We start from the raw sequence: 144,179 nt of genomic DNA on the forward strand, positions 1-144,179 counted from the left end.
ATCAGTAAATTGGGAATGACAACACTTCCATATCTCACCGGAGGTTTGTGAAGATAACTACATTAAAGATCGGGAGGTGCTCAGTTACAAGACACCTAAAATAGAAAAGGTAAATAGTATCTTGAGATCGCTATACTGTGCCTGATTTACACACTGGTTGGGCTTGTGAGATACAAACCAGTGGCAGTAAATTATTCTATGTGATTGTGTCAAAAGGTTTTAGCTGATTTCAGATTTATTCTCACAGATTCAACAATAGTATTATCATAATACACCCTAGCAAAGCAAACTAGCTTAAAACAGAAAATCCAAGAAGCTGGATTACAACAGAGCCTAAACAAAAGGAATAGGTTATACATTTCTGTCAGCCATTTTCATTCATCCTTCAGTGGTCTTAGATGCAGGGTCCACGCAGTTAGGAGGTAGACTAGGTATCACTTTTGTTATTGAGAGAAGGAATAAATAACATTCCTTTGCACAGAGCAGCTGTTTGGGATAAAACCCTGCCATCCCACAAGAGGGAGCTGATATGGATATGAGAGTTTATGAGTTTACAGTGTTACCTTTTGGGTTAATTAATGCAGGAGCCACCTTTCAGAGGCTCATTAATCAAGTGTTACATGGTCTACAAGATTTTGCATGGGCTTATATTGATGACACTGCAATATTTAGCAGTTCTTGGTCAGATTGTAAGACACACTTGGGAATTGTGTTAACAAAACTCAGAGATGCAGGTCTACTATAAAGGTGTCAAAATGTAAAATAGGAGCTGCTAAAGTTTTGGACAATATGTTTGACCTGGGTACTGATGCCTCAAGCATGTGTTTAGATGCAGTTCTGATTCAAACAGGGGAATGTAACAAAAAGCACCCCATTGCTTTCTTAAGAAACTGACACCCACCGAACACAATTATTCTGTTATAGAAAAAGCATGTTATGCAATTGTACATGCAGTCAAACAGTTATGGCCCTATCTATTTATCAGACAATTTAGGGTCCTGACAGACCATTCTCCTTTGATGTGGGTATATTGAAACAAAGGTACGCGTTCCAAACTGCTACACTAGAGTATCTCTCTCCAAGAATATGACCATGGAAATTGTGCATATTAAGGAAAGATCAAATATTGGAGGAGACACCCCGTCTATGCATAAGAGTTATGACCCAGTGCCTGTGGATCATACAGTCGCTGACTGTACTGCATCATTGCAAGAGAACAGGTGTGACCCAACTGGCAAAGGATTCACTATTTTGTAACAGTAACTCCTGGCGGGCCTGACAAACTCACTACACCTAACACACTGCTTTCATAGTATTTATCCATAAAGCACATCATGTATGCTCTTAAGAAAGCCAGGATCACACTGGTCATTAATATGGTTATGAAATGTATGTCTAACTGCCATGTAAAAAAGCTCTCCTTCCCCACTAAGTAGAGAACCTACAGTTTACTTCATCTTTCTCTTGTTCCGATTCTCAACCAATTCGTCCCTGTTGGTCAGAATCTAGTTTAAAATGGCTTCCCCCCTGACTACTTCCTCCATGTGGTGAAACAAACAGTTGTCCCCAATACATTCGAAGAACTTATTGAACATTCCCTGTGCTGCCATATGACTTTTCCAACAGATGTCTCGGTAGTTACAGTCCCCTATTACTACCAGAGCTTGTGTTTTGGATATTTCTGTTACTTGTCCTAGAAATACCTCATTCATCTCCTCCTCCTGACCTGGTGGTCTACCGTGACACTACCTTCGATTTCCCCCCTGGTATCTTCATCCAGAGACTTTCAACTAGTCTATCTTTCACCTCCTTCTGACCCTCAGAACAAGAGTATATATATCCTTGATGTATAATGCAACACCTCCTCCCTTTTCCCTCTGCTTGTACTTCCTGAACAAGCTAAACCCCTCTACTAATATTCCAGTCGTGAGACTTATCTTACCAAGTCTCAGTAATACCAATTAAGTCATAGTTTAGCTCATGTTCTAATACTCTTCTTCTTGTTTGTTCACCATATTCCTTGCTTTGTGTGTAGACATTTAAGATGTTGAACAGATTTCCTCACTGATTTCTCTCATGTTGCTCTGATGATCCTATTGTAATTTTCCATGTCCCTCCCAATATCTAGCTCTCTGTTAAGTTCAACTTTTTTAATGCTTACCTGTGGCTTTTGTCACCTGCCCCTTTTAAACCTAGTTTTAAGCCCTCCTCAGTAGGCTGATGAGTTGGTGAATGAATTTGCTCTTCCCCTTCTTGGTCAGGCAGACCCCATCTCTTCTCATCAGACTGTGTTCCCGGAACAGCATCCCTGGGTCGAAGAAGCCAAAGCCCTCCCATTGACACCATATATGTAGTCATACATTCAGCACCAAGATGCATGTGTCTCTGCCTGGGCCCTTACCCTCAACTGGGAGGATGGACGAGAACACAACTCACACCCCAAGCCCCTTCACCCTCACTCCCAGAGTCCGGTAGTCCTTGCTGATCCTCTCTGAGTCATACTGTAGAGGGGTATTTTAACAAAAACACAGGTGCCTAAGCCACTGCCAACTATTGGGATGGACTATCAATTATTTTGTTTATTGCTAGCAATAGTTATTTAGTAGATCTTTGCAGTAACTTAATTTCGTGAAGGCAAAGCCGGAAGGGAGGCAGGGTGAACCTGACCCTCTGTGCCCTTTTTCTTGGAGTGCGCGGGTGAAAGTCTGTGAAAAACAGGCAGTCTGGGAATATGTACACTTGCCACACTAGTGACCCCAAAACCCCAAAACCGCATCCTGTTTTTGGCATACCTTGTAACCTTTGCTTTTGCTCCATTTGATCAGCTATGTAATACTATTGATTGACATGTCTTTGTAAAGGGGAATTGTGGGACTGGGTCGATGGATTGCTTCATGGACACATCAAGAAGATCTACAGCCGCAGACGGACAGCTGGCCACTGGAACTCTCCGGCTGAAATCACCCAAACTCCACTCCTGAGGGGTAATCCTGAGGGGTATTTTGCAGTTTGGGATGCTCTATAACCTATTGCGTTTGTGTGTGCTTGAGACTAAACAAAGCAGTGACTTCAGGTACGGGTGGTCTAATGGGAATACTGGAGACTAATAAAGTTCTGGCTTTAAGTGAAAGCAGGTGGTTTTGATTGGTTTGTGCCAGCCATATAGCAGACTGAGGTGCTGCATCTCCCTTGGTCTGTCCTGATACCGACTCACAAAGGGTAAAGATACTGCAAGCTTGGGGTTTGGTGGAACCTCAGGCAACAAGAGTTACCAAGAGCTTTGGGTTCCAGGGGAACCCCAGGCAACAATATCTGGTAGCATCATTAGCACCCAGCATGGGATAGTGGTCAAAGGGAAGGATCAGCCTTGGCAACTTTTCTGTGATGTCTCAGATGTGGTGAGTAAACCGATAATTTGATTTTACATGTTCAAAATTTAACAGTATTTCTGAAGCTCAGACCCTGAACACCATGGTTGTCTGGAGTGAATGTTTATAGCTGATTTATAAATTGCTTAAAATGGGTTTCTCTTGGAAATAATGACACAAACTCAGACCTAGTGGCACAAACTGGCTTTGTTGTAATAAGAACATTTTCAATGTTCTGAAGACCAGGGTAATGGTTAATACATCTGTGACGTTACTAACAACCTGCGACCGTATAGATCATTGTTGCAATCACTGTTATATATTTGCAGCAAATATTGTATAAAGGCTGTCATGTAAGATGTCTATGGAAAGGTTTTGATTTACTGGGTGAGATTATGCTGTCTGTATATGTGTATCATTTTGTAGTTGAAGTTATGATTATTGGCTATGTACTTGTAACTCCATGTGTTTTGATTCTAAGTAGCCTCAGTGAAGCATTTGGCCAGCTTTTTGAGAAAGGACAATTCTCAGGAAGTGCCCAAACAAGAAACACTTAACTGACAATGGAGCTTTCCCAGGAACGTTCAAACTAACATGTAAACAATGGTGTCAGCTTGTAAAAAACTTGCCCATGTGACTCCAGGCTTCATCTTGCTGCTGTAATTTCCACAGAAAGAACAGAGGGATGTGTTTCTCACAACAGAGGATATAAAAGGCTGCTGCATCTCCTCCATTTTGTCTTCAGTTCTGCTTCTTATCTCTGGAGGAACCTTGCTACAAACTGGTTTCAGAGTAACAGCCGTGTTAAGCTCTGAACAAAGAACTGAATGACCCAACCCAGCTGTGGATGTTCTCCAGAGACTTGATTTGAACCTTCAGTTTATTCCATCACTGCTGCAAGCCTGAACCAAGAACTTTGCCATGACTGTATGTAATTGATTCCATTTAATCAATTTTAGCTCTCATATATATTTCTTACTTTTTATGAATAAACCTTTAGATTTTAGATTCTAAAGGATTGGTAACACATGATTTGTGGGTAAGATCTGATTTGTATATTGACCTGGGTCTGGGGCTTGGTCCTTTGGGATCGGGAGAACCTTGTTCTTTTACTGGGGTATTGGTTTTCCTAACCACTTGTCCCCATAACGAGCGGCACTGGTGGTGATACTGGGAAACTGGAGTGCCTAAGGGAGTTGCTTGTATGACTTCTGGATAGCCAGTGGGGTAAAACCGAAGTCTTCTCTGTTTGGCTGGTTTGGTTTGCCTTGGTGTGCAAAGGAACCCCAGCCTTGGGCTGTAACTGTCCTGCTCTAAACAATTTGTCCTGAATTGATACTCTCAGAAGTGTCCCACCAAAGGCAGCATCGTTACAACATCATTCAAGCTTAGCCCAGTAAACATTACTGTCAGTTTATCTAGCAGCTCAGGACATTAATACATGAAACACAATTGTCTTCATATATTTACAGTCAAAATATTCAAAGGCAAACTCCACTTTAAAGATGGCCTGAACTCCATTTGGAAAAGTCTGAGTACCTTTAAAACACTGGGGATCTGCATGCCGACAGGTAAGGCATCAATTCTGCAACATCCATATGGTAGACTCATCCCATAGGCTGGGTGTTTTCTGCACTCTGGATACAAGAAAACTATTGAAATGCATTCTGACCATTCATTAAGGCTACACAGGCCTAGCTCGGAAAATCTATCAATCACCTGACTTGTTGATTCCTGTCCAAATGCCCATACTGTTCAGCTCTATCAGACAGATTGCACCTGCTGAGATACGAGCCATTCATATCTTATGCAAAATTGTTCAGTGGCGTATCTAGAGCGTTTAATGCCTATTGCTAGCAAAGAAATCAATTTCTCAGGACTCAGAAGACCCCCACCCACAGACCATAAATCCTTGCTGGAATCCAAGCCAGATTTAATTATTGCTTAAATTCCATCTGGCAAACATGATGTTAATGCAGAAGTTTGGAGAAAATTAATAGCGACTGCAGTGAAAATACATAGCAGTGAAGGAGAATGTGTTTAAACGAAATAAAGCCTTCTAAGATATCATCCTATAAAATCAGGAGACAGCTTTTAACTCAATCGGCAGGAAATTAAACACATGATTCCTGCATTATGAAGGGCAGCTGCACACCTGATTCCAAGCAAATTATAATGAAAGTGACCCTGAAGCCTCTCCTGGAACTCCAGCATTGTGCGATAACCCTAGTTATTAGTCTCTAGCAGCCATGGAAGATATATCACAAAGTGGGAGTCTCTTCTGCACTAAATGAGTTGGCTTGCTAAAAAAACCACTTCCTTTGTTGCTTGAGTTCTTTTTGATATTCTAGCAACTGTTATTGTCTCAGATTCTAATTTCAGAGGTACCACATGTGTCGCCCCGTGTCTCAGAATTAAACTGCAGCCACACACAGCTGAGACTGGAATCCCCTTTCCAAATGGGTGATGTCTAGCTGCCATATGCACGCTTTTGCGTTGGCAGAGCAGCCCTGCAGAAGGCTGATTGGTTGAACTTGAAGGGCTAATGTTCCATCAAACAACTGGGTTTCTGAAATACAAAATGAGTCACATGTGGCCCATTCGCTCTCTCCCCAACTCCTGTTAATGACGGACAAAGGAAAATGCATGATGTGTAATTGTTATTAGCAAACAAAAACTATGTTTAGCGGCAGATAAGGTTTCTGCAGGACACACGCCATCCTCCTCCCCAAACCTGAAAAACACAGAAATAAAAAAGGAAACATTTAAAGAGTGGTCAGAGTTTATATTCAATGGTGAAGATATTCAATGAATATTTATATTCAATTCAAAAATATTCAATAATTTTTTAAACACACACAAAATAAAGGCTTAAAGCCCCTCATGAAACTGAACCATCTAACACAACCTTAATTATGGTGCACCATGATGCTGGGTGACTTCTCCTATGCTCTCAGGACATCTTGGCAAAATAGCCCACACATGGTAAAATGGGTTCAGCTAACCCACTTTTAGCAATATCAGGAGGAGCCCTAGCGTGCACAGTCTACCAGCTGAGAAGACTGCTTTCAGCGCTGTGGGAGCCAGGCTTGCTTCCTGAAGGATTACATGGCATGGAGCTGAAAGAGGTGTCAACTGCAAAGGACTCAAGAAGCTACTTGTATGGATAGACAGACTAGAGCAGTGGTTCTTAACAAGGGGTCAGTGGGGCATGAGCAGGTTTTAGGAGGGCCGCCAAGCAGGGCCAGTGTTAGACTCACTGGGGTCCAGGGCAGAACGCTGAAGCCCCACTGTATGGGGCTGAAACCCCTGGGGCTGCAGCTGAAGCCTGAGCAATGTAGCTTCGCGGGGGCTCCCTGTGGCATGAGGCCCCAGGAAATTGCCCTGCTTGCTACCCCCCACTGCTGGCCCTGGCTTTTATATGCAGAAAACCAGTTCTTGTCGCACAGGTGGGCCATGGAGTTTTTATAGCATATGTGGGGGGCGAGGGGGGGCTCAGAAAGATAAAAATTGAGCACCCCTGGACTAGAGGAAGACTCAAAAGTATTGAGCTGATGGTCCATTGTGGGTTCATGGCTGAGGACAGGAGACATTTCTTGGCCTCAAGTATACTACTTCTGCACACCACCGTGGCATTCAGGCACCAGGGACAAGGTTAAAGCAAAGGCATGGAGGGGAAACAACCAATGAAACCTGCCCATCCCACGCCAGAAGGACAGAGCAGTATACTGCAGCAGCAGGGAGCAAATTCTGAAAGTCACATAATGGGTGGTTAGCTATGTGCAATAGAAAAGGAGGATACTTTTATTTAGTCTTATTTTTGCCATTAATAGGCATGTGGGAAGGAACAATGTGATGCTTCTGACTCATGCCATCAGTAATGTTTCTTGCCGCTCCATATCATTCACAGCAGTTGTGTTGTATCAGCCAAAAGATCTGAGAGACAAGAAACTTGCACCTCCCTGTCCTCCAGCAGCCCTGAAGGTTCTTCCCTGCTGCAGGGTGGGGATCCAAACCCGGGTCTCCCACGTCCCAGGTATGTGCCCAAACCACTGGGTTAAAAGTTGGTTGAGGGGAACAGGAGGGGGAGTTAGCACGTCTTCCACTGTCTGTTTTGTTACTAGCTCTTTGAAAACTCCTGGAAACAAAAACATTTCAGGACTAATTGTTAGGGGGCTTATTCGTTCACCCGGTTACTTCCCTGGTCCTTCTCGCATGAACAGAGAGCAACAATACCCGAAGTCCGAAGGTGCAAACAATTCGCTGTTTATTGGGATGAACTTCCAGCAAGCAATGATTTCAATTTCCTTCCTCAGTGTCCCCCTCCACAGTTCTGACACCACAGACCCTTGCTTGTGTCCCTGTTCCCATTCCCTGTTCCCATTCCACCCCTTTACTTCCTGATTGACTGCAGACTATATAGTAAAACTTGAGTTCTGCTTAGCTATATCTTAACCAATCATTTTCCTGAAATTTAACTAGCCAATCCTAACGTATTGTAACATGATTATCTAACCAATTATATCTCACCACCTTAATTAGTTTACACCCAGCAAAATTAATTATACAGCAGACAGAAACAATCACAGAGCCAGACAGAGATTATACAGACAAACAATAGGGAAATGGGGACCACAGTGATAGAACAACACAGACATGAGGATTTCACATCCCAGCTATTGATAAGTGAGTTCTTGCCAGACAGGACGCTATCAAACTAAGTTTCCTTTCACTTTTTCTAGGCTCTTCCCTGTCTCTGGAGGTGGCAGGCATTATCAGGACAGGATTGTATTCCTAACAGCCCAATAGCACCTTCTTTCAATGTGGCTGGTTTGGGATGTGAGGATGTGACCGGTCGCTTCCCAGCTTATAGCTGCCTCTGCTGCTTAGCCAAAGGCCTTAGCCTAAGAACAGGGCCTGAGCCTGTCACAGTAAGAGAAGGCCCTTACACAGGCAGACAGTGATTTTGATTCTTTCTTTTATACCTCTATCACTAGTGTGACAGGGTCAGGCCAGATGGCTACAGGAGAGTGATAGAAGGCAGATATATTAGCCCCAGGCTCAGTAGGTCCCTTTTCCCTGGGTAAGGTAACAGGGAAGGTTCCAGAACAATCAGGAGCCTTCTGGAGACAATTAAGGCAGGCTGATTAGAGCACCTGCAGCCAATCAAGAAGCTGCTAGAATCAATTAAGGCAGGCTAATCAGGGCATCTGGGTTTTAAAAAGGAGCTCACTTCAGTTTGTGGTGTGCTGTGAGGAGCTGGGAGCAAGAGGCACTAGGAGCAGAGAGTGAGAACACGGACTGAGGAGTACAAGCATTATCAGACACCAGGAGGAAGGTCTTATGAGGAGGATAAGGAAGGTGTTGGGAGGAGGCCATGGGGAAGTAGCCCAGGGAGTTGTAGCTGTCGCACAGCTGTGCCAGGAGACACTCTAGACAGCTGCATTCCACAGGGCCCTGGGCAGGAACCCGGAGCAGAGGGCGGGCCCGGGTTCCCCCCAAATCCTCCCAACTCCTGGTCAGACACAGGAGGAATCGACCTGGACTTTGAATTCAGAAAAACGGCCAAGCTGAGGGCTGCCGTGAAGCTCCAAGGCGAGCAAATCCGCCAATAAGCGCAAGACCCACCAAGGTAGAGCAGGAACTTTGTCACACTAGCTAAGTGATAAGAATACACCTAAATTCTTAAAGCATAGGCCTTTGCAGACAGACCTGACTATCTATATCCTAACACTAATTATATGTTCCATTCAACCCAAAAATGGACTTTTTCTCTTTGTCAAGATTTTTCAGAACATTCGGATTCAGTTTGACCCAAATGATTTTGTTTTTCAGAAATACCAATGAACCAAAAAAACCCCACACGATTCTTTGCCCAGCTCCACACATGACACTGAAGTGTCTTCTTTCCAGTTCCCCGCTGTAACCTACTACTGCAGAACAAAACTCAGTCTCACACATCAAGTATTAGGGAATTGATAAAAGCCAGAGAGTGTAAGTGTATTATAGATCCGGTTCCTATTAGAAGTGGATGCAGGTTGCAAAACCTGGATCCAAAGTTCAGGCGTGTTCTGATCTGGTTTTGGTTTAGGGCCATCTTTCATTCTGATAGGCCATACGTTTCTATCATATCAGCCCACGTCCAATTAGGACCTTGCATTGCTGGTGATGCTAGTTTTAAAAGAGCAGCCCTTATGGCCCACTGTACAGCTTAGAGTCAATGCTGATTGCCAGGCAGTGGGTGTTGACCACCACCGAGCATCTGCTTCCCTAGTCACCTCCTTCTCTCACTGAACTATTCCAGGCCTAGAAGCAATTTTAAGGCTAACACATTTTAAGAACTTGAACCAGCTGTAACAGTCTGAGGTGCGGACAATTACTGCTTCCCTTGAGCCCATTCGGTGCCAGCAAAAACAATTTCCAGTTCCTAGCCAGTTTCCTGGAGAGAAAAATAAGACCCAGATCCATCTGCACTACTCAGCGTCTGATACTCATGATACCTTGTAGCCCGGAGAAATTTCTCTTCAGGATATTATTTTTTTTCTTCTCTTGGATTTCCATCCATTGATCTCCCGTATGAAATGACATTGGTGGGGCAGATGGTGGAGAGAAAAGTTGGTCCAACACTTCATCCTGGCAAGGCTGTGTTTCAGCAGAGCCGGGTGTTCTCCAATTGGTAACACTTTTTGTCTCTGTTAGTTTTTGTTTTTTATGCTGGGCTCCCATCCCATCCATTTCTGCTGTGTGCAAACACCCGGTGAGACGTTACGGAGCTGTGAATAATATTCGCTTTTTATGCGGACACCTGTTCAAGCCGCTCTGTGGAGCCAGACATGAACGGCCTCCCAAAACAGAGTCTACATTTTTGGAAGTTGGATGCACACGTGGCAGACAGCACTTCATGTAATCTATATGGCCACACATATGTTGCATCTAGTTCAGACAAAAAGAAAAGGAGTACTTGTGGCACCTTAGAGACTAACCAATTTATTTGAGCATGAGCTTTCGTGAGCTACAGCTCACTTCATCGGATGCATACTGTGGAAACTGCAGAAGACATTATATACACACAGAGACCATGAAACAATACCTCCTCCCACCCCACTCTCCTGCTGGTAATAGATTATCTAAAGTGATCATCAAGTTGGGCCATTTCCAGCACAAATCCAGGTTTTCTCACCCTCCGCCCCCCCCCCCCCCACAAACTCACTCTCCTGCTGGTAATAGCCCATCCAAAGTGACAACTCTCTTCACAATGTGTATGATAATCAAGGTGGGCCATTTCCTGCACAAATCCAGGTTCTCTCACTCCCTCACCCCCCTCCAAAAACCACACACACAAACTCACTCTCCTGCTGGTAATAGCTTATCCAAAGTGACCACTCTCCCTACAATGTGCATGATAATCAAGATGGGCCATTTCCAGCACAAATCCCGGTTTTCTCACCCCCCCCCACCCCCATACACACACAAACTCACTCTCCTGCTGGTAATAGCTTATCAAAAGTGATCATCAAGTTGGGCCATTTCCAGCACAAAAACCTGGATTTGTGCTGGAAATGGCCCAACTTGATGATCACTTTAGATAAGCTATTACCAGCAGGAGAGTGGGGTGGGAGGAGGTATTGTTTCATGGTCTCTGTGTGTATATAATGTCTTCTGCAGTTTCCACAGTATGCATCCGATGAAGTGAGCTGTAGCTCACGAAAGCTCATGCTCAAATAAATTGGTTAGTCTCTAAGATGCCACAAGTACTCCTTTTCTTTTTGCGAATACAGACTAACACGGCTGTTACTCTGAAACTAGTTCAGACATTCTCCATTCTTGTGCTTATGCAAATACACTTGTCTTTCCTATTACCTTGTAATGGCCTCCCATTTCTGCCTCTTCTTGGTCTGTTTATTCATCTAAATCCTAGACTGTGAGATCTCTGGAGCAGGATGGTCTTTGGGTTACTCCTTTGCTGTCTGTTATAATAGCGCTCTGGTCCCTCATGGGAGTCCTTGGGTGTGAATGCAATAGAAGACAGCAATAATAAGTTTGCTGAATTAGGCTTACGCCCACTCCCACCGTGGTGCACTTCTCTGGCTGTGATCCAGCCATGTGATGACCCCTCCTGCATAGGGAATCCTTTCAATGTGAACAGCTCCAGTTCACAGGCATATGTAGCATGACAAGGAAGTATGGTGTCTCCCTTAGATGCAGTTGGCAATGAACACAAAGTATAGCAGCCCTGGGGCTGCTCTAATTTATATTGAGGGATGGTCCTGTGAATGGTCAGTTTCAGGATTGAAAGGGGAGGGATGTAAAGGCCTGTCAGCACCTGATTTGCGCCCCCCGCCCCTGAGCTGTACAGCCTAGCACCTGAGCCTTACCACTGAGCAAACGGCCACTTAGCATTCCAAATTGGGGAATGAGATCCAGGTAGGGTCAAAACTTAATTTAACTGTTGATTCTTATATCTTAAAATCTTGCAATCTTGTCACAAACTGTGTAATGATCTTGGACACGGATCCAACCAATACCTTAAGGTGCCCAGCAGTTAAAACCCTGCTCAGGTGCTGCACTGGGACCTCCGGAATGTGCAAAGGCCCTGGGAAGGATCTTCATCTCCTTCAAAGGCCTTGCCTACACCACAAAGTTTTGTCAGCAAAAGTTACGCTGCTTTAATTAAAGTGCTTTAATTAAACCAAAGTTGTGTGTCCACACGATGCTCCTTGTGTTGGCGGAGCGCATCCACACAAGCAACTCTTGCATCGCCACAGAGAGCAGTGCACTGGGGGTAGATCGCTCACTGTGCAGCTGGCCGCAGGGTGCTTTGGGAAAGGTTTGCGATGCCTCCTGGGGCAGGGACAGCGTCACGTGATGCAGATTTCTCAATCCCATCGTTCCAGGGGCATCCGAGTAGATTGTCAGCTGCTTTTCAACTGAACCGTGTGGGGGAGGGAGAAGAGAGTGGTGTGTGTGGGACAGGGGAGACAGCAGGCTGACTAACTTCTCCTGAGGTAGGGGGAGCGGGTCACCACTCCCCCACATCAGCCCCCAGCTCTGCTCTGCACAGCGCTCTCCCGGAGCAGCCTGCCCTGCCTGCCTGTGGTTATGAGATTCCCTCCGAGTTCTCCCACAACCGCAGCAGCCCGAGCCGCGCTGTGAGCTCTCCGTGCTGAGGAACGTCAGTGCAGCACTGCAGTCCCCCCCATTCCCTGCAGGATCAGGCTGCCTGGGCAGAACAGGACCATTCCCCGCTAAGGATTTGCTCTTTGTTCCCCAAGGGAGCGGCCCGCTTAGCTGTCAGCTACTTCCCCGGAGCTTTGAAAGGGGAGGGGGCGCGTGCCTGCAGGGCAGCCGAGTGGAAAACCGAGAGCAGAGCGGTCACGGCAAGCATTGTGGGGTACTGGCGGAAGCCAGGTCTGTCGACAGAACAAAGACCAGCGTCTACACTGACGCTTTAGCACTTTAACTTTCCCGCAATAATCTCTATGCCTCTCGGCGAGGTGGTTTTATATTGGTGGCAAAACAGCAGCGTTTTGCCGCCAAAAGTAGCTTTGTTGTGTGGACACCTCCCCTGTTTTGTAGGGGAAAAAAAGCAGCTTTTGACGTCAAAACTTTGTCGTGTATGTTAGAGGGCTTATTCCTTCACCCACTTACTTCCCTGGTCCTTCTCACATGAACAGAGAGCAACAATACCCGAAGTCCAAAGGTGCAAACAATTCGATGTTTATTGGGGTGAACTTCCAGCAAGCATGATTCCAGTTTCCTTCCTTAGTATCCTCCTTCCCAGCTCTGACACCACAGAGCCTTACACCTGTGTCCCTGTTCCCATTCCTACCCTTAGCCAAACATGATTCCAACTTCCTTACTCCCATTCCCATTTCCCCCTTTAGCAAAACATGATTCCAATTTTCTTACCCCCATTCCCTGTTCCCATCTCCCCCTTTAGCAAAACATGATTCCAATTTTCTTACCCCCATTCCCTGTTCCCATCTCACACACCCACATGCCCACCCCCACCCACACCCAGTCACTTCCTCATTGACTACAGATTATATAGTAAAACTTGAGTTCTGCTTAGCTATACCTTAACCAATCATTTTCCTGAAATTTAACTAACCAATCCTAACATATTGTAACATGATTATGTAACCAATTATATCCCACCACCTTAATTAGTTTACACCCAGCAAAATTAATTATACAGCAGACAGGAACAATCACAGAACCAGACAGAGATTATACAGACAAACAACAGCAAAGTGGGAACTATAATGACAAGACAACACAGAAGTGAGGATTTCACATCCCAGCTATTGATAAGTGAGTTCTTGCCAGACAGGATGCTATCAAACTAAGTTTCCTTTTACATTTTCTAGGCACTTCCCTTTCTCTGGAGGTGATAGGAACTATCAGGACAGAATTGTATTCCTAACAGCCGAATAGCACCTTATTTCAGTGTGACTAGTTTGGGATGTGAGGATGTGACCGGTCGCTTCCCAGCTTATGGCTGCCTCTGCTGCTTAGCCAAAGGCCTTAGCCTAAGAACAGGGCCTCAGACTGTCACAGTAAGAGAAGGCCCTTACACCAGCAGACAGTGATTTTGATTCTTTCTTTTATACCTCTATCACTAGCCAAGTGATAAGAATACACCTAAATTCTTAGAGTATAGGCCTTTACAGACAGGCCTGAATATCTATAACCTAACAGTGTAGATGAGGCCTTAGTGTTGCAAAGAATGGTAGAGACTGGACACAAGGGTTCCCTGTCCTTGAAGTCTAATATGTCAGTAGGCTTCTGTGGAGATGTTGAAAATTACGGTTTTGAAGTGGCCAAATTCCAGTGAGGACAGAGAAGCGCCAGGGCCTTCCTTAGAAAGCATTTTATTCTTGGCAAAATACTGTGTAACCAGATGGAAAGCCTGGCTCATGGCAAGTCAGCAGATGCTAGCCAGCAGAGGACAACTAAAGGACTTTGTCCTCCTCTTTTTCCACTCTGGTACAATGGGTTTGGCTGCTGCTAAGAAATGGCAGGGTCACACTAGACAATTGTTTCTCCTCCAAGAGACAGAGGCTGTGATTTCCAAAAGAACCTGAAGAAGTTAGTTGCCCGACTCTCATGGATTTCAAGCTGGATTGGAATACCTTACTCCTTTGGAAATACCAGCCTGAGAACATAGCGCCCCATCCAACGCCTACTGAAGTCAATGGAATAGGCTTTGGATCAGGTCTTTTTTGGAGAGCAACCCCGCAGATTCTGTGCAGGTGTGGTCTGGTAGGCCCTGTCCCCAGCTTGGGGACAAACAAACAGTCAGCCACACCCAACTCTGTGCCAGCCTGTAGTGCAGGCTCTTCTATTGCTCCATCACACAAACCCAAGGAATACTAAAAAGGAACAAAAGTGATAGGCCCCACCGGGCCTGGTACTGCAGGGTCCTCGACCCCCCAGTGGCTCAAGGATCATGGGGCTCCCTTCACCTCAGGGCGACATCGGGAGCTGCCCACTGCTGCTTAGGAAAATGATTGTCTCCCCCACCATTACAGAACTGGGTCTTTTATTCCCAGCTGGAAGATAGAAGTAAAGACGATCAACAGCTGCTGCTTAGCTGGATCAGCTGGTTCTCAACACCTGCCTACTGGGCATTTCTTTAGGCCAGGGCTTGCTTGTTCCCTGGCTTTGCCGGGCCTTAAAGGGGCAGACTGCCTTGCTACCCTAAACATAACAGCAATTACTCTTTCACTCCCCGCACCAATTTTCCACAACATCCATTTGCTCCTGACCCATTACTTAGTAATTCTCCTCTGCCCCATTACCCTCTCGCTCTCCCCAGAACCCCTTCCATCCCTATTCTCCTTCCTCAGTGCCATGTTCATTCTCTCCTGGACTTCTCTTGTCCTCACCAATCATTTTTGCCCCCTCCTTTTGTCTTAACTCCTTTTTGCCCCCTCACCGCGTTCCCCCCAACTGACGTCATCCATATTTGGACTCCTGTCCTTCTGCCACAATCACCCTCTTCTGATCCCATCCATCATCCTTCCTTTCACAGAGGTGATGGAAGAAGGTGGCAGGAGGCAATGTGGGTGGTAGTTTCTTTACTGCCTGGCCTGTACAGAGTCGACAGCTTTAATCTCCACTCTGGATCCCTGTTGTGTGTCTCAGAGTTATTTCTATCCCCACTGAACTGATGAGACACTTCTCTGCCTCAGTAACTACACTTTGACCAGTCCATTGATGACAGTATGGATCATTTAAGTCAAGAGCTACAGCTTCCAGTGCTAATGGGGTTTTATTTTGGGGGGGGGGGAGGAGTTAATTAGTTACATTTCATGCTGAATAACTGTTTGTAAACTGGGAAGAATCAGGCTTAATCACCAGCATTATTCAAAGTTTGTTTATGAATCTCATTGCATTGTATTCTGCCCTGTAGTCATTAGAAAATCAGTTTGCTTTATAGTAGAAACATATGTACAACATGTGCACTATGGAATTAACATGGTCCTAGAATAAGGCTTGGATTTTAATAGCATTTCACTTCCTTTGGCTTTACTTGCTGCCTTCCCACCTCACAATCCATCCATGGTTGCATGAAAATGATTAAAATTCTGATTACTTATATGAACAATGCAGAAAGGAACAGCTTTGGAATTAAAATTCAGGGAGAAATTGAATCCCATAACAGAGCCTGCATTTATATTCAAAATATGCTAATAGATGCACAAGATCGTAGAATTCAATCAGGGATTCACCTAACAATAAAAAGAAAAAAGACTAAAAATATTTGTAGAGGAGACAGATGGTGAGAAAGCTATTTGATGATATTGATAAAGCCCTGATATTGTTTTAAATATTGTCCTCACCAATATTGTCTGATAGCTTTTTAAAAAAAATCTTAGATATTAATCAATCACAAGCAAATGTGTCGACGGCACAACGAATGAACAAAAGATGTTTCTTGGTGTGATCATGAGTTTGAGAAAGAATGAGCTGTTGTAGACAAGCCAAAACATTCCTATTTTATTTATTTACTGTGCAGCTGCAACTTAATTGTTCATAACGCTCCAACAGTCATGATGGGCTGATATGCCTAATGAACAAAAGCAAAAATTCAGATAAAAATACAATTCTGTTTCTCTTGGTTTTTTCTTAGTAGTTACCCTGGTTTCTGGCGGGCGGTATGTACGCAGAAATACTTGTAAATATATTGCTTTTAAAAAATGTACAGCCACACAATATTCTGCCCTTGTTCAAAAATATTCAAAAGGCGCAAAGGGCAATTAGATGTCCAACTCTCACTGAACACCACTGGGAGTGAGGCACCTAACGCATTAACCATTTAGTTACTACTGAGTTAAGTAGTACCTTTCTGCATGCATCCTTGCCTTCAATTTGACCCAGAAAGGATTAAGTCTTAGCAGGGAGTATTTTGGCACCAACTTGTTAACTAAGTGTAGAAAAATGTATTCTGCCAATGGCTAGCTCCTTAAATGGCCCATCTGCAAACCCACAGCGTCGGAAGGCATTTGTGGAAATGTGGCTATGGTGGGGAAAGACTCCTGACATTACTTCAGAAGCTGTTTTGGGTGCCACTAATGCTGAGGCAAGTAAAATAATTGCCTTATACATATATGCAAGGCATCAGCTGCTCACGAGCAGTCAAACATTCATTTGGAGGTCTCTATAACTCTCACCAGCTCTGAATCCAGCACAAAATCTGCAAGGCAAATCACTGGCTGGGAAACTGGAAGCTGAGTTCTGAGGCAGTATGCTAGCATGTCCCAGATCTGAGCTCGCTTCCAAGGAAATGGTGCTTGCTTCCTGCTCGGGCTCGTGGGGTGCTGGTGCATTGCAGAGGTGATGCATTCAATCTGCGGGCTAGAGTGGGAGGAGAGAGAGATTGATGGATGACTTAAGCAATCGCTGGTGACCAAGGGAAAAGCAATTGGCTGTAGTGTATCCATTTTAGAAGTAATTCTTAATATGGGGTGGGGGCTAAATTCCAGTATAACGACGAGTGAAACTGCAGCTCCGGCTAAAGTATCTCTGAGAGGTGCTGTGTAGATACGTTTGCATGCTGGCCTCTCAGAGAGGGGGGCAAGTCTAAGTCAGTCTAAAATGATGCATTTGAATGAGAAGAGGAATCATAAAACAAAGGCGCTTTTTGTATGTCAAGCAGTTGTTCTGGTGCTATTCGCAGATATGCTAATCACGATACAAAGCTTTCTGGGTTTGACGGTTTCTGTGTTGTACTTTATGAAAGACGTCCACGTGCACCTTCTAAGAGTTGCTACTATTTTCATTAGAATTGCATGAAGTCTAACTACTCATAATACAGAGTGCTCTTAAGTTCTCACTTGCCTTTGATAACTAAATAATGTGGCCTCACTCTTGTCGTATTCCACAGGCATTCCTTGTACAAAACATCAGGTCGTGGAAGAAGTGCTGCGGGGGCTAAGGTAAGGCCGTCTAGCCATCCAGAGCGAAGCTGCATTTTTTGTAGCACAACCCTTGCCTGTATTAAAATGATGATGTCCTGGTGACAGGAAATGCGGTTAAGATAAGAATCATCTGGACTCGTCACCCCGACCTGAAACTAAGCTGCAGTTGGACCTTTTTCTAGGGTTTGAGGGACAATAGTAATGGACCCATTTTAAATAACTATGTAACAGTTTGTTTTCTTTCTTTCACTTGCATAACCCGTATTTCCTGGTGTCTTTCACAGATGGAATATTATAGGAAACTGTAGACCCTCCTCCAAGGGGTGGCCCAAGCCCCTCCCTCGAGCTTGCTACTTGAAGCAGCTTCTCCCCATTCCTCACGAGGACTGGATCCTGGGTTATTTTTTGTGACGCCTGGAGCCTCCACATCAGGTGACTCCTCACTGTCCCTGGGCCATATGGAGTCCTATCCTTTGGGAAAGTAGCTTATGCTGCCAGGAGTATAAACCCTGGTACACAAGAAACATACAGGACATCAGCACAAACTGCAGCAAGGAAATGACCCACCCAAAACAGTATAACAAAGGGGGACTTTTACTGGGAGCAGGAACATGGGATCTGGGGCAGGAAAGGGTTAGGGTAACCAACAAACACTTAACACCTCAACAAATTCCTCACCCCCAAACACTTTCTTCCCAACCCCCAGCTCCCTCTGTATTGGCCTCAGCAGGAGTTTCTAGTCCATTCTGTTCCCACTCCTGACTCCAAGCATGCTGGGAAATGCTGTCAGAGGGCTCTAGTAGCCATTATTGTGCTAGGGTAGCACTCCCCTCTGCCCACCCAGAGGCTCAGGGTAGATATTAGCCTGTTTGGTATTAACTGCAGAGCATGTCAAGATGATTAGCAAATTAAATCTGTGTTAGGTCACGTAAAGAACTATAGAGATATTGGGTAAAGCGCCAAAGGAACATAGGGCCTAATGTTTCACTGAAAGGCTAACAGATTGGACTAGCCATTTATACCTGTCAAAACCTACAAGTGTAGTCATTTTCATATGGTATTTTAAAGAACTGTATTTGTGCCATTCACAATCTAACATGAATTCATTGTGGTTCTGTTGTATCAGGGCAGCACCGCCAACGGAGCAGAAGGAAGGGGGCCATCAAAATCTCTTGGTTAAGACATTTAATTCCCATATTTTCCATCTTCTATTTAAAAATAATTTCCTACACAGTGTGCGAGGGCCTCCCAACATCCAAACACTGGACATGCCCTATTCTTACCCATTTCTGCCTGAGCATGGGGGCCAAAGGAGATCTTAGATCTAGAAGGCAGTGATACACATAATAAACGGGATTCTATATTTTTAGTTATTTTAGCTTCACATTTCTCCTCCCACAGTAAAATCTTACCCTCTTCCTGTTAGTTCACACCACAGCTTGCAGGTTTGAACGAGATGCATGTTCTGAATTAATTCACCCTAAACTTATTCATATTGGAGACTGGATATCTCACCTCAACTACAATATCTTCTGCTGCTACCATCTTGTGGAATGGAATCTGTGCCTCCTATTATGGCTTAGTAGCTTCCACATCGAGAACTCATGCCTGTCACTATTGAGATCCATCAGGAGAGTGTGACGTTCCCCTCTGGTGTTATCTGGACCGGTGATCTGCTAGGCCACTCCAATCCCTTGACTCTGGGAGCCAGCCTTACCCTGCTCTGCTGTGAGAACCCCAACTCCGGGGCTGTTCACGCACAGCCTTTGGCATGTAAGCTGCTCCCAGCTACTTGCAGCTGAATGACACTAGCCAATATCTCCGGTTCCAGAAACAACCCTGGGAACCTCCATCTTGCAGTGTCCAGTTATGCCCGCTGGACACTGCAAGCTTATAGGAGTTCATCTATTTAACAAAGATATGGAATTGTACCAGGCTTTTTATCCCAAGGGGAGCCTCTGACACACTTCAAACCAAACACACTGCTTCAGGTAGAACAAAACAAATTTATTAACTATAAAGATAGATTTTAAGTGATAAGTCAAAACATAACAAGTCAGAGTGGTTACCAAAATAAAATAAAATTATAAGCATGCAGTCTAAACTCTCAACCCTAGGAGACAGGGCAGCAAATAGATTAAGCAGTTTTTCACCCCACTGGATATTGCAGTCCTTAATATACAGGTTTGCCCTTTAAACCAGGGCCAATCTGCTACGTTGGAGTCTTGTCTTCTTCTCAGTGTCTTGGTTGCTAGCAGCATAGTTGGGGGCAGAAGAAGGGCCCAGTATGTGTCAGCTCGGTCTGTTTTATACTCTCAGTCCATGTGCTTGGAGAGCACAAGTCCAGGCATGCCTGGGGGACATTACTGAGTCTCTCCAAGCAAGGTTGAGCAGTTCCCCTGGTGTGGCCTCATGCAGGTGAGTCATCGCATCATAGCTCCCTTGCTGGACAGTGGCTGTTGATGGGTTGATTGACACCCCGCCCGGGCGTTGGTTACTTTCCTTGCTGTTGCCTCTGGGGAGCGAATATCTGGCAGATTCCTTCAATTTACAGCAGGTTTTAGTGACAACCATACAACACAATTCTCATAACTTCATATGCATTAATGATACACATCTATGGATAGAGAAATGACTTGCAGCAGATCATAACCTTTCCCCTGATACCTTACAAGGCATGCTTTATACGTAAGATCATGATTATTTGAAAATGAGGAATATGGGGAGTGGGTTACAGCACACTCCCCCAAGGTATAGAATGTCACAGAGAGTGATAGCACTTTTAGCATCACAGCATTTGGATTTCATCTGTGATGTATAGGGTCACTATTTCCTCGTCAGAGAACTCTTGGCAGAAATTGCTTCGTGTGCCTCAAAATGTGACGGAAAATAGCAGGATTCCTTGGAAAGAGACTTGTTAGAGAACACTGGTTCAGGCTGGTAAAGTTCACCATTTTTATTCTCTTTGGCCTAATCCAAATATTTTTAAAAATATGTTCGTTTATTTTTCCAGAGATTAAAGCACTTTGTAACTTCACTAGAGCATATCTGTGTAGGCTCCATCCCCAAACAATTCTTCTTTCTGGGTCATTGGAGCAGGAGGGCTGGGATTGGTTTTGATGATTTGCTGTGAACATTAAGGTCCTGATCTGGTAAAGAGATGAATGCTCTGCCAGAGCCTTGCTGAAGTTAACGGGGTTCCAAGTCTCCTTCTTGGCATTTCTTTGCAGGTTTGGGTTTAAACTTCATATAGCAAGACAGTGAGGTTTAAAATCTTCTTAGTTTCATTTTGAAGTACTAATATTTCAACTTAAATTACATGCAAATCACCTGCAGCATTCAGGGTAAATGCTTGATTTGAGATAGCACCCGGAGCAAGCAACCCTACTATAGTATTTCATTTGTCTTTTTTATTTCTGATGCTTAGTTCCTGGTAAGGTATTAAAACAACTTTCCGAATCTTTTAGAATAAATAAATCCAGCCCAACACTCTTATTTTTTCATAAAACAGCAAAGAGACTTGAAATCCTTTATGGAACAAGCCTTTATGGATTTGTACTATCTGAATTTTCCTGAGTCTACAGCTAATTTCTTCAGTAAGCTCCTCAAGTGTGGTACATAAATGGATTAAATCACTCTTAAAGTGGCTTAAATAGTATTCATCTGATAATTTATTCAACAAATTTCATGATGTTTTGCAAATAAATTCTTTGCCCGATGTTTTTCTCATTATTTCCCAGGTTATAGAGAAGGAAGAATGAGTTGCAGAGAGTTATGCACATGAGTAACTTTATGCACGTGAGTAGCCTTACTGAATTCAATGCAACTAGTAACATGCATAAGTCTTTAAAAGATACAGGCCAAATGTACTAATTACTTGTAAATTTTAAAATAAAAAAATATTAAATACTATTGTTGTCAAGGTTCCTCCCCCACTCTGAACTCTAGGGTACAGATGTGGGGACCTGCATGAAAAACCTCCTAAGCTTATCTTTACCAGCTTAGGACAAAACTTCCCCAAGGTACAAAATATTCCACCCGTTGTCCTTGGACTGGCCGCTACCACCACCAAACTAATACTGGTTACTGGGGAAGAGCTGTTTGGACGCGTCCTTCCCCCCAAAATACTTCCCAAAACCTTGCACCCCACTTCCTGGACAAGGTTTGGTAAAAAGCCTCACCAACTTGCCTAGGTGACTACAGACCCAGACCCTTGGATCTTAAGAACAATGAACAATCCTCCCAACACTTGCACCCCCCCTTTCCTGGGAAATGTTGGATAAAAAGCCTCACCAATTTGCGTAGGTGACCACAGACCCAAACCCTTGGATCTGAGAACAATGAAAAAGCATTCAATTTTCTTACAAGAAGACTTTTAATAAAAATAGGAGTAAATAGAAATAAAGAAATCCCCCCTGTAAAATCAGGATGGTAGATATCTTACAGGGTAATTAGATTCAAAAACATAGAGAACCCCTCTAGGCAAAACCTTAAGTTACAAAAAAGATACACAGACAGAAATAGTTATTCTATTCAGCACAATTCTTTTCTCAGCCATTTAAAGAAATCATAATCTAACACATACCTAGCTAGATTACTTACTAAAAGTTCTAAGACTCCATTCCTGGTCTATCCCCGACAAAGACAGACTATAGACAGACACACAGACCCTTTGTTTCTCTCCCTCCTCCCAGCTTTTGAAAGTATCTTGTCTCCTCATTGGTCATTTTGGTCAGGTGCCAGCGAGGTTACCTTTAGCTTCTTAACCCTTTACAGGTGAGAGGAGCTTTCCCCGGCCAGGAGGGATTTCAAAGGGGTTTACCCTTCCCTTTATATTTATGACAATTGTCTTCCATTATTTCCTGAGCTGCTTAATCAGAAACTGAGAAGCAGAACAAAATAGTCTCAACATTTGTCCGATTTGTCCAAAAAAGGTTACAGTGATGATCTCAGGTAATGGCATTCCTATCAGGTAACTGCTTAGCAAAATACATCTTAAAAACACGTCATAAAGTTGCATTATATGTTGCATCAAGACAGATATCAAAGTATAGTATCAAAGATAGCCAGTCCCCAAAGTCTTGGGTGCATTTTGTCATGCAAGGCTCGACATATGATTGACCTTCAATGAATTGTTTGCTTGATTCAAACTCTAGCAACTAAATTCCTGGGACAGAGAAATAGACACTAAACACCACATCTAGCTTCCCCTCAAGTCAATTTCCTAATCTATTGCATGTCTGCGGATTCGCTGCACCCTGACTGAATGGTGTGGGGCCTAACACAAGATCTGTAGGTAATTGCCTCTGATAGTCATCACACTCTCTGGATCAGAGGGGACCCATCAGGCTTACACAGGCTCAGGCTCAGAGGCATCACAGTACCAAGTAAAATGCCTTACAGAAGTCCAAGTCCATCACATCAACACTATTAACTTCATCAACCAAACTTCTAAAGTTATCAAAAAAAAATTATACCAAGTTAGTTTTACAGGATCAATTTTCCATCAACCCATGTTCATTGGCCTTAAAAAGAAGGAAAGGAGGGTAATGTAATTAATCAAGATCCATATCAGCCGTTCCATTATTTTACTTGGGATCAGTGTCAGGCTGACAAGTCTGTAATTGCTTGGGTCATCCTGATTACTCTTTTAAAATACTGGCACAACATTCACTTTCTTCCAGCCTCCTGGCATTCCCCCAGTGGTCCTTAACGCATAGAAGAAGAAAAACAAACAAAGAAACAAAAAAACAAACAAACCACCCCCACCCCCCAACATTCATGGTCCAACAAGCTCCAGGATAAGCTGGGTTTTTGTCAAAGAACCAGCTACTCTGGCTCCTGGGTCTGCAGGGGAGCTTGATCCTTCCAACCTTCAGCATCTGGGTTCAGGACACATTAGGGGACAATATTATAACTCCCACATTTCAAACTTCCTCTATAAAAGGTGCCTGGGGGAGTTAGGAAAGTCTTGCCAGCCACACAGGGAATGCATTAATAGAGATTGCCATCTGCCACCTGCTGTAAACAAACCCACAGGGGCCCATGAAAAACCATGAAGCAATCGGATTTGGGAAATACTGTAATGATGGGTTTAGATGATATAGCCTGCAATGGTGCGTGAGGGACGTGTATAACTGAAGGTTCACCACATTCCCATTTTAGGGGGAAAACATTTAATGAGTGTTTCGGATCCATAAATGTGGTAATACTGAGAACAGCATTTCCAGTTCTTCCTCTACTTCTCTCTTATCTGTGTGTTTTTCTGTTCTTTGTTTTCTCTTGTCTGCTAGAATGCTAAGTCTATGCTTTATTTGGTGTCTTGTATCTGGGATTTAGAGAAGATTGTTTTTTATGTGTCTTTATCATGTTATTTTGTTTCTCTGGAGAGGTATGGAGCAGATTGGTGTATTTATCAAGCACAGCAAATTGGATTTTACAGACATCTTAGATATTGGATCTCTTGTGCTTCTTGATTAACCTCGTCAACAAGAACAAAAACCATGTGGTGATGGGCCTGCTTGGGTGTAAGCTGAGGGCCGAAATCCCAGAATCCTCAGAAGGTTTACTAAAATTGAAGTCAATGCAATATGGGTAGGCTTGGAATAATTAGCTTTTTAATCGGCAATTGTTGGTATACGTCAATTTCACCGTACACACACACACACACACACAATTTCCATTGATGATAATCAAAATTTACAGGTAGGTAAAGAAAGAAAAATGCTGCTTGCTGAACGTATTAGAGTCTCACCTTAACGTATATAAAATGTGTTGTAATGAATGTTCCATAAAGTCTGTATTTACAGCTTTGCCCATGCAGCCAGCTCTGGTGTTCGCGCAACTGGAGCGGCAGGTAATTATGCAGCACTCCTTAAAGCTTTAACTTTATGCATGTCAACATCTACTGTCATTAAATAATTATTACCTGACCCCGCATCATTTCCAACAACTGTGAAAATTTAAATCGACAATTGAAAAAGTGCTTCAAAACAATCAGTATTGTCCATTGAAATTATTAAAAAAAAAATACAAATCATACTCTCCTAAAATGAAATGTGGCAGATGGAGAATTCAATGGAGCTTTGTCAATTTGTCCCAGCAAAGGATCTGGCCTTAAGTATTGTCTACAATCTTTGGTTTCCATTTCTAGTGCAGGTTGGTTCATATAGTGTTCTTCACATTGATTCCAGACAAGCCATGCATCTCTCTCTTTTGAAAGAAAGCTTAGAACCGAAGGACTGGATTAGATTAGATTGATAGTTCAATCTAACATCTTCAGGTGATCTTTCATTGAAATGAAAGTGTGAGAAAATGGAGAAAAACCCATTTCTCCAACTCTTTCCCAGGCCGACATAATTTTCAATTCTCGTAAAGCTGGAGATGGACCATTTGGTTTATTGGGGATGCAAAATAATAGCAGACTAGGTCTGTGTTAGCCAGTCCACAAACTTCAGACGTGAGGTTGTCCATTGCAGTGTCAGCCTGCTGCATTATTTCAGCTGGAAATTTGCTCTCTGAAAAAGCAGCAGCTGCTTGCTGAAAATAAACCAGTTTTGCTTGGTACTGTCAGCAGAAAGCTGTCTTTCAATCAGTGAATGCATCATGCTGTTAACAGAGCAGCATGCTTGACAGACAAAGACACTGCAGTATCATTGTCACTTCTCCACACCTGCCTCTTCTTGGAACGGATTCTCCTCTCCCCATACCAGCTTTCCAGCAATGTAACTCCACAGACTTCAGTGGTGGTATGTCTGATTTACAGTAGCGTAAGTGGGATTCAAATCCACTATTCTGCATTGTACCCTAACACACTATTGCATCAATACTGCATCGCAAAGAGTTGGAGCTGAATTCTGCCCACATTTACACCAGAATGTCAATCCAGAATGACCCCACTAACTTGAAAGGAGTAATGCTGGATTGGGAATGAGATGTGGATTTTGCACAATGGTTATACAAAAACAGACCTATGAATTTACTATTTAAAAAGATGTACAAAATCTAGACGAGCTCACCAAAGCAAGTAATTACTCCAGATGGCAATGACTTCTCATTTAAACTGTCTCACCCCATTGCCAGTATATGGGGGTATAAGCCGTAAACCAGACTCAAGGTAAGGATCTTACATACAGCGAGGCACCTCCTAAAATGTTGTGAAAACGGAGGACGGCATACCACATTTAGTATATAAATCTTAATGTTGTTACTATTGCAACTGGAACATTGTGCTTTTGGCAGACGCATTGCTCTGTGACGTATCGTGTCAGGTCACACCTTGCTACATAATCATAGAATCACAGAATCATAGACATGTAGGATTGGCAGGGACCTCAATAGGTCCTCTAGTCCTGTCCCCTGCACTCAAGGCAGGGCTAAGTAATAACTAGACCATTCCTGACAGGTGTTTATTTAACCTGTTCGTAAAAACTTCCAAGGACAGAGACTCCACAACCTCCCTAGGCAATTAGTTCCAGTGCTTAACTACCCTGATAGTTAATTTTTCCTAATGTCCAACCTAAACCTCCCTTGCTGCAATTTAAGTCCATTGCTTCTTGTCCTCTACTCAGAGGTTAAGGAGAACAATTTTTCACCCTCCTCCTTGTCACAACTTTTATGTCCCCTCTCAGTCTTCTTTTCTCCAGACTAAAAAGACCCAGTTTTTTCAACCTTTCCTTGAAGATCATGCTTTCTAGACCGAATAATTTTTGTTGCCCTCCTCTGGGCTTTCTCCAGTGTGTCCCCTTCTTTTCTGAAATGTGGGGCCCAGAACTGGACACAATCCTCCAATTGAGGCCTTAATGTCTCAGAAGAGGCAATCACTGGAACACCCTGTGGCCTTCAGCACAACATGAGTTAGATTTGAATAGCATTGGTGGAATGAAAAAAAAGCCAGGCTTTTATAGAGGAAATACGGCTCTGAAGAAAGTAGGCCCTGCATGGGATCAAACCTATATAGCACACTCCCTGGCCTGATGCTTTCTATACGGAGTTAGAGAACGTAACATTCAGAATGCACAACAGGAAGCTGTTCGGTGTCCATTCGAGTAAAGGGGAACACATCAGTTAGGGTGGACTTGAGTGCTGCTCTCTTCTCCCTTCTGGCATGTGTGACTGTCAAACCCCAAACTCAAATGCTGGAAAACCCAGACAGGCTCATGTAAGGATGCTACAAACCACCCTGATAACTTTCTAGTCTTCTTTTTGAAAAAGTAAACAGAGTGAAAGGGTAACAAATGACCTGTGATCACCTGCTCCAGCCCTGACAGGGTTAAAGCCAGCCCTGGGCGAGGGTTAGGTGAAAAGCCCAGACTGATTAAGGGAGCAGCTGCAGCTGTGGCCAGCTCAATCAGGGCCCAGCTGGCCCTTATAAGAGGGCAGTGGGCCAAGAGCAGACAGTCTCTTTCTGACTGCAGAGAGGGAAGGACCTGGCTGCCTGGGAGCTAAACAGGAACCTGAAGTGGGGCAGCGCTGGGGGAAGGCAAGAGGAGCTGGGAAGCTCCCAGCTGGAAACCCCGCAGGCTGCAGGGCCTTGTGCGGGGCCTAAACAGGTTCTGGGGCTTCAAAGGGGCAGCCTGGGGCTGGGTAGAGGCAGTAGGTCCTACCCCCCTTCCCTATGATGACTGGCTTATACAGGCTGCAGTTGGCCCCAGTGAAAGGGGGCTAGATGGTGACTGGCAATCAGGCTGAGGCAAGCTGGGATTAGAGGGTTTGTGGGTTCCCTGGGGAGGGGAGACCCAGAGACTGTGCGGGTACTGCCACAGGGCAGCACCCCAGGGAAAGGGGCACCGGGGTCCTGGAGGCACCAGCTGGTGTCCAGGAACAGGCAAGACACCGGCCAGCAGGGGGCGCTCCAGAGGCTGGTGATCTAATTCCCTGGACGACCGGCGGGAGGTGCCACGGAGGTGAGTCTCGCCTTGCTACACGACCCCACCCAGAAATATTGGAAAGCTATATAGCCTATGGGTTTCCTTGAAAGGTACAACTTCCCCCATGCAAGCAATGAATCCATTTTACAAAACAAAGTAAACTTTATGGGGTGCAGGGAAGGGAGGGAAAAGGGAAGGAGACAGAGAATACACTTGAAAAAACCAGCAATAACAAAATAATATCTGTATGTATCTAGTAAGACTTGCCCCTCCCTTGGGTGTCTTGGCAATTGTCTGAAACTATCCTCCACTCAGTGTGAGTTCCCAACCAATCAATGCATTCATGCAATAGCTTCTTTTCTCATCCCCCTCCTCCACTGCAGCCCCCACTCAGGGTTTGCGGTCCAGGGTTGGTGGAGTTCAGAACTTGGGCAGATCCATCTCTAGCCCCGTGGGAAGCTGCCAGGCTTGCTCCTCTAACCCAGGATTAGCAATTGCACCACTGATTTGGTTGCTGGGTAGGGGAAGAACTCTGGTGAGCATCATCTCTGCTGCTACCCTTCGCAGCTTAGGCAAAAGCCACCTCTGTACTATTGTTGTATCTACCCAAAATCCTCAGAGAGGAATCACTGTTGTGCTGAACTCTGACTTTGCACTCCCACCAAGTCCCAAAAGCACCTCTTTTTCCTTCTCCATTAGGCCTCAGCCAGGCTCCACTACCCAACCATGCCAAATTGTAGTTTCGATGAGGGCGATGGCCAGACATAATGGGTGCCCATCTCTTGTCCTTCCATTACCCAGCGGGGATAGTGACATTTTATTACCCCCAAACTTACAGCTTAATTGAATTTGGGCCAAAATACCCAAAATGGTCACCAAAAAGAAATGCAAATGAGGCCTGGTCCATTCAGTCATTTCCCCTTGCTCACCAACAGATGGTGGCAAAGAATTCCCTCCTCCATGGGGCGTCTGTCCAGCTGGAGTTCTCAAGCTGCTCCAGGCCACTCTCCTCCTGTAATGGTCCTCACCTGGGGTCTGGTTGGGCACGTGGCCATGGCCCCAACACTTGACTGCCAATGGGGTTGTGGGGAGGGGAGCCTGGGCCCTCCCACTCCACCAGGCTTTGACTCAGAGCCCTTTGGGCTACCAGTGGTCTGGCAACCAAGGCTGCTTAAGGCTTTCCTCCCTGGGCCTCTTCCTCTTGTCTCCCCTCACCTCCAGGGTCAGCTTAGTCCAAAGTTTCCCCTGGTGGGGAAATCCAAACCACAATAAGAGAGAGAAGGTTACCAACATCCAAGGTCCACAGGATACTTCCCTCTCTGGTTATCTCTGGGGTGCGTCGGTCCTTCCTGCCTAGGGAGGTGGTGGAATCTCCTTCCTTGGAAGTTTTTAAGGTCAGGCTTGACAAAGCCCTGGCTGGGATGATTTAACTGGGAATTGGTCCTGCTTCGAGCAGGGGGTTGGACTAGATGACCTTCAGGGGTCCCTTCCAACCCTGATATTCTATGATTCTATGATTCCTTCCTCCCTCCCTCAGGGAGGGCCCCTTTAGGCTTTCTGCTGCTGGAGGGGTGAAGGTCTGCTCACCTCCAGCTCTGCCACCCAAACGAGCTAATTCCCTGCCTATTAATTCCTCCAGCAAATAACTCCTTAACCCCTTGTTGCCCAGTGTGGGGTTTGTACAACCCATCACACCTCCCTGTTCGTCAACAGGTATCGCTAGCCAGCTCTCAACTCTCCAGGGCTTCAGGCCACAGGGCTTACGCAGTTGCCTTTATCAACCAAACCCAGTTAACGAACTCAAACTGTAATCAGGTTTGTTTCATAAGATCTATTTTCAGTAAAACCGTGTTACCTGGCGTTAACTACATTCCCATCTCTTAATTCTTTGTTGGTTGAAGCTCATATTGGCTTTTCCACTCTTTTGCCTGGGCTTATGTCAGGCTTTTCATCCTATGTTTCTCTGGGTCGTCCCGCTTCCCCTTCTTGAATACTGACACTCACCCGGTCCTCGGGAATTGCCCCCGCATTCCAAGCCGTCTTAAAAATGAGCATCAGCATATTGTGATTACATCCCAGTTCTGCTCCGTGGGAAATTGTGTGGTCATTGCACAGCAAGGTGATTTATTCAGTGGTTCTCAACCGGGGCACACGGACTCCTGGGGATACTTCTTCTAAGGGGTACGTCAACTCATCTAGAGATTTGCCTAGTTTTACAGCAGGCGACATAAAAAGCGCTAGAGAAGTCAGTGCACAACTAAAATATCCTACAATGACTTGTTTATACTGCTCTATATTCCATACACTGACATGTAGGTACAATATTTATATCCCAAATGATTTATTGTATAATTATATGGTGAAAAGAGAATGTCTGCCATTTTTCAGTAATAGCGTGGCTGAGACACTTTTGTATTCTTACGTCTCATCTTGTAAGCAAGTCGTTTTAAAGTGAGGTGAAACTTAGATTCATAGATATTTAGGTCAGAAGGGACCATTATGATCATCTAGTCTGACCTCCTGCACAACGCAGGCCACAGAATTTCACCCACCCACTCCTACAAAAAACCCCCTCACACCTATATCTGTGCTATTGAAGTCCTCAAATCGTAGTTTAAAGACTTCAAGGAGCAGAGAATCCTCCAGCAAGTGACCCGTGCCCCATGCTACAGAAGAAGGCGAAAAACCTCCAGAGCCTCTTCCAATCTGCCCTGGAGGAAAATTCCTTCCCAACTCCAAATATGGCGATCAGCTAAACCCTGAGCATATGGGCAAGGTTCATCAGCCAGATACTACAGAAAATTCTTTCCCGGGTAGCTCGGATCTTACCCCATCTAATAGCCCATCACAGGCCATTGGGCCTATTTACCATGAATATTTAATTACCAAAACCATGTTATCCCATAATACCATCTCCTCCATAAACTTATCGAGTTTAATCTTAAAGCCAGATAGATCTTTTGCCCCCCCGCTTCCCTTGGAAGGCTATTCCAAAATTTCACTCCTCTGATGGTTAAAAACCTTCGTTTAATTTCTAGTCTAAATTTCCTAGTGGCCAGTTTATATCCATTTGTTCTTGTGTCCACATTGGTACTGAGCTTAAATAATTCCTCTTCCTCTCCGGTATTTATACCTCTGATATATTTATAGAGAGCAATCATATCTCCCCTCAACCTTCTTTTAGTTAGGCTAAACAAGCCAAGCTCCCTGAATCTCCTTTCATAAGACAAGTTTTCCATTCCTCGGATCTCCTAGTAGCCCTTCTCTGTACCTGTTCCAGTTTGAATTCATCCTTTTTAAACATGGGAGACCAGAACTGCACACAGTATTCCAGGTGAGGTCTCACCAGTGACTTGTATAATGGTACTAAAACCTCCTTATCCCTACTGGAAATACCTCTCCTCATGCATCCCAAGACCGCATTAGCTTTTTTCACAGCCATATCACATTGGCAGCTCATAGTCATCCTATGATCAACCAATACTCCAAGGTCCTTTTCCTCCTCCGTTACTTCTAATTGATGCGTCCCCAGCTTATAACTAAAATTCTTGTTATTAATCCCTAAATGCATGACCTTACACTTCTCACTATTAAATTTCATCCTATTACTATTACTCCAGTTTACAAGGTCATCCAGATCCTCCTGTAGGGTATCCCTGTTCTTCTCTAAATTAGCAATACCTCCCAGCTTTGTATCATCCGCAGACTTTATTAGCACACTCCCACTTTTTGTGCCCAAGTCAGTAATAAAAAGATTAAATAAGATTGGTCCCAAAACCGATCCTTGAGGAACTCCACTGGTAACCTCCCTCCAGCCTGACAGTTCACCTTTCAGTAGGACCCGTTGTAGTCTCCCCTTTAACCAATTCCTTATCCACCTTTCAATTTTCCCATTGATCCCCATCTTATCCAATTTAACTAATAATTCCCGATGTGGCATGGTATCAAATGCCTTACTAAAATCTAGGTAAATTAGATCCACTGCGTTTCCTTTGTCTAAAAAATCTGTTACTTTCTCAAAGAAGGAGATCAGGTTGGTTTGGCACGATCTACCTTTTGTAAAACCATGTTGTATTTTGTCCCATTTACCATTGACTTCAATGTCCTTAACTACCTTCTCCTTCAAAATTTTTTTCCAAGATCTTGCATACTACAGATGTCAAACTAACAGGCCTATAATTACCCAGATTACTTTTTTTTCCTTTCTTAAAAATAGGAACTATGTTAGCAATTCTCCAATCATACGGTACAACCCCTGAGTTTACAGATTCTTTAAACATTCTTGCTAATGGACTTGCTATTTCTTGTGCCAATTCCTTTAATATTCTTGGATGAAGATTATCTGGGCCCCCCGATTTAGTCCCATTAAGCTGTTTGAGTTTCGCTTCTACCTCAAATATGGTAATGTCTACCTCCATATCCTCATTCCCATTTGTCATGTTACCATTATCCCTAAGATCCTCTTTAGTCTTATTAAAGACTGAGGCAAAGTATTTGTTTAGATATTGGGCCATGCCTAGATTATCCTTGACCTCCACTCCATCCTCAGTGTTTAGCGGTCCCACTTCTTCTTTGTTTGTTTTCTTCTTATTTATATGACTATAGAACCTTTTACTATTGGTTTTAATTCCCTTTGCAAGGTCCAACTCTACTTGACTTTTAGCCTGTCTCACTTTATCCCTACATGTTCGGACCTCAATAAGGTAGCTTTCCTTGCTGATCCCTCCCTTCTTCCACTCCCTATATGCTTTCTGCTTTTTCTTAATCACCTCTCTAAGATGTTTGCTCATCCAGCTTGGTCTACAACTCCTGCCTATGAATTTTTTCCCCTTTCTTGGGATGCAGGCTTCCGATAGCTTCTGCAGCTTTGATTTAAAATAATCCCAGGCCTCCTCTACCTTTAGATTCATAAATTCTTCAGTCCAATCCACTTCCCTAACTAATTTCCTTAATTTTTGAGTCAGCCCTTTTGAAATCAAAAACCCTAGCTGCAGATTTATTTTGGAGGTACACGAGTCAAATCAGACTCCTGAAAGGGGTACAGTAGTCTGGAAAGGTTGAGAGCCCTGTTTTTATTCCATTCCCAAGCTGACTGTTTTTCACCTCCAAAAAATACAACCTTGATTTCAGTCTGGACTCTGTCTGTGATTTGTGTTTTATAAAGTGGCTTTTTAGTGCTTGTGAAAGAGTCCGGGCTGACATCAATGGCTGCCCGTGTCTCGCATTTCATCAGGTAATGTGTGGGCATTGGCTGTACGTGCTGCCCTGCACCACAGATGGATTTCAATTCGCACCCCCCACCCTCTCTTGCTTTGGCCAGACCTCAGATGCTAATGAGTTTCATTGGCTGCCGACTGGAGCCACCTCCCGTATTTCATTCGCAATCCTGTGAGCTATCCAATCCCTTTTAATAACTGTCCGTGATGGATGCTGCAACAGAAGAAGCCTCATTAAATACTATATATATTTTTTTTACTTGTAAGCAGTTTTCCAGAGGAGCAAAGAAGAAGAAAGAAATACGGGCAAGACTTTAAAACAAGAGGCCAGTGATTACTAATTCATTTGCTATTCATCGCAACAAGAACAATAATGAATCTGGAGGGCGTGGATGTGGGCTTTAAATGGAATCGCTTTCCATTGACACAGGAAACGTTTCCCACATCCCGCTGAGGGTGGCTGAATAGAAAAGCCAATTTCAGAGGCCAAATGACTGACCCTGCCGGGAGCTCTGATGTGTCTCTAATGAAGAAATGCGGGAGACTTGCTGCCTCTGTGAGCTTTCAAAGGATGAGATTATTGAGATTATCGATTGAAAGGGATTGATGGAAAAAATGCAAAACCGAACAAATAATTTTCCAAAATAAACAAAACTGGCCACACACATGTTACATGGTCTATTTTTATATGTATGCATTCGCAATATATGAAATTATTGATAAATAATCAAAAATAATCTCAGTAAACAGATTTATAGCACAAAGAGAAGAACGCAAAGCTCTAGGGGCTGTTAACATAATTTGAAAGGCACAGGGATAACATTTCCAATAGACCAAACGAGCCACGTTCTTGGGAGTTCTTTAAAATGTAAAGGAAGAGTCAAAATAGGGTCCCTTCTGTGGAGCAACCTCACCACGGTTACTTCTGATAATTTGTAGGTCTATTGTGTCTAGCACCCCTAATTGAAACTGGGGCCCCTTTGTCCTGGAGGCTGCTCAGACACATAGTACAAGACAATCCCTGCCCCCAAAAACTTCCAGCCTCAAGAGAATCATAGAATCATAGAATATCAGGGTTGGAAGGGACCTCAGGAGGTCACCTAGTCCAACCCCCTGCTCAAAGCAGGACCGATCCCCAATTAAATCATCCCAGCCAGGGCTTTGTCAAGCCTGACCTTAAAAACTTCTAAGGAAGGAGATTCCACCACCTCCCTAGGTGGACAGACAAGACAGACAAGGATGGGAGGGGAAACTGAGGCACAGAGGAGGCATGTGACTTGCCCCAGGTCACACAGCAGGTCAGTGGCAGAAGTCTGAGTCCCAGGACTGTGCCCTGCTCAGGGTGCCAGGGTCTTTTTTGCGTCTTCTCTTTGCAAAAGGGCTTACAGCAGATCCAAACTTCAGAATATTTGCTCCTCTCCCTCCTTTAACCCAGGAGCCAGTCGAGGGCCTGAAGCAAAGCCAAGTGAATGGGCCCAGATGGCCAAGGAAACGCAGTGAGGCTCAGCTTGCAGGAGTCACTACTCATGCTCCGGCAGAGAGGAAGGGCTGGAGGGCCATACAACTGCAGAGAAGGCCAGGAGCACAGCTCCTTGAGAAAAGACAGCCGCTATCTCCACAGAGGAGCAGCTTCCCCATCACGTCACCTGACCTCTACCTCCTCCTAGCAGCACGGCTGATTTAGGAGCCATGCTTCCATTGACTAGGAGCCTAGGGAGGTGCTGGAATCTCCCTCCTTAGAGGTTTTTAAGGCCCGGCTTGACAAAGCCCTGGCTGGGATGATTTAGTCGGGGGTTGGTCCTGCTTTGAGCAGGGGGTTGGACTAGGTGACCTCCTGAGGTCCCTTCCAACCCTGAGATTCTATGATTCTATGGTTCTACTACTCCTCTGCCCAGCCACTGGGAGGAGCAGGAGCAAACCCTGGACAAGAGAGGCATTAACTCAGGCATGGACAGCCACTGAGGTCCTGCATGCTGCTCCCTAGCCCACCCAGTCCAAACCACGAAGGGCCCCACTGGGCGGTGGGGCGGAGGTGTTTCCCTGAGCTCTCTGGAAGTGGGGAGTAGGTAGCCATGGATCCACAAACGTGCAGGGCAGTGTTCCCTCTAATTTTTTCCATCCATGTATGGAATGAATTTTGTTATGTGCACCATATCGAGGTAATGTGTGGAACTGTGCCACCAGTAGAAACCAAAAACCTAGATATAATATATATTTTTAAAAGTTACCATAGGGATAATTACTCCAGCCAGGACAGGGTAGGCATTTCAGAACTCACTACTCAAAGGATTAAATTTAAGTGTCAGAGAGAAATAAAAATTATGAAATGCATAGACCAGTCGAAACACTAAACCAACACACTTTGAAAGAAGTATCAAGTAACAACAATAATACAAGTATGTGTTGGGAGGTGAGTGTGAAAGACAGTGTGTGTGTGAGACAGACACACAGTGTGTGTGTGTGACAGAGAGAGACATGCGCTGCCCCTTTAAGTTCGCTGCCCTTTGAAGTAGATCGGCACTCAGCAGTCTGAAGCCTGTTTGTTCAGACACAGCACCAGCTGGCAGCAAGCTCCATCCGTCCTGAGCCCTGTCCTGAGCCCTGTCGCCCTGTCATGTCCCCTCCAGCCCCACTCTGTGGAGAGGGGGTGCAGGGGTGGGGGGAGGAGGACAGCCTGACATCAGCGCCTCTCCCCACACACACTCTGCACAGCAAGCAGGAGGCTCCCGGGAGCATCTGGCCAGAGGCTCCAAGGCAGAGAACAGGAGCAGCGCGGCATTGCGGGGTGGGACACCTGAAGCGAGCGGCACTTGATAGCAACATTATTATTACCAGTACCTTAGCTCATAAGGTTTTCTTTGTTTTCATGATGACCTCACCTGTCCCCTTTGCGGAGCAAAGTTGGGCTGTTGTCGACCTCTGTAAGCGTAGGTGAAAGAATAGGGTTTGCGCGGCAAGCTGATAACTGTCTCCGTTGCATTCATTCCGATCTCCTGTGGTGGAGAGTTCCACAGAGGAAGGTCCTCCAGTGAGAATGCTCAGGTCCCAGCACCCAAAGCTTTTGGGCATGGGGTCTGCCAAGCAGAGCATCCCTGCTCAGCTCAGCTGTCTTGCAGGGTCATGGAAGGAGAGGCAGTCCCTAAGATAGACACACGCTAACCCAATAAGCATCTTATTCACAAGGGGCAGGACCTGGAGCTGTACCTGAAATGAAGTGAGGAGCAAGTGAAGTGGGCAGAACATCGGTGCTTTACAGGTGAACTACTGCATGCTGCTCATGTTGGAGTTTCTGCATGGCCTTCGCTTTCAGACCCAGATGCAGTAGGTTGCAATCACCTGTTCCTGAGGTGATAGATCCCAGTACTAAGGAACAGGGACCATCTCCTGGACGGTGGCCAGAGGGAGAAGGCCTTTCTTGCTGTCCTTGCTGTCTGTTTGACCAGGACCAGCAATGTGTGAGAGAAGAGACCCTGAGGCTATGCGACAATCAGAAGGCTGATTCCGTCACTCCAGGGGTGTTTTCTACCTACTTCTTGAAGAATTATCTCATCCAACCACCATCTCTTCTGTCTTAGATAGATTAAGCCCAAACCATCAGCTCTCCATCCTTCTGCTTCTCTCTCTCAGGCAATGGGGCACCCTGGTGATTGTTTTGACAGAGTCTGCCAAGGCAGGGGTGTAGAGCTGGGTGTCTGCACCCATGCCAGTAGCAACGCTAGTGTCTCACAGCTCCCCCACGCTGTCCTGGCTGAGGAGGAGAGGAAGTGATAGGAACGGGTTTTGTGGGAATCCATCTATGAAGGCTCATGGGGAGCAGGTGCTGATGCACTTTGACATCAATATGCTGTTGTCATGCACCATGACTAACTTGGGCTCCCGAGGCTGGTAAAAGACAATCACCCTCCAGTCACAGCAGAATAAACTGTTCAGGGGAATATTGGTTGGGCCTGCCGGAGGGCTTGGATCTGCATTTTCCGGCTTCTAGCAGAAAACATGACGTGTCTGATCTTTTGGGAACTGGTCAGAATGCCCCATTTGTCCAGCCCTAGTGGTATAACATTGCACGGCTAGAATGTAAGGGCGTTCAGACGTGCAGTCCCGTGGGCACACGCCGGGCATTCCTCAGCCTGTGGTCCTACCCGCCTGCAATCACATGTGTTTGCTTCCACACCGTGATCTGCTCGTGCTGCAGTCTCTCTTTGAAGTAACCGTACTGCCTCTAATATAGTCGTTGGACTCTGTGCTCTTACTTCTACAAGTGAAGAAAAGCAATACTTCAAGAAGCGATATAAAATGAGGATGGTTCCCCAGTGTTCAGCGTACAAGCAGGCACGTCTGGTATTTAATTTATTGGGTACTCCTGGGCACCGAGCAGGATAGATGTTTCAGTCCCAGCCCTTCCGAAATAACAAGCCGGGAGATGTCTATGCTCAGTGGTATGATATGTCAGGAAAGAAGAAAAGTCTCTGGGTTTGAGCATATTACTGAATTTAGGCAGCATGCCAGGACTTAACCCTATGGAGAATCTTCAATGGATTTTAATCAACCATTCTTGCATCAGGTCAGAAAGGAAGATTTCACAGATTTCCCCAGTCTGAGCGGCGCGGCCGGTAAGGCTGCAATCACAACATGACCTGCATGTGCTCATGGGGGGCGATTATTATCTCTGGCTTTGACTAGCGAGGGCAGCGAGCTAGAAAGAGGGAAAGCAGGGAGCTGGATTGGTGTACATCCTTTTGTGCCAGACGACGTTGTGCAGACGTAGGAATGCTGCTGTCATCAGACATGCATGCAACGTGAAATAATATCTGCAAAACAGGAATTCTGGACAACAGCTTACTGGAGCTGAGAGAATATTACGAATGTGTGAGCTAAACGAAGATGAACTCATTTGCGATCAGCCTTGCAAATGAAATGATTCACCCAGAGCTGTCATGCAAACTGCTAACAGAATCAGGGTCGACATGTTGCAACTCCAGCAGAGCCACTCATCACACTCAGCCAAGGGGCAGGTAAAGGCTGAAGTAAAGTGCTGGCTGGACCTGTAAGTCACAGATGGCGGAGAAAGTGGCACACTGTTAACATTCGGACCCTGCATGCCACTGTGGAACTGCCAGCAAGAGAATCATAGAATCATAGGGTTGGAAGGGACCTCAGGAGGTCATCTAGTCCAACCCCCTGCTCAAAGCAGGACCGATCCCCAACTAAATCATCCCAGCCAGGACTTTGTCAAGCCAGACCTTAAAAATATCTAAGGAAGGAGATTCCACCACCTCCCTAGGTAACGCATTCCAGTGTTTCACCACCCTCCTAGTGAAAAAGTTTTTCCTAATATCCAACCTAAACCTCCCCCACTGCAACTTGAGACCATTACTCCTTGTTCTGTCATCAGCTATCACTGAGAACAGTCTAGATCCAGCCTCTTTGGAACCCCCTTTCAGGTAGTTGAAAGCAGCAATCAAATCCCCCCTCAATCTTCTCTTCCACAGACTAAACAATCCCAGTTCCCTCAGCTCTCCTCATAAGTCATGTGTTCCAGTCCCCTAATCATTTTTGTTGCCCTCCGCTGGACTCTTTCCAATTTTTCCACATCCTTCTTGTAGCGTGGGGCCCAAAACTGGACACAGTACTCCAGATGAGGCCTCACCAATGTCGAATAGAGGGGAACGATCACGTCCCTCGATCTGCTGGCAATGCCCCTACGTATACATCCCAAAATGCCATTGGCCTTCTTGGCAATAAGGGCACACTGCTGACTCCTATCCAGCTTCTCGTCCACTGTCACCCCTACGTCCTTGTCTGCAGAACTGCTGCCGAGAAGACGGAGGTGTAATAAACACAAAAACAGGACTGTCACTCACCGCTAGCAGTGCTTCCTGATGGCCGTCCTGGGAATGAGCTCTGCCAGGCTTTGCGTTCTCCGTCCAGTGTCGTTCTCCCCTGTGCTGTCTGGCCTGGTGGCCCCTCTCACTCCAGGGACTGCAGTCTCCTCTGCGTGGCTTGGCACTCCGGCCAGGTCACTAAAGTCCTCCCCTTCCAGGGAATTCAAAGTCCTTCCAAACCAACTGTCTGGCTGGTGTCTCCAACACCCTGCACTACTACCCAGTGGCTGCTGGGGAACCCAGGCCCACTCTGTACACTGGGTTCAAGCCCAGGGACCCTATAACAAGCAGCCAAGGTCTCTGCACAGTCCTACCCCTGGTTGCGGTTTCCCTGGGCTTCTTCCTACTTTCTTCCTACTTATCCGGCATCCCCCCTCTCTGGGTTTGCCAGCCCCCCAACTCCCTCCACTCACAGAGTGGCTGCAGCCCCCTATCTGGGGCCAGCTTCCTGGCTTTATAGGTCCCTCCTGTTCCTGCACAGGTAAGCCTACGTGCAATCAATTAGTTCTCTGCTCCCTGGCTTCTCCTCCAGGTGCAGCCTGGGGAGTTAATTGGCCAGCCTGAGCACCTTAGCCCTTCATTCCTATGTGGGGTGGACACCCCATCATGAGGACATAGAAGAAGCCAGGGCATTTTCAAGTAGTTGACTACCTCTAGACATTGTACCAGCCGCATCCTGACGATAACCCCGAGCAGGAGGGCATGGTGAGCTGAAGAAGCTGCTATTTTTAGGAACTGATCAATAGTGCTGAGTTTACAAGTGAGCTGTAGCTCACGAAAGCTCATGCTCAAATAAATTGGTTAGTCTCTAAGGTGCCACAAGTACTCCTTTTCTTTTTGCGAATACAGACTAACACGGCTGTTACTCTGAAACCTGTCATTCAGGAGGGTGGAGCTCAGTTGTCAACACCCCGAGCCTAGGTCTGATTCCCACGGGCGAAAATCAGGAGGAACTCCACCCACATCACTTCAGTGAGATTTCTGGCTGCAGGAAGTCCTTGGAGAAATTGGTAGGTGGACGGTTCCGTAGCCACTCCATGGAGGTGCACATTAAAGGCCTGATTTCCCAGAGTGGCCTCTGAATCAGTGGAGGCAATTTTTCACCCCTAAATAACTGCAGCAGAGGTTCATTGTGGGCACAACCGGTGACGTGATTTGCAAGCACTTCTAGCAGATGAGAGGTGCGTGCAAACAGCCCAGACCCAGCTTAGCTATACCCGTAGCTTATAAGTTTCAGCCCTAACTCATGTAGCTGTATTGGTCTATGGGCATGCCCAGATGAGGAGCTTTTGATTATATCTCCCCAGAGAAATAGACTAATCCCGCCAACCTTGTTCCCCTCACATCAGTTCCAAAGGCTGCCCCTCGGCTCATCTGACCAGCCTGCCATTCTGGTCCCCGCCATCGGCGTCCTCTTCTGCACAATGGCAAGCACAAGTTTCTTTAAGAAAACGCCATCATAGAATCATAAAATATCAGGGTTGGAAGGGACCTCAGGAGGTCATCTAGTCCAACCCCCTGCTCAAAGCAGGACCAATCCCCAACTAAATCATCCCAGCCAGGGCTTTGTCAAGCCATCATTTAGCCCCGCCCTCCCTTTGACGTGTGATCACTCATTAATTAGTATGAAAATGAAGGAGGCTGGCCTCGATTGCCTGCTTTACCCACAGGCAACTCTGCACTTTCTCTCATGTCTTCCCCCATGCACAGGGCTGGCCTAACAGGGGGGCAATGTGGGTGACCGCCCAGAGCCCTGTGGTCAGAAGAGCAGCATCCGAATGCTGCAAGCTGGCGGGCCTGGGCTGCCGAGTGGGGGTGAGGGCAGGCGAACCCATGGGGGGAGCTCCTGGCCGCCCCTACAGAGCCAGCGGGCTAGCCCTAGGTCCCCCCTTCCTGCGGGCATGGGCGGTAGCCACGCACCTGCTCTCTCCTGCTAGGTGGTCAGGGGCTGTATGGCCGGGGCAGCCCCCAGGCTCAGAAACTCCTCCCTGTGCGGCCCAACCAGGCTCCCTGTCAAAAACCTTAGCTTCTTTGATATCCCATCTTGAAGTCTCCCTCTGCCATGATGCCTACAAACCGTTACTGCCTGCCATTGGCTACGTCTGGAACCATCTGCAACTCACGAGTCCACAAATCCTGCTTACTAATGCCAGCTCATCTATTTCAACTATTACCTTGTCCTTCCATCCTCACACCCTGTCCTTTGTCTGTCTAGTCACCTGTTGTGCATTGCAGAAACCACAGATCACCGCGGGCCTCCGTGCAATTTGTACTGTGCCTCGCAAAGATGAGCTCTGACTCCTGCTTGGGGTCTGTAGGTATTATCACAGTGGCAGCAGTAATCAGTGATGGTGTCTAGTGGTGTGGTTCCCTTGATTCCAATGCAACTGTGCCGACTGACAAGAGCGAAGGATTTCAGCCAACGATGAGACATCTAAATGCTGCCCATAGCCCCTGTCAATCATTACGATGCAATATTTAATGGGGAAAATTTTCAAAATGAAATTTAAACCCAGGCCAAATTCACTTGTTTAAGGGTTTTGTTAAAAACCCAGAATCAGGCCCAGGTTTGGGTGACAGTCGGACGAGTTGTGAGCGTGCCCCAGTGATTTATGGGTGCAGCCGAGTCCTGGGATGAGCATTTTAGTTGAGTCCAAACCCACAGTGAAAATCAGAATGGCTGAGATGCGCAAATAGACATCCCAGCCGATGTTTGCCAGTGGCTCTGCAACAGCACCCTGAGCCCTGGAGTTTCACCCAGCTATCATGAAGCCTCGAAAGCCTTTCAGGGATTAAGAACTGGGGTTGTTCCATTGCACAAGAATATAAACTGGTAGATCAATATCACTGATGGACTCTTTACATGTGAGCTGCAGCCGGATCAGCCTTTGGTCAGGTGATTTCACTGCAGCAATTCCCTGTCCAGTTCTCACAGTTTTCAGAGTAACAGCCGTGTTAGTCTGTATTCGCAAAAAGAAAAGGAGTACTTGTGGCACCTTAGAGACTAACCAATTTATTTGAGCATGAGCTTTCGTGAGCTACAGCTCACTTCATCGGATGCATACTGTGGAAACTGCAGAAGACATTATATACACAGAGACCATGAAACAATACCTCCTCCCACCCACTCTCCTGCTGGTAATAGCTTATCTAAAGTGATCATCAAGTTGGGCCATTTCCAGCACAAATCCAGGTTTTCTCACCCTCCGCCCCCCCACCCCCCCCACACACAAACTCACTCTCCTGCTGGTAATAGCCCATCCAAAGTGATCACTCTCTTTAAAATGTGTATGATAATCAAGGTGGGCCATTTCCAGCACAAATCCAGGTTTTCTCACACCCCCCCTCCCCACACACACAAACTCACTCTCCTGCCATCTCGCTTTGGATGAGCCATTACCAGCAGGAGAGTGAGTTTGTGTGTGTGGTTTTTGGAGGGGGGTGAGAAAACCTGGATTTGTGCTGGAAATGGCCCACCTTGATTATCATACACATTTTAAAGAGAGTGGTCACTTTGGATGGGCTATTACCAGCAGGAGAGTGAGTTCTCACAGAGTGACCCTGCTTTGGAGGTTAAGATTTCACGTTGCTCTGGAGTTTTGTTGTACTGGTCTGAACGCAGTGGGGTGCGTAGGCCAATCATGTCTCCCCCGGAGAACTCTGTTTAAGGGTTGTCCCTCTGGCAGCGCAATCACGACCTCCATCACTCTGCCCAGTGTCATAGGCTCTAATGCTGACCCCAGAAAAAGCACTCCCATTGATCTACCACGGGTGTGATGCAGGATGATGGCACACAGTGATTCGGGAAGGAATATAGTTAGAATACCGAACGGTAAACAAAGCCGTATGGCGCTGTAGGGTTAGATTTTTGGCAGTGTCTGAATAATACACCCTGGAAGGTGGAGCTCGGAGGGATGAAGCCAAAGGTGCGTGCTTGGAAATTCACTGACAAACTAGAATCAGGGGAGAGCCGTGTTAGTCTGTATCTACAAAAACATCTGTTGCAGCTGAAGAAGTGGGGTTTTTACCCATGAAAGCTTATGCTCAAATAAATCTGTTAGTCTCTAAGGTGCCGCCGGACTCCTTGTTGGTTTTACTGACAAACTGATTCTCCGTTTTCCAACTTTTCCACATTTTTCCATTTGGGAAAAAGGTTAAAAGTGTGAGAAGTTTTATTTTTTTAATCCCATTTTTTCACATTTTAAACCTTATTTTCTTCAAGTTTTTCCAGGGGGAAACAAGTGAGGAAAAGTGGATTTCTCTTCATTTTTTCTTAATTTTTGTAAACCTTTCCCCCTTTTTTGCCAGTGGGGGAAAAGAGTGAGTGATGGTGGGAGGGGGACACATCAAATAAATGAAACAACTCCAACTGAAACAAAATATACCCTGAGAAATGAAACAAAAAGATTTAATTTCATTTGTTTTTAAATCTCCTGACAAAACAATTAATACATTTCATTCAAAATGTCATTTTTTCCAGAAAAAGTTTCACTTTTGACAAAACCCCATTTTTCAACTGGAAAAAATTATCAATGACCTGGAAGAAAATGTGTCTTTAGTGATAAATGTTGCAGCTGACACAAAGTTGGGGTAAGTAGTAAATAACACTAAGGCCAGGTCACTGATAAAGAGCGATCTGGGTCTTTTAATAAGCTACCACATTCAAACAACATGTGTTTTAATACAGCCAAATGCAAGGTTGTGCATCTGGGACCAAAGACTGTAGGTCACGTTTACAAGATGGGGGACTGTATCCTGGAATGCAGTGTCGCTGCAAAGGACCTCGTCATTATGCTGGCTAACCAATTGGATATGAGCTCCCAGTGGGATGCTGTGGCGAAAAGGGCTAACACGTATTTTTTTTTGTAACTTTGCATGTATTAGCCGAGAAATATTTGGGCAGAAATAGGAAGGTGATGTTACTTCTGTATACAACATCCGTGAGAGCACTTCTGGAATGCCGTGTGCAGTTCTGGGGTCCACACTTCAAAAAGGATGTCGAAAAATGTGTAGGGGTTCAAAAAAGAGCTAGAAGAATGATATGCGATCTGGTGAACATGTCTTACGGTGAGAGAGAGATTAAAGGAACTCCATGTATTCGCAAAAAGAAAAGGAGGACTTGCGGCACCTTAGAGACTAACACATTTATTTGAGCATAAGCTTTCGTGAGCTACAGCTCACTTTATCAGATGCAACATGTATTCAATGTATCGAAGAGAAGATAAAGAGATGATTTGCTCTTGGTCTACAATTACTGACACAGGAAAAGCTATCTGCTACTAGAGGGCTCTTTAAACTTGCAGACAAAGGCCTAACAAGTTCCAGGGGATGGCAGCTGAAGTCAGCCATGTTCAAGCTGGAAAATGATGCCAATGTTTAACATGGTGGGTAACCTGCCATGGAAGAGCTTCCCCAGGGATGTGGTACATTGGCCATCACTTGGAGTTCTGAAATCAGAGCTGGCTGTCTTTCCACAAGATGAGCCCAGGCTGAGTCACACATTATTGCTATGCTCATGGCATACACAGAATTAGAAACAAACCATACAGAAATACTCTTCCTGGAAGGTTGCCACATAACACAACCTTATATCTTAGAATCCAGAAATCTGACACACAACAGCCGAATTCAGAGGGAGACCAAAGCAGGCTGCTCCCTAAGGCAAAAGACCAGTGCTCAACCCAACTGGCTCCAGACTGTCTGTTTTGCAGGGTGCCCAACAAGAACTAGATGGCAGCTTCCCTCAGCACCCCGAGCCCTCCAGCAGGTCTAGGAAACTCCTTATAATTTAAAGTGATAGCTTGTAATTTTACCATGGGTTTCATAACCACAGTTATTGGGCTTGATGCAGGAATCACTGGGTGAAACTCTATGGCCAGCGTGTTATGCAAGAAGTCAGTCTAGTTATAATGGCTCCTTCTGGTCTTAGAATCTTAGATTGTTTTTCTGCAGCTGGTAGCTACATCCCTTGCTTAGCCATATGATTCCAACTAATGCCTTCTTCCTCCAGTGCTGGCTAGCTTTCTGTGGACTTCAAATACATAGATAAATTGCTGTAGTATCCAAGCATATGGGTTGCAGAAGCAAGCCCATACTTTGTGTTTATGCGATTGCCTAATGGTGCAGTGCCTTTCAAAGCAGGAGTCTCTGTATGAGATTATTTGTGATGATTAAAGCTCCTTTCTGGTTAACCTTTGTGATTAAAATGAAAATCATTAACTGCGGCTTTGCAAGGCTCCTCTGAGCTTTCACAAGAGGATGAATGTATCAGAAACAAAAAGAAAATGCCCTAACATGTCTCCACTGCTGTCCTGACCCAAAGCAAACTCAAACACAGCTGCTCGTACACTAAATCCAACCAGCCTTGTCTCTGGGCAGCAGAGGGGGGAGGAGAACTTGGGCTGGACCTCAGGCTCGCACACAGATACTAAAATCACCCACTTCATACGGAGCAGCCAGTTTCCTAAGGCATATCCCAACATGTGCCCACATAGAAGAGATTCAGATCACGCACTTGGGAGGCAGCTCTGCAACAGCTCCCAGAAATATTGTCTTATATGATGCCTGAGAAAGGGGAGAGACTCTAGGCTATATAGGAGTCACTTTGCCTGTCCATACACGGCCAAAGCAAGAATGCATGCTCTAATATACTGTCAGCGGAGGCTGCGAGGCACTTTATAGTGGGCCCTCTGAGTCGTCTACAATTCGCCATGTGTTCAAGGCCCCGGATCCTGCAGTTTGATTTGCATGGGCGAACCTGTGTGGATCTGACGGCAAGATCTGGGCCTCAGATAAAAAGCAGAGGCTGTGTGTGTGTGTGTGTGTGTGTGTGTGTGTGTGTGCTCACACGCACATACTCTTCCCTCCGAGTGTTGGGGAAGAACATGTTTATTTACACTGATGTCCAGCCCCGCACGCCTGTCCAAGGAATCTCCCATTGACTGATCAGGCCCCTGATCAGTACATTCATTCAAAGCAGTACATTGATTAAACGGGCTAGATCCTGCCGTCCTTACACAGGGCGCTGTTGTGACTTTCAGGGTTTACTCCCTTCTGCGGCTTGCCCTGGTTTCACCTCCTCCGCACTCCTGCCTGGGTGCCGAGTGACTCGTATGCCACTGGGCTTTGCGGCATGCTGTTAAATGAAATGACTGCCATTATTCCAGCCCTCCGAGTGGGTGCATAAGAAGCCTGAGTAAGGACTTGCAGGATCTGGCCCGTTTCTTGGTGACTGAAGAGAGGCCCGGTGTTTGAATGGCTGAGCCGCGGCTGCTGCTGTTGCGGTGAGATGACTGTGTTGATCGGAGGAGGGGTGTGCAGCTGCGTGCTGTGACTGGGTCTTGCGATGGCGTGTTGTAACAGGCAGCCACATGTTGTGAGTAGGCCCAGGAACAGTTTGTGACTATTTCTTGTCTCATCAACATACGCACTTAGCAGAAGAGCCTGCAAAGGGGCTGCTAAGTGCTCTGGGCAAAGTATAATCAGCAATGGTAGTCATGACGAACGTAGTCACTTAGGAACCAACAAGCAGCTAGGGAACAGGTTATCTTGTAATGGAAAAGATAATACAAGCAGCCAGGGTGTCATTCTCAGAGACACTGATACTAGCCCAGGTAAGGGTCTGTTAAGCCATTCTACGAGATTGTGCTAAGGGGGCTGAATTATTATTATTTGTAATACGGTAGCACTAACAGGTCCCAGCGAAGATCAGGGCCACAGGATGCTAGGTACTGTATCTATGCGATAGCCACAATCAGGGACTGAACTGGGGAACAGCTTGAACTCAAAGAACCAGGCTCTTAGCTGGAGAATGGAAACAGCAACCTAGTCTCTGTGGATCAGGCACAGAGAGGGACTCAAACACACAACACCGAGTCTCAAACACACAACACTGAGTCTCTCTCTCTCTTTCTCGTGCGCACACAAACACATGGCCAGGAGCTGGACCCAGATCTCTTCAATCCCAGGTCCAGTGGTTCAAGTAGGAGCCCATCTTTCTTCTCCTTAGACACAAGTAAAAGATCTGGGCACTTTAGTTACAAGATTATTGACTGTGAAAAAATGGTAAATCTTATGGAGGGGAGTTCTTTTCGGAGCCACTGTCAGGGGATTCTCACACACAGTGGTTGTACTTAAAAACTGTCAATTTATAATTAAGGATTTGGATCACTGGAGATTAGTTGTTTTTTTCCTGGCTGGCCTGTATCAATCACTTTAAAATGCATGTACCAGCTAGACTTAATTACTGGGGAGGTCTCTATTCAATTTTTCAAAAAAAGCTGCGAAGATATTTTTCTAATTTTGTCTTGGCAATAAACAGAAGAACAGGAGCAATCTCTGGTTACAGCTGGAAAGGATGGGGGAGGACTGGTTTTTCTTTGCTTTTATTATGATTACTTAGCAGCTCAGTTTAAAATATGCCATGCAAAAGCCCTGCAATGCTGGCTGGAAATGGAGACGTTGACAAATGGCTTGTGAAAACTTTTCTCCTTCTATCCCATTCTAGAGCCTTCTTATATTACGCTCATCACTGCAGGACCTAAGCACCTTCCAGTTGTGCATTAAGTAATGCGATTAACATCTGTCATATGTTCTCTCATCCTCTCCCCAGTGAGGAGCAGCCTGTGGAGTATCTTGTTTTGCCAGGTGGTGGTGGGGTTTTTTAAATACACGTGTTCCTTTGTTAGACAAGACAAGGACAAAGAAATGCACCTTGAACTTGGAGTGGGAAGTGGTGAGGTCTGTTGCGGTTCTTAGTTCCTGGAGAAGTTCATTCCATGGGCTCAGATCGGCCCTCAAAACAGCTCTGTCTTCCACACAGATGAGTTTTACTCATCTTGTTGAGAGTTCCATTGGGCCTAAGGGGCTACATCCTGGAGGTTTAGACAGTCTTTTACATATCCTGGGTGTAGGCCATTGAGCACCTGGAAGATAAAGTCAACTTGACTCAACATTCTACGAGACACCAGTGTAGAGAACGGAGGACAGGTCTGATGTGTACCCGATAGCCTGTGGTCCTGAGGAGATGCACAAATCAGTGTTTATAGCTGTGTACAGCAATTAAAAATCACCAGGATATTTCCTTATGTGGGTTCTCTTCTTTATGCTGTAGGGTAGGTGGGGTTCAACGTGAATTAAGCCTAGATTCAGCACAACTCTTAAACATGGGCTTTGTAAGAACATTTTTAATTCCCACTGAAGCACATGCTTGAGTGCTTTGCTTAAAGAACCAGCTTAAGAGTCTCATGAAAGGCTTGAAATGTATGATTACTTTGGGCACAGATTAAGTTATTTGTTTAAATATGGACTTTTAGGGCCACATTTTCAAAACTACCCCATACCTATAAATCTGCTTCTCTGGCTGCCAGTGCATAATGGTATACCCAGATTGGGCTGTATAACCATGTAAACGTTGTGCCGATCCAGCCAATGACACGTTAGTAGCAGGAAATCTGACCATAAATATATATTTTAGTTACATCCTTATGAAATGTGAAGTTAAGCCAACACGGACGTAAATAGCAAACATAAGCTATTTGCTTTCATGTTCCAAGGCCCTTCAGGACTGGGTCCCACCTTACACTATTTCAAGGTTGACCCCCACCTTTGTGGGGCCCATGATTCCAACCCCCATCAGCCATTTGTTACATTTTCAAACAAGCACCTTTGTGTTTTTCTCCCAGGATGCCCCTCGTGCTGGGGAAGAGCTCCCTGTGAACATCTGCAAAGCTGCTTCCCTAGAACTCCGCTGCAAGGTGAGGCCTACAGAAAGCTTAATCACATTTAGGCTCCTGGTGTGTTCAGACCACAGCCTACCATGCTGACCAATTCTGTTTCCCTGTGGCCCCGCCTCTGCCTGTACCCATCTGTTATCTCCCATCCTATACTAAGATTGGCCCCTCTCTGGGGAAGGGACCATCTTTTATACAGCACCTAGCACAATAGGGCCCTGATCTAGGACTAGGGCTCCTAGATGCCACAGCAAGACCAATCAACAACGTATCGTATCAGTGCGATGCACTGAAAGTGGACTAGTAAAGACTAGTGGAAGAAAGATTCTTTCTTATTCCAACTTGCAGGAAGCAGCAAATTATCTGCTTTCCCCAAAGTTATTGGGTCTTCCTCCTTCCCTTTTCAGATAGAAATCTATTTCTTGACACTGCTGCATGGTGTGTATTCCATGCATCAAACTGCATCAGAAATCCAGCACTGCGTGTCACAAATGAACCACTGTGCCTGTAGACCAGTTGACAGCATATATTCAAGGCAGTAGCAGTGTTGACAGGAATTATTTTCTGAATTTTCAGAAATGAAATCATAGTCTGGTGAGTCTGTTTGAGTTGTAGCTTTCAGTTACTGTGGTCTTCTCTTAGATGCATCAGAATTCATCTCACTACTCACTGTCTCTTCACAAGACTAATACTACAATTCCTAGGCTCAAGGGCAGAACCTTTCTTTTTCCCATCCCTAATCCTGAGCCGTTATTAATTACCGCTATTATTGGTGACGGTGCTGAGTAATTAGGCTGCTTTGCAAAGAAATAGAATCATAGAATATCAAGGTTGGAAGGGACCTCAGGAGGTCATCTAGTCCAACGCCCTGCTCAAAGCAGGACCAATCCCCATTTTTTCCCCCAGATCCCTAAATGGCCCCCTCAAGGATTGAACTCACAACCCTGGGTTTAGCAGGCCAATGCTCAAACTGACATGAAAGGTCTTGCAGTCAGAGGTTTCTTCTCCATGGATCATTTGTTCTGGTTCTGAACCAGATCACTTACAAAGAGTGGCCCGGACTGTCACTGGCCTTGCAAGGGAGTAAGGGGTCTCTGGTGGGGGGGCGGGGGGAGTATCCATACCATGGGTCTCAGGGTGGGAAGGGAAGCAGGCTCCACATAGCGGCTGCTTCTTTCCTCCTCCCACCCCCGGCCTGGCAAAAACCAGGTCGGTGGTAAAGGCGGGGACTGGGCTGCGCCAAGGCACAGCTACCAAAGCCAGTTAGCATTGGCAGAGCAGAGGAGACTGTGCTATGAGAGCCAGAAGCCGGTGATAGGCTGGATCAGAATTAGGAAGGGCGTTGATGATACCTCACGTTGCCCCACCTGAATCCCAATCCCTTTCATATATTTGTGCATACTCTCCTGATCAGTGCCTGAAGGGGTCACTCTGCAGAGAATTTCCCATGCGAACAGCTTCAAAGGGCCTGTCTTTGAGTTACGTGCGCAAATGTACGCTCTAGTAGGCATAACTCTAATGCTCTATTTGTCCCTACACAATATGCAGCCTGACTCATGTTTAAAAGCTCCCGAAAAACCATCTGGTCACATTAGTCTTTCTTTCTTTCTTTTTTTTTCCTAAATGGGCTGCTCTTGTACAGCTTTATTATGGCTTTGAAAGTGAATGAGAATGTTAATAACCCGGGCAAAGAGATTAGACCCTGGTAGCGTGTTTCTCTTGTTCTTTCCTGTTTGTACGTGTCATTGATCGAGAGGCCAGAACATGCAAAAAAAAAAAAAGTCTCCCCCAGCCCCCAGGAAATGATACTTTCTATTTCAAACGGATTGAATCTTGAACCAAGCATGAGAGACGCAGATAAGAAAAACAGCCTAAATCCTCACCAAGAAGCGCAGCTCAAAAGGAACGTGCCGTTGTGGAGGACAAATACACGCGTCTATGGTGGAATTTTTTCACATTTTTTTTTTGGTGTGTCTGTTGACAGGTCTGAGTTCCAGCGTGCTGGGAAATGTGACATCTTGTCGTGCACCATGCACTGAAGTCAAGGGGAGTTTTGGCACTGACTTCAACAGGTGCTGGACTGGTTTCATGGTAAGGAATGAGGTGGCTGGATGTTGTTATTGCCTCCTTTCCACAGCATTCTCCGGATGCTTTGAACAAACAGCAGCATCTAGTGACATTTAAAAGAAAAAACATATTTAAAAGCTTCCTCATAGTCCTGTGAATAATGATTCTGTCTTCGTCCACTACAAGGTAGAAATATGGCTCCATGTGTACTCCTAGATGTGGGTATAAAAATATACACATTACGTAGGATGATCTCAGATGCTCCTTGTTAGCTGACTGCAGCAGGAAAGGCCAATGACCAGCTTGTCTAATGGTTAGGGCGCAGACTTGGTTTCTGACGGTCATCCAGAGGAGGCCCTGGCTCAGACATCCCCCACATGCTCCAATTGCTTCCCCAGAGGTTCGGTGACTACAGAAGAGTGGGAAAGGGCAAGGTAGGGGGCGCAGGCCCACCTACTCCACCAGCTCCTGACCCAGGGCCCTAGGGGCTTATCAAAGCGTCCAGCCCAGTTACTGAGCCACCTCAAATTATGTTCTCCCTGGATCACTTCTTACCAGTTTGGAAGCGCCTCAGTTTGGGGCCTGATCATTGGCTTAGCACGCTCTCTCTCTATATATATCAGTCTCTTTATGTCCTGTTGAATCATTCTCTCTAAGTGCTTTCAATTCCCAAAGTGGGGGTGGAGATACAAAGCTCGAGCAGCCTTCACACAGCTGCTGCTACTCCTTGCTCAGTTCTCATCATCAGCCTTATTTCCAGGCACCATGGGCCGCTCATTCCCCCATCTCCTGGGCTACCAGTGTCCTTTGAAACGCCTCCTCCCTTGGGAACATACCCTGCAGCTGTGGAAGGGGGTGGTGGGGGGGTGTCTCTAGCCCAGTATTGCTCCACTCCCAGCCCTGTAGACCCCATCACACACATGCCATCTGAACAACTCTACCAGAACACTTGGCAAGTCACAACAACCGTTTAACTTGTAACTCATCATTCTGACAATGCTTGGGGATTAATTAATCCCCTTCCTCCCCAGCATTTACAACAGATTGCAGTAAAGCGGAGTATAAGAATGACATGTCCTTATTGTAAATTAGCACAGAATGCACTATCTGCGTCGAACAAATATTGCAACAGTTCTCCATTTTCTGTTTGCAAATTTTCCATGAATAGAGTCCAGCATGTAAGAATATTTTGTTGCTGAAAGTTACTCCGTGAGTGATTTCATCCTAAGGATTCTTTGTGTCTTAAATTGTTCACAGCCACTACCGCTTCAAGTACTTGCTATCTGTAATTCTAGTTGTGATTGATCAGCTAAAACACATGGCACTTGTCTCTGCTCCCTGTGTGAACGACTCTACCCAGAAAGAGCTTTCAAGGTAGTGTGGAAGAAAACAAGTCCTCACTCTGCGTTTGTTAGCAACAAGTCAGAGACAGTTTATTATGAGCAATTGCAAGGGAAGACTGCGGTTGGACAGGGGGTCCCCTGACCTGAGGCAGAGCTTCCCCCTACAAGTAGTGTAAGACAAGTATTTATACTTTCCTGTTACATACATCAACAGCTAACGGTCATCCTTTGTTTATGCAAATTCCCTCCAGATGCTACCTTATCTCAAGGTTTCTGCTTAAGTCAGCATTCCATCCTTAAAAACTAAAAGCAAGTGGAAAACAGCATCTCTTACAACTATCGCGTTGTTAGGGTTAGGGTTAGGGTTTCCTTTCACTCTGTCCTTAAATTGACTAAGACATCTACCTCCAGATCCTCCTTTTTCTCTTTTTCTGCTTCCACAGTAGCCATGTGGGTATTTCTGGCACGGATACAAGAGCAAATACTCTTACAAGCTGGACTCTATTCACTGAAAATTACACATCTGTTGACAACATTTCCTCTTTCAGGGCTTGATTCTGCACGATTCAAGTCAAGTGGGGTCAGGACCAAACCCTCAGCGAACATGAATGCAAAGAAAAATCCACTCCTATGAACATTCACAGAAATGGAATAAACGCAGTCACAAATACCATTGCAGGGCATGTGCCGTCTGCTATGTCTTTCCATGAGATGGAAGAGTCAGAAATCACTATTCACGACAGTCACGATAGCGATATGGTACAACTACAGCCAAGACTTCACCCAATGGGTGATGTTTTCAGAGGTCATAAAGCCCTGGCCTGGAATATGTATTTTCCTCCTCTCACCAACTCACTCATTTACTCTGAATCCCTCCCACATCATCAGACTTTGCTGAAGACTCGAACAAGGCTTCACCAGCACTATCTGTCAGGCTGTTTGCCTGCATGGTTCCCTTGTGGTTCTGTAACTCAATGCTAAACCCCCATCCTGGAAGCCCACTGGACTGCTGGTCTGGTCGCTACCCTTTGATGAGCCCTTGGAGCAGCTAAAGCTCCTGCCAGCATAACTTGCAGGGTCATTGGAACACATAAGTCTTCCCATTACAATTGCACACATAGAGCTAAAGAGTTCAATTTAGTAGCTCTGGAGGGGAGATGACCTCTTTAGCACAATCTGCTTAGAGATAGTTGTCTTTATTAGCAAACTATAATCCATGACGATAGTTTGTAGCTGTTCAGAACTACACCTTCCACGTCAGGATCTCAGACACATTCAGCCTCACAACACTCCGGCGAGGTTAGGTTTGATTATATCTCACGTACAGACGAGGAAATTGAGGAACCAAGAAACTAAGTGAATTGCATGAAGTTGCAAAACAAGTACATACCTAAAATGGGAAGAAAACTAGGTCTTCCAAACTCCCAGTCTCCTACTTAATCACAATCTCAACGTCTTTGCTCACTTGGCTGTAAGTTTCCACTTTTTTGTTTCCTTTAACGTCCTCTATTGGGACTTTCATGCAGGGATTTTTCAAATGTGTTTTATTCTAATTATTCACTTTTTTCTTTTCTGTTTTTCCCTCCTAGCCTCTATGGGAACATTTTCAGCAATCAAAGGAAGCTTTAAACCCCTCCAGAGCATATGGGAAGCATGCCCTTTGGCTAAGGAGCAAGGTTAAGATGGCAGCTGTTGGGGAATGTGTATGGGATGTCAAGTGCCCCAGGATGCAAAACATGGCAGGAACCAGCACCCCATCACATTTGCAGTGTAGAGAACCGTGTCAAGGCGTTCGCGGCTGACAATAATAACACATTGCTATTACTATAGAGTCAGGGCTTTCAAGGTAAGAAGGGACCCTTGTGATAATCTAGTGTGGCCTCCTGTGTGACACAGGCTGGAAAATTTCTCCTGGTGATTCATCATCTACTCCAGTAACTTGTGGTTGAACTGGAGTGTTCTTTTAGAAAGGCAGCTGCTCTAGATTTATCGAGTCCAAGCGATGATGGATTCATGCTTCCCCTTGGGGAGCTGTTCCAGTGGTTAAATTACCTTCTCTGTTAAAAAAAGTTATGTTTTATTTCCAATTTAAATATTTCTAACTTCAGTTTCCAGCCTTTGGATCTGGTTATGCCCTTGTCTGCTGGCTTAGGGCACGGCCACGCAAGGTGCTGAGCACTCTGACCCCATCAAGCAAAGCACTTAAGCATAATTCTAACATTAACCATATAAGTGGTGACTTTGGAATCAATGTGACAACAGAAGCCGCTCAGTGTCAACTTGCAGATAGCCCACTGTTCTCTGAACTCCTACCGGGCCCGACACATTCGCTACATCTGACATATGACAGTCATCATATTATTCTGTAAATAGAGTCCTGTGTAGTATCAAATGGACTGTGGTGACACACCAGTGAATATCACTGCATGATGGATGGATGGTGTGCAAAGAGTTATGTATGTGCACTGGAAATATGTTCCCAAAATATGTTTTGGGGGCAGACTTGATGAACAAGTTTGTCCTAGACAAAGGAGTGATCTTCCTGTGTTTCTGATGGGAATTAGGGCATGGGAATGCCAGAGACAAGTTATCAGGAAGTTGATGAAACAGCTTGGCTTCGGCGCGCTGGAGGACACCGCAGTCTGACCCACAGGGGGGCATCCTGACTCTTCAGCCAAAGGCAAGGAACTTTGGGGAATTTGAAAGAGAAGCAAAAGGGCATTTTACATCACTGAAGAAAGAGAGAACCCAGCGCTCTTTGCACCCAGGAATGCTGGACCCCCAAGTATGTGGGTAGGTGACATTGAAAAGTAGCTGTAGGTGTGAAAACTGCCATAGACAAAGCTCAGAGCCTGCAAAGGTGGCATGTAGACTCTCAGAAGCATGATATTCTTTTGTTTTCCCTGTAACCATTTTCTGTTTCTATTCTTTCCGCCGAGTAGCACTTAGATCACTGTTCTTTCTTAATCAACAGTCTTGTTTTCTTATAAATTCATCTCTGTGCTGTTATACTAAAGGGAGGTGGGCATCCTCAGCTAAGCCATCAGGCTAGTGTGGATTCCGTCTATATGGAGCCAGCGCACTTGTTATTGCTGTGGGCATCCAGTGATGGGCTGGGTGCTGCATAGGACCTCTCTTCCAGGCGGGTTGGGATCTGAAGAGCACCAAGGGTTAACCTGCAAGGCAAAGTTTGGACTGGCAGAGTCCTGTGGCATTTGCTGGGCTGGCTAGAGGACTCTAGACTCTGAGACTGCAGCCACACAACAAGGACCCCATGGATGGGGTGGTAGGAAGCCATCATGCAATATAACACCAGCAAATCTCTCTCACTAGGCAGGTGGGTAACATGGTGACTTACCATTCTGGACACCCTGAGAAATCTTCACAACTACTTGTACGCTTATAGTTATGCACATGCTTAATGGTTTTCCTGGACTGAGCCATTAAAGAGCCCACCTAACGTTAGATATCTCAATAGGAAAGAAGGCAGCAAACAAATTCAGCATCGCTTACGGTGGTCTCCACTCTAACGCTGATAATAATAATCATTAGTCGTAGCATTTCCACAGCAGCTAGGAGCCCCAGTCACAGGCCATGACCCCGTTGTGCGAGGCACTGTATGAACAGAACTAAAAGATGGTCCATGCCCCAAGAATCCTACAATCTAAGTGAAAGACGAGCGACAACAGATGGATACAAACAGACTGAGGGGGACTGCAAGGAAAGAATGAGACAACATTGGTCAGCTTAGCTTGATAGGCTGCAGTCTATGCACATGAGCTATCTGAGATGTTTCCTGCTGTATGTATGGGGGGAAATTGGATATTTTGGATACTATAATGTGTTAAGTGTTGGCATATGCTGTCTTCTGATCCCTAGCACTCAAGATACACAAGACGTCCAGGCTGTTATGGAGTTTATATGCCGAAATGGGTAGAAGAGATTGGAAAGATCTCTAACCTTGCCCCATTCATCTCTTCAGCTCCAGAAGAAGCATCCTCCGACCACAAAACCAAGGAAAACTCCCAGCCAGTAACGAGGAACTAGAATGTAATGCCACAGTCTGCCCGGAGCTGGAACGGCTGTCGCAGACTGGAGATCCTACAGTGACTCAGTCGCGATTCCTCCTCTGCTCCCTACTTGCGCTCCATCCCCTTTTCATGCAGCAGCTGGCTCCCTGTTGGGTTCCCATCCACCTACTCAGGCTGGTGAGTAAGGGGCAAAGCGTGGGATCTTCCCTGTCCCTCAACTCACCTCTACCACTTGCTTGCAGTGGGGAGTAATGGTCCTATGTCTCCTGCCCGCCCCCCTCAGCTAGAGTCATAATCTGACCAGGGATGAGCAGAGGAGTAAATGGTGTAGGAAAGGTGGTTACTCCCTCTTATCATCCTGCTCTGCCCAGTAAGGGCCGTGGCAATCCAGCCCCATGTGCCCCACCGCTCCTACCAACTCAGAAGGAAGAGATGGAGAGAGTGTCATTGCTATTTCTTAGGAGATGCTCAGATATTACGGTGATGGACGCCACACAAGAACTGAGACAAATAGCTACAAGTCTGGTTGTGCAGGTCGTCAGCACTGAAAGATGGGAAGGTAGCCACTGTGCAGGCTTTGAACCCAGCAGGAGCAGTACAATTAGTCTCTGCAGGCTGTGTTGTTGCATGTTTTCCTCCTGAATGTTGAAATCTATATCTGCAGCTGTTCTGCATTTTTATTGCTCTGTCATCAAGACTTCAACCACTAGGGTATTTCTTTTGTAAGAACTGTTCGCACAACTTTTAAAAATATAGAGGGTTTTTTCCCAGTGATAAAGCAAAAATAATTAACCAACAAAACCAAAGTTCTTTCAAAAGCACGCTGAAAGTCCACAGGGCCCTCTTGAACCTATTACATGCTTGGTGTTGCTTAGTTTTTCCTGGCACAAGGAGAAATGGATTCTTAAGCACTAGGTACTTCCGAGCTAAACAGATTTAGTGAGTTTCTAGCAACTTCACTGCCAAGTCTGAGGGGATTCTTTCTGCAAGGTAGATGTTGTAAATGAAAGAAGCTTGAAATGTCAGATTCAGAAGCATACTCACTTGAGGAAAAAAGGCATTGGAAGCAAAAGGCTACTGCAAAGCATTGTGGGGCATATTATGCAGATCATCATGCTAGGAAAGCTAATCAGTTGGAGCAGGCCCATGCTTTGCCAAAAGGCTTCGTATGTTCAGTCTGCCCTAGTTAGGGCAGCCTCCCCAGACAAGGTATTTCAGGGATTCATATTTCTGTTGCTTCTGCCTCTGGAGGGGAACCAGCAACTCACTGACAGGAAAGGAAAAACAATGAGCTGCGGGAGTGTCACTAGGAAAAAGTTCCATCTAGTCCTCTAATCGCAAGTGGCATATTTAACTGCAGGCTCCTTGGGCTTAGCAAATGACTGAAGGAGAGATGGCTACAGTCCTTGGAAAAAAGTGCCCAGGCTTACCCAGCTGAGGTGTTGAAGACTGTGACAGGTCTAAATTCAGGGAGGACAATAACGTTACTAGAACAGAACTTGCTCTTGCTTTGTCTTTTTCTAAAGGACCCAAGTTGCATTACGAAAAGAGATCGGATGCTGTTGCCTGACCCTGCATTCTTCTATTCCTGTCCTCCAGTTTATACACAACAGACGGCACCTCTCTGTCAGCTGGAAGTGACCCAGAGCAGCCCTGCTATCCTCAGAGGGTGCTAGGAAAAGAAATGTTTCAGCAGCCAACCTCTGGAACTTCTGCTACATGTTGCCCCTTAGACTCGCTCGGGCCTACCTCACAGACCTTGTCTTCCTTTGCTCCCCTCCCTGCTCTGTTTGCTCATCCTCCCCAGGCTTGCCCACTGCCCCGTCCCATAATCCTTTCACAGCGTCTTCTTCACAGCTCCCATCACTTGGCACACAGTGCCCGGGGGTCTCTGCCATGGCAAATTTCACATCTCAGCTGAAAATGCATCATTTCTCCCTTGATGCTACCTCTGCACTCGAATCTCCTTTCACTCCCTCCCTTTGAACCTCTATCGTAACCTTCTATCGTTCTGTGCAGGCAGCTGGAATACAGTTTGGCGGAAGTGTCCTGCACAGTACAGTTATATTGGGTTATAGTCCTGTATGTCACAAGCCAGGTACACAGCTGGTGTAAATCACCCTAGCTCTGTTGACTTCGATGGATCTATGCTGGCTACACCAACTAGGCGCATGTGACTATTTTGGGCAGTAGTGAGGATGGCAGAATGACACGAGCCATTATCTGAAATCATTAAATCTGGTTTAGCAGAGTACTTCTCTTTTGGGAACTTTGGGATCCATTTGTAATTTCACTAATTTGCATATCTCAGGCAGGAGATTCCTTAGTCCGTGCTGGCGTCCCCATCCAGACAAACAGTTCCTGGAAGTAATCCTCACAGTCTTTCCAGACTCTCATAACATAGTCCATTCCCGTGAGGGTTCCAGACCTCAAACCAGAATTGCTAATGAGTTCCAGGATTGCCCCACAGTGGGAACTGCAGAAAGCTCATAAACTCTGCTACTTTGGAAGAGGGAGAAAGAGAGACCTGAACTGTATTTTACAGGTTATTCCTCAAAGCGGATTCCGGGTTCATCCTGGGTGGCCATGGACATTCTCACGGTGTTATTGGTATTCATTGTTTGCCGCAATCCCTAAAGCCTCCAGCAAGGAGATGTACAAATGCATGACAACCCGATTCCTGACCCTGTGGGACCAACAGCCTGCACAGCCCTGCACTGCACCCTGGTCCCGGTGATGAAAAGGACAGCTCCACTCTGACATGAGGGAGAGATGAAATGGTTTGAGTGAAGGGTCAGAATTTAGCTGCGACAGAAGCTACTCACATTTAGCTGGCTGCACTTCCCCAAGCACTGGAACTGCCCCCTGGTGGCAGGGAAGGGTAGAGAGGTAGATGTGCCATGGACCCGCTGCCCTCTGATGGGGTGGCACAGCGGGGGTTCGCCTTCTGCAGAGGTTCAGAGCACATACATGTTCGTATAAGCACTAGCTTTCTTAAATGTCCTGGTAGAGACCTCCAGGAGGAGGGTAGGCGAAGGGGACCTCAAGCCCCCTTTCCACTCCTGGGACTGGGGGCCCTGGGGGCCAAAGGGCCACTGATGGAAATGGCAGAAGCCAAACACTGCTCTAATTTGCGACAGCCCCCGTGCACATGCAGCAAGGTGCAGCCACATGCTATTGGTCGACCCGTAGTCCCAAGGAATACCTTCCAATGCTCCTGCTGGGGAAGTGTTAACCTGCAGTCTAGTCCAGAAGGAGCACTACCCTATATCTTCACCCAGAACTTGAACCAAACCCAGACTCCATTAGAGGTTTAATTTTCAGCACAACCTGGGTTTGACTTCAACTGGCACTTTCATGGCTCTTCTTGGCTTATTTCTAGTTGGGCAGAGACCTGGAAGCACCGGAAATCTCTTGGGAAAGTTAGATCTCACACGACTTCGGGCCCAGTTTCCAAGGGGCTCAGAAGAAGACCTGGATCAGAGTGGGAACGTCAGGACATTTGCTGGAAGCAATGCCCCCAGTTTGCCTCAGTTACCTCATCACTTGCCCACGCTGTTTTTAGTATCTTGTTTCACTCCAAAGAATCATGTTCCCTCACCTTACTGCTCAATAAAAGAAACCGTTTGGTAAAATGCTTTCTGAACATATACATCTTTTATTTCTCATTCAGCAGCACTGTTAAACTTGTTCAGAGTACGAGAAACAGAGTCAGCAAGCATTATTCATGCCCATAAAAAATAGGACACATGTCAAAGAAGGGACTTTACCTTCAGACTCGGGAGAAATTCCACTGGAAATTGGACTATTAGAGACTTCAAATTTCTTTCACTCTGGACCCACGTGGGTCAGAGAACTGAATGAATTACGGTTGTGCCATTCTATGAAATCCCAGAAGACTTGTCCATTGGTGATTAATGACTTCATCTCGTAGACACTGCCTGGATTCCACTGCCATTAATTTCAGCCACAACACCTGGTTCCAAAGTAAAGGTACAGCCTTTTCGCGGCCTCTCAGGATCTGCCTCTGAGATGCATTCACAAAAGAGTGATGGCTTTGCTGTTTCTAACGCTGTCAAAATCTGATGGAAGTATTAATCCATCCGGTGATGGGAAGAAAGAATGAGCCCCGTTGCAGTTTGCCTTACATCAGCACCTTTATATTTGTTAAACCCACAGTTGGTACCACACTGTCTCCTTGGCTACGGGAAAGGCAGAGACAGAAACAAATACACATAAAAGATTCCAGGGGACTATATCTAATTCCATGACACAGCCACAATATTTGAAACTTTATGGTAAAAAAAATTTGATATTGTGATGGTTAGAAAACACCTAAGGCCCCGATTCCAAAAGGACTACTCCTGTACTTAAGTTAGGCCTATGTGTTAACCTTTGTGGTTAAGCACCCGAATGAATTAGGATCTACGCCAGTATGGTGAATTATCAGCTGTGTGGGGCTTGGAGCCTTGTACGCATAAGCCCTGATCTAGAAAAGCAATTCCATTTGTAGGTCTGTAGGCATTGCTATGATCAGCAATGCAGTGCCTAACTGATTCAGGAGCCTAGATCTCATTTTCAACAGTGATTTAGGCACTTAGGATTCTAATTTCCATGAGCTGTCAATGGGACTGTTACTCCTAAGTGCCTAAATCCCTTTTTGAAAATGAGATATGGGCGCTTAAATACCTTTAACTTTCCTAACTTTAATCATATGACTTTGATGGGACTACTCATAGAATCACAGATTTTAAGGCCAGAAGGGACCATTGTGATCATCTAGTCTGACCTCCTGCACTTCACAGGCCACAGTACCTTGCCCATCCACTCCTGTAATAGATCCAGAACCTCTGGCTGAGTTACTGAAGTCCTCAAATCATGATTTAAAGACTTCAAGCTATGGAGAATCCACCATTTACTCTACTTTAAACTAGCAAGTAACCCCGTCCCCATGCTGCAGAGGAAGGTGAAAACCTCCAAGGGTCTCTGCCAATATGACCTGTGGGAAAATTCCTTCCCAACCCTGAGCACATCAGAAAGATCCACCAGCCAGACACTTGGGAAAGATTTCTCTGTAGTCCGTCCCCATCTAGTGTTCCATCTTTGGCCGCTGGAGATATCTGCTACTAGGAGTTGCAGGTGGGCCACATGCCTTCGAGGCAATCTCATCATAACACCCCCTCCATAAATGTATCAAGCTCAGTCTTGAAACCAGGTCTGTTTTTTGCCCCCACTGCTCTTCTTGGGGAGCTATTCCAGAACTTCACTCCTCTACTGGTTAGAAACCTTTCTCTAATTTCAAGCCTAAGATTGTTGATGGCCAGTTTATATTCATTTGTTCTTGAGCCAACTCTGACTCTTAACTTAAATAATTTCTCTCCCTCTCTGGTGTTTATCTGTCTGATGTATTTATAGAGAGCATTCATATCCCCCCTCAGCCTTTGTTTGGGTAGGCTAAGCAACCCAAGCTCCTTAAGTCTCCTCACATAAGATAGGTTCCCCATTCCTCTACTCATCTTAGAAGTCCTACTCTGCACCTGCTTCAGTTTGAATTCATCGTAGACATGGAAGACCGGAATTGCACACAGTATTCCAGATGAGGTCTCACCAGCGCCTTGTGTAATGGTACTAAAATTCTCTGTCTCTACTGGAAAAAACTCGCCTGATGCATCCTAGGATTGCATTAGCCATTTTCACAGCCACATCACATCACAGCCTCCATTTCTTTAAGCATCTTCCCAAGTCTGGCATAGTCTCCCCCTTGATGCATTCTAATGAGAATCTAGCAGTGTCATTTATTCCCACATGAAGGATATTCAGTGGTTTCTTTCTTGCTCCCATTAGATCCTCTTCTGCCTCAGGTCCACATCCCATATCTTAGCTCCCAGAGGACAGCACACCCTTCTGTTTTCCAGATCAGCTCTGGTGGCAGGCCTGTCCGTTCTTAGTAGGATGCCCCCAGTCATGTAGACCTGCCTCTTCCTGGCATTGGTGCAATTCTCCAGCATTCCTCCTTCTGTTCTTTCTGACTGCAAGTCCTCTTGTCTTTTGTTCCAATTTGCCATCTTCTGTGAGTCATCCTTGGTCCTCCTGGAGCTGCGAACTCTGGCTATTTCCATTGACTTTTCCCTCTTCTTGTAGGACTAGTCGCTCTTCTCTTCTTCCTTGTTCTCCCATTTTCTGTTACTGCCCGCTGTGCCCCTTCTTTATTTTCCAACTCAGCAAACCAGTTCCTCAGTTCTATTTCTGCTTCACTAGCCCGTCTTTTCCTCTGCCTGGTTCTCATAGTCACATGCTTCCACTGGCCACTTTCCTCATCCAGCAATCTACCCTCACAGTTCTCCAGTCCAGCTTGCATCTGCAAGTCTCAAGTTTTCCCTTCAGCCTCCTCTCACCTTCCCTCCACCATCTGCTTGAATCTCCTTCAAAACTCAACCATTGTTTCCACTTGCATCTCCAAAACGTGGATATTCTCTTCCATCAGATCTATCTGGTGGCACTTGATATAAATGAAGCATCTTTCAGGTGCCCGCTCCAGGATCATGTACATCCTGCAGCTTCCACATCCTGTCATCTTCATTGTCTCTTCTTGGGTCTTCATTGTCTCCATGGGTCACTACCACTGCTGTCTCTGTAGCGATCATAGCCTTCCCTCCTAAGCTCCTGTCAAGAAACACACACACATACACACCACCACCACCACCCACTACTTCCTCCAAACTCCTCTTACAAATTTCCACTCAAACTCCTCTGCTTTCAGCTCTATTTGCTTGCTTCTGTGCCACTTGGCTGCCTTTATAAGCCCCATCCCTTAATATGAGCTCCACTGAGATCAAAGGCTATGCTCCTCTCACAAAAGACTTCCCACATAGCCTTTGCAAACTGAAAACAAGCCAGCAAGCAAAAACTCACCTGCTTAAAGTTAGGCATGTGCTTTGCTGTATCAGGGTCAGAGTGAATATGGATTCCACCACATGCATAAACCCAACGTTTCAATGATTATTTCACTATCTGAATGTATCCAGAATAAGTGTGGTAGATAACTGTGGGATTCTTAATATCAATACACGTACCATCACCCAGCCGATGCCTCCACAATAGATGTGATATTAGCCCCTTCCTATATGGTTTTTACTAAGAGGAGTTACTTGCTTAGATATTTTGATGGCAAGCTGATACCTGGAACCTGGGCATCCCTATGCTTATCTCCAACTGGACTGGAACAAATAAGATGGCCTCTCTGTGGCCCTCAACCTATGCCTATCACAGACAATGGAAAGTTACCATGCAAGTCATTTTCATGTGTTGCGTTGTTCGCTTGAATGAAAACCTGGTAGAATTAACATGCAGAAAACACACTTGCACATATGGATTGGATGCAAATAGTTCTATGCCAGTGCAGCTTTACATGCACCAAAATGAAAGCTGTTTGGAGGTTTGGCCCATGCTGATGAAAGTCACAGAATGAATACGAAGCGCTAAAAGCATAAAGTCCAGAGGAGAAAAAGGAAAGAAACGGGTCATCACTGAAAAGGAAGTGAAGATTTGCTGAAATCCTTGCTGTTACTATTTTTATGAAGATGCTTAGCTGGAGAGAAGAAATGTGAGATCTCCTGCTGTGATGGGAACTCTTATTGCTTTTGTAAAGACATGTAAAATGTGTTTCACATTACTGTGTAATTCATGCTCAGTCGAGCTGTGTGACTAGCTTTTACATTCTAGACCCGACTCTTCCCCCTTGCTCAATGGAATTACACCAGGAGCAAGTTCATCAAGTCACACCAGGCTGGGCAAGCAAAGACTCGAGCCCTATAACTGGAATTCACAAATTCTCCCGCTCCGAAGATATGAAGTTGCAATTTTGGTGAGCTTAAAACAAAAAGAACGCAAACCCACCAACTTCTTGGGGTGAAATCCTGGCTCAGCTGAGGCCAAGGGGAAAACTCCCAATTTGTCCAATGAGGCCTGAATTTCATGCCTGATCCTTAAGCCTAAATTCAGTAGATTCTCTCTCTCTCTCCTTATATATACATATACGGAGAGAGAGAGAGTCGCCTTAAAACCTTTCCAGATTACCGGTTAATGCTGTCTCAGTATTTGGCATATGGGGAATACTGCAAAGACTGAGATAATATTAGTGAGGTAAAGCAAGGGAACAGTTTTTAGAGATGGCCCCGGCAGGCAGATGCCTAGACAGACAGAGCTGAAGTTTCCTGCTACGTTAGATTCTAGGCCCGTAACGGGTTAGGGCAAACACAGGGATATTCAGACGTGTCTGTGGGTAACTGGGGTAGTTTTGCTGCCTGCTATTAGTGTCTTAGGTGGGTTACTCAGCAGGTGTAAACTAGCCCAGCTCCTTGGATACTAATGGAGCTACACCAGTCACCCCAGCTGAGGATCCGGACCACAGAATTTTTCATCAGTAAATACTAGGTTAATTTCTGCCCAGAAAAACTTGGAGACTTGAGAACTGAAGGAAAAATTTACCCCACATGTAAACTGCCTGTCAATTTGCTTTAGAAATATTTATCTCCATAGGAAGATAAATCAAAGAGAGCTGCAGCAGCATGAACGATGGCATGTGAACGGCATTGTTACCCTGAGTGTAATTCTTCCAGCACAACAAACTTTCACCAACAATAGCTAGCAGTAATAAAAGAGCATGTTCTAGCACGTTAAGCCTCTTAGTTACTGCCATCACTACTGTTTAGCTGGTTTACGAGCTAACACACTACTGAAGTGACTAAGCATGGTGATTGACATTTGCAGCAACCAGAGCTACCGTCTTCCATGGATGTTCAGTATAAAAGCTCTCAGAACAAGCTAAATAAAAACCCAGCCATGTCATTTGACTCAAATCATTAAATAAATCTTATTTTGCCAATCTCGCATTGGAAAATAGTTGATCTAAATGGAATTGATTTGGAGATCCGCACAGTCCCACCATAGAGTAGGAGCATCCAATGGGCTCTGCTCCTCAACCTGTGTCACTTGGGGAAGCTCCCTCGAAGTCAATTAATTTACAACAGCTGAGAATCAAGTTCACTACATGGAAGAATGTAGGCACTATACAAAACTATAGATTAGTTTGCCCTAGGAGTGTTTTAATCTAGTTTATCCTTGTCCTATACTCTACCCAGACTGAATCACTTTTTGTCCCCTTAAAGACATCCCCTTCTGTGATGACCAACACATGAGGGATTGAACCAGGGACCTCCCAAACTAATAGCATGAGGAGCCAAGGCTGGCTAGCCGGGGGCTATGACAACTCATTCTCTGTGGGCCAGCAGTGAGGGGGATCTGTAATACATGCTCACCAATGGGCTACACCTTCACCACACCTACAGCTTCAAAATGACTGTCCCCAGCACTGCTCTCACATGACACAGAGCAGCAGATAAAAATGAAGATGCACTCTTTCTGGAGTTCACCATGGAAGAGCCTATCCAGGAGCCAGCCTGAGATGTCCTGGAAGGAAGAAGAAGCTTTTACAACGTGGAGGTCAATAATTAGGAGTTGTAGGGAAAACATTTTTGAGAGTGGATTGAAAAATTTGAAATAAATAGTCCAGATTTAAGCGCTGATTTGCTGAGGGATCCAGACCAAGCTACAGAGTCACAAACAATCTGTGCAAATTCATCTCTCCTCTTTTACTGTTAAGAACAAAGCCTGTGAAGTGGGATATAAAATAATGTAATCTCTCCTCTTGGAAAGTCAATTATACCCAATGTATTTTGTCTGCAGTAGACACTGGCATTAATTGCACCATTTGAAGGCCTGACATCTTCCTGTCGAGAGGTTCAAAAGAAGCGTTTTGTGCAATAACAAACCAGTCTCAGAATGCAAAGCAGTGAGGTTTCACATGATCTCCCCTTTCACTTCCTCCCCTGCCAATTGGATTAAAGGACAGCAGGGAATAATGACGCATGTTACAGAAGCTGATGCCCTGATGATGCCCAAAGTCAGCCTTCAAAAACCATCCCTGGTGTCAGAGTAACAGCCGTGTTAGTCTGTATTTGCAAAAAGAAAAGGAGTACTTGTGGCACCTTAGAGACTAACCAATTTATTTGAGCATAAGCTTTCGTGAGCTACAGCTCACTTCATCGGATGCATACTGTGGAAAGTATAGAAGATCTTTTTATACACACAAAGCATGAAAAAATGGGTGTTTACCACTACAAAAGGTTTTCTCTCCCCCTGTCCAACAATTGCTGCCCAGGATAGAGCAACCACAGCTGAAGAGGTGGATACCTTGCAGACATCTCCAGATGTGACCAGTGAAAAGATATCAGGGAATGCAAAGCCCCTGAACAGGATGTGTGCACAAGCAGCTGACTAGCAGAACAGAGCTGTTTCTTTCGAAGCCAGGACTGTCTTTGCCACAGCCTGGTCAAAAGATTAAAATGGAAAGGTCCCCACTTATTGGGTGGCAGATTTGCAGGGATCTAGCGATCTGGCACGGGTAAGGTTAGGGCAATTGAGAGCCCTAGCTGGTGTCATTGATGTGTAAGGGCGTGGCTGTAGAGAGCAAAGGTTTATTCTGGAAGGCAGGGAGGGCAGCCCACACCACACACTGGTTGCCACTGCATCAGAGCTATAGAATGCTTAAATAAAAACAATAGTTGTTAAACACCAGCTTTCCATGCCGGAATGAGGAGAAACACACCAGCCATCCCCCGTCCTGCTCCCCCACCAATGGTGAGCACTGTGTGGGGAGGCCTTTGCTGTGTCACCCCATCATGGCTTTGTTGCAGGGGTGTTGGCAGGCCCCCCGCCACAGACTTGTACCTCCGTTTCATTGCATTGCCTGATAACGGTTTTATCTTAAACAGTAAATGCTTTTCAAAATAAAACTGGCTTTCTAGTTAGGCTCCCAGGAAACTCACCCTTTTGACAATTAAAACACTAGTTACAGCATCTTTACTTTCATTTATTTGTCTGGTGGGAGCAACAGGAGCTGAAAATACAGGAGCACATTACCAAATACTCCACCATGCAAAGGCAAAGTCAAGTCATTTTTGGCAGCCTGCTAAAATCGACAATGGTGTTCATATTAGCTTAAAAAGAAACAGCTGCCAAACAAAACAAAAAAATTATTCGTGCCTTGTAATAAGCTGATTTAATACCCTTTGGAGCTGAAACTGAAGAGTTATATACAACAATATATTATGATTATTGCAACACCTGCATTTTTAAGCTCAATAACTGGCAATCAGTTATCCAATAACACTGCAGGCAGGCTGAATAATTCAGTCCCATCTTTCTTTTAATGTTGGAAGCCTTTTCAAGTGGACCAATTCTGATCTTCTCCCATAGTCATTAAAGTGTCATTTAAAACCCACACAGGCTTTATGACAGTTTTATGCCTCCCAAAGGATTGAACTACAAAGAGATGAATGTATTTCCTTACATTTTTAGTAATGAATTTCAGATCAAAGGAAAGCAGCAGATTTGTGTCTTTGTTGGCTAAAACCGTTCATTAGTTTACATTAGGGGAAGCTCATTTGGGGGGTCAGAAAGCATTTATCACAAAGATCTCTCTTCACTGCAGCCAGAAGAGTCAGTACTATGTGTTGTTTTCATTTTCTTAGCCAGTTCATGCTACCAATGTCAAGTATGTAGACTAAAAATGATAATGAGTGAATTTCCAATTTTAGAACATTTATTATTATTCCCTCATATGCCATCTCATCAGCTGGAGTGGAGCAATCTTTGGGTTACCGCTAGAGCTGCTTGGGAATTTTTCGATGAAACTTTTTTTGGGTGGAGAATGCCAAGTCGTCAAAACCAATATTGTCTGAAAACCACGATTCTTGGAGAGAAGGCAGGAAAAGCTGGCTATTTACTTCCCTTTCTGGAATGGCTCTTGTCCCAACAAAACAATGTAGAAATGTCCAGATTCTTTCCCACTTTATGAAGCAACACTGGAATTTATTTGCCGGATTTTCAAAATATACAGCATCCACACATCCTGTTTAGGCACCCAAAGGAAGCAGCTTGATTTTCATCTTCCAGTGGGAGTAACGAGAACAATGGGTGCTCGTGGGTTTGGTGCACCTCAGAAAAGCTGGACCCTGCTGGGGGTGCAGAGCCCTTTGGAAGAGCCAGTCATGCATTGGCCTTCACGCTGTAACTAATAACCACTGTCAATCCAGAGTGTCATTTAGCAACAACAACAAAAATCGAGGCCTAAACAACTGAAGCTGCAGTCATGCGTGACTGGGGAGGCCAGAAGGCTTTTACATAAACAAATCCAACCTGCAATCAAGTCCGAGGAGCAGCAGCCATTCACTCCCTAGTATACAGTCAGCCTTGCAAGATTGCTATAATTATTGACCCTCCGCAGCAGGCACATTAATTTCTGTCACTTTCACTGAAGAAAAATACAGTCCGTCTCTAAGCCGGCATGCTGGAAAAGTTCACCAGAGAGAGGTGATGGGTTCAGTAGATTTAATGGCAGACTCTGGACCTGGCTGACAGAGAAATGGCCACCTGCTCCTATCTCCTGGAGAGGGTCCGTTGGAGAAGGAAATCCAAGATAGTCCGGGCTCGATTCAGATACCCTTATACCCATGGAGCCTTACTCCTTGAGGAGCCCTGTTCATTTCCATGTGAGTAAGGTACTATTTACTGTGGATAAGGGTATTAGAAGCTTACCCACAGTGCATGTGGGGTAGGGGCGGAGTGAACTGCTATTCCATTCCCAACTTAGGCCTTTTCCACGTAGTCCACTTGGAGTTAGCGCGTGAAACAATGCAGCCCACTGCCCTGGCTTGGGCTCAGCCATTCTTTGGCCCCCTTCTGCTACAGGGAGCTGTGTACAGGGGACCTGTAAAGGGTTGAACAGTGCAGCAGGGGTACATCTCTTCTGTGGGGAGCAGTGTTTGGGATCCCCACGGTGAGGCCTGTATGTGCAGGGATCTAGGGGACATGATGTAGCAAAGGTTTCATGCTATCTACAATACCCCTGCTGCTTTCACCTGTGGGTACATGTGATGGGACACAATCTGGGTGCAAGTATAGAATCATAGAACCACAGGGTTAGAAGGGACCACAAGGGTCAGCTCGTCTAACCCCCTGCCAAGAGGCAGGATTTGTTGTGTCTAAACCATCCAAGACTGGTGGGTACCCAGCCTCCTCTTGAAAACCTACAATATAGGAGCTTCTGCAACCCCCCGAGGTGTCTCTGCCATTGTCCTGCTGTTCTTACAGTTAGGAAAAGATTTTCCTGAGATTTAATCTAAATCTGCTATGCTGTAGTTTGACCCCATCGCCTCTTTTCCTGCACTCTGCAGCAAGAGAGAACAACTTTTCTCCATCTTTTTTATGGCAGCCTTTCAAGTACATGGAGACTGCTATCATGTCCCCTTTTCCTAACTAAGCATACCCAGTTCCTTCAGCCTTTGCTCCTACGGCTTGCATTCCATCCCTTTCATCATCTTTGTCACTCGTCTCTGGATTCTTTCCAGTTTCTCTGCATCCTTTCAGTACATTGGTGACCAAAGCTGGACACAGGACTCCAGCTGAAGCCTAACCGGCTCCAAGTAGAATGCTACTGTCACCTCCCATGACTGCCACGCTATGCCTCTGTTAATGCAACCTAAAATTGCATTTGCTCTTTTTGCAACAGCATCGCATTGCTGACTCGTGTTGCGGTTATGATCCACCACAACTCCCGGATCCTTCTCAGCAGTGCTGCTGCCAAGCCAGCTATCCCCCATTCTGTATTTGTGCATTTGGTTTTTCTTCCCTAAGTGTAGCACCTCACATTTGTCTTTGTTGAATTTCATTTTGTTGCCTATAGCCCAGTTCTTCGATTTATCAAGATTTGTCTGAATTTTAACTCTACCCTCCAAAGTGTTTGCAAGTATAGCTTTGTGAAATCTGCAAATTGGTATGCTCTCTATTCCTACATCCATGTCATTAATAAAAATGTTAAACAACACTGGAGCCAGAACAGATCACCATGGAACCCCACTTGAGACCTCCCTCCAGTCTGACATCATTCCATTAATAGTTGCTCTTTGTTTGCACTTGTTCACAAGAAGTCACAAAGAAACACTTAATGAAAGACCCAACACAGAAGATCCCTGGCTTCGATCGCTCACAAAGCTCCTGGGCAGCCCGAAACCGCATCCTGCACAAACCATGGAAGACACAGATATTTGCTGTGCAAATGGAAAAGTGAAGACTCTCCAGTGTGTGACTGTGGTCACCCAGAACAGACCATGGATACCATACAACAGCTCAACGCCCATTCTACAAATATGAAGGCTGCATCACAGCAATACACTTTGCTACTTCATACACAATTATCTGGCTTAGCCACCTCAGTGTGAAATTATAGTTGTTGCTCTACATTTACATCAGCCACATGAAGGAGAAGAAAGCACTTGTGATTTCTAATCTCTTCTCCAGAAATTAAGGCCTTCCACTTGTCTTCATTACTTGAGCCGAGAAGTGCATTGGCCAGATTTTTGTCACCTTCCCCCACAGGACCTAGTTTAAAGCTGTCCTTAGCAGGTTAGCCAGACAATGATCAAGGATGATTTCCCCAGTATTTGATAAAGGGAGCCAATCCCAGCACATTAATCCTCTTTCCTGGAACATCAGCTCATTGTCGAATAAGCCAAAGCCCTCTTGCCAACACCACCTGCTGACCCATGCATTTTACTTCCATGATTTGAGGGTCCCTGCCCAAGCCTTTTCCTTCAGGAAGATGGCCGAAGGATGTCTGTCTGTATGTGAAAGGAATGTGTAACCCACTGGTCAGCGTGTGTCATGCTTTCCCATGCCAGAGCCACAGAGGATATGAGGAGTCTGTTACAGCTCCCAGCTTGAGAGGCTGGCTCTTTGGCTCAAGATGCTCATTGTTTCTGCTCTGGTGATCCCTGGTCCATGTCCTGCTGTTGGCCTAGATTGTACAAAAGCTTGGACCTTTCCTACCAGTTAAGGGAGATAGACACTCAAGGGTATTGGCAGAACAGCCGCCACCAAGGAAAATAGTCTATTGTTTGTAGGCACAGAGAGAGACGAAAGGCTAAAAGGCTAAAAGAAAGGGAGGGGTGTCTGACACCTGGTCTACACTAGAACATTAAATCAGCATAACTACATTGCTCAGGAGTGTGAAAAATCCACACCCTTGCGTGGCGTAGTTAAGTCAAGCTAAGCCTAGCGTAGATAGCGCTAGGTCAACAGAAAAATTCTGAAGATGTAGTTACCGCCTCTTGGGGAGGTGGATTAACCTAGGTAGAGTCTACATTGAAGCACTGCAGCTGTGCCATTGTAATGTTTTAAGTGTAGACATGCCCTGAGTGAGCTAAACTACAGGGATTATTATTTATCTTCATGCACAATAAAAATTCAGAGTCTTTTTAAATGGGCTTAACAGCTATTCACTTGTAACCATGATCCAATTATAACTGAAAGGGCTATTAAGATATTTTTTCATCAAGGCTAACGAATAGGACAATTTACTGTTCACACCCGCAGCTCTGGGCCCAATCCAGCAAGGTGCTGAGCGATCTCTCCTCCCACTGATTTCATGCGGCGGGGAGAAGGCTCAGGACTTCCCAGCTAGCCTTGCAGCAGCATGTGAAATTTTAAAGCAAGGAAATAGGAGAAAAGAGAAGGGCTGGTTCTTCAATGTCTTAGTTCGTGTAATATTGTTGGATTGCACCAACTACTTCAAGCTGCCATTGTACTTAGCAGAGCTGTGTGAATAATGTACAAATGGATGGATTAAATATTTTCATGAATAAAAACCCTGCATTCAGGTTTGCTATTATTATCTGTTATTTGTGGGTGTTCTGACAGTCGCCGGCGATTCACACTCATGCTCGTGAATCCTTACATTTTAACATAAAAGATTATTTCTTTAAAACTGTTCTGTATTGTTCACTAATCACTATTTGAGATTCATTATTCTCCTGTTTAAAAAGTTCAAGTGATACAATCAAGGAGCAGAAACAAAACCATGTGAGCTGGTGGCCACTTATACATCACAAACAATGCGTAGAGAACAGATCAAGCGAACAGTCTGGGAACAACCCATGGGATGGAAATTATTCGTCCAAACTATTTGGCAAATGCTTTCAAATGATGAATTCATTCAAAGGGCATCAGGATCAGTCAGTGAATTCTTTGCTATCCTTAGAAGGGGGGTGCATGCAGAGGACTAGACTGTGATTCTCATTCATACTGACTAGCACTTTCTCCAGGAGTGGCCCTACTTTTAAAGCAAGTGTGACAGCTGCCTTTTTTGCCAGCGCTTGGGGGATTGAACTGGGGACCTCCAGACCCACAATCTGAATTAAAAGGGGCAAACCTCCGTAAGTAGGGGCTGCAACAACTCATCTCTTCTGTAGGTCAGCACAGAGCAGGCCTGTGACATGCTCACCAGTGGATTACATGACTACCCGACATGGGTAAAAGTATCACAATCAGTCCAAAAACAAATATAGTGCATTGAAATCAGCGTTTTCCCCAGCTTTTTTCAGTAGTTGTTTGCTGAACATTTTGGCTTTTTGGCGGGGGGTGAGGAGGGGAGGTTATAAAATGGATTTTTGGCAAACCCTTTTTTTCAAAACCCATCTCAATAATATTTTCATTCTATAGTTTGTTAAAGAAAAGAAATGCAAAGGAAAGAAACAAGGAACATATTTGGTGCGCTGACCCCCCCCACCTGTCATGCTGACCAGTGTTGTCTCATTGGTTCCTTGTACTCCCCCCTATCTCTCTGTATTTAGCTGTTGTCTCTTGTCTTATAGTTTGATTGTCAGTGCTCATTGGAGCAGGGACGGTCTTGTGTGTCCTTTGTTTGGACAGCACAAGATTTCTAAGCAAGCCCCTTTGAGCTTTCTCTGCTGCTGCCTCTCATGCTTGGGAGGACCTCCCTGTAAACATCTGCAAGACTAATTCATTGCCTCCTTTAAAACCCTCTTTAAAACTCTCCTTTGCCAGGATGCCTACACATGGTTAAGTCTCCTTGTGTGCTGAGTGCATGCCTGACATGCTGCCCCCCGTGGTCCCATTGTTTCCTTGTGCCTCCCGGATGGCCTGTCTGTATCTGTCTCTAGTTTTAGATGATCAGCAATTTGGGGCAGGGGCTGTCTTCTGTTGTCTGTCTGTACAGCACATAACACAATGGCTCCTGGTCCATGACGAAGGCTCCCATACAAATAATAAAATAATAATAATAATAATTTCCCATGAATGATTTTCAGGATTTCTCAACCAGCGCTAGTACCAAGTAATATTCATATCAACTCCTTCATCCAGCTCTAGCACTTAACAACGTGCTGGCCCTTGCTTGACATCCTTGGTCATGAGGCTACTCAGAGACAAGACTCATTCTGTTTTCAAAACTACCCATTTAAGAAGACTACAATTTTCAGAGCAAAGCTACTGTAATCAGAGCCAGATTAAGGTCTTCAGGGGTCCTCGGCCAGAGCAAATGGGGGGACCCCGGCACCAGAACTGCGGTCCTGCCTCTGTTCTGCCCCTACTGCCTGCGGCCCTGCCCACAGCCCCATCCCATTCCATCCCTTCCCCGCGGCCCCGCTCCAATTCCACCCATGGCCTCTCCCCATTCTGCCCCTTTCCCTGCGGCCCTGCCCCCGTTGTGCTGACGGCCCCTCCCCAAGCCACCCCTTCCCCTGTGGCCTTGCTCCCCCCTCACTCCTTTCCAGCCCCCGCCCGCTAAGGCCCTGAGGGGGAGATTTTTCTGGGGCCCCTATATTCACCCATGCGGTAATCGGCCTCTGACCATAATTTTTCATTACATTTGGCTACATGCCTCAACCATCCTTCCTTGTACTCCGGCATATTCTACGTAAATAAACTTTTATGTGACCAGGGAGATGGGAGTGAGAAATCGTTTTCCATGTGATTTTAATATATTTTCCAAACAATGGTGATGTGTGATTCGAAATAACTTCTTTCATAGTTCAGATGGGCGATACGGCAACTCCCAGCTGTTTGAATATTGACTTATTTCGTAATGGAGATATATTTTATTCATTGCATGAGGTGTGAAAATATTTACAAGTACTGTACTTTGCTGGTGGGCTGACAACTACCACTTAGCTGGAGGTGAAAAGCTCTGACTAAATCATTCAAGACCTATCTGCATTAAAGTCCACTAGAGAGACTCATTAGCTAAAAACAAAACCTGAAAAAATTCTAGGCCTCAAGGTTTTATTTCTAATTCTTCAGAACCTGAGCAGCCACTTTTGAAAAGAAACTTCAGTTTGCTTGTCTTAATAACACAATCAGCGAGACTGGGTTAGACCAATGGTCCAGCAAGCTTAGTATCCTGTCTTCCAACAGTGGTGCTAGATGCTTCTTAGGGAATGGGCAGAAGTGGGCAACTTATCAAGTGACCCATCCCCTGTTGTCCAGTCCCAGCTTCTGGCATTCAGAGGTTTAGGGACACCCAGAGCATAGGGTTGCATCCCTGACCATCTTGGCTAATAGCCATTGATGGACCTACCCTACCCTCCATTAACTTATCTAGCTCTTTTTTGAACCAAGTTATACTTTTGGCCTTCACAATATCCTTTGGCAATGAGTTCCAAAGGTTGCTGTGTGAGTACTTCCTTATGTTTGTTTTAAACCTGCTACCTGTTAATTTCATTGGGTGACCCCTGGTTTGTGTGTTATGTGAAGGGGTAAATAACACTTCCTTATTTACTTTCTCCACACCATGCATGATTTTATAGACCTCTCATCCCTCCTCAGTCATCTCTTTTCTAAGCCAAACAGCCCCAGTCTTTTAAATCTCTCCTCATATAGAAGCTGTTCCATACCCCTCATCATTTCTATTGTCTTCAGCTTTCAATACGTCCTACTGTGTTTCTTGTTACAGTGGCAAATGAAGTAAAAGTTAGAGATGGAAGATGAGGAGAGGAACTGTTTCCATTGTTGGGTTGCAAGGAGCCTTAATGCCTGAACACATCTTTTATCGCTGTATCCTGTTTGCTTATTACCTAGCTACTCCACGGGACTTGCTTTCGTGTACGCATCTGCTACTGCAAGGCTATGAAATGGCAACACATTTCAAGTGAACCCATCCTTTGATTTAACTTCAGCTGTGGAAGTTTTGTGGCTTAAGTGATGCACGGCTGTTCAGCTTTTGGCTGAGAAGAATCCAGCTTGTAGAATACAGCTCCGAATCCCTGACTCCTTGTAGCTTGGCTGAGAGCAGGAGCCAGGCAGGATCACACGCAGTGGACAAAATGGAGTAATATGTGCTAATTTCCACACAGTTAAGCATGCAATGAACTAAAATGAAATAGGGTCAGGGAGAGGAATTGGTATCTTTCAGTAGCTTTACATGCCGCAACAGTTCCTTATATTTTAAGCTACCTAATTCCGGGAGTAAAATTAGCTGTGCTACTGTAAAATCTCTTTCCCATCCCTGTTTCCGACAGCTGGGCAGCGTTGCAGCTTCTTCTCGGATTGAACTGTACTAAATACACCAGCACTCACAGAAAAAACAAGCCCAGCTCTATTATTAGTATCAGCAGAGTGAAATGTCAGGGTTTTTTCCAGTACCACTGTCACGGGCAACTACACCTGCATTCCCCTGCCGTCGTCCCTTGAAGGCACTCGCTCTAGTCTCCCAGCTGCTCAGCCATCACCTCCCTTGGGCCCAGACCCGCATCTCTCTCCCTCCTGGCTGGGGTTTTTCCAGGCTCCACAGTTCCCTGCCTACACTGTGATATCCCCAGCAAGCCAGATTGCCTAACAAGGCCAGCATCTGCGCTCTGCCTTCCTACCAAAGGCTCTGAACAGTGCACTTACTAGCAGGCACAAGGTACTGCACACCTCTTCCTAAGTGTAACACCGACAGATGCCAGTCGTCGGGATCGAGCCTGGGACTTCTGGAGCTTAGGGCATGAGCCTCTACCGCATGAGCTAAAAGCCAACTGGCTGTTAGCCCAGGCTGTAGAGCAGACTCATTAATCTCTTTTTCTCTAAGTGGCCTCAGTGCCACTCGATGGGACAGAACACCACACCCAGGAGGTGTGTGGGGTACATAAGCAAGCACGTTGATTCTTAAAGAGAAAGCATTACAAAGAAAACATATTAAAACCCATTAAAATTCCCATGCACATGCTAAAAGCTTACCAGAGGTCACTCATCGTTCTTTTGGGGTCTCAGTAGGCTAAAGTCTTTCCCACCCTTCCCAGGAAGGATAGGAAGCCCCTCGGACAGACGGTCCTGTCTGTTTGCTGGATGTCATGGCCTGGGACATAAGCAGTCTGGACTAGTAGTCAGAGCAGGAGTCAGGTTGAGTGGGTGGAACAGGCATCTCGTTTGCGGAACAGAGCCAAGCATCAACACCAGAGTCAACTGCCAGTTCCAGGGGTCAAGCCAGAGTCAGAAGTCACAGGCCAGGGTTGGAGCCAGGGCTGGTAACTGGTGTTTGAAGGCGAGGAAGTTTGAAGAGCAGGAAGTGGAGGTGAGGAAGGATCAGGCCTGGAGCAGAAGCATGGTGGGAACAAGAGCAAAGGCAGGGGTGAGGCAGAAGGGGAGCAGGAATCAGGAACAAGGGGGGGGTGCAGGAGGCAGGCACAAGCAGAGTCCAACACAGGCACCACAGGAAATCCCCTAGTTGCTCAGACAACTTCCAGTGCCTCCTCCTGGCTTTAAATAGCCTGGTTGGACCAATCAGCAGAGCTGAGTGATCCTCCAATCAGGGCTCCCGTGGGCGGTGCCTGGGCTGAGCCGACAGTCCTCCTAGCTTCTCAGCCCACCAGGTTTCAGAGGACACTGGGGGGAGGCCAGGATGTGGTGGCTGTCTAGGAACTCGCAGGCCTGGGACATCACACTAGATCTGCCCCGAGCCAGCTTCGACTCGGGCTAGTTATCCAAAAGTCCTTTCTTCTGCTGTTGGCCTGTGGATCCTCCAGTTTGAGCCTCTGCAGGAAGCGGTTCTTCTCTGGAGGCGTTACCACCCGGGAGAAGGGGCCTAATCACCCCCCACTGTTCCTAAAGAGATGTGATCTCCCCTCCCCCTCCCGCCATGGAATTACAGACGATCCCGGGCCCACAATGATACATCAACTCAGTACGGGGAGGTCTCCCACAGACAGTGCCGGACGCTGCCCTATCGGACACAACCACTAACCTACAGCAAAGGGAGGGGAAAGGAGTCAGAGGCCCTGCCCTGTTCAGCCCCAGAATCAGTGTGAAAGAGAGGCCGAGGCTGCCTTTGCCCGGCTGCTCCTGTCGCGAGTTCTGTGCATGTGGCTATAGGGGAGGATCCGGCCCTGTGCTCGTATCCCCTAAGCATATACAGCTCGGACGTCTCCTAATGAAACTCAACACCATAGTGTCTCTATTTGCCAAGAGAATTATCGAGCTGGTTTTCCCCCATTTCAGTCCTGACAGGACTCAATGTGCGTCTGAGTGCGGTTTTGGGATGTGATGAATACAAGCTTTATTATCCTGGCGTCTAAGAAATGGTCTGTTGAGTCGAGTGCCGTTAGGAGGCTGCTGAGTGTGATTTCTGTTTTGACGCCGACAGAGCGGGTTTACTTTAAAGGGACAGCACCAGCTGGGCAATCAAGATTCTGTCTGGAAAACTTGTACCTGTTGATGGTACAAATAGCTCGGAACATTACTCTCCATAAAAGAAATTATATTACTTTGTCTCTATTGTTTCACTTTGTTTTCTTTGTGCATTCGACAGCCATCTGGGCATAGTCTGCGCCAGTGTCCTCTGCAGAGTTAGGAAGCTTGCACTCATTGCGGTCCATGCATTTGAACTGGTCAATGTCAGAGGAGAACCTGGACCAAGTTGTAACCCTGCAGCTCGGCAGGGGCCAGGGTGGACTCACCCCTGGTTTCTCCACACGCTGGTTCTATGAGAATTAATCATTCCTAGAAAATGTAATTCTCCCTTGGACAATGTATCTGTCATGTATTTGATTCATTTTCTTTTTTCGGGCAGGACTTTCCTGGCTCCGTTTGACAAGTACAATAACCTGCCGAGACAAAGGGTCATTCTCCTAAGATGATTTCGCAATGTTACAGTTAGCGGCAAATTACCTTTTCTCTTCTGCTCAGTTTCTGCCTGCAGTTTATGTCAGAGCAGGTTTCTAACACGACGCTCTGCTTCTCACTTAGCTCCAATTCAAAATCCAACCCAGAAAGTGGGCCCTGTCCTTTCCCTATTCAAATCTAGGAGAGTTTACCAAAGGTTTCAGCAGGCTTAGGCTCAGCGTCCAATAAACTGAGATGAAAATGCACAATAAGAATGTGCACGTTAAATACATTGAAGATCATGCAGTCACATACTATGGTAACGAGGGCTATGTAAGTATGATAGCTAGAGGATACCTGGATGATAGTCCAAATGGTTCCCTGGCAAAACCCAGGGGAGGTGGTTTAGAGAGGGGAAAACTGTCCGAGTCCATTTGCAGAGATCCCACGTATCGTTCCTTCAGAGGGGGGCTTGTGTTAAGGAAAAGTTAGCACATGTGACTCCATTTTGGTTTGGGGCCCACCATTGTTTAAATGCCAGCACATCATACACCAGGAGGAGTAATCCTTAAATACTGAATACCTGTGAAAATCCTCCTCCTTGTCTCCAGCCTGCCTTGACTCCCAGTATCTGGTTTTTGTCAGTCTCTAACTCCCTGTCTCTTGGCCTTGATGTGAGGCCTCCCATCCTGATAATAAAAGTTACTGATGCATGGCTTTAGGACCATGCTGTGTAATTAACATACTGGTATAGCACGAGGAATGCACCAAGCAGGGATAGGTGGTAAATAAGACAAGGGTTTGTTTATTGGCTAAGGTTTCCGATGCACGAGGGCAACATGCTTTGCTAAAAGGTATATAACCTTTGTATAATCTGCATTCAGGGTCCCCTCCTGGCTAGCAGGGGGGCACCACGCTCGAGCGTAATAAACTTAGTGTCTTTTGGGAACTCTACAGTTGTGGACTTTATTTCTGTGCCTCAGCCTAGATTCGAACTGTGCGTGACCTATTAGGTGTAATTCGTAGCATTGGTGTGCGTGTCCTATCAGGTGTAATTCGTAGCACTTGTGTGCGTGTCCTACCAGGTGTAATTCGTAACACTTGCCCCATGTGGGAGTATCCGCAGGGTCCTGGGAAACCCTGGAGGTTACAACCATGTTCCTCTGGTGCAGCTCGGACCTACATAACCGCGACACACACTCTCAGGTACCTGGCAGCTACCAAGGACTTTCTTCGGGGGACCTTCTGTAATGGAAATCCTCAGCACTGAGGGGCCTCCAAGATTGATTGTCTGGTCTCTGCCAAGTCAGAAGTGGGATGATGTACGTATCTCACCTCTTCCCTGCACCCACACCTGCCTTCTCTCTGCCCCCATACAGCTCCTCAGCCCTGGGGAGCACCTTCTGATGGGCCTCGGGGGAAGAGGGACAGTAGTCTGGAAGTGGCTGAGTCCTGCATCTGTGCAGTAGTTGGGAGATCCGTCCTGCCTCAGCCTGCGCTCGCGCTCCCCCTGTACTGATGCATAGGACCATGGTAGCTTTAGCGTGGAAGTACTCCTGCTCCACAGCCTTCGAGGAGGGTTTCTTCTCCCCCCCCGGCTCCCTCTCTCCCTGGAGGTACCCAATGCCCCTCCCACACTGGGACTTTGTACTGGGTGGGAGGCTTTGGACCTATCTCTTTGAACTATCACTCCTTCCACTTATTCCATTGCATTAAGTATGCATGGATGCGTTAAAGAGACAGACCCCATACTGAACAAAGAGATGCTTTCCCACCTGCTCAGACATGCACACACCCCGACTTTCTCTTAAGAACATAAGAACGGCCGTACTGGGTCAGACCAAGGGTCCATCTAGCCCAGTATCCTGTCTTCCGACAGTGGCCAGTGCCAGGTGCCCCAGAGGGAATGAACAGACCAGGTCATCATCAAGTGATCCATCCCCTGTCGCTCATCCCCAGCTTCTGGGAAGCTTTGGCTCCCACGTGCTGCTGCACGGTTATTGTTAAGCGTGCGAAGCTCCTGTAACAAGCCTACATGACAAAATGGCTCCCGGTGAGATATTTAAGAGGGCTTGCTGCTGAAATAATACACAACCCCCAGCATATACCAGTTAGAGGAAAAGCAAAGAGTAAGAACAAAGTCTCTAAATTACACCACACTGTGCATAAAGAAACACAAGCCGTATAAACAGATCAGCGTTCCTTCCCAGCTGTAGACAGCGAGTAATAGCAAATGATTCACCAACAGTTCATTTCTCCTTCATCAAGTTCATTAGACGGTCAATAATTGACAGCTGCTTTTTTTTGTGAACTGCAGCAAAAGAAGTCCTAAGTATTTTGTTAATATTTGAAATGAAGAAATAAAGCTAAACAAAGGGATGCTTGGACACATCCCTTAAGAAATTAGGAAGATAGATTTTATTTTTAAAAAATAGATTAATCAGTATAAAGCCAGAAGGGACCATTGGGATCTTCTAGTCTGACCCCCTTATATTCAGAGGCCAGAGAACTTCCCTGAATTAATTCCTGTTTGAATTAGAGCATAGAACTTGTAGAAAAACATCTAATCTTGATTTAAATATTTCTAGTGATGGAAAATCCACCACAATCCTTGGTAAATTGTCCCAGCGGTTAATTACCCACACTGTTAAATAATGTGCCTTATTTTTAGTCTGGATTTGTCCAGCAGCAACTTCCAGTCATTGGATCTTCTTAGACCTTTCTCTGCTAGATTGATGAGCCCTTTATCATCAATTTTCTGTTCTCCATGTTGATACTTCCAGACTGTGATCAAGTCACCCTGTAACCTTCTCTTTGTTAAGCTAAACAGGTGGAGCTCCTGGAGTCTCTGACTATCAGGCATCGTTTCCAAACCTTTAATCATTCTAATGGCTCTTCTCTGTACCGCTTAACGTCCTTCTTGAACTTGTAGACACCAGAACTGAGCACAGGTTTTTAGCAGCGTTCACATCAGTGCCAAATACAAGCTCTGTATTTTTTAGGAATTATTATTAGGGGTGCTCTGAGGTATGATTTGGAGACCCCCTATATTGTGCTTTATTTTTACACACAAATTGCCCTAGCAATGGTCCATCACCTAATTCCTGAATTGTGAAGTCTGTTGTTATGCCCAGGACACCAGAAAAGGATTTTTCTCTATTGACATTAGATCAACTACTTAGGAGAGGATGACTGTAGCCAGCAGAATGATTTTTACGAGAGCCCCACTGCTAGGCTGGGTCTACATCATTTAGGGCCTGATTCAATTACCACTGAGGTCACCGAGAGTCTGTTCATTGACTCTAATGGGAGTGGGATCACACCTTTAATGTCCATAATTGGAGCCAATAATAGGCTATGACGGTAGGAACCATGATTGATGCTACCATCTGGCAATTTCTTTTCAATTCAGGCTGAAAATAGTTACTATTTCCTCCAGGAGAGATTTTTTTCCCCATAGAAAATCCACTAGTTCTTCTGAAAAGAAAGTGCAGATCTGGTGTGGTACCCGCACAGGGCACATGCACTGAATTCCTGTTAAAATGAACAGACGCGTTTACTTAGAGATAAGCCCAAGCTGTGAAAGTCCAGATTTGCATCTAATTCCAGGTACAACCTTAATGTGGCTCACCTCGACGATTAATACTGTGGGAGGACAGGAGAGGAGGAGGCGAGATATTGGTGCGTAACATTTAACTGATGTCATACTGGAAAAGGTCTGAACCCTGCCCCGTGCGCACACAAACATACACACATACACACACACTCAACCCCACTGAATTAGGGAAATGCTGGAAGTCCAAATCCAGATCTGAATATCGCCTGTTTTTTATAACGGGGCAAACCAAACGGCTGCATCTAAACACCCCAAAACTCAGGGAGGTTTGTTCTAGAACCACTCTATGCAGTTTGCTCCCCTCTCTTCTCTAGCTCTGTATATACCACTTCCTGCAGAGTTCACTGCCCTTTTGTCTTTTGCCCCCTTGTTATTTTTTCCATCTCTCGGGCCCGCACCATTAATATTTCTGCTTGCTCCAGTGTTGACTCCAGCATCAACGTTTCTACAGTTGTTATTTCAAGACACTGGAGCAATAAATGTATGGATACTATTTCCGTCATTGGTGCACTCTCTCCCTGGGTCCTGCCAGAGCAGAGAGGCTGCCAGGGCCAGAAGGGCTGATTGTGATAATCTAGTCTGATCTTTTAATAGCCCAGAGCGTCGATCCTCACCCAGTAACGTCTGCATACAGCCCATATCTTGTGGTTGAGCTAGAACGTCTCTTTTAGAAAGCCATCCAGTCTTGATGGAAAGGCTCCAAGTGATTAGTTTCCCACACTTACATTTTGCACCTTATTACTTCAGCTTCCAGCCATTGGATTTCCTTATGCCTTTTTATGCTAGATTAGAGAGCTGTTTACTATAGTGCAGGGGTGGCCAACCTGAGCCTGAGAAGGAGCCAGAATTTACCAATGTACATGGCCAAAGAGCCCCAGTAACACGTCAGCAGCCCCCCATCAGCTTCCCTCCCCGCTGTTTTGCAGTGCACAGTAGGCTCTGGTAGGGAGGGGCTTGGCAGGCTCAGTGGGAGGGGCAGAGGCCTTGGGGGAAGGGGTGGAGTGGTGGCAGGACCTGGGACAGAGCAGGGGGTTGAGCAGCGAGCACCCCACAGCACATTGGAAAGTTAGCATCTGTACTCCAGCCTTGGAGTCAGCGCCCATGGAAGGAGCAGCATATTAACTTCTGAAGAGCCGCATGCGGCTCCGGAGACTCAGGTTGGCCACCCCTGCTATAGTGGCATAGCTAGGATAGGAAAACTGGGTGGGCCCCAGCTTTCAGGTGTGTAGGCAACGACAGGGGGGCCATCTCCCCCCACACAGGGGATTACAGTTTTGTGGGGCCCTGGGCCAGGACAAGTGGGGGTCCCTCCACACCCTTTCCACCTGCAGTCTCCCCCACGCTCCTGCTATGGAAATACATATGGGGTGCGGTGGCTTGCCCCATACAATGCTTCTACCGGGGAGTGGGGTCCAGGTGCAGGAGCATGCCCCGCTCCGCCCGGCACTCCTGCCAGGGAGAAGGGTCTGACCCTGCTCCACCCAGCGCTCCTGCCAGGGAGCAGGGTTGAAGCGTGATTTGCGTGGGCCTGGATGCTAAGTGGGTGAGCCCATCCGTGGTTACGCCCCTGGTTTACTACCAGAAATCTCTTCCCCATGTAGATACCTGTAGACCATTACCGAGTTACATCTTAACCTTCTTTTGAGAAAATGAAATTCACTGAGCTTCTAAAGTCTCTCTTTATGAGGCATGTTTTCCAAACCTTGAATCATTCTTGTCTTGAAGTGAAACTGACAGGCTCCATCGGCTGTGTCTACTTCCTTAAGTGTAAAACCTCCACAGCTTTTAACAAGGTGAAAAAAATCCAAAATGGACTTCATTGTCTAGGAAGCATTGATTTTTGCAGAGAGGCCTTTTTCGAAAAACAAACCCTCTGTAGTCCCAAACCTGGAACAGGGACTCAAGTAACTTAGATTTTAATTATTTAGATCATCTGGCCTGACTTCCTGAATTACACAAGCCGTTTAATTTTATCCCCGGTGATTCCTGCACTGAGCCCAATAACTTTTGGTTGAACTAGAGCATATATTTGTATCAAGACTGGATGTCTTTCTAAAAGACTCCAATTGATGGAGAATCTACCAGTTCCCTTTATAAGCTGTTCCAGTGGTTAATTATTCTGGCATTAAAAATGTACATCTTATTTCCAGTATGAACTTTGCTGGCTTCAACTTCCAGCCATTAAAAGTTATTATGCACCTGTCTTCTAGATTAAAGTTGATGCACAAGCATCTGTTATAGAGAAAGAAAGAATAGGTCTGACACTTAAATGTTTGCATGCTTTTCATTTGAGGGGAGAAAGGGTGTATTCAATCTGTGTGATCAAAATACCTGATCTGTGTGCACCAGTAAAGGTTGCATGGACACCCCACCCCCAATAATATATGGTTGCCAGTCCCTGCATTGGATACACACAGTAGGTGTTACTTGAGTATATACAAAAGTTGGTCCATTTTCCAAAAGGAAAGCCCAGATTCATGCAGTTTCTCATCTTCAGCTGCATCTTTACATATTGAGGCACTGTGGGGAAAAGCAAAACAAACCACTCTTAACTTGAAGACTAATAGCTGTCGCAACAGAGATCCATCTCTTTCCTGGCTGCTTTGGTTTACGGTGCACTGCATGTAAAAGAGGGAAATTCAACCATGAAATATTGAAAGTCTGACTCCAGCACAAAGAACCCTGACAATTTAATAAGAATCCCTCTTGATGCTTCAAAAGCTCTTTCATGGATTTGACACAATGCCTCCAGGCGGAATAGATTACACTGGCTACCGGACACTCTCCGAAAGTGAAATGCACTGGCCAATTGATAGAAATCAACTAACCATTCCATTATCATTGACTGGTGGCCTATATTTTGTAAACTGAGGCCAGCCTTATACTTCTTCACCCTTTCGTTCCTGATGAAATGAGAGATTGGTGTTGCTCTTTCTCCCTAAAATGGCTGGCGCACAATCTTTGACCACGAGAGTGGGTTGAACCAATGTATCTGTGTATTGCTCTTGCAGAGAAGTGCTGTGTACTTTGTGATCATACAAAGTGAATAGGGACAAGCTCACCTACTTCTATACCAGCACTCTGAAACCCAAGCGCACAACCCTTCTTCTGGTTTTGCATGGTCGATTCTCTGATTGCAGTGAACTGATACATCCATTTGTATTGTTTTCACGTCCTCACCCTCGCGTCCTGCCCCAGCACGAAGTGGCGGGACCTCCCACCACCTTTGGAGGGTGAGGAACCCCGGTGGTGGGCCAGCCTATATTCCACTCTGGTCCCAAACCCTGCTGGGGATATTAGTTGGCGGCTCCTTCATGGAGCTGTGAGCACAGGCGTGTTCTTGGTGTGGTTCACCCCCGTCCCAGATACCTGCCCCTTCTACAGCATGAGGGAGACCCTGGTGCACGTGTATCTGGAGTGCACTGGGTTGCAGCCCCCATTCCAGCTCCTCTTAGATATCCTGTTACGTTTCTGGCTGCATTTTTCCCCTTACCTCCTTATCTATGCACTCCCTATCTGTGGCCCCTTGTTGCGGGACCTCCTTGTCAACCTCCTCCTAGCACTGGCCAAAATGGCTATCTACAAGACCCGGGAGAGGAGGTTGGCTGACGGGGTTTCCTGCAGCTGCGGAACCTATTTCCGACCCTCCGTCCGCTCACGCATCCGGGCGGAGTTCCCTGGGCGGAGTCTGCTGGCTCCCTTGACACCTTCGCGGAGCAGTGGGCACTGTACCGGGGTTCTCTGCTCGGCGTCCCCATCAGGTTCCCTTCATTTAGCCCTGTGATCTCACTCCTGTCCCAGCTATATCTTTAGTTGTCCCCCGTAATTAATTGAGATCCCGGACTTTGTGAAGCCTCCCCTTAGCCTGGGGCAAGTCCTTTAGCAGTGGGTGGGCTTTTGCCTGCCCACTTCCAGGATCCCAACAGGACAGGGCTTTGTCTCCCAGATGGAGAAAAAAGTTCCAGCCACCTGTGATTCCACAGGCAGCTTTGTCAGGGGAGCAGTAATACTGGTAGGTAGCTTGCAGCCAGCCTAACATGCTTAATCACTACCAGGAGATATTCTATCAGGCACCAGTTAGCAGCAAATTCATTATCAGGATTCTGCTCCAATTCCTTAAAGAGATTTGAATTGGTAATAAATTTGTGGCTGGATGATAAACTGACACATGATACAAAAAACAACAGCTAGACAAATGAAACATGTCAGGACAGCTAAAAGTGTGATATGAATACACCAAATAAATAGAATCCTAAGGTATATTAGTGCACCGGGCCTGGAAAATGGCCTAACATTTATTAAACTTGTCTTCTTCCTTCCATCATCCAATTATAGTTCTCACTTATTAAAAGGCTGCCTGGACAACTTTCCTTGTTCTCTGTAAGCTGTAAAACTTCACTGAAATCTGGAATAAACAATGAAAACTGAAAATTGACCACACAGTTTGGGAACCTCCAGATGCAAGGCGATGTGGTACCCATCCTACAGGGTCCCTGAGAATTACAGGGGGTGGAGTGATGGGAAAAGATATCCCCAAAGTGGTTCTGTTGCCCATGAATTTGACATTCCTGCCTGTATCCCAGAACTTGACAGTACTGCAGTCAGCCATTTGGTATGTTCCACCACTGCCAGCTGAAAACAAAACATCACAGAGCTAGGAATAATCCTGGGCCTTTGTAAGACAAGCTCAGAGAGCTGCATACTTGCAGTGTGTTAATCAGAATGGGAGGATGGGACAGAAAGCTATGGAAAAGAATGAGTGAGCAGCGACCTTGGTTTTAGGAGCCCCTGACATATTGTTGTTATGGCTAGAAATACTAGGAGCGTTTTGAGATAATGAGAAGTTTGTTTAAATTAGGAGAATTGGTGACCCAGTAGAGGTTGTTATACTGACCCACTAGGAGTCACTATAGGTTATGGGTGTTGTTAAAGTTAGTTATAAAAGATTAGCTATAATACCTCAGAGCAGTCCGAGGGAGCTTTCCTTCAGGCAAGGAGCTAAGATCTAAACTCCCCATCAGCTGGATGGAAAGAAAGCCCCTAGAAATCTGGTTGGTGATCACTCAAAACCATCTCAGACTGTGGGTAACTATATCTGGGATGTCCTAAACCTATTGTGCGCGTGGGCCTGGCTACAGCTGCAGATGTAGAGCGCTGTGAGTTAAACCCGCCATCGCAGAGCGCAGTAGGAAAGCGCTGCAGTCTGTCCACACTGACAGCTGCAAGCGCACTGGGGTGGCCACATTTGCGGCACTTGCCGCGGCACTGGGAGCGGTGCATTATGGGCTGCTATCCCACAGAGCACCTCTTCCCATTCTGGCGCTGTGGCTTGTGGGAAGGGGGCGGGGGGCATTCTGGGTCCTGTCCCAAAGCCCCGTGATGCATCGGTTCGCATCCCAGCATTCTCTTTGCTTCCGTCCACATTTGGCGCCATCTTTCAACGTTTTTTGTACTGCGCACTCTGTCTTCCCTTTCGGTCTGCAGGAATGGAGCCCGAAGTGCTGAGGAGTCTGCTGACAAGCCTCGCCAGCACGTCACTTTTGGCAGTCGCGTTATTCCTTATGATCCAAAGTGACAGTGAGGGCTCCGACAATGATATTGACTTAAGTAATACATATGACACGAGTTTTCTTGTGGCATTCATGGACATGCTCACCACCGTGGAATGCCACGCTTGGGCTCGGGAAACAAGCACTGAGTGGTGGGATCACATCGTCATGCAAGTCTGGGATGACGAGCAGTGGCTGCAGAACTGTCGGATGAGAAAAGCCACTTTCATGGGACTGTGTGAGGAGCTCGCCCCCACCCTGCGGCACAAGAACACGAGATTGAGAGCTGTCCTGATGGTGGAGAAGCGGGTGGCTATTGCAGTCTGGAAGCTGGCAACTCCAGACAGCTACCGATCAGTCGCTAACCAGTTTGGAGTGGGGAAGTCGACCGTTGGAATCGTGTTGATGCAAGTTTGCAGGGCCATTAATCGCATCCTGCTCAGAAGAACCGTGACTCCGGGTAACGTGCATGACATTGTGGCTGGCTTTGCACAAATGGGTTTCCCTAACTGCGGAGGGGCGATAGATGGGACGCATATTCCAATTCTGGCACCAGCCCATCTAGCCTCCGAGTACGTTAATCGGAAGGGGTATTTACTGATGGTTCTCCAGGCGCTTGTGGAGCACCGTGGGCATTTCATTGACATTAACGCAGGCTGGCCCAGAAAGGTGCATGACAGACGCATCTTTTGGAACACTGGCCTGTCCAGGAAGCTGCAAGCTGGGACTTTTTTCCAAGAACAGAAGATCACCGTAGGGGAAGTCAAAATGCCCATTGTAATCCTTGGAGACCCCATTTACCAATGCCATGGCTCATGAAACCCTACACAGGGAGCCTTGACAGCAGCAAGAAGCCGTTCAACAACAGGCTGACCCGGTGCAGAATGACTGTGGAGTGTGCTTCTGGATGTTTAAAGGGCTGCAGGTGCTCTCTGTATGGGAAGCTGGACCTGGCCTACGACAGCATCCCTGTGGTTATATCTGCGTGCTGTATCTCCATAACATTTGTGAAGGGAAGGGTGAAAGATTCACTCACGCATGGAACTCAGAGGTTCAACACCTGGAGGCTGAATTTGAACAGCCAGAGAGCAGGGCTGCAAGGATTAGGGATGCCTCGAGGGAGCAATCTGAGGCTGAAAGCCACCAGTAATGTCTGGTGTCCTGCATGGGAGTGAAGTGCAGTGTTTCCAGTGTTAGTAGAAACCTGTGTTTGCAACACTGACCTGCAGTGCCTGTTTCTTTCCTGAGCTAAGGTATCTTTTACTTTATGCAAAAATAAAGAATGTTTTCAGAGCCAAAAAATCCATTTATTGAAAAGAAAATTCATTTATTGAAAAGAGACACAATTGCTTGGGAAACAGAAAGGGCAAGGGGGTGGGGAACGGTACAATCACAGATTTGCGTATGTCCTGGCTGGAGCGCTGTGCAATGAGTGCTGCACTTCAGGATGGCCGTACTGCATGGTGATGGGGGTTGAGTGCAGTGGGTCAGGGTCGTAGTTTTCAGGGCTGGGTGGTGAAGCTACAGGTGTTGGAGGCAGCTGGTGGCAGTAAGAACCTGGATGTGGGGGAGAGTGGGTTGGAGGTGGCATGGGGGCACAAGGGAAAGCGTTTTGGGACAAGGGCTGCAGGAGGCGGTGGGCACGGTAGTGCTTCACCTGCGTGGCTATGAACGCCTGTATCGAGTCTGCTTGGTGCTCCAGGATGCTTAGCGGCCGCTCCGTGCTTTGGTGCCGGCGATCCGCATTCTGCCGGCGGACCCTCCTTTCCCGGTCCCGCCACTCCTGCACTTTTTGATTTTCATTATTTGAATGCTGCATGACTTCATGCAACATGTCTTCCTTGCTTCTACGTGGCCTCTTTCTGATGCTTTGGAGTCTTTCGGCCGGTATTAACACGGACGGCTGAGATCTCAAGGTTGCATCTGTAAAGGCAAAATGCAACACTTAACAGAGGCAGCATTGTTCACACCAGACAGAGCAAGGATTCCCCTGTACTTAAGGGCAAGCACAGTCTACACCATAACGTAATTTGCCCATCCGAAAATGAGCGCACATAACCCACGGGAGCCCCAAAATGGTGAGCGAGCACAGGGTCAAGCATGACTGATTGTTTCACGGCTGTACTGTCCTCTGGGTTTCTGTGCCTTGGAGAAAGCCAACAGCAGCAGGGGGCCCCTATACTGAACACTGTCCCCACATTTTCCACAGGAGTTCGTCCTGGAAGATATCTCGCTGCTGAGGGTGACCTGGGAAGCAAGGGAAGGTCTTCTACTGCAATGTGGCTTCTGCCCTGGCCCATGTGTAGGTGAGAGGTTTTTCGCAGGAGTGGGTGGGTGAGATTCTGTGGCCTGCCTTGTGCAGGAGGTCGGACTAGATGATCATAATGGTCCCTTCTGACCTTAGTATCTATATGCAGCTTACCTGTGTGCAGCAATGGTCTCCCCGCCCCTCACGGCACAGTGGCACGGACAAGTTAGCCTGATTGGGACAAGGACCACAGTGGCTCTCCCGAGAAACCTGCGCAAGCGCATTGCCCAAGTTCTGGATGAGACTTTGAAGAGACCACTGAGGCCGATTACTGTGATGTGAGAGAGCACATCAATTCCCTATTCCGCATCTAGGCATGCATGCAGCCCTAATGCTCCTTGCCCAATGAGCAGAATACACTTGAATTGCAATTCAAATGACCTGCAAATGCTTGCACACATCACCATGCCCTTTGAAGCTGCAGGATTTTGCATTCATTAAAATTTAATTAATTAATTAAATTCCAGGGATGGGGAAGAAAAACAATCAACAGTGGTTTAAAGCAAGTGTGGTTAGACATTACACAGGGGTTGAACTTTGGATGGCAACTTATTCTAAAAGAGGTCCCAGAGCAGAACTGAGTGAATAGTCTGGAAAAAACTAATTGTGAGCAGTTGTGGCTTCTAAATAGGAGTTTGCTTTGACTATACGTTAGCAGATCCTTCTATTTGCTTTTCTGAATTGCAAGAGACTGACGTTGGTCTATCAGGAAATATTTCATATCCAAGGGAGGAGAGTTTTAAATTTAGAAAAAAATTCCACCCAGCCTGATGGAACTACTTTCCTCAAGAACCAGAAACCAGTCAACTGGATGGGTTAGGCAGATACTCACAGAACACGCTGGGGAGTGACATACCTATTCTTGGAACTAGAAAAATTCCCATGGGGTGGAAGTTCCCATGGGCTGAGAAGAGAGGAAGGAGAGTTTGAAAAAAAATCTGTTTTTGGGGAAAGAGTCCATTACCATATTAGATTAAACCATCTAACACCTGAGGCTTGGACACCAGGTTGAGTGAGGGGGCGGTGGAACTCCCACAAGACAGGTCAGAGCCAGAACCTGCTCTTGAACATGTAAGACTTACTTTTGTTTTCTGTGACTCGGCAGAGGAGGCGTTATCGATTCAGCTTATGGGAAGTGTAAATCTAGAATGCTCAGCAAGCCGTTTCTTTTCTTCTAAACCCATTTCCCTCTGTTTTTTTAAAAAAATCTTGTTTTAAGGGATATTCTACAGTTGTGTGGGAGTTCCAAGCAGTTCACCGCAAGGGGAAAAGGACACTTCAGCTTTGAAGGAGAGTGTACTTTATGAGATCAAAGATACCGTTTCGGTCTCAGTCCAAGGGTATGTGGCACAGTTTTCTTCCAGCGAGGTGTGTTCTAGACGGCTACAGGGGGCAACACTACAAGGGAGGCAGCAACAAGCCTAAGGAGACAGATGAGCTGAAGTGTAGTCAGGTCATGTGAATGCTTGTGGAATGCAAGTTTTCATATGAATGTTCTCAGAAAATGAACTTTGGCCCATTAGAGTGGACAAAATAAAATGTATTGTGGGCAGGAGCAGTAGTTTAGAAGGTTTAGGAAGCACAATCAATGCCAGATGATGTAAGTGACTGATCACACAGGGTGGAATTCACCCTTGTAAAGCACAAGACCTAGGTCAAAAGCAATAGTCCTGTTAACTTGATTGGACCTGAGTTAGGCCAACACTGAGTGCTTTTGAATATTCTACCCTAAGGCAGGTTTTTTCATGAAAAAAATAAATATTAGGAAATAATTTAATGTTTTTAGCTGGAAACAAGGAGTAAAAACCAACACTGACCAGTGAGCTCTGCATCACAGATTCATCTAAAGATGGGCAAATAATCCTTAACAAATAATTGGTTTGACGAAAACTTTATTTTCACAAATTGTCCAGATCATGGTTTTCTTGAATTTATTTATTATCCACAGTTTTTCCATCATATAATTTCCATGGGGAACTTTTGATCATTGCAAGTATTTGTTAATCCACTTTCAGGCTTTGAGATTGCACATTGTGGGCACACTGTATGTTTCTGTTCCATGACTTTCATTGGATGGGCATCGTGCTGAGAAATAGGTCTCCCATGCAAACAGAGCTTACTAGTTGAAAATGTTGCTGTCTGTGAATGTTCTGCAAGGCTTGCTTAAAATGTGCTGTGATTGTGAACATTATCAACAGCAAACCTGTTAGCAAAATATTCCTAAACGAAGGCAAACACAGTCAGAGCAAATTGGCTTCACTGGATATCGTTGAAGCCAGGAAGTTTGCAAAGATTTAAAAAGGAATGGGACATTTGTATGGATAACAAGAACATCCAGATTTATCACACAGTTAACACTAACAAAGAATATGGGAAGGAGTGTAAATCTGGTGCTTCAGGCCTTAAACCAATCTCTAACTAGTAGGGATTGGGATGAGAACTTCATGGCGGGAAGATTACCCCACATTGGCCTTTTGTGGGCTTTCCTGCACCTTCCTCTGAAGCATCTGACCACTGTTGGTGAGAGAATACTGGACCATAGGTCTGATCCAGTCTGACAATGTCTGGGTTCATACATTTGAAAGAATATTCACATAATTTTGTTTTGTGACATACTCCTCTTTAGGATGATGTGCACCCATTTCTTATCTGAGAATAATTGGAATATCCCTTTTTGATGGTCTATTCCAACCTAAACACTTGGGGTTTTATCTTCTTCCACTCAGAAGATGGAGACAGAACAGGAATGCTTCTGATGGTGCCATACTCTCCCATATAAGGGCGTCACCATCTGTCAGCCTTCAGTTGTTCTCCGGCTGGTGGAGAAGTCTGTCCCCAGGAGGCTTCTGCTAGAGCAGAGAAAAAGCAGGACTCGGGAGCCTAAGGGAAGCTATATGATATGATCTGGTGTGTAGCTGAGTGAGACATCAGCAACTTGTGGGCCCTCAGACCCTGGTGAACCCCCCCCCCAGCAGCTATCCAACATGGGGGACCCAATTGTTGTTGCTGAAATAATTCAGCGACTCTGACCTTTTCTTTACCTCGGATGCAGCTTGTGCAGCTGACTTGGCTCTGAGCTGTGAGAAACAGAACGATCCTCCTTCACAATAATACATTCACTGGCTGAGCCCCACCTAACCTCAAGTCACTCTTGAGCTCCCTGTGTTTCCCCTCAACTAAGCGGCAGACTGCCTGATCTGGCACTAGGCTGACACAGATGGTACTGCCATCTGCATGTGTTCTGTAACCGTTGTTGGTCTTGGTCTTTTGACAGTGGAGAAGGATGGGAGGGAAGGACAGTAGGCCCTTGAGGGTGTTTAATAATCAGAGGAGTGGGTGGGTGAGGTTCTGTGGCCTGTGATGTGCAGGTTATCAGACTAGATGATCATGATAGTCCCTTCTGACCTTAAAGTCTATGCGGTTGTCAGCCAGCACTAACCTATACTGTTCTTGAAGGGGCTTCCTTCTGATCAATGGGACCCTGGTGACTCTGGACAGGGAAGGGGCAGCAGAACAGGTGGTAACATGTCCTTCTATATTAAAATTGGTTGATTAACCAGAATTTTCTACAGAATGTGTATGCATTGCACAGGAATATCTTTGGCCAACATTCTGTTCAAGGATTTCTCTTGGTTTGGTATTTTTTTCATACTGAATGTTTTTAAACGGGCTATTAAATTGTGGGCTGGAGCCATGAGATTTCACGAATGCATGGAATACAACAGTAGTGTGAACTTCCCCCTGCCTCCATTACATTTTTGAGGTACAGTAGATCCTCACTGAAACCAACAAACCACGGTGTCTATAACTTCCTTAACTTTGTCTTAAGGATGCCGGGCTAATTGTAGGAGCTGCAGCTAGCTGTAAGTGATGTATGACATGAAAACTTCTTCCCCGGCACACAGAAAGAAGCCACCCATAATTTGTAATCCATTCTGTACTTCTGTGCCATTTGAAGCATTATTGAGCTCAAGCTCAGTCAGAAAAGCTCATCAATATAAAAGTCTGTCAGGTAAAAGGAAATGAATGTGTTAGTTTCAACATTGCGGTTGTAGGCAGATAATGTAGAGAAGAAGGATGGTCCAGTGATTAGGTTCCCTAGCTTTGTTCTTACAAGACCAGAGTTCAATTCCTTGAGCCACCATAAACTTTCTGTGTTATGTTGGGCAAGACAGACTCTCTACCCCAGAGATGGTCAATTTTTTTTGTCAAGATCCTGACTCCAGAGAAACATTTTTCACACCACAAGTGTCCCTGTTCAACGAACACATACAAAGCTGTCTAATATACCCAGGGCCTATTGCAGGGACAATCAATATGTGGACCGCAGGCCAAATCCAGACTTCCAGAAGCTTTTGACCTGACCACGAAAATCTAAGGGGCTGTGGGCAGTTAGTGCGGTGGGGCTAGTGTGGGTAGAGGAGTGACTGGCTGCGTCCTGGCAGGCTTTGGGGAGTAGGTGCCTGGGCTCACACACAACTCAGGGTGGCAGAGGCCCTCCCTAAATGGAGACCCACAGGGACTGCTGGGATACACGAGGGCTTGGAGCTTCAGCCCTGCGGGAGGCATCGGGCTCAGGGCCTCAGCTGAAACCCAAGCTGAAGCCCCAAGCCCAGCGCACCTGGGAGGGGCTGAAATCCTCAGCCCTGGATCGCCTGGGGGGGAGGGGGGAGCTGAAGCCACAAGCCCCAGCATTCCAGGTGGGTCTAAAGTTCCAAGCCCTGGCCCACCACTGGTGGGGCTGAAGGCCCAACCCCCGGCATGTGTAGGAGACAAATGTCTCATTCAGAAAGTTGAGGAAACAACTAGGGAGTCATCCATTTTGGATCTGGTATTGACCAATAGGGATGAATTAGTTGCGAACACAAAGGTGGCCGGGAACTTGGGAGGAAGTGATCCTCATCTGGTAGAATTCAAGATCCTAAGGCAAGGAGAACATAAGAACAGCAAAACAAGGACACTGGACTTCAGAAAGGCAGATTTCTGTCCACTCAGAGAAATAGGCAATTAGGAAGAAAAGGAGTCAAAGGGGGCTGGCAGCTCCTAAAAGATGTAATACTAGAGGCTCAACGTCTATTCTAATGCAGAGGAGAGATAAGAAGAGCCACAGGAGGCCAGTGTGGCTGCACCTGGGGCTTTTTAGTGATCTAAAATCCCCAAGGGATCTATACAGGAAATGGAAGGAGGGGCATGTCACCAAGGAAGTATACATGGGAATAGAGCGAGAAAGATCAAGGATGGGGTGGGCTTGCTGCTCCATGGAGAAGGTGACCTGGTAATGGAAAAATCACAGGAAGGCAGAGCTGCTCGATGCCTACTTTGCTTCAGTCTTCACACAAAAAATAATATGTGACCAGATGACTAGCAAAGTTACCACAGACAATGAAGGGGAAGGGATGCAGACTGGGATAAGTAAAGTATATGTCAGAGATCTTCTGACCAATTTGAATGAATTCAAATCAATGGTGCTGGATGCTATTCACCCAAGAGTACTGAAGGAATTAGCTGAAGAAGTCTCGGAGCCACTGGCAATAGTATTTACAAGCTCATGGATAACAGGAGAGGCCCCAGAAGACTGCAGAAGGGCTAACGTGGTGCCCATCTTTAAAAAGGGGAAAAAAGAGGAGCTGGGAAACTACAGACCAATCAGCCTGACTCGATACCTGCAAAGCTACTAGATCAACGAATAAAACATTCCATTTGTGAATACCTGGAGGACAAAGGGGTGATCACGAGCAGCCACCATGGATTTACTAAGAATAAATCATGTCAAACCAGCTTGATTTCCTTCTTTGACAAAGCAACTGGTTTGGTGGATAGGGGGAATGTGGTGGACATAATGTACCTGGACTTTAGCAAGGCTTTTGACACAGTCCTATATGGCATTCTGATAGGTAAGCTGGTGAAATGCAGGTTCGGAGGAGCTACCAGCTAAGTCACACCAGTTGAGATCTGCCCTACATCTGGATCCCTACATAGCTGTTTTTTCTGAGGTACCAGAGGTTACACTGGTTTAAATTGCCATCACTCTCCTGAAGTGATTTACACAGATCCTGAGGATCTGGCCAAGTATCATTGCTTTGCAGTTTAGAAAGTTTACTTGAAAATAACACAATGTCTTTGTTGGAGTAGAACATTACGGTCACTGGTTGATTCCTATGTGTCTTTCCAATCCCTTGACATTTTTTGTCTTGAGCACAGTAGTACAACGGTTTTACCTGCTGGTTCGTTCCCCTGTATTGACACATTTTCTAACAACAGCTGACATGATTGACAATTGAACCGTCTCTTGCTTTATTTGCTATGAAAGGTTACTAACTGGAGTGGAATATATTTAGCAAGTCAGACCTTTGGCCTGAGACATAACCTTTGTAGCACCAGTAGAGAGAAAAGTTGCCTTCAATATTGAATATCCTCACACAATATTGTGTGGAAGGAGCCCCTCGTAAGACTGGAATTGGGGGCAAGTCTCCCAGGAACTGAAGCCAAGACATTTTTGTTCGAGTGCACAAGTAATGGACTGTTCCAATGGCTTGTTGGGTGGGAGCTGCCATAAGAGAGACTAGCGCTAAGGGCTAGCTCTCGCTGCTCAGAATGGAGATGGCGGGATGCCCAGGGAGTACGTGGCCTCCTTGGTGAGCACAGAATGGAGCTGGAATGGGGTGCAGCCTGGCTGTTGTTCTAATGGACATGGGAGCAGCAATTTTGCTCTTGGAGGCGACTCTGTTTTATGCCAGCCAACCCCAAGCTGAACTAAGTTGGAAAAGTGACCAAGAATGAGCAACTAGTACCTTTCCTTGGAATGACTTACTGTTAGGGCCCTACCGAATTCAGGGTCCATTTTGGTCAATTGCACAGTCATAGGATTTCAAAAATCATAAATTTCGTGATTTCAGCTATTTAAACCTGAAGTTTCACAGTGTTGTAACTGTAGGGGTCCTGGCCCAAAAAGAAGCAGTGGGGCGGTGGGGTGGGGGGCATTTGCCAGGTTATTGTAGGGGGGGTTGCGGTTCTGCTACCCTTACTTCTGTGCTGCTGCTGGCATCAGCGCTGCCTTCAGAGCTGGGCAGCTGGAGAGCGGTGGCCGCTGGCCCCGCGAGCCCAGCTCTGAAGGCAGAGCCGCCGCCACCAGCATGGCAGAAGTAAGGACGGCCTGGTGTGGAATCGTCACCCTTACTTCTGCCCTGCTGCCTGCAGAGCTGGGCCCTCAGTCAGCAGCCGCCATTCTTGGGCCACCCAGCTCTGAAGGCAGCATAAGAAGTAAGGGTGGCAATACTGCGACCTCCCTAAAATAACTCTGCGACCCTTCTTCATCTCCCTTGTGGGTCAGGACCCCCAATTTGAGAAATGCTGGTGTCCCCCATGAAATCTGTATAGCATAGGGTAAAAGCACACCAAAGCCCAGATTTCATGGCAGGAGACCAGATTTCATGCTCAATGATGCATTTTTCATGGCCGTGAATTTGGTAGGGCTCTACTTATTGTGAATGAGTAGCCACTGCTGGGCAAGCCCTGGTAGCCTCCACATAGTCCTGCAAGCAGTCTGTTACCTCAGTTTCCCCTCTTGGACTGCTCAATAAACTCCACACTTCTTTCTGTGGCCAAAAATACCCCTCCCAGGGGTCTAGGCTTAGGAACATAAACGTAAAATCTAAATAAAACCACAAGCCCCAAAGTCAAGTCCAACAAAAATCCACCTGAAGCCCAAGTTTCTCTTCCTACCTGGGGCTTTCCTGCTTTGGCAGGCCACTCCCAGGCCCTACCTGTCTGGAGCATCAGTCCCAGCTCCAGGACTCAGGAGTGAGCAGGTCCTTTAGTTCCCTTCACTGCAGCCTTCTACTGCTCTTATAGGGGGATCACTTGACCTTGCTCAGGTGTGCCTCTTTAGTAATCAGGGTTGGCTGGTCCCAGGCCTCCAGCCCTTCAGAGACAAGCCACCCTGTTACACTTACCTTACGCTTGGGTTACTACTGTACCTTAGTGATGGCATATACCGACTGACACTACTGCTAGTTATATCCCCGGTACCCCAGCCGGTGTCAGGATGCTTTAAAGCAAATGGAGAGAAAATGAAGGAGCAAGTCTACATCCAGTATATATGCCCACGCACACACACTTTATCCAGCCCTCTTCCCCACCCACATTAATCCCCTGCAACACATTTTAAAACAAAGAAGCTGAAATCTCTGTCCTGCAAATGAATTGGAGATCTTACATAAACCAGGGGGGTCTCAGACTTTCCCATATTAGAAATGCCCCCCGGGATACCTCTCCCATCTAACCAGGATGCAGCCAGGTCCCATTTAACAATATGGGAAGGGCAGGTGGCCATGATCCCCTCGGGCATTGCAAACCCATTAAATACACCTGCGACTCCTCCCCCATTCTACTGTAATGCCTCCTCCCTGCAAGAGCTTTGGGCACGGCATTTCTTTACTGGGAGGGCCAGGTATTTCCTCCATTTTCTGTTTGTGCAAATGCACACTACGTATAAGGCTCAGTGCTGCGAGCCTTGGGCTGAGCAGATGGAGCAGGCAGCCCTCCAGCTCCGCTCTCTGACAGCAGAGCGGATGTCTGAAGAGGGAGACAGGAGAAAACATTCCTAACACAAACGCAGAGCCACCGATGGCCCCCTGGCCTCTGGAGAGCAGTGGCTTGTCCTGTTCCTCTTTCATACGTCAACTCCAGACTTGTTGGTTCGGCTCAGATTCTCATCACTAGGGAAACGTGAATTTCCTACTGTTTTTCTGTGTGCTGGGCAGAATGCCAGGCCACAGGCTGAGATTCGTCTTCTTGTCTTTTTCTACAGTTTTATACACAGTACATTTTAATCATGTGGCTTGAGAGCAACAAAGTTTATAAAAACACCTGTTTGGTTTTTTTATTGCTAGTGACAATCTTTTATTCACTTTCCCGAGAAACAGCTTTTAATGAAACAGGCTTTTCGTCCATTTAGGATCCGGTTGTCAGGAGACCGTGATGGGCAATTCATAATTACCTCCTTCTCCTTTTGCAAAACAGTTACCACCCTTGTTCTTTAAACAAACATGGGCCAAACTGATCCCTGCTGTAACACTACAGATTTACACCAGGGATGAATCTGAGTCCATGGGTGGTTGAAAGCAAGCCAGGTCACCAGCACGTATTCTTATGCCATCTTGTTGACTAGGCCTAGAGACATTTTCATGAAACCATCACCACAAAAAAAGAGCTTTTAGACCTTTCACAGATGATGATGCTTCAGGAAGGGGATTATCAACGAGGGGCTAGGTACTTACTGCATACGGCATTTATATCTGGATTACAATAGAGCTGAGAGATCCCTTCCAGGATCAGGGTCCCATGGTGCTGAGGGGCCGTACAAACAACGAATGAAAAATACAGTCCTGGACCAAGATAGCTCACCTCAGGAGTGGTGGAAGTGCCCTAAAAGTGGGAGGGCCACAGGCGACCAAACTGTGGCCCCACCCTGCACTGTGCTGCCCCCTGAAGCCGCACCCCTGCCCCACCCCTTTTCCCCGAGCTCCCTGCCTCGCGCCACCCCTTCCCCCCAATGCTCTTCCCCCGCAACCTCCTTGTTCTCTGAGGCCCCGCTCCCACGCTGCCTCTTCTCCCCCACACCCTGCCCCCCACTTGCTCCTTTCTGCCCCCTCCTCCCATCGCTCGCCCTTATGGGAGGGGCATGCCCCGCTGGTCACCCCTATTCTGACACCCTGGCTCACATTTTAGTTTTGTTGACAGGACACAGCAGGCAGATGAATGAGGGCTGCATGGGATGGATGGGGAGTAAGGACAAGGTAACAGTAAAATGAGCATGTTCTGTGATAATAGGGTGTAGTCACAGCCACCTAGCCAGGGGAGCAGGTGAGATGGTGTAGGAATCATGGAAAAGTTGAGTCTTAAGAGGGATTTGAAGGTGTTGGCTTTCCAGGTTTTGATGGGAAGTTTTCCACAAGTAAAAGGCAGCATAGGGGAAAACATGGGAGAATGATAATATAGGGAATGATAGGCTGGATCAATCCCATGCATTTTCTGATGGTTGTTGAACTGGTTACTGTATATGATGCACTGGGTACCAAAATCTGATCCTGAGGGCTGCTAAATGTTTTTAGCTCCCTTTGAAGTCAATAGGAATGGAAGGTCCTTAGCACATTGTTGATCAGGCTCCCAGGAAGCTACCCATTTCTAGTGGCAACATATGCCTCAGACATCCAATACTGAAAATAGTAGTGGAGGCCTGCACATGAGCCTGCTGTAGGGGATTTGTGTATGACCAACAGAGCTGGCTGAACAGTGGGAAAATATCTCTGAAGGATTTTGCTCGATTTTGTCCTCCATATTTCACTGACATTTTCCAAAACACTTCAGGGATCTGATGTCCCCTCAAAAAGTGTCCCAGATTGGGGAAGGATCTGGATTTCTTTGCATGAAGCAGCACTGAAAAAAAAATACAGACACTCCAAGAATTAAAAAAAGAAAAACACAATACATGCCAAGGCTTTTGTTTTTTCCTTAGTAGAATATTAATTAGTGTCTAACCAGAGTCAAAGAAATCCAGATTTGGACTGAAGAAAAATAAGCACTATTAGCCTCACTTACAGAGGGCCCCTCCAACTGAAGAAAATACTCACCAGCAACTGCACACCACACCACAGGACCACTAACCCAGGAACCCATCCCTGTAACAAACCCCGTTGCCTCCTCTGTCCCCATATCTACTCTAGCAACACTATTAGAAGACCCAACCACATCAGCCACACCATTAGGGGCTCGTTCACCTGCACATCTACTAATGTGATATATGCCATCATGTGCCAGCAATGCCCCGCTGCCATGTACATTGGCCAAACCGGACAGTCTATATGTAAAAGAATAAATGGACACAAATCAGATATCAGGAATGGTAACCTACAAAAGCCAGTAGGAGAACACTTCAATCTCCCTGGACATTCAATAACAGATCTAAAAGTAGCCAGCCTGCAACAAAAAAACTTCAAAAACAGACTTCAAAGAGAAACTGCAGAGCTACAATTGATTTGCAAATTTAACACCATTAATTTGGGCTTGAAGAGGGACTGGGAGTGGCTGACTCACTACAAAAGCAATTTTCCCTCTCTTGGTATTGACACCTCCTCACCAGTTACTGGGAGTGGACCACATCCACCTTGACTGAATTGACCCTGTCAGCCCTGGTTCTCCACTTGTAAGGTGACTCCCTTCTCTTTGTGTGCTGGTATATTTATGCTTGTATCTGTGATTTTCACTCCATGCATCTGAAGAAGGGTTTTTTTACCTATGAAAGCTTATGCCCAAATAAATGTGTTAGTCTTTAAGGTGCCTCTGGACTCCTCATTGTTTTTGTGGATACAGACTAACACGGCTACCCCTCTGATACTTGACTATTAGCCTGAGCACTAATGAGATCTTGGGTTATGTCAGATGTTTCACTGTGACAATTCTTGGTATCAGATAGAGACTTTGTTGAATTTTGGTCTCCTCCTGACCACCATAGCACTCATAGATTCATAGCTTGAAGGTCAGAAGGGACCATCATGATCATCTAGTCTGACCTCCTGTATATTGCAGGCCCCATAACCTCACCCACTCCTGTGATAGACTCCTAACCTCTGGCTGAGTTATCAAAGTCCTCAAATCATGGTTTAAAGACTTCAAGTTACAGATTATTCACCATTTACACTAGTTTAAACCTCCAAGTTACCCATGCCCCAAGCTGAAGAGGAAGGTGAAAAATCCCCAGGGTCTCTGTCAATCTCACTTGGGGGAAAATTCCTTCTTAACCCCAAATATGGTGACTAGTTAGACCCTGAGCTTGTGGGCAAGACCCGCCAGGCAGATACCTGGGAAAGAATTCTAGGTAGTCACTCAGAGCCCTCCCTATCTAGTGTCCCATCTCCTGCCATTGGCGATTTTTGCTACTGACATTCGCCAATGGGCCACATGCCATTGTAGGCAATGTCATCTTATCATCCCCTGCATAAACAGAGCACTGAGTAAGGGTACTCTTTTAGGATTTCATGGTCATAGCCTACAAGACCCATTTCCCAGTACATTCATGGATCTCATCCACTGTGTTTCTTCTGTGCTGCTATATGTTGCATATTTGGGCTATGGAGATGTTCTCCTTACCTTGGGCATCTGTGTAAGAAGAGCTCCCTGGGAGATGCTTGGAACTAGTGTTCCTCAGCCCTTATGGGCTTTGGGAAGTATCTTTAACTCATGTGCAGTCATGGAGAATGGGGAAGAGATTTATCATGGTACCCATAAACCATGGGGAGCACCTCTATGCAATTAGACTGATGATACATGGCTCTTGTCACTTAGAAACAAGACAATAGAAGGCAAAGCTAAAGCAGATCTAGCTACAAAATCACTAAAGCAGACCATGCCTCTTGCCACTCTTTAAGTTCTTAGCAAATTAGTGTACAAATCTGTGTATTAGCTTTCCTCTGAATCATATACCTACCTACTTTGATCAATTTTAAGAGTGTGGGCTCTTGCCCAGAATATAAATCTGAACTATGCTCTGAGCCATTCCCTTTCCCCTAATGACCCAGGAGTTGGCCACTAATTGAAACTGCAGGCTAGAAAACAGCCCATCAGTGTTTCTGGAGGTGTATGTTTCTTGTTCAGTCAGAGTTAGTCCTTTCTCCAACATTGCCAACATTCTACCTAGACACCAAACAACCCACCGAATTGCCACCACTTTGGGGGGTCAGGAGGGACTTTGACACCAGGACTGGGTTATTTCTTTGTTGGGATAGACTCAGGATATTCTTTCCTCACCTGTTTCTGTATATTTACAGCATGCTCTGATGGTTTGATTTTCAGGTGTGCAGAGCCCTGACAATTCCCATAGGAGCCAACAGGAACATTAGGTGTTCAGCATCTCACAGAACCAGCTGAGTGGTTGCTATGATTGATTTGAGGGAGGATAGATGCTCAACTTCAAGAGCTGGGGTCACTGCAGGAAGGTTGTGGGATTCTGGCAACTTTAACTCCCCAAACGTGTTCAGTTCCTTTATGAAGATCATGTCCAGGGGCTGTCTCAAATTCAGCCCCCTCACATGGCCATGGCTTCTGAAAGGCCACATGAATTTAGGTGTCAAATGGGAAACAATTTTTCCATCCTCTGAGAATTCTCAGGATTTTGAAAAAAATTCCCCCTCCCGAAACTGGGATAAAAAGTCAAAATCACAAAAGCTGTCATGAACTGAGAGGCTGGGAAAACAATCAGATTGAGTCAATCAGAACATTTCATTTTGATAATTTCTAAATGTTTTATTTTGGTTTTGACCTTTTCATTCTCCCCTACCCCAACACCACCACCAACTTGAAGTACAAATTAACTACAGTTTCAAACCAAAAAGTTGTTTCAAACTAAGAAAGGAAACTTTTCATTTGGAAAATGTTGAAATGGGACGTTTTAACAATTCCCCCCCCCTTCTGCTCGCCCCATTTTTATTTTAATCAGGAGATTAATCAAAATTGACCCTTTTCTGCAAAGTTTTGGGTTTTGGGAATCGGCGTTTTCAGGGAGACAAGGTTTCCATTGAAAGATTCCATCCTCATCAGCTCTATTCAAAACACCAGAGGCTGGACAGCAGCATGGCCAATGCCCCGCTGCATGGTGGGGGTGTCAAGTTTCCTTCCCCACTCTGAACTCTAGGGTACAGATGTGGGGACCTGCATGAAAACCCCCTAAGCTTATTTTCACCAGCTTAGGTTAAAACTTCCCCAAGGTACAAACTATTTTCCTTTTTCCCTTGTACTTTATTGCTGCACCACCAAGCATCTAACAGATATATAACCAGGAAAGAGCCCGCTTGGAAACGTCTTTCCCCCCAAAATCCTCCCCAAACCCAACACCCCCTTTCCTGGGGAAGGCTTGATAAAAATCCTCACCAATTTGCATAGGTGAACACAGACCCAAACCCTTGGATCTTAAGAACAATGAAAAAGCAATCAGGTTCTTAAAAGAAGAATTTTAATAGAAGAAAAAGTAAAAGAATCACCTCTGTAAAATCAGGATGGTAAATACCTTACAGGGTAATCAGATTCAAAACACAGAGAATCCCTCTAGGCAAAACCTTAAGTTACAAAAAGACACAAAAACAGGAATATCCATTCCATTCAGCACAGCTATTTTATCAGCCATTTAAACAAAACAGAATCTAACGCATATCTGGCTAGATTACTTACTAAGTTCTAAGACTCCATTCCTTTTCTGTTCCCAGCAAAAGCATCACACAGACAGAGAGACCCTTTGTCTCTCCGCCCCCGCCCCTCTCCAGCTTTGAAAGTATCTTGTCTCCACATTGGTCATGTTGGTCAGGTGCCAGCGAGGTTATCCTAGCTTCTTAACCCTTTACAAGTGAAAGGGTTTTTCCTCTGGCCAGGGGGGATTTTAAAGGTGTTTACCCTTCCCTTTATATTTATGACAGGGGGTGATGTGGAAGTAAGTAGCTGGAGGAGGGAAAATATCACCTTGCTCTGGGGAGCGCAGGGGAAGCATGGTAGACGTGCTCCTTTGCAGACACTGTAACACCCACTCCCCTCTGTACTCCACCATGCAGCCTCTCCCCACCCCCTTGGCAGGTGTGTCTGCAATGGCTGTTTACCCCTTCTGTGGGCTGACCTACCTTCCCAGACATGGCTTACGCCAATACATGTGTAGAACATCTCTTACCATTTTTGCCACATTAATAGTGGATTGATTGATATGGCACTGGTCACATGCAGTGTTCTATAAAACAGCTAATTAACACAAGGCAGCAATATCCCGGAAATAAACTGCAGGCAAGCAGGTATTCTGATCTGTTTTAAAACAAAGCCAGGCTCTTTCTACAACAGGTATTGATATTTGCTTCCTAGATGTGTCAAGTCCTCACTAAGCAAGAATCCTCAGAGCCTGTCTCAGGGCACAATCAGTCCTTTCAGAGGATTCTGGTAATCTGAAATTTTCACATGTAACTCCATGTGTTAGCACTGAAGATCTCTTTACAGAATGTGGTTAATTAAAAGAAAAAGAGCCAGCTAGTGCTACCAATAGGGAGTGTGTGCCCAATAAGTCTACGAGAGGAATCAGAGAGGAACTTTTTATTTGCTCTGAACATCCTTTTCTAGAGACCGGAGTTGAGGACGACCTGTCCACCAGGGTGGTGTGCCTCACATGAAGGATACAGAAAGAAAAGTCCACTGAAACCGAGTAGTGCGTGGAAGGAAGCTTAGAGGCCGGTCTGAATGGAAGCCCAAGAGACTTGTGTTGATTTCCTACAGTAAGGCTGCCAGGCTTCAAGGCCTGATGGTGCTGCTTCCCAAAGTGAAAGTCTGTTCTTCTGCTTCATGTGTATGAACCGCATTGGGATCAGCATAAGGAGCCAGAAATGTTTCTCTGGGGCTAGTGTCCGTGAGGATTGCTGCATCGTCGGTCTGGAGACAGTTGGGTGTGGCCTGAGAGGAACTGCGTACCCATCGCTCAGTCTCGATACTTTCACGGGAGAAAACATGCCACTGAAGCCTTGTGCCACACAGATGTATTTTATAGGCCCGTTTTACATTGCTAGGGGACATCCTCTCAAACACACAAAGAGGACTGTGGCCTGGTGCTATATCCTGAGATTTCAAAGTGGGTAGGAAACTCATGGTCACCACCATTCTCTGACCCAATTATTCCACGGTGAAGAGGATTGCCATTGTCTTTATCCTGCTTCAGTGGCTGCTTGACATAAAGGGTTAAGGAGTCTGCCTCAGATGCCAGTTAGGAGACTTGATCCTTTAGCTCAAATGCCAAGGGACCATGCTTCATCGGTACTGAGGGTCCAGGGTTCAAATCCTGCGGCCGGCCCAAGTAGCGATGGTTATGCACAAGCCAATCAGTAGGATCTGACACGTCTTTAACCCCATCCCTCTCCCCTCCCCACAGTACACACACTGGACCCCACATGTGAAGGCTTCCTACACCACTGAATCAGCCCAAGAGAATGCACGGAGGAGGTCCATCATCCTGCACTAGCAGCTCCCCCCGTGCCCCACACAGATGGACGACAAATCTTTTTGCTACCACTGCCATCTTACCTATGTGTGTGAGCCAGCAAGTCTAAAGGCTGCTGGGGAAACTACAGAAACCCAACTGGTAGGACATGCTGAGGATGAGGCCCTGAATGGATACACACCTGCAGACTGCCCCACAGGTGAAAGCAGGTGGAATGGAGAAGGCTGTCCTTATAGGGGGTGTCTCAGTGGCTTCACTTGTACCAGGGAAGAGGGAACTGAAAGGCCCCTGCAAAGTTCCAGTGTTGTCGAAAGCAGTTTGGAGTTCTTCTTTTGTGATCTGCAGCCTGGAGGCAGGGCTGGGGGGAGCTCAGCTGGGGGATGGGGGGGAGGGGGCGTGTGCAGGAGCGAAACCGGCATCTACCTCAAGAAACCCCTGGCCCAGTTTGTCCATCACTGAACTGTCACAGAACCACCGGGGCAAAGTGACAAATCTAGAGTGGATCCCTTTCTGGCAGGTTTGCTTTAGCTAAACACAAGTTATTGGGGTCCGTGTAACTGGGCGACATCTAAGGGCCTGTGTTAATCAGGAGGTCAGACTGGGTGCTCTAATGGCCTCTTCTGGCCTTTAAAATCTGAGTCAGGGGGTGAAGACGTCGATGGGCACTGAGAAAAGCCCTGTGCTCCAGAGAAGTAGATCACAGATTTCCAATCCTTGTCTAGAAAACACGACCATGTACTGGTTGAATTAATGCGGACGCTTGTTTTGATTTAAAAGTGGCTTACTGCAGTTCAGGTAAACCTCTTCCAAACCAGCTTAAGCAAACCCAAAATAAACCTGGCTTAAACTGAATTAAGAAGATCCATACAGCCTCCTGCACTGGTTTAACTGAATCAGTTTAAAATCATTCCCTAAATTAAACTGGTGGAATTCTGGATGTAGAGAAGTCCTGGACTTCGTTAGCTAGAGGGATTAGACACTTGCCCAGATCCTCAAAGGTGTTTAGGCACCTAACTCCTATTAAAATCTATGGGAGTTAGGCACCTAAATCCCTTTGAGGATTTGGGCGCCAGATACCATGGTGAAGAGCTCGGTACAAGAACCTTAATAGGACAGAGTCAGGCTAGATGAAGCCCCCAGTGGCGAAATTTACTGTGGCATGATCTCCTGGCTGTAGAGCCGCAAGTTTCAATGTGCGTGCCCAAGCATGCACCGAATCTCAGCAGTCAGCAATTACTCCTTCACTCTAATTTGCATCTCCTGAACCTCAAAGGATTCAAGATATAAAATGAAAACCCGTTGGTTTCAATTAACTCTGCTTGCAGAAACAACACGTGCCATGTGCTCGAAATGGCTTTAAGAAACAACTGGAAAACATAAACTGTAGTTGGGGGAGTTTATTGCCCTCAATTCCAAGCAATGTTTCCATTCAGTAACGATGTCCAATAAATTCTAGGCCAAGTTTCCAATTAATAATGATGTCCAGACTCCCAGATTACCTGTCACTGAGGATTTAGTAATATATGGGCAAATTACTTTAATTCTTCTCCGTTCCCATTAGCATATTAAACGACAATTATAATATTCTCATATTTCAAACATTCTGATGTTTTTACCACATAACGTCTCTTTCTCTTGTACCTCTTTCCATGAGGTCTGCAGAAAAAAGTGCACTCATCCGCGTAGCACTTTATTGGCTTAGAAGGGGCTGAATTTGCTATTAAGAAACCAATATTTTACCATCGACACCAGAAAGGGACAGTATTAATTGCACCTAATGCCAGGGTTTGGGTTCTTTCCTCATTTTTCAAAATTAGCAGCCAATCTGGCTTCAGATTGGTTGCCAACAGGAAAAATAATGGAGTGTCCTCCAGATCAATAGGAAAAGCGATTTTGTTTCAGGGCAACCGCACTGGAGAAAGTCAGCTATGGTGTCTCCCATCAGACTCCCAGAGTCAAAGAGCAGGCCTTCAGTGGGCAGTGCTGGAAACCATGTAGAGTCAGACTGTACCACCCAGGGGAGAAAGGCAGACTGTCCCCAGCCTCTTCTGCAGCTCAGGTATAGCTGTCCAGAGCTTGGGTCCAGGCACAGGGAAGGGGAGGTCAGCAGCTGTGTACTTGATACTCTCCCCTGAGCAGGTGGGCTGGAAGGAGACGGAGTGGGTTGAGAGGGGGCCTTCAGCAGAACTGAGCCAGCACAAAGTCGGGGATATACTAGACCCAGGAAAAGGCTGTAGCAAATTGTGACTGAGTAATAATTCCTCCCTGAGGCAGTTCTGCTGTGCATCACTCCTTAATCAGGGCACTGAACAACACCACACTATTAGCTTGCGGGACAAAACTCAACCTCTTCCCCAGCATGGGGAAAGCAGCAGAAGCCATGCAACAAAAGAGGGGGCCACGACATGGGAAGTCTCTGCGTGGGGTTCAGACTCCACAGCTGCGCAAGGAGCCCTTCCTCTGCCAGAGAGGAGGATTCGGAGGAGACTAGAAACAGAATGGGGGTGGTGGATCCACACCGACATAGAACCATTGGCCACAGGGCAAGAAGAGTGGGAATACATGGTCTATCATGGCAAAAGATTAACAGGGGGGCCTCAGGATTCTGTACTAGGCCCTGTGGGTTTTTCTAAATATGTTTATAGGTAATAGAAGAGTGATCAATGAAGCAGTTAAATGCGCACGTGACACAAGTTATTCAGGTTAGTCGAGTCAGAGGGGTCAAACCAAGCTAGGTGACTTGTCAATATGATGGCCGATTAAGTTCATTGTCAATAAATGCAATGTTTAATAGGCTTCAGGTTTAAAACAAACAAAAGGAAGTATTTCTTCACACAACGCACAGTTAACCGGTGGGCCTCTTTGCAAGAGGGTGTTGTGAAGGCCAAGACTATAACAGGGTTCAAAAACAAACTGGAGACATTCATGGAGGATAAATCAATCAATGGCTACTAGCCAGGATGGGCTGGGATGGTGTCCCTTGCCTGTGTTTGCCAGAAGCTGGGAGTGGACGACAGGGGATGGATCACTTGATGATTACCTGTTCTGTTCATTCCCTCTGGGGCACCTGGCACTGGCCACTGTCAGAGGACAGGATACTGGGCTAGATGGACCATTGGTCTGACCCCGTATGGCCGTTCTTATGTTCAGAGTAATGCAGATCGGAGGGAAATTGCTGAACAACTTGAACTCCCTACAGGGCCCTAAATTACCTGTATTAACTCAGGAAAGGGACCTGCGTGTGATTGTAGACAATACAATGGATACCTTCATTCAGTGTGGTCAGAAAAGCAAACAAGATGGTAGGATGCCTAAGAAATGGAATGGAGAATAATATGGAGGATATCCTAATGCCTTTATTTAAATCAATGGTGTGGCCTCATCGGGGACCCCACATGGAACACTTTTCTGTACCCACCCACTCAAAAAGGGGATACAGAAAACGGTAACAAGAACAATCAGGGCTTGGAAAAACTATGAGAGTGAAAAGACTGGGATTGTTTATCCTGGAAAGCAGATAAACAAGAGGAGACATGATAAAAGTCTCTAAAATAATGAATGATCTAGAGATTGGGGAAGAGGAACTTCTGGTCTCCCTGTCTCATAACAGAAGAACATAAACATGGCCACATCAAAGGTCCATCTAGCTCAGTATCCTGTCTTTTGACAGTGGCCAATGCCAGGTGCCCCAGAGGGAATGAACAGAACAGGTAATCATCAAATGATCCATCCCCTGTCGTCCATTCCCAGCTACTGGCAAACAGAGGCTAGGGACACCATCCCTGTCCATCCTGGCTAATAGCCGTTGGACCTATCCTGCATGAACTTATCTAATTCTTTTTTGAACCCTGTTACAGTCTTTGCCTTCACAGCATCCTCAGGCAAGGAGTTCCACAGGTTGACTGCGTGTTGTGTGAAAAAATACTTCCTTTTGTTTGTTTTAAACCTGCTGCCTATTAATTTCATTTGGTGACCCCTAGTCCCAGTGCTATGAGAAGGAGACACAAGGACAAGCGGACAGTGTGGAGAAATTCAATACTGCTTTTTGCCCCCACATAATGCATATAAACAGACAATGAAACTCATTGCCACATTATGTCACAGAGGCCACAAATTTACAATAGTCAAAGAGGTATTGGACATTTATATGAATAATAGCTAAAGATAATAAAAAGCACTGGGAGGGAGATATCTCATGTTGTCAGTAGCTACCAGTGTGGTGCTCTGCTCTTGTTCGATGATGATAACAGTTGGCTGCGTGCGTGTTCCCTCTATGTGCTGCCCCAGGTCTGCACAGATCGCTGACACAGCAGACCCCGAGAGAACCCCCAATGAGCACAAACTCTAGTAAGGTACGAAGGCACGTCGGCCAGGTTTATTGTCGAAGAGAAACACAGTCTCTAGCTCCCGATTCATATAACTTATATAAGGTTTGTTGCTAGTCCCTGTGTGCTCCCTGACAATGGACTCAGCTCAGTCAGTGGCGGGACTTTCCACTGCCCCCTAGGCTGGACAGAGACATCCACTCAGGGATGCATTCTTATACACAGGTGCAAACAAGTTATATAACACTCTTGACGTATTGAGGTGCAACCCCTCTACGTAACAATGCACCACCCTTCTAAGCAGTGAGGTGCCGCCTCTCACCTTGTACATGTTGGTTTGAACAAAACAACTCTATCCATCATCCTAGCCTTTTGCCCCTGTCCTTGTTATCTCTGTGGACAGTGTGAGAATGTTCTCGTACCATTTGTGTACAGCTCTCGTATCCAATATACTTTAGATATATATTTATGCAACAGTATATGTTTATGCAACATCAGCCCTTTCCTTGCCAGCTTCTGTGAACAGGGCCTGCCTCTAAATCACAGCTTAACTTTGATTTATGTTAGCAAAGTCTTGACCATTACTTTAGCTCAGGCCTTAGGTCTCATACCGGGCCTCTGATACCAAAGGTTTATGTTTCAGGGCCTCATCTTACTACATCTCATATTTCAGAGTGTAAACCAATTTCTAACTATTGGGGATTAGTGTGAGACCTTCATGGTGTGTGTGTGTGTGTGTGTGTGAGGACAGATTAACCCGCATCTGCTTACTGTGGCATTTCTTGCACCTCCCTTTGAAGCATTTAGTGTTGGCCGCTGGACCATAGGAATTGTCATACTGGATCAAACCTATTGCACTAACTGCAGATAGTTTTTCTCAGGTCAAGAAACTGGATCCATCCTCAGCAGATGTAAATCAGCAAAGCTCCATCAAAATAACAAAGACTATACCAATTTGTACCAGCGGATCCAATTACTTGCATTCCATAGGAGATGGTATTCTACAAAATGTTGCTAATTATTGCACAAGTCAGCTGCTTTGTCTATTCTGCTTGACATTTTGCAGGGTTATTGAGTTAAATGGTTCAGCAGGAAGATTTGTAAAAAGTTAATGTAATTCTGTTATAACAACATTGATTAATTGTGCCAAGCTTTAGGGAGCAAAGAATTGCGATCGGGCTGGTGCTGTAAGAACTAAGGCAGACAAAGAAATACATTGCAATGGCTTCATACTTCAAGGTTAGTTTCTTGCTTTTTAATTTTGCCCATTTATGTAGATTTTGATTTCTGCTCCACTTTCTTCCTTCTCTTTCCCCAAATGGTAGAAAGAAAATTTGTTCCTGCCTTGCCACGTGTGGTTTGCTGTTCTAAAAACAGAGGGATGATGTCTATATTCGAAGGACTATGCATAGAGACCTTTCTGTTAGTCACATTTTGGCACAAGCAAGTAGAATTTTGTGTGTGAAGCAGACATGACACACATTGCTATTGCAATGTGACCAAATACATACAGTAACAGCTTAATTAATAGGGAAAACAATATAAAAATGCATATGAAAACCTATGCAATATTTTTATCTAGTGTTTTAGATTTTCCTAGGATGTCCCTAGCTGAGACCTCAAATGCAGGTTTCAAGTCAAAGGGAATAGTTTTGTCTGAGCGACAAACCAGTGAAAAATAGAGTTTATAAAGGAAGCAGCAATAGAAAGGAAGGATAGATTTTCACTTAAGACACTAGACTGGACTCAAGACACCAGGATTCAATTCCCAGCCCCGGGTAGCCTCAGGCAAGTCAATCTCTCTGCACCTGAGTTCCCCATATAGAAAATGTCTATTTAGATCACAAGCAATTCAGGGCAGGGTCTGTCTCTTACTATCAGCAGCCCCTAGTACAATAGGCCCTGATCTGGAGTGGGGCCTACCTGAAGTTACTACTAGAATACAAATAATCACAGTTAATGACTGCATTGCAAGTACCATGGTTGCATTAATTGTTGCCAGTGGGATTCCTCTGCAGATTTGGTTGAGTTTGTTTCTGGTGTTGCACAAGAGGTGCAAACAATGGACACGTTCTCCTGAGAGATGGTTTTGGGATTAAATTGCCGTAGCTCGTATCTGCTGCATTACCCGTGTTTGTCACTCATGGAATTCCCCGACCCCCCTAACTCACATTAACCTGTGAAACTGAGTTTGTATCCAACTGCTCTACTGTGTTGTCATTGAAGCTAGAACTCAGCACTGCAGGGAATTATATCATTGTACAGTAAATCAGCCTCCAGACTATGTCCTCCAAACACGCTTTGAAGGAAAACACACAGAGGTGAAAGTGGGCCGGTACAGGCCAGCACGGCATAGTGGTAAGAAGTGACAGCCTGTACAGGCCCGTACACAGCCCACGTTAAAGTGATGCCATCGCTGCCCCTTTGCCCCCCCCGGGGCTGCCGATGGGAGGGGGGTGGGGGCAAAAGGAGCAGCTGCCCTGAGGCCTGGCGATTTAAAAGGGCCCGGGGCTCTTGGCCGCCACTGCTGCAGCAGCGGCCGGAGTCCCAGGCCCTTTAAATCACCGCCGGTGCCCTGGGCAGTGCGGGCCGGGCAGTGCTGAAGTGCTGGCTGGGGAGGCTGACCCCCCAGCCCCACCCCTTCCACCCGAGGCCGGGCCTCCATATCGGTAAGACTTTTAAGTTACTTTCACCCCTGAAAACACATCATAAATACACGGCAGTTTGGTGGCAGAGACCATAGACAAGAAAGAGCTTGGGAAATGAAGTGACTCAGCAATCCTGAGACTCTGAATATGAACAAAACAAGGCAGTTAATTAGTGTGGCAGAATTATATTCAGGCTTTCTACCTTCTCATACATCTGTGGAGCCCTTGGCCTTAGCTAAGATCTTCCAACCGGCTAATCAGTGCAGATTTCCTGGAAAATGCTAAACTCAAAGCTTTACCTTTAATCGGAATATATCTAAATATAGGTCTGACTGTCATGACAAACCCAAAGGACATGCACCTCCACTCTAACTTTAACTTTTTCAATTATTGCAAGTTCTTCAAGACACGTAGATCAATAAGGTAGCAGTTGATTTGCGGCTTGTTTAATCTTTTTTCTACAAGGCTTGCAAAAAAGTTTCTATTTTATTGTGGGGTTTTTTGTCTTGTTTTGATAGTCAGAAAATGTTGATTATAGGGGATGAGTGAGGCATTGCTGTGCTAAGCAACATCATCAATGTAACCCCCTTTCCTATTTTTTTTTCCCAAAATTATTCCAACTCTTGCCATTTGGACTGTATATTTTTGTATCCCTGGCATGTCTCTATTTCAGCTGAATATTAATGCTCGCTTATTCAGGTTGTTTATTATGTTAACCCCAGCCTATGATTCTCTTTTTTTAAATATGTAGAACTCCTAACTCATTTTTAGCTGCAGAATGAAGAATCTTTTGAATAAAATAATGCCATCTCTGACTTTGGACATTATTTTTCTTCCACATTTGTGACTTCTGTCTTCTTCCTCCTCCAAGACCACATTATAATGATTGTATAATTTATTCTAACCAATCACCCGGCTTAACCATGATCTACCACATCAAATGCAGCTGAAAGAACACATGCCACTAAAAGTGGCCAAGATCCTCCCTCTCGGGCCACAAGTAAATCATTAGATACCATCAATAATGCTGTTTCTCAGCAGTGATATGTTCCAAAACCTGGCTGGAGTTTTCCAAAGAGATCAGAATGAGCAATTGGTGATGATATTTTCCAATAATTTTGATTAAAAAATATCACAGCGTGGATGGTACAGCAAAATCTAAACTGGCTATTAAGGCTTCTTTACCTACTTAGGGTATTGCACACAAATGTGTGTGTTCCCCACCCTCTTTGTAACTAAAGCTTTACACACACACACACACAAGACATGCAGGCAGTCAGGGAGTCGGAAGGGTGAATGTGGAGATTCATGCCTCCAACTTTCAGTTGCATCCATAAAAAAGAAGGCAGGAGTGACACAGAGGCCCATTGGTGGTTTACTACTCTGGATCAGCAATTCTTGTCAGGCCTGACATACTCGCTACACCTAACGCACACTTCTCGTAAGCTGTATCTACAAGATAAGGTGACGTAAGGCATCATATACAAACTGGAAACACGCTGCTCCCGAAAATCATTGTGTGGTGTTGTGACAGTCTCTACCCCTGTATTCACCCTCGCATACAGAATATGAACAAAACAAGGCAGCTAACACAGAAAAAAATAATGATCAGGAAGTAAAATAGGTCCCTCCAGAAAACAGGTCCCTTGGGAGATTTCCATTCTGGTCCCTCAGCTGCCATCACAACACACAGCTACACTTCTGGAGTGCTGGAGCGGGACAAGCCCAGACCTGGCTTAAAATGGCTGGCGGGCTGGATCCGGCCCATAGGCCATAGTTTTCCCACCCCCGCTCCAACTTTGGATTGCCATAGGACAGCCCCTGGCCACTCAGACTTGTTCGATGCATACCTAGACAGATTGCATTATCTCTAATGTTTTGAATCAGATCATATTATCCATTCAATTAGTGTAATTTATGAATCAATTTCACCAATTAGTTTTGAGATCTGCCGCTTTTATTAGCTGAACTGTTGCCTGTAGAAAATCAAAGCCAGAACCCCATGCATGCAGCCTCTGGACCTTTGCTGGGAACTGCAAACTGTGTCTGTAGAGTGGGTAGAACAGAGGAGTGGGAGTCAGCATTCCTGAGTACAAGTCCTGGATCTGCTGTTAATTTGATGCAAGCTGGGGGTGGGGAGACAAGTGGATGGAATGGTTATTTTGAGCCCCCTCTGGATCCTACAGAGAAGCAATTGGATGAAGAGGACCAAGAAAAATAATCCTAAAATTTATCAGAATGCACCTGTAGCCCTCTGGTGAAGGGAGGCCAGGAGCCCCAGATCCCTGCCTTGATTTGCAGCATTGTCCCTTGAAAATGTACTTAACACTTTGGCAGATCCACGCATAAACCACTGGGCTCCATTCCTCCCGCAGCAGGTGCATCCGGTGACAGCAGGCATAGTTCTCTCCCCCCAGCGTTCGGCACGCTCATTCTCATAGGGCTGTGTGGTGAAGCTAGAACAGTGAGGGCCTAGTCTCCTCCTCACTATATCCAATGGGGACAAGACTCTTCTTGTGGATCTTCATCATCCCTCCCAGACTCAGCTTCTTCTGTAGGACCAACCCACCGCAGAGCCAGCAGAGGTCAGGGATATTTAGCTCAGGAAGAGGTATACATCAATCCAGCCAGTGACCAAAGGAAAAGTGGGTGGGAAGTTAATGCAGCCTATAGCTGTGTGGACTATTCCACAGCTCCCTGGGGAACCCCATTTGCAGAGAGGGAAGTACGGTGGTATGCCTCGAGGCAGCTGCAGCTGAGTAACCGCCCCAGCAGCACGGTGACAATGAAGAAACCCTGCCAGGCATCTGGGGAAGTGGTGGAGGGCCCTAGGGTGTCTGCGTGGCTTCTCCTGGCTTCCTTAAGATTCTGGGGCATCTGCAGGGGGCAGGGAAGGTGGGTAGAACTGCTGCCCATTCTTTGGGGGTGAACCTTCCAGAACGTCTGATTTATGGAAAATCCCTTGGGGAAATCTGGCAGAGGTCTGCTCCTCCCTAAATCTCCTGCTATGAATGGTTGGCACAAGCTGATTTACCAGAGTAATGGAATGATGTAACATTAAGGGTATGAGGCGAGAGTGTCTAACCTCCAACCTCCAGGAAGCCAAAGTCCTCACATCGCAGCACCTGCCTCTTCTGAAGCTTCTCACAGCTGGTACCAGCCCCCAAGAAAGAACACGCGGTTAGGCAGCGGAATGGACAGTGTTTCTCAATCCACACCCACCTGTACCCAGCTACTGCAGGTGGGGAAGACTCATTAGTCTTGAACTCCATAATCACAAGAACCTCATCCCTCCCTTCCCCTATTTTTCAGACCAAGTCTTGGAGCTGATGGAGAGTGTAAGCTACATAAGTATTACCAAATGCTCCAACAGGAAAACAAATGTTTGGGCAGTGCTTTTCCCCCCATCTCAGAGAAGAATATGCTTTCGCTTCCCTTGCTTTCTTAGGAACGGTAGCCTGCTCTTGCAACCCACACGCAGAAAATTAAAGTTCCAGAAGTATGTCAAAGAACTTCCGTAGTTATATTGAGTCAAAAGGTTTTAACGTCAGACATTTCACTAGCATTAAGCTTCTTAATCTTAATCTTAATCATTTCTTCACTTGATGTCAATTGGTAACATTACTTGCCTGAAAAGAAATAATTTCATGCATGACCGTGCCAATTAAATCTAATCTTTTTGCTCAACTGGCCAGAAACCTGGAAAATACTTACATGTATAAACAAAATAATTGCAACTTGAAGCAGAATGTCTCTCAAAATAGAGAAAGAAGGGATTGGGTTTTCAGAGGGAGAAGGGGAAAAGGTAGCAAAACTTGAACTATTGCTCCTATTTGCTTTCTACAGGGGCTCAGTCCAGAGCCCAGTGGAATCAATGGGAGACTTTCCTTTGACTTCACTGGACGTTAGATCAGAGTCCAGCCTACTGCCTTAGTCAGTTAGGTAGGTCTACACTGCAGCGAGACACCCACGACTGGCCAGCTGACTTTGCCTGCAGCTAGAGGGCTGTTTAATTGCAGTGTCAATGCTCAGGCTGGAGTCTGAGCTTTGGGACCCACCGACATTGCGGGGTCCAGCCCGAGCCCAAATGTCTACACTGCCATTGACCAACCCCTTAGCTTGAGCCGAGTCAGCGGGCACGGCCCAGCTGCAGGTGTCTTATTGCAGTGTACACACATCCTTCGTGGCACTGGGTCCACAACTGGCTCGTCCAAATGCATCTTCTGCTAGCCCAGGTCTGGACCCACAGTTCTTGCCAGGATTATGCCCTTTGCTGGTCTCTTAATAATTACTTCACAGATCCCTTTTAGCATTTTAAGCAACTCCATTGCCAGTATGATTTTTTTTTAAATCAGTCCCATTCCACTGCACCAGGCTCTTCAGGGCTCTGATTATCTTTTCCTGGGGGAGCAGTCCCCAGGTTCCCCCCACGGTCAGCCCAAATTAATGTCCTCCCATTTGGGGATAATCATAGTATTTCAGAGTTCATACCACTGTCTTTCCTGGGTCTTTCCTTCTCTCCTGCTGCACTTTACCCACCCCCACGAGGGACTCTCAGCTGGTTCAGGTTCATGTCAGTGCCCTCCCCAGGCCTCCCTTCACCCTGAAGGCCTCTCAGACAGCTTTTCAGCCCAAAGCCTTTCTCCAGGCTCCCTTTCCAGCCCACTCGGGGCTGCCAAGCTGGAACTTCCCTTTCCTCTCTGCAAGTCCCTGCTGACTCTCAAAGCCACGTGTCACCCTGCCCCCATCAGGCCACCAACTGGCTTCCCCTGCTTGCTCATTAGGGACACTACACCTACTCCATTTAGAGGGGCCTGCCACCCTGTGACAGTCTACTGGAAGGCCAATAGTTCAAGATGATTCTGGGCTTTGGGACCAGATCCTCCAAAGTACCCTCCAAACATCAATGGACAGTTAGGATCCTAAATACCTTTGAAGATCTGGGCCTTGTTTCCCACTTTTCTGAATATTAACCTAAATTATTCATGATAAATTCTTGAAATTTCCTCCTCCTCCCCCCACCCCGGCAATAATTATCAAGAGTGTTTCTTAGGTTATTCCAGAATGGAAAGCAAGGGAAGGAGCATTTTGCTGGAAATAAAAGGGAGCTAGAAAGAGCAAGAATTCATTTTTATTTTTGCTTTAACGTTTTCATTATAAATGTTTCAATGGGTGCCCCGCACAGTAACGGGAGATGAAGAACGTAGCCCTCGAGAGGCAGTAGTCATATTGCTACAGGAAGAAAATTGCCGAGATTCTGAAGGTACAATGCAAAGATTCAGAGTACGGTGCCTCAACCTCAGGAGAGCGACTCACACTTACCCAGCACCTTCCATTCAGAGGGTCCTACAGCGCTTTGCAAATGCTATATACAGAGACCATTTTATCCACAATTAAACACACAACTACCTCTAGTGTGAAAGAGCAGCAGCTTAGCAGTACGGGGGACGGGGTGGGGGGAGGGGAAGCATTAAGCCTGGGAACGTCTTATGCAACTTTTATACAATAGCTACAGATTGTTAATCATAGAGAAATTTAGGGAAACTGAAAATAATTACCTACATTTTTGGAATTTTGGTCATGACACTGGGCTAAATATAAATATAATCTGCCCCTGTCAATTCTTCTGGTGTTTTCAACTGAGTACCTTATTAATAGATAACCATTTTGCTGGAGCATTGGAGAAATAGCAAATCAGAAGCGAGACATCTGCTTAGTTGTCAGCACTAGTTCCTGTCGCACCTGGGTCTTTTCAAGTCCTGAAAAGGCTCCACCCTGCTTAGCTTGCAAGTTCAGTTCCAGCTTGGGTTGGCATAGCTGGGCCATCTCCCACAAACCGACCGAAAGCTGAAGGAGAACGTGGAATGAAAAAGGCAGCACTAGAGAAGCAAAATGGTCTACGCTCTCAACACTATGTTGGGATCTGTGTATGAAATAAGTAATTTCCTGTCATGCAGGCTAGGAGCCCACCTGCAGGTGTAACACATTTTGGGTTGTTGGGATGAAATGTAGCAGATTGGCTAACATACTGTACTTCATAGAATCACAGAATTGTAGGACTGGAAGGGACCTTGAGAGATCATCTAGTCCAGTCCCCTGCACTCATGGCAGGACTAAGTATTATCTAGACCATCCCTGACAGGTGTTTGTCTAACTTGCTCTTAAAAATCTCCAATGATGGAGATTCCATAACCTCCCTAGGCAATTTATTCCAGTGCTTAACCACTCTGACAATTAGGAAGATTTTCCTAATGTCCAACCTAAACTGCCCTGGCTGCAATTTAAGCCCATTGCTTCTTGTCCTATCCTCAGAGGTTAAGAAGAACAATTGTTCTCCCTCCTCCTTGTAACAAAATTTTATGTACTTGAAAACTGTTATCATGTCCCCTTTCAGTTTTCCCTTTTCCAGACTAAATAAACCCACTTTTTTTCAATCTTCCCTCATAGGTCATGTTGACTAGACCTTTAATAATTTTTGTTCTTCTCTGGACTCTCTCCAATTTGTCCACATCCTTCCTGAAATGTGGCGCCCAGAATTGGACACAATACTTGAGTTGAGGTCATATAAACGTGGAGTAGAGCGGAAGAATTACTTCTCATGTCTTGCTTACAACACTCATGCTAATACATCCCAGAATGATGCTTGCTTTTTTTGCAAAAGCGTTACACTGTAGACTCATATTTAGTCTGATCCACTATGACCCCCAGATCCCTTTCCGCAGTACTCCTTCCTAGGCAGTCATTTCCCATTTTGTATGTGCGCAACTGATTGTTCCTTCCTAAATGAAGTACTTTGCATTTGATAGGTTTCAGAGTAGCAGCCGTGTTAGTCTGTATCCGCAAAAAGAACAGGAGTACTTGTGGCACCCTAGAGACTAACAAATTTATTAGAGCATAAGCTTTCGTGAGCTACAGCCCACTTCATCGGATGCATAGAATGGAACATATAGTAAGATATATATACATACAGATAAGTTGGAAGTTACCGTACAAACTGTGAGAGGCTAATTAGTCATTACACATATTGAATCTATTTCCTTAACTTAAGTATCCTCACACCTTCTTGTCAACTGTCTAAATGGGCCATCTTGATTATCGCTACAAAAGTTTTTTTCTCCTGCTGATAATAGCTCATCTTAACTAATTAGCCTCTCAGCGTTTGTATGGTAACGTCCAACCCCCCTCCCTCTCCCTCTCAGATATATCTATATCTATCTATATGTTCCATTCTATGCATCCGATGAAGTGAGCTGTAGCTCACAAAAGCTTATGCTCAAATAAATTGGTTAGTCTCTAAGGTGCCACAAGTACTCCTTTTCTTTTTGCAAATACAGACTAACACGGCTGTTACTCTGAAACAAGTACTCCTGTTCTTCTTACTTTGCATTTGTCCTTATTGAATTTCATCCTGTTTACTTCAGACCATTTTTCCAGTTTGTCCAGATAATTTTGAATTTTAATCCTGTTCTCCAAAGCACTTGCAACCCCTCCCAACTTGGTATCGTCCACAAACTTTCAGTGTACTCTCATTATCTAAATCACTGATGAAGATATTGAACAGAACCGGACCCAGAACTGATCCCTGCAGGACCCCACTCGATATGCCCTTCCAGCATGACTGTGAACCACTGATCACTACTCTCAGGGAATGGTTTTCCAACCAATTCTGCACCCACCTTATAGTAGCTCCATCTACGTTGTGTTCCCTAGTTGGTTTAGGAGGAGGTCATGCGAGACAGCACCAAAAGCCTTACTTGGTAATAAACATACTGGTCCTGTTTCTCAGAGGTGCAAGGTACCCTCAGATCCCACGGATTTTCAGGTGGAATGGTGGGTGCTCTGCAAATGACAGGCCAATGCTGAGAGGCTCGTCCATTTCAGCTTTGTGCACTATGCTGAACAGCAGAGGCTGAATCAACCAGCGTAACCTAATGCTGTGATGTTCTCCCACCAGCACTTCTGGGGAGGCAAAGGACAGATTCAAAGAGAACACTGATCTGGAAGCTGCTTAAATACTAACCAACCTGGCATATTTGAGCCTGAGAGCCAGGGGCAGCCGTGGAGGTGAAATAATTTATTGGAATTGGAAGCTACCCTCCTGGATGATGATCCACAGAAACACAGAGAGCTTCCCAGAGCCTGCCTGCACAGCGGGGACAGGAGGACGGTGAAGAAATTTGGCAGCATGTGACCTCCAGAAGAAGAAAGGGGAGCGTCCATGTACGAGCAATGCAGATACAGGTAAGCAACCGTTTTCATGTTCTCTCCACAGGTACCATTGCGGAGAGTGGACTAGATGATACATCTGAGGGAAGGGAACAGAAGGAGACTCCGCCGATTGGAAGGCATGAGATGCACGGTCCTAGAGTTGGGGTTCCATGACCACCGCTCCCAAGAGAAGGAGGCGGGTGGTGGTGGTCGGGGACTCTCTCCTCAGGGGGACTGAGTCATCTATCTGCCGCCCCGACCAGGAAAACCGAGAAGTCTGCTGCTTGCCAGGAGCTAGGATTCACGATGTGATGAAGAGACTGCCGAGACTCATCAAACCCTCGGATCGCTACCCCTTCCTGCTTCTCCACGTGGGCACCAACGATATTGCCAAGAATGACCTTGAGCGGATCACTGCAGACTATGTGGCTTTGGGAAGAAGGATAAAGGAGTTTGAGGCACAAGTGGTGTTCTCATCCATCCTCCCCGTGGAAGGAAAAGGCCCGGGTAGAGACCGTCGAATCGTGGAAATCAATGAATGGCTACGCAGGTGGTGTCGGAGAGAAGGCTTTGGATTCTTTGACCATGGGATGGTGTTCCAAGAAGGAGTGCTAGGCAGAGACGGGCTCCACCTAACGAAGAGAGGGAAGAGCATCTTGGCAAGCAGGCTGGCTAATCTAGGGCTTTAAACTAGGTTCACTGGGGGAAGGAGACCAAAGCCCTGAGGTAAGTGGGGACTTGGGATACTGGGAGGAAGCATGAGCAGGAGAGTGCGAGAGGGGAGAGCTCCTGCCTCATATTGAAAAAGAGGGACGATCAGCGAGTTCTCACGTGCCTATACACAAATGCAAGAAGCCTGGGAAACAAGCAGGGAGAACTGGAAGTCCTGGCACAGTCAAGGAATTATGATGTAATTGGAATAACAGAGAATTGTTACTCGGATTGTTACTAGGATTGTTACTCGGGGTTCTTTCAACCCAAAGCTCTTGGTAACTTTTACTCTGTGCGAGGTGGTGTAAGGAAATAAATCAGGGGAGACACGGCCGTCCGACCAATAGATGTCTGGCACAAACAGGACAACACAAGCGTGCTTTCACTTAAAGCTAAACTTTACTTAGTCTCAAGCACTAACACACATCCACAAAAGGTTAGTAAAATACCCCCAGCCCTTGATAATTACCAAAGCCGAGTGTGGCTCTCGAGTGGCACAGTGGCAGGCTTCCGGTGGCCAAATCTTCCGTCTGCCATTGGGGACTGCAAGATGTATCCAGAGGGAGAGTCCAAAAAGAGTCCAACTACATCAAACTTTTCCCCCTTATTTATACATTAGTAATAGAATGACATGTCGCTTAAAGAAAACTTGTTAAGTAAGCAGTTTCAATGGTCAAGCGAGAGGTTCCTTCTGATTATCAATTAACCAGGTGTGGGTTTTTCCAGAGTTTGCAGCCTTGAGGCCCCAATAGACATTCATGAGGCACATCCGGCTCTTCGAAAATGCATGTATCAGCCACTTCAACACAATTCTTATCAGGAAGGACAAGGGGTCAAGCTGCCCTTTCTGTGGCACCCAAAACTCCCCCACCCCACCCCTGCCTTGGTCAAACTGAGAGTGCTGAATGGCCAATTTACAGCCTGCTGAATTGGCTAATTTTAGCAATAAGCCATAGTAGTTTCAAGCACTTTACTGGTTTGCCAAAGTCTCCCCATACAGGATAACTCACATAACTGGAGTACTGTCGTGGATGGATATAAACTGTTCAGGAAGGACAGGCAGGGCAGAAAAAGTCGGGGAGTTGCATTGTATGTAAGGGAGCAGTATGACTGCTCAGAGCTCCGATCAGAAACTGCAGAAAAACCTGAGCTAATGAGAGTCTCGGGATTAAGTTTTGAAGTGTGAGCAACAAGGGTGATGTCGTGGTGGGAGTCTGCTATAGACCACCGGATCAGGGGGATGAGGTGGACGAGACTTTCTTCTTGCAAGTAACAGAAGTTACTAGATCGCATGCCCTGGTTCTCCTGGGAGACTTCAATCACCCTGATATCTGCTGGGAGAGCAATACAGTGATGCACACACAATCCAGGAAGCTTTTGGATGGTGTAGGGGACAATTTCCTGGTGCAAGTGCTGGAGGAACCAACTAGGGGCAGAGCTCTTCTTGACCTGCTGCTCACAAACCAGGAAGAATTAGTAGGGGAAGCAAAAGTGGATGGGAACCTGGGAGGCAGTGACCATGAGATGGTCGAGTTCAGTATCCTGACACAGAGAAGAAAGGAGAGCAGCAAAATATGGACCCTGGACTTCAGAAAAGCAGACTTTGACTCCCTCAGGGAACTGACGGGCAGGATCCCCTGGGAGAATAACATGAGGGGGAAAGGAGTCCAGGAGAGCTGGCTGTATTTTAAAGAATCCTTATTGAGATTACAGGGACAAACCATCCCGATGTGTAGAAAGAATAGTAAATATGGCAGGTGACCAGCTTGGCTTAACAGTGAAATCCTTGATGATCTTAAACACAGAAAAGAAGCTTACAAGAAGTGAAAGATTGGACAAATGACCAGGGAAGAGTATAAAAATATTGCTCAGGAACGCAGGAGTGAAATCAGGAAGGGCAAATCACGCCTGGAGTTGCAGCTAGCAAGAGATTATAAGAGTAACAAGAAGGGTTTCTTCAGGTATGTTAGCAACAAGAAGAATGTCACGGAAAGTGTGGGCCCCTTACTGAATGAGAGGTTTCAGAGTAACAGCCGTGTTAGTCTGTATTCGCAAAAAGAAAAGGAGTACTTGTGGCACCTTAGAGACTAACCAATTTATTTGAGCATGAGCTTTCGTGAGCTACAGCTCACTTCATCAGATGCATACCGTGGAAACTGCAGCAGACTTTATATATACACAGAGAATATGAAACAATACCTCCTCCCACCCCACTGTCCTGCTGGTAATAGCTTATCTAAAGTAATCGTCAGGTTAGGCCATTTCCAGCACAAATCCAGGTTTTCTCACCCTCCACCCCCCCACACAAATTCACTCTCCTGCTGGTGACAGCCCATCCAAAGTGACAACTCTTTACACAATGTGCATGATAATGAAGTTAGGCCATTTCCTGCACAAATCCAGGTTCTCTCACTCCCTCACCCCCCTCCAAAAACCCACCCCCATACACACACTGGGGGTGGGTTTTTGGAGGGGGGTGAAGGAGTGAGAGAACCTGGATTTGTGCAGGAAATGGCCTAACTTCATTATCATGCACATTGTGTAAAGAGTTGTCACTTTGGATGGGCTGTCACCAGCAGGAGAGTGAATTTGTGTGGGGGGGTGGAGGGTGAGAAAACCTGGATTTGTGCTGGAAATGGCCTAACCTGACGATTACTTTAGATAAGCTATTACCAGCAGGACAGTGGGGTGGGAGGAGGTATTGTTTCATATTCTCTGTGTATATATAAAGTCTGCTGCAGTTTCCACGGTATGCATCTGATGAAGTGAGCTGTAGCTCACGAAAGCTCATGCTCAAATAAATTGGTTAGTCTCTAAGGTGCCACAAGTACTCCTTTTCTTTTTACTGAATGAGGGAGTCAACCTAGTGACAGAGGATGTGGAAAAAGCTAATCTACTCAGTGCTTTTTTTGCCTCTGTCTTCATGAACAAGGTCATCTCCCAGTCTGCTGCAGTGGGCAGCACAGCATGGGGAGGAGGTGACCAGCCCTCTGTAGAGAAAGAAGTGGTTTGGGACTATTTAGAAAAGCTGGATGAGCACAAGTCCATGGGGCCGGATGCGCTGCATCCGAGAGTGCTAAAGGAGTTGGTGGATGTGATTGCAGAGCCATTGGCCATTATCTTTGAAAACTCATGGTGATCTGGGGAGGTCCCGGACGACTGGAAAAAGGCTAATGTAGTGCCCATCTTTAAAAAAGGGAAGAAGGAGGATCCTGGGAACTACAGGCCAATGAGCCTCACGTCAGTCCCTGGAAAAATCATGGAGCAGGTCCTCAAGGAATCAATTCTGAAGCACTTACACGAGAAGAAAGTGATCAGGAACAGTCAGCATGGATTCACCAAGGGCAAGTCATGCCTAACTAATCTAATTGCCTTCTATGACGAGATAACTGGCTCTGTGGATGAGGGGAAAGCAGTGGACGTGTTATTCCTTGACTTTAGCAAAGCTTTTGACACTGTCTCCCACAGTATTCTTGCCAGCAAGTTAAAGAAGTATGGGCTGGATGAATGGACGATACGGTGGATAGAAAGCTGGCTAGATTGTCGGGCTCAATGGGTAGTGATCAATGGCTTGATGTCTAGTTGGCAGCCGGTATCAAGCAGAGTACTCCAAGGGTCAGTCCTGGGACCGGTTTTGTTCAATATCTTCATTAATGACCTGGAGGATGGTGTGGATTGCACCCTCAGCAAGTTTGCAGATGACACTAAACTGGGAGGAGAGGTAGATATGTTGGAGGGTAGGGATAGGATACAGAGGGCCCTAGACAAATTAGAGGATTGGGCCAAAAGAAATCTGCTGAGGTTCAGCAAGGACAAGTGCAGAGTCCTGCACTTAGGACGGAAGAATCCCATGCACCGCTACAGACTAGGGACCGAATGGCTAGGCAGCAGTTCTGCAGAAAAGGACCTAGGGGTTACAGTGGACGAGAAGTTGGATATGAGTCAACAGTGTGCCCTTGTTGCCAAGAAGGCCAATGGCATTTTAGGATGTATAAGTAGGGGCATTGCCAGCAGATCGAGGGACGTGATTGTTCCCCTCTATTCAACATTGGTGAGGCCTCATCTGGAGTACTGTGTCCTGTTTTGGGCCCCACATGACAAGAAGGATGTGGATAAATTGGAGGGAGTCCGGCGGAGGGCAACAAAAATGATTAGGGGTCTAGAACACATGACTTATGAGGAGAGGCTGAGGGAACTGGGATTGTTTAGTCTGCAAAAGAGAAGAGTGAGTTGGGATTTGATAGTAGCCTCCAACTACCTGAAAGGGGGTTCCAGAGGATGGAGCTCGGCTGTTCTCAGTGGTAGCAGATGACAGAACAAGGAGTAATGGTCTCAAGTTGCAGTGGGGGAGGTTTAGGTTGGATATTAGGAAAAACTTGTTCACAAGGAGGGTGGTGAAGCACTGGAATGCGTTACCTAGAGAGGTGGTGGAATCTCCTTCCTTAGAGGTTTTTAAGGTCAGGCTTGACAAAGCCCTGGCTGGGATGATTTAATTGGGGATCGGTCCTGCTTTGAGCAGGGGGTTGCACTAGGTGACCTCCTGAGGTCCCTTCGAGCCCTGAGAGTCTCTGAGTAATTGATTTGTCGTGGAGTCAGGTGCCGCTCAGCATGAACGAGAGCAGCTGAATACCGTGCACAGGCAGCGGAATGCTAAAGAAGTCGAAATGCAGGTCTCATGGGAGAATTCAGGGGTTACTCTTGCAATATTTTTAATGTGGTTTGCAAAAAAGTTTTTAAATGCATTCAAATTGCACACAGATGAATGACACATCAGCATATGCATGGTTGTGCAGGACAATAAGAGCGACATATATACATGGTTAGACAGCAATTACAGGTGAAGCCCAGTGCAAGGGGCGATCAGGAACCCAGGTGTAGCAGATCGCTGACTCACCGGCGTGGCACCTCCTGCTGGTTGTCCAGGAATTAGCTCAATTCCAGCCCTCGGAGCGCCTCCTGCTGGCCGGTGTCTCTCCTGCCTCAGACCCAATGTCCTTCCCAGATCCTGGTGCCTTTTGCTTTGGGGTTCTGCCAACAGCAGTATCCCCACACTCTGGGTCTCCCCTCCCAGGGGAATCCCAACCCCCTATACTCACCTTGTGTCAGTGGCTACTGCCAGTCATCATCTAGCCCCTGTTCTCTGGGGCAAACTGCAGTCTGTAATGGCCCCCCATTATTGGCAAAGGGGTTGGACCTGCTACCTTTCCTGGCAGCCCCAGTACCTCCCCTGGCCTTTAGCCAGGCCTCAGCCTGGGGACTCACCTGGCCCAAGCTCCCCAGCTCTGCCTGCCCCTCCCCAGCTCTGCCTGCCCTTCCCCAGCACTCCTCTGCTTGAGGTACCCTGTGCTCCCAAGCAGCTAGGCCCTTCTCACTCCCAGGCTAGAATGAGACTCTGCCCCTGCCTAGCTCCTAGCCCTTTTATCAGGGCCAGCTGGACCCTAATTGGGTGTGGCCACAACTGCAGCTGCTGCCTACCCAATCAGCCTCCCTCAGCTGCTTTCGGCCCCGTCCCTTTCCCAGGGCAGGCTTTTAACTCTTTCTGAGCTGGAGCAGGGTGACCCACTAGGAGGCAGAGAAAATCCAGAGACATGATTTCTTCCCTGCTTCCACCTTGCTCCTGGAGTTAGCAGTTAACAGGTGGCCTAATCCATCTTTCAGTAAATTGCTGGCCACCACCGATGTGCATAGTTTTGAAAAAAATGTATGCACCCTGAGTGGATGCATAGTTTTACTTTCAGTTCAGTCAATTTTCAGGTCACCTGGATTGGCCATATCTGCATATCTCATACCTAAAACATAGGAAAAATGGAAGACCAGACCACATCTAGATCTCGAAAGCAGGTAGCCAACAGGGAAAAGATCAAGTAGGAATCCTCAACTCAGCAGCATTCAAAAATTGAGAGTCAGGCCCCCAAAATCAGCAGATTGGCTTAAAAATAATGAGATTTTAAAAACAATACTTTGTAGGTTCTTATTATTTCCCTTTGGTTTTTCAGCCTTTAGGATTCACATTTCCCAACTTTTCTCCATAACCACAAGGGCAAGAAACTTACTTTGATTTGTATAGAAAAGCTGAGATTCTACCATAACCACAAGACTCCAGGAGCTAAAGCTTTAAGGTCCTATCCCAATTTATCACAATAAAATCAAGAGAATTGGTAACACTAACACAAATAGATAATTCAATCAGAAATAATTGGAATAGTCCTGAATATTATATTGTTGAATTCTAATTTCAATTGTTACTATTAATTATTTGTATTATTGTAGTACCTAGAAGTCACATTCCTGGACCACGCCCCCATTGTTTTAGGTGCTAAACAAACACAGAACAAAAAAAAAAGACAGCTCATGTTTCGAAGAGCTGATAATCGAACGACAGGTTTGTTTTTAGCTACACTTGCTATAGTGCTTATTTTTCTCACCCTCTCATTGTCTGCAGGTGAACACCAAGGTATTCGACTGAGACGAGACCTATTTCTGAGCCAGCCTCTGATTTACTCCGTTAAAATACCTTTGGCCAGGCTCTTATTTTCAGGTTGGTCAGTACTGGGAAAGCACTGTCACCATGTTCATCTAAATAATAACGACTGAGTAGACTCGATGTTTTACATCCAGTGCCCCAATTGTATTCTTACAAACACAAGTTCCGCAACGTTCCTTTTAAGCTCAACAAAGAAGAGTGTCTGTTTTGTTTCTGCACATTTCTCTGCTACCACTTGGGTTTTCATTTGTACTTATGGAAAGAACACAACGTGTAAAGGGAGGTCGGGAAGAGGTTTCTTAGCTTGGCTAAGGTTGTTCATTTCAGCATATATAACACCTATTTTGTTACAAAAGAAAATCACGATGACGCGTTTCAAAGAGACTTGCAGAAGCCTCTAGCCATTTCTGCCATGTCTAGTGCATTGCAGCTGATCCAGAGATCAAAGAATCGACTCCTTTCTTGATTGCAATGTCTTAATTAATTATAATAAAAATGCCCTCCTCTTCAAAGGAAGTCTGTCCACTTGAAAAGGCAGAATTACAATCTTGGCAGATTTTCCCTCCAAACCAATTTGGATTCACTTCATAGGTTACCACAGACTCAGATAAAACAATTGTACTTTTTAACTTCTGGCAGAAGACATCTTTCAATGGAAATTTCTTCTGCAAACATTTTACTCTGACAGCTTTATTAGTCTATGAATAGGAACTTGAGAGTGGATTTATTATATTGATAGGTTTTAAGATATTTTATGAGTGGAACCTGCTGAAAGCAATTCCCAGAGTCAGTCACAATATCCATTAGTTTACAGATATGCTGAAGGTAACTTTAGCTTTCACTCCACTTTAGATCAGTGGTTGGCTACCTGCATAAAATACTGCTCCATGCAAAAAGCTAGCGTCACTGCAAAGTCAAATTCAAGAAAGCCTCAAAAGCCAGGAAATGGAGGACCGAGGCAGAAAGCACAAATGTAACCTTAACTCTGCCCCTTCCCCTTATGTATCTGAACCATGGTCTTTCTGTAGATCATTATAAATTGCTTAGCAATTAACACAGCACCTGATGCACACTGGAGGGCTGATTTACCAATGCATTACTCCTATTTGAGCTGCTGTAACCCCACTGATTTCAAGGAGAAGCCTTCACTTCTGCTGTGTATTCACTGGAGTTAAACAAGAGCATGCCACAGGGGTCATGTTCCCCGCCTTCACCCACACTCGACACCTTAAACTAGCCGCAAAGCCTGAGCAATGGCAAGCCACCTGCGAGCAAGTTGTGCTGGTTTTGTTCCTCACCTTTTAGAGGTTCTGGGGCTTCTCCGGTCTTGTTACTGTTTGCAGGGGATCAGCTCTTTAATTATATCATTGAAGAATTATATATTAATTGGATCAGAAAAAAAGAGTTGGAAAAACATTATCGCCCAGATGGTAGGGTACTAACTGGAGAGGTGGCAGATCCATGTTTCAAATCCCTTCTCCTCGGGGGGTGGGGTGGGGTGGGATTTGAACTGGGGGTCTCCCACATTCTGAGGGCGTACCCTAGCCACTGGGCTAAAAGTTATGAGGGAGGGCCTCCTTCTCTCAGCCATTTTGTTTCAGGCCCCACAGAACCTGGCTGGCCGAATGCCAATCTTCCGCCTATCTGCGGATTGCAAGCAGAGACAGGCATCTCCCGGCAAGGCAGACTTCGGACTTATCTCTGTGAGGGGCAGGGCTTCTGACTCATCCCTCTGGTTGGCATCAGCCATTGGCTAGTGCAGGCGGCTCCCCGCCTAGCATGCTGGCTTTGTCAATTGTATGCTCAGACGTCTTTTTCTCCCCATCGCTTGTACAGGCAGCCTAGATGCCTAACTCGGGCATTGTGGGTTACAGGGTTGAGCGTGTGCCTCAACGTTAGGGGCTGCAACCCTAAACATCACAACACCCAGACTCCTTTGTGGACCTGGGCCCTGGTGGCTCTACAAGGTGGGGAGCATCCAGGGAGAGAGTGGCAGCAATGCTGAGAGCGAGGGCAGAGAAAACGGTGGGCGTGGCTCCTGGAAGCAGTTCGGATCATTGAGAAATGTCTTGAGCTCCTACACTTTGGATGAAGAAGGACATCTCCCGCAAGGCTCATCTTGTGTCACCTGGTGCTTTGTGACAAAAACAAAAACAACCCCCCGACACACCCACACAAATTAAAAAAACCCAACAACTTTGCCATCAGCCAAAGATCCTTCACACTAAAACATTCTCACCTTCTGGCTTTTCACACTGCTGCTCTTTAAAATTAGGGGATCTTAACTATCACCTCCCGCCCCCCGACATCCCCAGAAAACTTCTTCCTCATGCAGAATCTCTACCACTCTCCAGGAGCCAACCTCCACCTGCTTTTTACCTAGAGCTCTCCTGTCTGCTTAGGTGTTTCCTACAAAAGACTCTTTGCTTCTTTATTGAGCTGCTGTAACTGGCCACTCAACAGGTGCTTTTACTGCAGCGTGTGGCAAGCTGCCCCTGGGTAGGGCTCGAGGGTGGTTTTAAGACACAGCCCATGGTACAGAGCATTGGGGGGCGGGGGAAATCCACCTGGGCAGTTGCACTGGTGGGAGCCCAGTCTGAGACATCTCTTCTGTGGGTGCAGCATGCTCCCCACAAAACGGCCATGGTGCCACCTATTCCCCCTTCCCCTTTCTGGTGAGTTCCTCCAGGTATGGCGGAGGAGTGATTTGGCAGCAGTCCCTGTGCCCTGTTGAATACACAGGCTGTGCAAAAGGCAGGCAGTGGACAAGAAAGATGACCCTTTGTTCCCTCTGCGTAGCACCACTATGTGACAAGCGCACCCAGTAATTCCTTCGGCATCCTTAACACACTACAGAGGTGAGGTGGCTGCAGGACCTCTGAGCTCTTAAATTGTGCTGCAGAAAGATGTTTACAACCTGGAAACCAAACTCCATTGGCAATCACCTGTTGTTGCGTCAGAATGATCGCTGCACTGGCATGGTCAGCTCCAGCAGCCTGGCTTTCCCCCATAACTCAGAAGCAGAAAAATTATTTCGACAGGAATTTGTATGAGCCCCTTTTGTATTTGCTACAGAGTGTGACTATTTCCTTTGATATACTAATAATTTCCTCGTGGGTAACACTGTAAATAAGCGTGTTTGGTTAGGTGTTCTGGCTTTTCCATGCATATTTATTATAAATTAAGTGCTAAAATCCATTGCATTAGCTCAGGAATGGATTTAAAGAGCAGGAAAATGCAAGTTAGCTTTTGTTTTATGGGTTATAGTTTTTATAATATACTTTCTTCAAGGAAGAATGAGCATGCTTCCCACATTGACATAACTCTTTGAAAGCTAATATTTTTACTAGCGTTCACACACTGCTGTAAATTAATTTAAAATACCTTTTAAGGACGTAATGAACACAATGAGCAAGGAAATGGAGAGGAAAAGATGTGGTGAGGAAATCAAATGAAAATAACCAGAGCTGATCACACCGGTTAGATTTAAAACTTTATATTAGACTGAACTTTAAGAATGCAAAAACAAAAAAACACAACAAAAAAAAACCAAAAGAAGTGAGAGATCAAGAGAGCCTAGTGAGCAAACCCCTCTTCTTCCTAGTCCTCTTGTTAAAAGCTTATAGGCCGGGGGGGAAGCGAATAGAATTGGTAAATATTGTATTAGTAACTCCTGGAGGATGGTCTTGTGTGGGACATCTAGATTTAATTCCCAACTCTTCCACAGAGTCCTTGGGTGACCTCAGACAGGTCACTTAATCTCTCTCTAAAATGGGGATATTAATCTAGTCTTTGTCTATTGAGATTGTAAAGTCATTGGGCCAGAAATTGTTTCTTATTAGGCATGTGAACAGAGCCTAGCCTCGAGGGACCTTAGGCTTGACAGGGTCCTCTAGGTGCTGCTGAATGAAAACCAACCATCTCCCTGGACTGAGAGATGTGTTGGGCGGGTTAGTTTGTCCTCTTTTCCCCTCGCTACTTCTGACTGTGCAGCTTACTTCTGCTCACTTCCATCTGGGAGGTGGGCGGCAGGACCTTTTCGCAGCATGGAGACTTCCCCACACCTTCTCCTGGCCTCTGTCATCTCAGACACGGATTGGGACAAGGAGCTGAGCGTGGTGCTGCTCCTGCACAGCATTTGGACCAATGCAGCTAGTGCCGAAAGCGGCTGTCCACTTGCTATGCCGTGTCCCACCCCAAGAGTGGATGGCTCCTGTGCTCGGTGCCGGGCACGGACTGACAACTGAGTCCCAAGTGGATTTTGATGTTTCCTTAAGGGGCTTGGTTTCCTGCTCCCCACAAGGCCAGATGTGCCAGGAGGAACCATCGTGATCATCTAGTCTGACCTCCTGCATAATACAGGCCATAGGAGTTCCCTGATCTAATTTCTGTCTGCACTAGATCTCTTGGGAAAACATCCAATCTAGATTTAAATATTTTAGTGGGTGGGTTCTTATAGACTATAATTAAATCACCCCTCAACCTTCCCTTTCTTAGCTGAATAGGTTGAGCTCCTTGAATCTATCACTATAAGGTATTTTTTCCAATCGTTTAGGACAAACTGCAGATCTGCATCCATTCCCCCAGGCTTTTGCAGAAGCGAGCGTAGAAGGCTGGAAGGGACAAAGAACTGGGGCTCAGACACCTTATTATCTTCTAGGTGTCTGCAAATTGATTGCTTAATTATTTGCTCCATTATCTTTCAAGTACTGAAGTTAAGATCACAGATCTGTAATTCTCCAGCTTATCCTTATTCCCCTTTTTATAGATTGGCACCTTATTTGCCCTTTTCCAGTCTTCTGGAATCTCTCCCGTCTTCCATGACTTTTCAAAGATAATCGCTAATGGCTCAGATATCTCCTCAGTCAGCTCCTTGAGTATTCTAGGATGTATTTTATCACACCCTGGTGACTTGAAGACTTCTAACTTGTCTAAGTCATTTTTAACTTGCTCCTTCCCTATTTTAGCTTCTGATCCTACCTTATATTCATTACTGCAAGCAAATAGCCATGGGCACTTATGTAATTCCGCTAAAGAGTTATTTTATTGCACAAGCCAAATCCAGTAGAGAATATTCTTTCTGTTTGCCAGGAAAAGAGTTTTAATGGGAAAAAGAATCATAAAACCAACTGGCTGAAAGGTTCAAAATATTCACTTTTCTCACAAACTCGTCCAGAACCTAATTTCATTGAGTTTGCATCTGCTATATATTTGTGTCTAGTAATTGGAAAGGTGTTTAAGCAGATGAATATCAACAAGAGATGGGCAAAGTTTTAAGGTTCACAGCTTTGAGTGAAGAAAAGCACTTGGCTGAAAGTATTTGGGTGTTTATTTATTGTAGGTCTACAAAACTTGGCTGGAAATCTTGCAAGAAGAGATTTTTTTTCTTTAGCCCACCAGTTCAATACAGGTGACATTTGTTTTTCACAGATTCATATGTGTTAGGGCCAGAAAGGTCCATTGTGGTCATCTAGTATAACCTCCTGTATAACACAGGCCAGCAAATTTAATCCAGTAATACCTAGATTAAGCTCATAATTTCTGTTTGCAGAATATGTAAAAGGTGCTTACTTCAGCAAAGCCAGATGGTACATTTTTAAATTCCTCCCTATAAAAAAGTCTTCAGATTAATAAAGGGTCCAAAAAGTGGAATAACAAGTATGGTCTTCATTTTCTGTGTTTGTACAGCATCTCGCACAATGGGGGTTGATGGTAATACAAGTGATAAATAATCGTATTTCATGGATTCATATGGGCAATGATAGCTGAACAGCAAGCACCTCAGCTACTTCTAGAGCATATCGATAGTCATCAAGGGTTCAGCTCTGGAAAGCACTTAATCATAGAATCATAGAATATCAGGGTTGGAAGGGACCTCAGGAGGTCATCTAGTCCAACCCCCTGCTCAAAGCAGGACCAATCCCCAATTAAATCATCCCAGCCAGGGCTTTGTCAAGCCTGACCTTAAAAACTTCTAAGGAAGGAGATTCTACCACCTCCCTACGTAACGCATTCCAGTGTTTCACCACCCTCCTAGTGAAAAAGTTTTTCCTAATATCCAACCTAAACCTCCCCCACTGCAACTTGAGACCATTACTCCTTGTCCTGTCCTCTTCTACCACTGAGAATAGTCTAGAACCATCCTCTCTGGAACTACCTCTCAGGTAGTTGAAAGCAGCTATCAAATCCCCCCTCATTCTTCTCTTCTGCAGACTAAACAATCCTAGTTCCCTCAGCCTCTCCTCATAAGTCATGTGTTCTAGACCCCTAATCATTTTTGTTGCCCTTCGCTGGACTCTCTCCAATTTATCCACATCCTTCTTGTAGTGTGGGGCCCAAAACTGGACACAGTACTCCAGAGGAGGCCTCACCAATGTCGAATAGAGGGGAATTATCACATCCCTCAATCTGCTCGCTATGCCCCTACTTATATATCCCAAAATGCCATTGGCCTTCTTGGCAACAAGGGCACACTGCTGACTCATAGCCAGCTTCTCGTCCACTGTCAACCCTAGGTCCTTTTCCGCAGAACTGCTGCCTAGCCATTCGGTCCCTAGACTGTAGCTGTGCATTGGGTTCTTCCGTCCTAAGTGCAGGACCCTGCACTTATCCTTATTGAACCTCATCAGATTTCTTTTGGCCCAATCCTCCAATTTGTCTAGGTCCCTCTGTATCCTATCCCTGCCCTCCAGTGTATCTATCACTCCTCCTAGTTTAGTATCATCCGCAAATTTGCTGAGAGTGCAATCCACACCATCCTCCAGATCATTTATGAAGATATTGAACAAAACCGGCCCCAGGACCGACCCCTGGGGCACTCCACTTGACACCGGCTGCCAACTAGACATGGAGCCATTGATCACTACCATGACTCTGGCCCATTGACTTCAACAGAACTTAAGCACATGCATTACACACTCATAGATACCTAGAATTTCAGGGCAGAAGGGACCATTAGATCATCTAGTCTGGCCTCCTGCGTATCACAGGCCAGCTGACTTGGGCTCGTGTTGAGAGGCTGTTTAACTGTGGTGCTGATGTTTGGGCTTGGTCTGTAGCCCAGGATCTAAGACCCCACAAGGTGGTAGGGTCCCTGAGCTTGGGCTGCAGCCTGAGCCCAAATGTCTACAACACCATTAAACAGCCTGAGCCCTGTGAGCCTGAGTCAGCTGGCATGGGCCAGCTGCGAGTACCTAATTGCAGTGTAGACATACCCTAAGTTTCACACACTTCCCTCTGTATTGATTTGTGTTTGACCAAAGCATCTTCCAGAAAGGGATCAGATTTGAAGCCATTAAGAGATGGAGACTCCATTGTTCCCCTCGGTAGTTTGTTCCAATGCTTAATCATGCTCATTGTTAAAAATCTGTGCCTAAATTCTAATTTTAAATTATCTGGCTTTAGCTTCCAACTAGTTCTTATTCTGCCTGTCTCTAGTAAATTGAAGAGCCCTCCCAAAGCCGGTATTTTCCTCCTGGGGAGGTACTGATGCACTAAAAATGAAGTCACCCCTTAGTTGTCTTTCTGGCAAGGCTAAACAGATTTAGCTTTTAAGTCTCTCACTGTAAGGCATTTTCTTCAGCCCTCAACTTGTTTTTGTGTCTCTTTCCTGCACCCACTCCAATTTTCCAACATCATTGTAAAAATAAAGGACACCAGAAGGGTGTGCAGTTTTTCATGGTCAGTCTCACCCTGGCCTGGGAAGTGGGTGAAGGGTATGTCTACACTGCAATTAGAAGTAAAATCATCTCCTTTCTCCGGCTTACTTCTATCCTGTTTATACCTCCTAGGATCACATTATCCCCTCTTGCCCTAGCATTGCCTGGGAGCTCTGGTTCGGTTGCTTGGTCACTATGACCCCTAACTCCTTTTCTGAGTCACGGCTTTCTGGGATACAGTCCGCCATTCTGTAGGCTTGGCCTGCAGTCCTTGTTCCTAAATGTATAACTTTGCATTTGGCTGTGTTAAAACACATTTGGTTTCAATGGGCCCAGCTTTCCAAGTGATCCACATCACTCCATCTGGTGGCCCTGTCCACCCTCATTATTTGCCGCTCCACCAATCTTTGTGTCAGCTGGGGATGGGCAGCACTCACTGGCAGTGTGTCCCAGTCGCTAGGGTTCTCTGACTCTACCATCCTTCCTCTAATGACTCTCACTGGCCCCTGTCGCATCCTGTGGTGTTGACCCAACTCTCCGCTCAGTTCACCGATTAGCCGTATCCCTCTCCAGGGTAATGGTATCCCAAGGAATATATCGGGTGCCATGACTTCCCCAAGGGGGGAAAGGAGGACCTTCAGTCTGTTTAGGTGTCCAGTCCTAGCCACAGAGTTTGCAAAGCCTTTATCCTCTCTGGGTTTCCCCCAGGGGGAGACTGGAAGAGAGGGGTTTTGTGCCCTCCTTAACAAGGGTTGCTGATAGTGGAACCCTGGCTCTCCCACTCCAGTGGACCCCAGCTCAGGGCTGTGTGAGAAGCAAAAATGTCCAACACCTGGGAGTGCCTTATGGGTCTCTCCTTGGGGTCCTTTCTCCCAGCTACTGCCCCCTTAAAGTCCTACAGTCTGTCACTGTTGCAAAGAAAAGGAGAATAACTGAATCTTCAGCCCCTCTGGACTGAGCAGGCCAGCTCTTGCTGCCAGGAAAAGATTTCTATAACATCTTCCTTCAGCAGCTTTCAGGGTCGGGTCGGGTCGGGTCGGGTCGGGTCGGGTCCTTCCTTACCCTACCTTCCCCCCCACCCCCTGCATCCGTCTGGCTCTCTTTTAAGATCTACCTTCAGCTGGAGCATGCTCTGCAGGTGGGGCTGAGCGGGGTCACCTGGGCCCAGCATTGCTCTTTAACCCCTTCACTTCTGGTGAGGGGTTTCTACACCCCGGCACACAGCCACAAATTTAATCAGCCATGATTTTTATATTTCCTGATCATTAATGAAAATGTTGACGAGCATTGGGCATAGTACCGATCAATTCAGAACCCCACTAGAAGCATCCTGTAGCAGGTTGGTTACCCCGCTCTAGTTAGAAAGGGGTTAAAAGCAGCCAAGGGAGGGGAGTCAGACACAGGTGTGGTTGCACCCAATTAGGCCCAGCTGGCCCTGATAAAAGGGCAGGCTGGAGAGTGAAAGAAGAGACTCTTGCTCCAGCTGAGGAGCAGAGAGGACTAGGCTACCTGGGAGAGCAAGCAGGGTACCTGAGGCAGATCTGAGGAGCTCTGGCCTGCTGAGTCCCCAGATTGAGGCCTTGCTAAAGGCCAGAGGAGGTCCTAGAAAGGCATCAGGTGCAAACCCCCTTGCCGATTATGAGTGGCCACTGCAGTTTGCCCCTGAGGGAAGGGGATAGATGAGGACTGGCAGTGGGTCACTGAGGTGAGATGGGCTTAGGGGATTGGGGTTCCCAAGGGAGGGGAGACCCAGAGTGTGGGAGCACTGCTGTGGGGCAGCACCCCAAGGTAAGGGGCACCGGGGTCCGGGAGGAACATGGGGCTGGAAGTGCTATAAGTGGTGGAGATCAAGGAGGAAGCAGGCATTGGTAGGAAGACACTGGCCAGCAGGAGGCGCTCAGAGGCTGAAACTGAGTTCATTCCCGGATGACCAGCAGGAGGTGCTGCGGCAGTGAGTGCCTGCCATGCTGCACATCCCCATTGGATAGTGATTCCTATTGACAACTACTCTGAGATTTGTCAGCTGTCCAGTGCTTACTTCAATGTAATGTGCTTTATAGATATAGTGTTGTTTTTTTAATTAGACTATCATGGGGTACCTAGTCAAATGCTTACAAAAGTCCAACTACATTACATCTACATAGTTATCTTTATCAACCAAACTGGTTATCTCCTCAAAGAATGAAAACTGGTTTGTTTGACAAGACCAATTTTTCACAAAACCATGCTGACAGCCATTGCATTCCGTATTCTTTATTAATTGAATGACATATCAACTTTCATTACTATGCATGGGATTGATGTCCGGCTAACCAGCATGTAGTTACCTGGGTTAACCCAACTGAATATCAGCAAAATATTAGCATACTTCCAGTCTTCTGAAATTTCCCTGGTATTCCATTATTTATTTAAAAATTAACACCATTGGGCTAGATCTCCTCAGGCAGCTCTTTTAGAACTCTTAGCTACAAATTATCCAGACCTGCTGATTTATAGATGTTTATGCCTACTAGATGTTTAACATCCTCCTTAGTTCCTAATGGACAAGAAGGTACTTCCTCATCCTCATATGCTACAAGGACATCATCCTGCTCCTTTCCAGTTACAGAACTCTGTAATAATTCTCTCAATAAATAAGAATGCTGAATTTTGTAGGAGACAGAGTACTGGGTAGCATTATCAGGCCCTAGTCCAGCAAATGGATCTGTGGTGTTGGAGTTTTGTCCCCCATGGAGCCAGCTGCAGGATCAGGGTTTTCATCTCTGTTATTAAAGATGACGAAACATATAGGCTACAATTACAGTTAACAGCTAGTGGGGTGGCAGGGTGGTCTAGTGGACTGTTGATTAGTCTACACTAGGAATCAAGAGAAATAGGTTCAAATTCCAAATCTATCACTGATTTGCTGTGTGACCTTGAGCAAATCTCACCATCGCTCCATGGCTCAGTTTCCTCTCCCATCTATCTTGTCTGTTTAGACTGGCAGCTCTCTGGTGTTAAAAGCTGTCTTATGATGTGTTTGTACAGTGCCTAGCACAGTGGGGACCCTGCTGTCACTTGGGGCATAACTGTAATACAAACAGTAAATACTCATGATTGATGATTTCACTGTGTTACAGACCAACCATCTCAGTGCATTATTCCCGTTCGCTGGCATAGGTCCCACACCAGTGATTTCCTGTGGAGCTACATAATACCAGCATGGTCAGCATGTTTCTTATATCTACTATGTAATTATAGGGAAACGAACAAACATTTAAAAAAATATACTTAGTAAAGGTCAACATTGACTTCTATCCTGTGTCATTTATGTTCTGATGGATTTGTAACTTGTAATGTTTGTGTGTCATTGAAGACAATGGCTGTGACCTACTATTGTAGTGGAAAGTTCATTAGTTCTGGTAGATTAGACAGTATTAATTAACTAAGATTAAACATTCTTTTAAACCACCATAAACTGCCATCTCAATGTAGCAGTTTATTAAAGAACATTTTCTGGCTGTTTGCTAAACCAAACGGAAGGGACAATGTAATTATATTTGTCCCATCAAACAGAAAGGTCAGTTGACAAGGATGACGTTTCCTAGTAGTTAATTACAAGTGGATGATTTCATTGATTCAATATATGCACTTGTTAAACAATGGCACAAAGCTAAGGGACATATGGGAACTTGGGGGTTTTTTTTAACAGATATTTTAAAGTGGTGTTTTCCCCCTGTATAAGTCACAGGTTGAAATTCAGACGAGCAGTTCTAATGAATTTATCGGTGCTAACAATAGGCTACATTATAAGGGATTAACCATTCTGCTAAAATACATCTAGAAGGGTTAAACTCCCTCCGCCTTATTCCTCACCCCGACGCCATGTGTCTGTGCATTGCGTCTCAGCCGCTAACGGTTTGAAATAAAAAGGAGGGTTGTGTAAGACAGGCATACTAGGCCTCGGGAGGTATGTTTACACGGCACACTAAGCCCAGGCTCTGTCTCGGGTTTGAGCCCAAGTCCCCCTTCTGTTCACACACAAATCAGTCTGACTCTGGTTAGCAAGCACTCAGGACCCAGGTCCTAGACCCGGCTGTGGGGAGCAGGTCAGAGCCTGAGGCCCTAGGCGACTCAAGTCCAAATGCTGGCGTTTTGCCGAGTGGACGTAGCTCAAGCCGCAGACCCGAGTCAGAAGGGCTGCACGGTGCTGTAGGGACACGTTAGCTTGACTGTGAGACCTGGGTCCCGCAATTGTAAACCCAGGTCTACAGTACAGTGTGGATGCTCAGGCATGAGCTTGGAAACACCGAGTCCACAAGCTTGGGTCCCACAGACCCAGGTTGACAATGTAGTGCAGATGTAGCCTGAGACACCATCACAGCTGTAGAATGGTTACGGCAGACATGCAGAAGAGGGATGGTCGTATGGTTAAGGTACTGGACTGCGAACCATTGCTGTCAATGGATGGCTGGATCACTCGATGAGTGCTGTTCTGTTCGTTCCCTTTAAAGCACTTGGCATTGGCCACTGGATACTGCGCTAGATAGACCATTGATCTGACCTGGTATGGCCATTCTTATGTTCTGATGCTCATTTCCACCAGCTGAGGATCTAGTGCAGGGGGTGAAATTCACTCCAGCATAGAGGGGCCACTCCAAAGGATGGGCATAATTTAAGATCTATTTTGAGGATTTCGGCCTTTAGCTGGGCTGCGGCAGGGACTGAATTCCAGCCTAGAAGTATTTCCGAGCGCCAAGTCTGCTTAGGGTTCTCTATTCTCATCAGCCGCCTAATTAACTAAATTCTAAATGACCTTGAAAATCCAATTAAAACCTCAATAATCAACCTGTCGCTCTTTCTCTGGGAGATCTCTCTGTTAACCAGGTAGGTATATGGTGTTATACACTCTCAGAGCACAAAAGAGAAGCCTGTTTTCAAGCATGAACCTAGTTACAAATACACCTAGAAACAGCTACTGAGAGAAGCCAACTCCTCAAGGTGCGGAGCTAGGGTCTTGTTCCATCTCTTAAACAGAGATGAAACAATCTAATGGTTTTGTATCTGATTTCACCTTTGCACAGCCGTGAAACAGGAGAGGTTTTCATGTAATGTATTCAGCTTAGCAGGACATAATAGTCCCAAGCTGGCGAGAGACTGGAATGTAGAAGGAGTTCACTTTGAAGATAACATATGAAACCATTCCACAGACTATCGACAGTTCATTATCTTTGAAATAAAAGTATCCGAGCAGCACAGCCACCATGGAGCAGCAGTCAGGTGCTGCAGAAAGAAAATAATAATTTTCATCAACTATTTTAAGTGCCAAAAACCGAGATGCAAGTAACAACCTTTTGCGCAGTTGTCTCTCTGTCTAAGCCATCTGCAGGTAACGGCTGATAGGCGAGCAACAGCACTAAAAGATACAGGGGTGATATCCAGCTGAGATCTGTAAATCAAAATGGCATTTTTTTAAGCCTACAACCATTTCTTCACTGCTGTGTTACTTGGTTTCGTCCAGGTCTAGCCTCTGATTTCTATCTATCTACCTGTACCTATGTGGCCCCATCACCACACTAACCGAGTACCTCACAATCTTTAATGGATTTGTCCTCACAATCTCTCCTAAGGTGGTATTATTGCCATTTTACAGATGGGAAACTGAGGCACAGAGCTGTTAAGTCAGTTGCCCAAGGTCACCCAAGGGGTTTGTGGAGTATGGAATTGAACCCATGTCTCCAAGGGTACATCTACACTGTGTAAAAACAAACAAAAAAAACCTTGTGGCAGTGAGTCTCAGAGTCCCAGCCTACTGATGCAGGCTCACATGATAGCACTAAAAATAACACTGTAGCTGTTCCTCCTTGGGCTCTGAGACCCACTCCCCTCAGCCAGTGGGCCTGTAGACCCAGGCTCAGACTTACTGCTGTGGGGTATGTTTTGCAGTGTAAAAGTACCCCCAAGTCTTCGGCTAGCACCCTAACCACTGCATCATCCTTCATCTCTGATGTCAAAGGGGAGGGGCCTGGATCTGTCCATGTTTGCTTCTGGAGGGAGTTGCTTTCCTCCCAGGGGTCCTGGATCTAATTCCCAGGAGGGTTCCCCAGCCAGCATTAGGCTGCGGGGGGAAAAATCTGAGCTCTTGGAGGAAAGAGGTCAGCCCCAGCTCACTCCCTCAATCCCCTACTGCTGTTAAAAAAAAACAATAATAATAAAAAAATCAGTTTTCTTCTGGATGGGCTGAACTTGTCCTAATAGTGGAAGCTCAAAGAATCAGCCGCTGGAGTATTGTTGGGGAGCAGAGACTCAACAGCTATTGTCATTTGTTAGATGTTGGTACAGTGCTTTGCACAATGTTGTCCAACATGAACATAAGAACGGCCATACTGGGTCAGACCAATGGTCCATCTAACCCAGTATCCTGTCTTCCACCAATGGCCAATGCCAGCTGCTTCACAGGGAAAGAACAGAACAGGTAAGCATCAAGTTATTCATCCCATCGCCCATTCCCAGCTTCTGGCAAATAGAGGCTAGGGATACCATCCCTGCCCATCCTGGCTAATAGCCTTTGATGGACCTATCCTCCATGAATATATCTAGTTCTTTTTTGAACCCTGTTATAGTCTTGGCCTTCACAACATCTTCTGGCAAGGAGTTCCACTGACTGGGTGTTTGTGAAGAAATACTTCCTTTTGTTGGGTTTTAAACCTGCTGAGGTTTCAGCCGCTAAATGTTCAACAACAGGAATACAATTCTGCATGTTAGATCAACCCCTAAAAAACAACTTAGGTGCCTAACTCCCATGGGAGTTTTCTGAATGCCCATGGGAATTAGGCATTTCTATACCTTTCACGATCTGGGCCTAAGTGACTTCCTCAAGTGGACCTGCTGCAGAGCTGGGAATAGAACCCACATCTGGGATGTGGGATGATTTAACTGGGAATTGGTCCTGCTTCGAGCAGGGGGTTGGACTAGATGACCTTCAGGGGTCCCTTCCAACCCTGATATTCTATGATTCTATGATTCTATGATCTTCTGAATTCCAGGCCTGTGGCATGATTACAGGATGTACAAATCACTATGGTGGATGAGACCAATGACCCAGCTGGCCCAGTGTCCTGCCCAGCAGCATAGAAATCATAGAATCATAGAATATCAGGGTTGGAAGAGACCTCAGGAGGTCACCTAGTCCAACCCCCTGCTCAAAGCAGGACCAATCCCCAAGCGGATGGCTTAGAGGAAGGCATGAAGAAACTTTTATTATTATTATTAATATTTATTATTTATATGATGGCAGTGTCTGATCCCGTCATGGATCAAAGCCCTATTGGGCTGGGTTCTGCACACACCCAAAGAGACAGTCCCTGAAGAGTTTACAAGCTAAGTATAAGATGGGAGACAACGGCTGGATGCAGCAGACCAGGTGTGGTGGAATCACAAGGTAGTTATTGCATGATTATGCACAGCATGACGAACAGTGGTTGCAGCCCTCCAGCTCCCAAACAGTGCTATTGGCAGGTATAGAATTACCTGCCCTCAAGGGATGCTTCCTCCTAGTCTCACCAGGTACAGGCTGCTCAGACCTGCAACATGGGGATTTATATCCCGTCCAGAACCTCTTCGGGTTTTTTTTATAGTCCTATTATACATACATTGGGTATGCTTGTTACCATAGAAATATCCTTAAACCGTCCTACCTTGTTCAGAGCAGGGCTGCACGTCCATCTTTGCTCTTCCTCGCCATTTCACAGCGCCCTGTCTCCCATGCAAACTCCTCATTTTTCCAACCCACTCTCGGTCATAATAACCCTGCACCCGTGGGGGAACTTGACCTGACCTGGAGGACATCACAGAATCCCCCCTCCAAGTTCACAGGAACACTCTTAACATAAGAACAGCCAGACTGGATCAGACCAAGGGTCCATCTAGCCCAGTCTCCTCTCTTCTGACAGTGGCCAGTGCCAGGTGCCCCAGAGGGAATGAACAGAACAGGGAATCATCAAGTGATCCATCCCCTGTCGCTCGTTCCCAGCTTCTGGTAAACAGGGGCTAGAGACACCCTTCCCCTTAACCCTTCCATAAACACATACCAGCTCTGGAGACATTAAACAATTCTCCATTTTCCCCATTGGACTGAACGCTCCATATAAGGTCTCCTATGGTCCTCAGCACTGCAGTGGCTGCTGTCATGGCATAGGTTTTTGGGTCAGGTTTTATAGGTGGTGGGGGAAAAGATCACACTGTATCTTGGGTCTTGGAGGCAGATTAGGTCAATCAAAATGGGCAACAGATCCGTTTGAAGTGGTGCTGGTTAAAGGTCAAGGGTGCTATATAAAACAATCAGGATAATGTAGAAAAGGAGGGTGGTTGGTTTTCCTTTAGATGGATTTTTTTTTAGCACTGGTTTGTAAATATATCAAATTATTAAGTAATATTGTGCACATTGGATTGCTTCCTACAGTTCTGCTAAAACACTCACTGCTCAAATAATAATGCAAATGGCAGAAGGGTCTGTAACAAAACATTGCCCCTGGTGTGTAGTGAAAGACAGCACCCAGAGAAAAGAACAACAAAGAACAGTGGTGTAAATGAGATGACATGATGGACCAGGCCGATATGCAGATCCAGAGAGGCCATGACAGATCTTGGGATTGTTAATTTTTATGTCTGAGGGATGAAGATGTAAGGACAATCACCACGTCTGTGGTCAAACAGAGAACAGCTGGATATTTGCATCTGGAGAAGCCTCTTTATC

The sequence above is a fragment of the Eretmochelys imbricata genome, chromosome 6, assembly GCF_965152235.1.
Source record: "Eretmochelys imbricata isolate rEreImb1 chromosome 6, rEreImb1.hap1, whole genome shotgun sequence".
Taxonomy (NCBI): domain Eukaryota; kingdom Metazoa; phylum Chordata; order Testudines; family Cheloniidae; genus Eretmochelys; species Eretmochelys imbricata.